Source organism: Melanerpes formicivorus, unplaced genomic scaffold (genome assembly GCF_026170545.1).
Source record: "Melanerpes formicivorus ecotype bairdi unplaced genomic scaffold, bMelFor1.0.p_v2 SCAF_120, whole genome shotgun sequence".
In the NCBI taxonomy this organism is placed as follows: Eukaryota; Metazoa; Chordata; class Aves; order Piciformes; family Picidae; genus Melanerpes; species Melanerpes formicivorus.
The window spans coordinates 292,364-433,774 of NW_027142472.1; the positions used below are offsets into that span (position 1 = coordinate 292,364).

At 41.2% G+C, this 141,411-nt stretch overlaps 5 protein-coding genes across 10 annotated transcripts; 3 read left to right on the forward strand and 2 right to left on the reverse strand.

Moving 5' to 3' along the window:
• The first annotated feature begins 8,867 nt into the window (after positions 1 to 8,867).
• Positions 8,868 to 24,101, forward strand: PLK4 (polo like kinase 4). The gene is made up of 16 exons (XM_068167575.1): positions 8,868 to 9,029; positions 9,913 to 10,008; positions 10,741 to 10,836; positions 10,928 to 11,042; positions 11,670 to 12,702; positions 13,593 to 13,693; positions 15,215 to 15,588; positions 16,418 to 16,522; positions 16,924 to 17,026; positions 17,792 to 17,941; positions 18,794 to 18,924; positions 19,472 to 19,563; positions 19,940 to 20,081; positions 21,707 to 21,847; positions 22,755 to 22,861; positions 23,512 to 24,101. The coding sequence occupies exons 1-16, from the start codon at positions 9,000 to 9,002 to the stop codon at positions 23,609 to 23,611; spliced, it is 2,916 nt and encodes a 971-aa protein (XP_068023676.1). The 5' UTR covers positions 8,868 to 8,999; the 3' UTR covers positions 23,612 to 24,101.
• Positions 24,102 to 24,576: 475 nt separating this feature from the next.
• Positions 24,577 to 36,287, reverse strand: MFSD8 (major facilitator superfamily domain containing 8). Of its 2 annotated transcripts, XM_068167576.1 has the most exons (12): positions 36,158 to 36,287; positions 34,364 to 34,449; positions 33,848 to 33,891; positions 32,734 to 32,974; positions 32,323 to 32,436; positions 30,483 to 30,627; positions 29,885 to 29,943; positions 28,768 to 28,870; positions 27,427 to 27,561; positions 26,992 to 27,095; positions 26,657 to 26,907; positions 24,577 to 25,998 (listed from the first exon to the last, which is right to left on the reverse strand). In XM_068167576.1, the coding sequence occupies exons 1-12, from the start codon at positions 36,241 to 36,243 to the stop codon at positions 25,783 to 25,785; spliced, it is 1,584 nt and encodes a 527-aa protein (XP_068023677.1). In that variant the 5' UTR covers positions 36,244 to 36,287; the 3' UTR covers positions 24,577 to 25,782. The 2 variants fall into 2 exon arrangements, with proteins under 2 accessions (XP_068023677.1, XP_068023678.1); XM_068167577.1 differs by lacking the exon at positions 32,323 to 32,436.
• A 10-nt stretch (positions 36,288 to 36,297) lies between these two features.
• Positions 36,298 to 60,181, forward strand: ABHD18 (abhydrolase domain containing 18). Of its 3 annotated transcripts, XM_068167580.1 has the most exons (14): positions 36,298 to 36,559; positions 39,795 to 39,949; positions 40,686 to 40,794; positions 43,780 to 43,864; positions 44,921 to 45,021; positions 46,337 to 46,415; positions 46,505 to 46,589; positions 47,353 to 47,380; positions 49,615 to 49,753; positions 51,682 to 51,771; positions 52,476 to 52,577; positions 53,927 to 54,305; positions 56,314 to 56,476; positions 57,398 to 60,181. In XM_068167580.1, exons 3-14 carry the CDS (start codon positions 40,703 to 40,705, stop codon positions 57,447 to 57,449), a joined length of 1,395 nt encoding a protein of 464 aa, XP_068023681.1. In that variant the 5' UTR covers positions 36,298 to 36,559; positions 39,795 to 39,949; positions 40,686 to 40,702; the 3' UTR covers positions 57,450 to 60,181. The 3 variants fall into 3 exon arrangements, with proteins under 3 accessions (XP_068023681.1, XP_068023680.1, XP_068023679.1); XM_068167579.1 differs by lacking the exons at positions 36,298 to 36,559; positions 39,795 to 39,949; positions 40,686 to 40,794; ... (2 more) ...; positions 46,337 to 46,415; positions 46,505 to 46,589 and adding an exon at positions 49,117 to 49,205; XM_068167578.1 differs by lacking the exons at positions 36,298 to 36,559; positions 39,795 to 39,949; positions 40,686 to 40,794; ... (3 more) ...; positions 46,505 to 46,589; positions 47,353 to 47,380 and adding an exon at positions 47,433 to 49,205.
• A 4,069-nt stretch (positions 60,182 to 64,250) lies between these two features.
• LARP1B (La ribonucleoprotein 1B) lies at positions 64,251 to 94,795 on the forward strand. 3 transcript variants are annotated; one of them, XM_068167588.1, is made up of 19 exons: positions 64,251 to 64,825; positions 72,134 to 72,195; positions 74,027 to 74,086; positions 75,675 to 75,843; positions 77,247 to 77,390; positions 78,024 to 78,167; positions 78,363 to 78,531; positions 82,124 to 82,268; positions 82,467 to 82,641; positions 83,435 to 83,607; positions 84,046 to 84,411; positions 86,531 to 86,645; positions 88,155 to 88,360; positions 88,799 to 88,905; positions 89,448 to 89,608; positions 90,288 to 90,432; positions 91,597 to 91,706; positions 91,919 to 92,046; positions 92,808 to 94,795. In XM_068167588.1, exons 1-19 carry the CDS (start codon positions 64,561 to 64,563, stop codon positions 93,039 to 93,041), a joined length of 3,078 nt encoding a protein of 1,025 aa, XP_068023689.1. In that variant the 5' UTR covers positions 64,251 to 64,560; the 3' UTR covers positions 93,042 to 94,795. The 3 variants fall into 3 exon arrangements, with proteins under 3 accessions (XP_068023689.1, XP_068023691.1, XP_068023690.1); XM_068167590.1 differs by having other exon boundaries at positions 89,451 to 89,608; XM_068167589.1 differs by having other exon boundaries at positions 88,158 to 88,360.
• A 4,006-nt stretch (positions 94,796 to 98,801) lies between these two features.
• Positions 98,802 to 111,301, reverse strand: PGRMC2 (progesterone receptor membrane component 2). Its single transcript, XM_068167591.1, has 3 exons — positions 110,898 to 111,301; positions 100,761 to 100,916; positions 98,802 to 100,009 (listed from the first exon to the last, which is right to left on the reverse strand). Exons 1-3 carry the CDS (start codon positions 111,262 to 111,264, stop codon positions 99,912 to 99,914), a joined length of 621 nt encoding a protein of 206 aa, XP_068023692.1. The 5' UTR covers positions 111,265 to 111,301; the 3' UTR covers positions 98,802 to 99,911.
• Positions 111,302 to 141,411: the final 30,110 nt, after the last annotated feature.

Genomic DNA, 141,411 nt, shown 5'->3' on the forward strand with positions numbered 1-141,411 from the left:
GTAGGTTAAAGGCAGTATTTTCACCATCTGAGCATCTCAGATGACAAAGTAGCCAGTTTACACTCCAGCATTCACCAGATGTGCAAGGATGCTTACCATGAAGGAAAGTATCCCAGACCACACCAAAGATGAAAACAGCTATTCTAGCAAAAACTCTTATCCTCCTTTTAAGTCTCTATCACTTACAAGGCAGAACATCACCCACAAGGGGACACAAATCAAGTGCTAACCCAAAAGTATCTGCACTGATTGGAAACTCCTCCATCTGTGTTGTGATGACACTATTTTCACTTTGGTGTGAAGAGTTCTTTTCATTGATGTAAGCAAGGTTTGTGAAGAATGTGATGAATTTAAATATCATCCCAGGCCATGTTAGGTCTTCTTAAGAAACAGTGCAAATACTGCCACCACCCTTTCTCACAGAATTTACTCTGCCTTGCAAAAATGTCATCTAATGGAAGCTGATCTTAGGTACTGTACAATCACAGGAACCACAGAAAATGCACCTGGAAAGTGTTTTGAGCAGTTACCTAGTCCACCTAAGTGCATCAAGACAAAAATAGGTGTACATGTCCTAAAGAATGTGTTTTGATTTACTTGAGAATGGACTTTGTAATCTCAAGAGATAATCTGTTATGGTGGGAACACATTTGTGGGTTCACACCAAAAAAAAACCCACAACCCCAATCAAAACCTTTTAAAGATGTTTTCTTGCTAAAAGTACTTTACAACTGTTGTAAGGGATGGGGCATTAGCTATTACTGTCAACAGCAAGAGCCAGCAACTCAGGCCCCAGCTCAGCTGCACATCTCCAACCTGACTATGAACAAGCCAGGTATATTAGTAAGTCTGTGTAGACAAAGTTATGCAGGGAAAACACTCAATGTGCTTATGCAGACCACTGAGCACTGCTGGGTTCTGAACTCATCTAGAATCTCAATTCTTTACTGTTGTGCAGTTCAATGAATAGAAATCTTGTTTAATTTTCAGAAGATATGGCAATATGCAGTTAAGGCACTTGATCACTATTGCAAAGCTCAACAAACAGGGCAGAAAAGAAAAACACGATTACACTGCAAATCCCAACTAACAATAATTGCTTTTGCAGCAAAGACACCCAGACTATTCCACAGTCAAAGCAGCTATCACATACTGATACCCACTGCTGTACAGAGCTGTAAAGGCAGCTGCAAACAAGAAAGTACAGTCATGAGCGGGGAAGTCACGCTGAGAGCATAAGACTAACACCCTGAGAGGCTGACTGAGGAACACTCAACTCCCAGAGAAGACAGCATAGGAGCTATTTTCACAGAGATTCATGCCCTGCTCAAGAACATGGCACCCACTGGTATCATGTCCCATACAACCACAAATACAGCAGATGCTCTCAACCGAGCATTACCTACGCTGGCAAAACATACCGATGACCTAGGCATGGCATAGGCATGATGTCACCTGGTTCCAGTGGCAAATCAGTGACTAGTCTCACACTTGATATATACAGGGACAGGACTCAACTATACCACATAATGTACACAGTAACATCACAATATGGGGGGGAAGGGTGTGTGTGTGAAGCTTATACTGGCATAAACAGTGACATTCCACTGAGTAACATCTTGATTACCCCATGCTGGCACTGCAGGCCACCACAATTAGCAAACAGACTATCCAGCTGGCTTTGACACCATTTCTATAAGCAATGTAACATTCCCATAGCACAGACTATGATACTATGACTTATGGGCATTGCTGCAGGGCCAGTAACTTGATAGGAGGGTTCAAAGTTGAAATGCCCATAAAAATGTATTATAGTTGCTGAAACAAAGCCTTGTGACTTAGCAAGGGCTTTACTCCAACCAGAATACATTTAATAACTTGTATTTCAGAAAATCATCCTTTGCATTTTTTTTTCTTTCACTTACACTACAAATAACTCTTCTCCACCCACACCCTTCAGCTAAGGATGAAACATGTTGTCAGTTTTACAGATGAGTAAACTGCATCACATGGCTGACAAGTTCAACTTGCTTCTTGAAGATATGGATTTAAATAAGAAAAATCTCGGAAATAAATGGATTTTTCGCTAGCATGGAAGGAGGGTAGGTCAGAAAAGTTTATTTTTCATGTATTTTTTCCCTGATCAGTGTGGCAGTGGCAGGTCAGTTACAAGATGAGTAAGTCTGCAGGGTTTTTTCCTGCCTGAAACAGATATTCCCTCTGGAGAACTCAGCATCAGATAAACAAATAAAGGAAAATCACAGCCCCTTCCTGTGAGAGGCAAAGCATCAAAAATTACACAGGTCTCAAGACAGTTGTTCAACTCCCAGTCTCTCTCAACTCAAACATTCTGACATCTAAATTCACGTATTTCCTCTGAGTGTGCTTAAGAGAGAAATGTCATTCTCCTGAGCAGCCACATCTGAAGCAGAGAAAGTTAAAAGAAAACCAAAAACTTGGGCTACTGAAAGGGAGAATGGGGACTGTACTGCATTGCAGCAACACTGTTTCTCAGCCTTAAGCAATAAAGCGTTGTGGCCATAAACAGGCTATGGAAAGTTCTCAAGGAAAACCAGTCTGGTCTCTTAATGGCAGGAGTGAATAGGGAGGAGAACTAAGAACTCACTAATTAAAGGTAAGCATAGGCTTTTGTTTAAGAAATGAGTTTCAAAGCTAAGCCTACACACTGCTTTGTGTACCTCCAAACTTCAGTCACATTGCTAGCCCTGCCAATTTCAAGTACTAGCGCAGCCACATCAGCACAGTGCTCAGCACACTTCATTAATCCTGAAACACAGGCACAGCTCTGGGCTTCACTTGAAACTGGGCACATGTTGCTGTGAGAGAAACTGCACTTATGGGAAACCATTAGGTCAAAGTACTCCTGAGATTGGAGAACCAGGGAAAAAACCTCAACCTGAATTTTACTAGTGAGAAAACTACCATTCTTATTTTCCTTCCTATTGACTCTGAGTAAGGCTGTTTACTGCTGAGCTAGAAAGGTCACAGGAGAAAGCTAACTTCAATCTTTGAAACTTTTAAAACCCAACCTGGAAATCAAAGGGAACCTTTGTACAAAGCAATACAACTTCTCAAGTTTCAGTGGAACTACAGCTGTTGACAATTGTCTACCACATTTTCTGCCCTTGGAAACCCCTGTCCTCTGTTTGTTTCAGAGGAGTTTCATGGGTTTAGTGGGCACTTCAGATTTATTTTCAGTCAAGATGCTGTAAAATAACCACATTCACTCAGTTAGTGATCAGTTCTGTTGTTGAAACTGACATAAATCTTATTCTCTTTTTTCTAAGCTGTTTTTATTTTGGGGGAAGGTGATGCTGTCAGAGCCAGGCCAGCCTCTGCAGTTACATGAATGTCACAGGTCATTTTGGCTCCCAAGCACACATCAGTGGTCACTTCAGATCAGGTATTCACTCAGCGAATTTCTACACTTCATGTGACAGAAAGTACAGCTTGATGGATCACTGGGTGACCATAAATGTTCATGGTACAAATAAATACACCTAATAATACTATGCTGCATGTGACAGCACATATGTTTCCTCCTACAATGTAGTTAACTTTACTGCCAGTGTGAAGCATAAAGAAGAGAAAGGTGAATCCATTCATTCTCTCCTGGCAGAAAATCAAAATAAAGGGTATATTCTACAAAGGCAAACTAACTCCTTTTGTACCCATAATGTCTTAAAAGAATATCTATACTCCACAAGATGTATCTTTTAGCTTTAGAAGGCTGCTCAGACATGAATGCTCCATTTATTATCAAAAGCATTGTTTACTATGACCCTGTCTTCCCACAGAGAGACACTGAAGTGCCATTCAAAATCCACTTGTTTTCTACTGTAACTTCTTGCATTTTGTGAAACAGATGCAAACTTCACCTGCCTACAGTAAGCTCAGTGTGCAGGTAAGAGCATATCTGAGTTCTGAAAACATGCACAAGGACAAATGCTAATTAGGAAAAGGATTAAAATATGACCTAAGACAGTAGGTACTCTCATGGCTGTTGCATAATTCTGTACACCTTAGAAACATCATTAACAAAGGAATTGTGCCTGAGGGAGCAGTCTATGTTTTCAAATAAAACTAGCTGTCAACACAGGCAGTTACACCCACTGCTGGCAATTGAATATTCAATAAGGAAACCTCTAGTGAGATCTTAAATAAACTAAGATGTTAGGCAGTGTATCTGGAGGGGCGGAAATAACACTGGCATTGGGCAAGGATAAAAACAGCAGACTGGTGAATCCTGACACCAAACCAGACTGAGCATATGCTTCGGTGCATGGGTGAGCATGTGTGTGTCTGCAGAGTCGCATCTGCAGTGCACCAAGCCACTCAGCTGTCAAAAGATAAACACAAGATGAAAAGGTTTACCAAGCTGAAGACAAACAGCTAAAATTCCACCATGGAACTAGCGTTAGCCTTGGATATTGGAATGCTCAAGATGTAAAATGAAAGAAATCCTAGACTGAAACCTTTAGAATGAATAAAATGCATTTGCAATAAACTGATGTTATAGTGTTCCTCTCTAGGCATTTTGACAGGCTGAAATAAGCACATGTAAAGCCTGAGGTGGAATGCCCCTTGCAGATGCCAAACATGCAATTTTTCCTTTGGGTTGGGTTGCTGTTTATTCTTAGATTATCTTCTGACTCATAGGAGAACGCTAAATTTTCTGGACAGTTTATAGCTTAACAACAACAACAACAAATTGACAGACACTGAAGGCATAGATAATAACCATAAGAAACAGGTCATATGCTCCTCATCAAGCACAGTGAGAGCCAAACTTTTAATGAGGTTTGCTGCAAACTTCAGTTTAATCAAGATAGGGAGGTTTTGTTCTCACAAATTTTGGCATGGTGCCTTTTAAGATACAGCAGCTAAGTGACAAGACCTTTTCATGCTTATCTGTAAGATGTACTTATTGCAATTACTACATTACTATGATTAGCATAAAAAGCATGATGTGAAGACTGCAGATGTCTGTAAAGAGCAAACATTCAGCAAGTACATTCCAAAATTAATGATCAAACTTTTGAAATGCCAGACTGAGAAAAGCACACAGTAATGAATTGTTACTGACAGAAACTTTGCTATTCACCTTTCAATTTTCAATTAGAGACAAATGTCTCTAAATAGCAAGAGCAAGCCTTCTCATCTCTGAAAGCAAAGTGCCGCGGTGCGGGAAGCATTGAACAAACAATCAATATGATTGGTAATCAAGCTTCAACTTTATTGTTCGAAAGCACGGCTTATAAAGCATCTCAGCTAAATATGCACAAGTGTCATTATTCTATTGGCTATTCATCCAGGGTTACATTATAATATCCAGCCTACTTGTGGTTACGTGCAACTTCACAACCTCCTGTCTCAGTAGTTCTTTGTTTCACATATACTTTGTATCACATACTACTATCTTATAAGCAACTGTTTCACATGGTGCTATTTTATAAGAAACTGCAAGCACAGTCACAGGGCTGTGGTGACCTTGCTGCATCAGCACACCAGCTAAGCCGTGAGCAGTAAACAACAAGATGGAGTCTGGCCTACACACTCTGTTCAAACAGCTGTTCCATAGAACCATGTCCCTGCAATTCAAGCCATTCCTCAACAGCAAAGCTCAGTTCTCCTACTGAAAGGTTAACTCTGAAAGCATTTTGGTGGGGGTGGGCAGAGAAACAAAGACATTTACATTTCATAAAATGTTATACTCTTTGTAGAAACACATAATTCTATCTAGTGGAAGAGAGGCACCCAGGCTTCCATGATCACATACTTTCCCTTGAATAAAATAAATGAATAAAAAAATACACAACACAAACCTTGCAAACATAAACTGGATTTGATTCAATTTTATGTTTCGAGTAAATCAATCCTTCCCTGCCCAATTTTCCTACCATTACCATCCAGAATGAAGAACATGGGAGAAAACTGCCTGTGTGGTATCACTGAGACACTGACTGGCACAGGGTCTTCCTTCACAGGGCAGTCTTGGTAAATACAAAACCCAAATATGATTACAGTGGTGTTAGGCCAGGAAATACTCCACTCATGTTTTAAAAAGAAGTTGCTCCTCTTTCAAACAGTTGGTGAGCTTGGTTTCCACTGAAGAAGTCTCATAGAACTGCATTTACTTTATCAGGTTGCAAACACACACAGGCAGACTTGTAGGACAAGCCCTGATGCTTTGCTTGCCCTTCTTTGCTTCCACAGCTTGCAGTGCTGCTGAAATACTCTCCCTGCACAAGCATGCTGCCGATGAGCTCACCCCCTGGCAGGTCACAGCAATCTCTTGTGCCTATGTTTGTGAACCTAAGACATGATTTATTTAGGATATAAAGTTAACACATCAAGGCAGAACTAGACAGGGATCTTTACAATGCCTTCCAGGGCCACACCTTAATTGTCTTAAAAGAGTGAAGGATGCATTATGTTTATTTCCTTTCCTTCTTCTCTCCACCTGACCTGAACATGGTATTTCTAGCATTCTTGCATAGTACAGCAGTTATGCAAACATAAAAAATTAAATGCTAAGTAAGGAAGAACTCATCAAACTTTGCCTTGTTTGAAAACACAGCCATCTTCCTAGTTCTTTAAGGGATGAGGGAGGATCCAACTGAGTCATTCGCCAAACCATTTCTCCTCTCTTGGGTAAGAGAACAATACTTAGAATGCTGTTAATAGCCAGCATATGTCCACTAAATGCAAGGTGCCAGCTTGACCATCTCTATATTACACCAGAAAAGCTGCAGATTTTTAGCCTTATTCTGCAACACTTTGCACCACATAAATAACTACAGTTACAGGAACAGTTTCAACAGAGCTCCACTCACTATTGTAGAGTGAAATGTTTCTGTGAAAGGAGGTCTCCTACAGTTCGTGGCTATTCTACTGATAATGCTGTTCTTAGTCTGGGTAGCAAGACAAACCAAAGCAAACCAAATCAACCTCCATGCAAAATTTGACAGTTTTCAGGTGAACCCAAACAACAATACAGATTTTTATATATATATATATGTATTTAAAGAAAAAAAAAGTGCTTATTACAAATTGACCAAGAACAATCAATACGAGTGCTGACCCAGTCCCTTAACAGAAAAGACTGTCTCAGAAAGAGTTCTTACTGCACATGTTTCACCGTGCCAATATCCTTCTTCCGATTGCAGTGAGAAAAGAACATGTCATTAACTCTTGTTAAGAGCAAACAGTGGGGGTCCCTTCTGGTTGGAAAATGTATGGGTTTGCAGAGAGCTGTGCTGCCTGCTGTGCTGACAGCTCCCCCTTCCGTTCCAATCGACTGCAACCATCTTTCAGAGCATACACATACTTGCTACTAGTAAGAAACTGGCAGATCTGCTAAGAAAGAGCATGCCCCATGCACCTTTTTATATGCTGGTCAAAATACCATGGCCACATTTTATAGGAGAAATACGAGGTGATCACAAACCATAATCAGTTCCCAGAAACACTACTGCTTCCATTAAAAGCCCTTTCAATTACAGCATTTTAGTGGTGTTTCAGTATAAAAATTACTTCCTCTTGGCCCTAATAAACATTCATATGTCTGCATTCAAAAGCTTCTCTATTTCATACGAAACAGTATAGAAAGAATCTAAGGTATCAGACCCAAGGAATCACCCCTCTCAGCTCAGTGCTTCCTACTACACTCAGTGATAAAATTAGTTACCATCTTGCACTGTGCTGAAGCCATGCTAATCTCCCAGTACGGGACTTAGTTTGACACCACAGCCCCAAAATTAGAGGACCCTCCTACAGATTCCTCAAGCAGAAAAGCGAATCAAATCCAGGCTTTACAGTTGCTCAGCATGTGCTCCAGTAGTCTACTACACACAGTGCCACTATCGAATGAGAAAAACCTTACTGGCCTAAACATTTTTTCAATTATTTGAAGAAAATATACAGCAATGTACCCTTGAGAAAAGACTGGGCACTGAGGATTTAAAACTTCCATTTGCACCTTCTTCCTCAGTGAACTAATCACCTGCGAGAAGGGGACTGGGGACAAACCCCAGTTGAGAGCTCTTCCTCTCAGCCAGCGCTGGGCAGTTTCCTGTTCAACTCAACTGCAGGTTCCTCAGGATGTCAGGCAAAGGCAACCGTTGCTCACCTCGGGTCCTCTATAGGGAAAGTCTAAGCACTCAGCCCAGGACACACTGCCAATCTCGCAAATAAGCCCATGGCCGTTTCCAGCCTATACAGCAGCACAAACACCCTGCGCCCCCACTACTAGGCACTGTCAGAAAGAGGGGAGGTCTGCACTTTGCACTTCATACGTAAGCCAGCAAGCCAAAGGGAAGCCCCTAAACTTCGTGAGTTCAGCCCGGGATTAATCCCATCTATTTAAAAATACTCTCTACTGAGTGTGATGGAAGATACCCACTCAAGGGCAGGAGATTTCACGTTAATTTGTCATCAACCAGGACCTGAGCCTTCCAGCTCGGTAAACCTGCTCCAGGACTGAGGACGGGTGAGCATGGCAACGCCTATGAGCCCAGCCTCCTTAGGCCACAGGCTGCATAGAGGCTCTCCCGCACTGAGGAGAGATACCTGGAAAAGCGCAGGGCCGTAGGAACAGGTGACTTCTCGCGTCCCGGGCCGAGGTGAAGTCCCGGGCCGCCGCCGCCATCCCCACCACGACACAGGCGCCCTAACGGCTGCCAAGGAAACGGACCCGCATCGCCCTGCGCCTGCGCATTACCAGCCCGCCCGACCAGCAGTGCCACGGTCGCCTCGGCGTGACGCGATTGCGTCACACGCAGCCTCGACCTGGGGCGGGGCCGGGAGGTAACGGCGCGATTTTTCAAAATGGAGGTGCAGGGGGAGGGGAGCGGCCGCCGGGCCCGGGAGTGGACGGGCCTGGGCCGAGGCGGGCGGCGGAGGGCGCCGTGATGGGAAACTACGGCCGAAGTCCTGAGGAGAATCCATAGGAGGATCCGGGGAGAGCCGCCGCCGCCATGGCGACCTGCATCGGCGAGAAAATTGAGGTGCGGAGCCCAGTCCCCTCCCTCAACTCGCGGGCCTGGCTGGGGCCGCCCCGCCATTTGCTGAGGGCGGGGAGAGGCCAGACTGGGGGCTCATCTTTGCCGGGCCACTTGTTTGTGGGAGGTTGCCGGCGAGGCGGTGAGGTGGTTCACATCGTCGCGGCCCGGCAGATTGTGGCGGGGTGAGCCCGGCGGCGTCTCCCTGTCCGCTCCACCAGAGCGGATGCAAGGGCTCAGCTAACCGTGCCAAGCATCCTCCCGCCCCATCTCCTCCCAAGCCGAAGCGTGAAGCCATGTTTACCTATCTAAAGCGAGGGAATCTGGCCCGGGCGGGGCATCCCGGCCGGTGACACCCGGCGTGGAGCCGTAGCTCTCTCGGTGCGCACATTGCGCGGAGAGCTCAGCCCCCGCCGCGGTTTGTGTTCCCCACGCTTGCATGTGAGCTGCAGCCGACCCGTGTGGGGCCCCGCGGAGATGCCACTGAGCCGGGCTATGGAAAGCCCCGGGCTCTCTGCTTGTAGCGCGGGCGGCGGCCGCTTCCCAGCCGATGCCATAGCAGCGAGAGTCAGGGGCGGGTGTCTCGCGTCCCTCGGGAGAGACGGCGGGAGAAACGGCGGGAAGGTGGCCGCGCCGCGTCGCCCCGGGCAGCACCAGCGTCAGTGTAAACTGGCCTCCTCTCGAGGAGGACGATGTCCATGCTGGGGGGGATGCTGCGCCGTCGCGCCTTGGAGAGCTCCGTCCAGGTACCGCCTGGGAACACCTGAACCATTGCCTCAGCATCGAGGGTGTGGGACACTCCCATCTCTCGGTGGGGAGGACTCCGCGTCGGGAGAGGGACTTCAAAGCCTGAACTGGGGTTCACGGCGATGACTTGTTGGTATTGCAGGATTTCAAGGTGGGGAACCTCCTGGGGAAGGGTTCCTTCGCAGGAGTCTACAGAGCAGTGTCCCTGAAAACCGGTCTGGAAGTGGCTATCAAAATGGTAAGGCGGCCAGCCAAGGAAGTCTCGGTCTTCTGAGCATGGATTGGACAAGGGGAAGGTGCAACAGGTTGAAGTTATGTGGTTGGGTATTCATGCCTGCATTGCTTGTTTCGGTGTGACTGATAATTAGATTAGGATTTGATCCTGAAAGATGCAGTACAACCAAATAAACTGCATTGGTAATTAATAAAAATGCCTACAGTGCTATTAGAAGAATTTAAGCTCAAATATTCAACATCAACGTGCACAGTTATGCCTCTAATTAAAATTCACATGATCACAAAAATTTCATCTAGAATCCATGAGGTTGGAGAGATCCTGTCAACAATGCCTTGTAAAATTGCCCCTCCCTGTCAGGATGCTCCCTGTGAAGGAAACTCATATGTCACAACTGTTTTGCCACTTTTATTTAGCCACCTTTTTAGTATTAACTATATTTGGCATTTCTGCCTGGCAAATCAGAATTAGATTTCTCTGCTTCAGTGTTTCAGAAATTGTCCTAATTAATGTTGGGATTGAAAAGGTTAAACTTGTCTGCTTTTAGGCAGTTGTGTGTCCCGCCACTTACTTGGTGGTTTAAAGCATATAGTAGGTTAAACTACGTGAAAGCTTGCATAGATTTACAGGTTTCCAGGCAAACGTGCTTTGAATGTCTGACATGTCAAATTCACTTAAAATATGTATGTAATTAGTGTTGCAATGCTTGAAAACTATTGTGTGATCGACTTACAGATAGACAAAAAAGCCATGCACAAAGTTGGAATGGTACAGAGGGTTCAGAATGAGGTGAAAATACATTGTCAGCTAAAGCATCCGTCTATACTTGAGGTAAGGATCATGGTTTTGTCCAGAGGACTGTGTGGGGGCCTTGCTGTATAGCCTACAAAATGTATTCTAATTCTTCCATTTGATATTCTAGCTTTATAACTATTTTGAAGACAGCAACTATGTGTACTTGATACTTGAGATGTGTCACAATGGTGAAATGAGCAGATACATAAAGAACCGAAAGAAGCCTTTTTCAGAAGACGAAGGTGAGAGTTTTTTTCCATGTAGATCTCTTTGCATTAATGTTCTGCCTTATGCAATAAATACTTAACTCTAGTGAAAGGGTATTTAAAACTGCCATCTCTGAACCAGTTCTGTAGTTTAAAGTCTTGTGGTAAGTGATAACCTAGAAATTAGTTATTGTTATACGAATTTACCTGAAACTTCAGCAAAATGGTATAAACAATAAACAAACAGAAACAGTAGTTGTGCTATTTAAGGTTTTAAAAATACCCTAGAGAATGGACTTGGAAAATAGAAGTATATTGAAGGTAGTAGCTACCTTTGTACATATAATTGTGTTGAAGTATAGGTCAAGACTGGCCGTGGTAGTTGGGTTATGGTTGGACTTGATCCTGAAGGTCTGTTCCAGCCTCAACGATTCCACAATTCTGATTACTTCATTAGAGAACACTTTTTAATGAACTGTCTCAGAACTTAGTCATGCCATATTGCTTAAAGCAGAAAGCTAATTCCAGTCTCATTAGCATGATGCTTAAACATCCTTCTTTAAAAAAATAAAAGGCAAGACCAGTAATAGACTTCAAGAGGTTGTTTTCACAGCTTAGATTTAATTTTCTATGACTAAAACATCTGGGTTTTTGTTTTGACAGCCCGACACTTCTTGCATCAGATTATCACAGGTATGCTGTATCTTCATTCTCATGGAATACTGCACCGGGACCTCACCCTCTCTAATATCTTACTCACCAGTAATATGAATGTCAAGATTGCTGACTTTGGACTGGCAACTCAGCTGAAAATGCCTCATGAAAAGCATTACACCATGTGTGGAACTCCAAATTACATTTCTCCAGAGATAGCCACGAGGAGTCCGCATGGACTTGAATCTGATGTGTGGTCTTTGGGCTGTATGTTTTACACTCTTCTTATTGGAAAGCCACCTTTCGACACCGACACAGTCAAGAACACGCTGAATAAAGTGGTGTTAGCGGACTATGAGATGCCAGCCTTTTTATCAAGAGAGGCACAGGACCTTATACACAGACTGCTTCGCAAAAATCCAGCTGATCGTTTGAGTCTTTCCTCAGTGTTGGATCATCCTTTTATGTCCAGGTGTAGCTCTGCACGGAGTAAAGAATCTGGAACTTCGGAAGATTCCATGGACAGTGGAAATGCTACGATTTCTACTACCTTCACAGGCTCTTCCAGCATCAGTACCAGTGGTTGCTTGAAGGAAAAGAAGAGGCTGTTAGTTGGACAGCCACTTCCAAATAAAATCACTTTTTTCCCAAAAAGCAAGAATTCCAGTAGTACTTCATCAGTAGATGGAAGTGGTTCTTTCCATCAGTGGGGATTGCAGGGAAAAGAAGCTGGTCTAACTGGCCGGGGAAGAACCGTGCAGCTTGCCGAAGAGAGACCGCATTCGCGCTACCTCCGACGAGCCCACTCGTCAGACAGGTCTGGCACATCCCACAGCCAGGCTCAAGGTGTATCCAGCAGTGTTGAGAGATCTCACTCCATGGAACTGCTTTCCAAGCCCAAAGTGGGAACAAGGGAGAACGTAGAATGCTTTTCACCTGCCAACAGCTATACTGACATAGGAGAAATTTTTAAGGGGAAGGCTTCTAGTAGTTCTGGTTCTTTTGAAGGACAAATATCTCCACCTGTAAGAGACCAGCCACAGTAAGAATCACTTTTATTAATAAAATAATAAATCTAGAGCTGTCTTACACATGAAGTGCATGTTTTTCTTCTACACTGCATTAAGTGCCCAAAGGTTCTGTACTTGCAGCTTGAGTGCCCAATAGGAAAGGGTGATAGCTGATGCTGTTGCTGTGCAAAGCTTTACCTCCCCACTGTCCCTGGCTTTAAGACCATAGGTGTGGCACATCAGCTGGCTAGATCATAGCTTTTCCTTGTCCTGGTAATGCTCTGTTACTGACTTTTTTCCATGTGCAGTAAGTTGAGTGTTTCTTTTCCTGTAGAATTTGTAGTAGGGAGCCTTGGAGAAGAGCCAGACTAGGGTGGAAGGTATTCAGGGTGTGATTAGCAGCTAAGGTCGTTTCCTATACTGGGAATTAAGAACATTTCCTTGCACTGCGCATTTCCTCCCACTGCAAAGAGCCGCTGGGCTCTATGTTTGTCAGTTCCAAGAGTCTACTAGTGAGTGCCAACAGGGTTAAGTTTGTGCTAGAATTATTAATAACTTTTCACTCCATTTGGAAACTGTTTATTTGTTTAGGCTTTTTTAATGCTTTAGCCAATGAACATTGCTCCTTCCCTGAAGGTATTCAAGGATGGGTTGGATGAGGCCTTAAGCAACCTGGTTTAGTGGATGTCCCTGCCCATGACAGTGGGGTTGAAACTAGATGATCTTTAGGGTCCCTTCCAACCCAAACCATTCTGTCAACATTCCCCATAAAAGAGAAGCATGTTCTATGCTGTCTAGAGCTGCAATATGCTACCTGCATTTCTTAAATCTAGAAGTGTTTCTGCATCTGCAACAGTGCAATTTTTGTGGTGCTAATGTCTTTGCTGTGATCTCAATTACATGTGTACCTTTTATTTTGCAGGTCAAATTATCTCTGCCCAATGAAGCCCCAGCTTGGTTTGCTGGAGCAGAAATCCCAAGCTGAAACAATGCAACAGTGGCTTGGAAGCATGCAAGCAAATGGTGTGTTATTTATCTGTTGTGTATTTTTGCACTCAAGTTGGAGTAATGCCTTGTATGAGTTTCTGTGAGATTTTCTATGATTTAACTCCTTCAAACTTGTGACAGAAGGGGTATCTGTATGGCCAAGGAACTGTGCTACCAGAGTTTAATGCTGGCATCTGAAATGACAGCAACTGGATGTTAACAAAGGCTACTGCAGGCAGACTTTTTTCCTGAATGAAAAGCATGGGAGACCCTGAACTGACTTGTCACTGCCAAAAATTGACACAGATATTGAGAGAGGCAAAGTTGTTTCCAGTATCACTAACCTGTAGAATCATTCTTAAGCAAGAAATACCCATTGAAAACATTGCTTTGTTTTCTCTTCTGGAGTAAGCTGTAACATCTTAGTGTCCTGAGTCAGGAATTAATTTCATAAGGTTTTGTATTTGTTGTTCCTCTTAAGCTATGGGGTTGGTATGTGACTACCTTCATAAGTGTGAAGAAATTGTTTGCTGAATTTAAAGATTATGTGGTTACCACCACCTTCTAGCATAGGAAAAAAGAGGGAATACAGAACTCTAGAACCTGTCATGTTTTTTCAGTTGTAACCTGACACAAGTAATGGGACAAAAGATTGGTGGGTGATTCAAAAGTGCTGCAAATTGCACAAACAGACCCTAAGAGGAAAAATGGGGACCTTGGTGAATGAGAAAGATAATGAGGCTGCAGAAGGGGAGGTGGAGGAAAGGACAAAAAAACCCAGAAGGGGAGGAGGTTCTTGGTCATGCATCATGTTACAACATTTACAAATAATGTAATTTAATCATAAAACCAAATCACAAATCCATTCTGGCCTTTTTGGTTTGATATTACTGGACTCTCCCTGTCTATGGGAAACTGTCATCATATGACATATGGTCTGAATAATCCTACTGAATTTTTGATCTCAACTGTTCTGCAATATGTCAGGAGGAATTAAATACTCAGGTGGGTAAGGCAAGGGTTTAAAACTGGGGAAGAACTTATAGGAAGTTTAAATATCAAAATAGGGGTTTGTCCTGTAACAAGTGACTGGAAATAAAACAGGTTTTGAAGTGTGCATTTAACAGCTCCAGTACTAAAATTCTGGCTGGTGCTAAAACACTAGTTAAGCTGAAACTTAAAATTTGGTATTACTGGTTGTCTGAATGGCAAGTAAACTATCAACAAGTAAAATATTCCTGTGAACCAGTTCTTGTTTATCTATGTGAAATCTTAGTGGTTTGTGTTTAAACAGTTCTGCAAAATTATTTGAGATATCTTAGGACTGTAGGCTGAAACCTAGTAACCTAGTAAGTAGCACTGGGATTTTGTTAATCACTAGTATTGATTGGTACTAAAGCTGTAGCCTAATGATTTGGACTGAGGACTAAAGAAATCCTATTCCCTACTCAAGCTTTCTAAGATGACACTTGGAAAAGCTTTGAAAAATACAGTAACATGTTTTTTCTTCTGACTGTAACACTTTGACTCTGCAACGTACCTTTATGATGCTTTCAGTTCCACTGAGACCACCTGCAGACCTAACAGGCAACAGCAATGCACATGGAGGTTTTCGGTATCATCTGGATGTGCAACAAGATGCATCAAGAAATGCATGGAACACCTTAAAAGATATGAGGAGTCATGATGCATCTGTCGACTATCCACATGCTTTAAATGAGAGAAATCCAAAGAAATACCTCCCTGGAGTTCTCTGCAAATCTGAGACAATTCAGCCGGCTTCTTCCTGTGGCCTTTGGCCAACTTCAGAACAAAACCAAACGTGGAGCAAAGAACCTCAGGCACATCACAAACCTACACTGCGAAGTATGGTATCGCCTCTCAACGCTCACAGGCTGAAACCCATCAGGCAGAAAACAAAAAATGCAGTGGTATGTATCTGTTCTTCAAATGGAAACAAACACAGTGTCAATAGCTTCAAAATCACCTGGTCACCTGGAAGCAACTTTGGGGCTTGTTTTCTTTTATAACACTTTAATCTATATTAACTTATGTTAGTAAATTGCATTTTGGTTTTTGGATGTGGCATACTGGAACCTTGCAGTCAAATCCTGGAAATGGTGACAGGGCATTGCTTTTAGCTTATGAGCAAAGAAACTGTAGGTGGACATCACAAGTATTGAACACAGATCCTACAGTTCCAACACTGCTGCTTAGCTGTACAGTTGTGCTTAAGTTTTCAGCGTTAACATTTTAACTGTCAAGTACATCAGTGCTTTCACAGGTGAAATAACTGAATCAGAAATTAAAATAGTGTGATTCTCAAGGAAAAAACCTTGAACTTTTTTTCCTATAGTGCTGCTTTTTCCCTGTCTCATGGATGTGAAAGCAAAGCAAAACCAATTCCACTAATCCTTACTGGTCACATACAGTTTTCTGGTTGGTTTGTTCCTGGTATCACACCTTTGCCTTCTGTTCAGTTTCTTACAGCCTCACTCCTCCTATAGTGTTTCACCCCACCCCACCCCCCTTCCCATAATTTCTTCCCCCACCCCCCCTTGGTTTTGTTTGTCACTTAAGCAGCCACTCCCTCACTGACCAGTCTTATAACCCTCAGTCACATTGAAGCAGTGTTCTGTTTTAATAGCAGGAACAGCAAGCGTTACTGTGAGAAGCATTAATAAGTTTGCAGTGCATTTGAGGAAGAAGAAAACCATTTTCTTAAAGCATTTGTGGAAAGAAATTATATCTTCTCTTTAGGTGAGCATTCTAGATACTGGAGAAGTGTGTATGGAGTTCCTAAAAGATCACCATTCACAAGAACTTGTGAAAGAAGTTCTCAGAATATCTTGTGATGGGAATGTGGTGAGTATGTTTTCACTTTCTTCAGTGTTGTATAAAGGGCTTAGAGTACTCTGTTCCTTCAGAGTTGTGGTGTTGTGGGATTTTTTTTGGGTTTTAATTTTCATTGAAGTGATTATTTGTTTAGAAATGCTGTGTTTACATATGCACAACTGTAAACTCCTTTCTTTCCCCCACAGTAAAGCCACAGAAATATAGGTAGGTAGCAAACAGTTATTTCAGAGGAAAATTGGACTTGATTTTTGCAGTACATGAAGTATTGCTGGAAAGACTGCTGCTGTTAAACAATTAGAGGAGTAGTGTTCAGAGTAAATGATGGTAATTAATTAAACTGTGACTTATTTCCATGTCTATTGGGGAACATTGTAGTAAGTTGCAGCTGTAATGTTTTTCCTTTTCTGTAGATTGCAGTTTATCATCCAAATGAAGGAAGAGGTTTCCTTCTTGATGACACACCTCCTGCTCCTCCTGAAGACATCTGTATGTATAACTTCGACAACTTGCCAGGTAATCTGAAACTTATTAGAAATGTTGTAATGGATGTGGTTTTTAAGGGAATCTTGTTTGAGACTTTTTGACTTTCAGCCCTTAGTTTTTCAGATAATTGTGAAGATAAAACTCCTTTCAGAATAAGAGTTAAACTGGCTCTAACTGGAGACTATTTTGAAACTTCACCAGACAGTGCAAACCCTCAGGTTTTACTTTTGTATGGAGGTTACTGTAAAAAGGGTTTCTCTTGTAGTGTACTTAAGTTGAAGCCACCTTCTTCTCATTCATACTGGAAGCTCTTTAAATATAATTAGAAGAAATATTCTCCAAGTTGCTTTTAAACCAACAGCTTTACTTTGTGTTTCTGATACTCATAACTTGGGGAGGAAGGGGAAAAAATACATTGGAGTATTTTATGTAGAGAGCTGAAGAAAAATGCAAGCTAACTGTAAGCTCTTAAGAGACAAGCAGACTTCTCTACTAATTAGAGATGAAATATGGGTTTTACCTGAAGCCAGCTAGACTGATACCTATTTAAATGGTACATGCAGCACTTAGGTTGTTGAGATTCAGAACTATGCTACCTGAAGCTATTGAGGATGCAGACTTTTTTAAGAATTGGTGGCAATAAGTCAGTTTGAACAGATCTGTGTAAAGTACTCAAGCATTACTCACATCCTTCAGCTATCACATGCACATTTTCAATTACTTTTCTCCAGGCTGGTGCTCAGTGTTTCATCTGATGATTTTTTTGATAGAAGTTTTTAACATTTTCTCTCTTAGAGAAGTACTGGAAAAAATACCAGTATGCAGCCAAGTTTGTGCAGTTGGTAAGAACAAAAACCCCCAAAGTCACGTTCTACACAAGATATGCCAAGTGCATGTTGATGGAGAATTCACCCACTGCAGATGTTGAGATTTGTTTTTATGATGGTATGTATTTGTTGTGGTGGTGATGTGAATAATTCTTCTTAAAACTGCACTGCAATACTGCCAAACACTAAATAATGAACATGTAAGGGTGAGGAAAACACCAGAGACTTTTCCTTGTTTAAGTTTCTGCCACTCTGCCTTTACTCTAGCATGTGCAGATGAGTTTGATTCATTAGTTCCTTACTGGTGTCTTATTCATGAAGTACATGTTTAAGTGCTAGATAAAATATGCCTCGGTTTGATTCATGAGCTCCGTGTATTTGGTGAAAGGTGTGTCCCTACTCCAAGTAGAACACTTGCTGGAGAAAACACCTGGCTGCCTTTTTTAACTCTGCCCTTCATAAGATGGACTGCACTAGTGATTATTTTCTCACTGTAGGCTGCTCTCAGCTAGTTTGGTTTGCCACGTGCATAGGTATACCCCAAGAGAATTCATGACACGAAAGAAGACTGAACAGCTCTGTGACTCAGTGCTGAACTGCTATTGAAACAATAGGCATCATGGTTAAAACCTGCTCTAAGCCTTACTTAGCAACTCTATGACAATATTGTTAGAGAGGTTAATTTTCTCTCAGGTGAATATTTAGAATGTTCTTAGAATAAGTAATAAATGTATTTTCCAGCCCATTTAAGTAGTAATCTTTGGCCATAGAAGGCACTCTGTTAATGCCACAGTCCCAATTTTAGTGGCTTTTTATTTCTGCAAGACACAGAGCTCATGCAGTAGTCGTTTGGTTCTTGTGTGAAGGTCAGTGAGATACACTTCAGGGTAGAATGTAATGGCAGAAGCATGCATTTCATAGATGTTGCCATGTTACACCATTCACACTAGGTGTTTGTACCCTTTCACAGGAGCAAAGATACACAAGACAGCTGGTGTAACTCGGGTGATTGAGAAATCAGGGAAATCCTTCACTTTGAAAGGAGAAAGCGAAGCAGGGTTGAAGAAGGAAATGCAAGTTTATATGGATCATGCAAATGAGGTAAACTATTCTAAAGAAAACCTCTCCATTCAGAAACAAACTCTGAAAAGTCAGTTTCTCTTTCACAAATGTGCTTCCAATGCTGCTTTTCATTTTTTCATTATGTTAAGAAGGAATGATAAAGTGGTTTTGGAGGAGCCAATGTCAGCTGTGAGGTAACAGTAATGATGCCTCACAGTGAAGAGGCATCATTGTCTGTGATCTAGGAAATAGTAAATATATGGTACAAATTCCCTCTTCACTCTTGTTTATGTTCTCTTGTTTTCTGGAGGAGAATTTGGATGCCTTCTCTTTCATCAGTGCTAGATGGGGAACTAAGAGCAGATGTGATTATCTGGAGCATAGCTCCAGATGTGCTGAAGTTAGAGAGTTTTGCTGTAGTAAAGCCTATTGAATCTCCTTCATGATATGTGGGTGCAGCTATTACAGAGGTTCACTACCACTGAAAAAAGCATTTTCTTGTGCAGGCTCAGCTGCCACATTTAACATGTATCAAGCAGCACTACTCTTGCCAGCCAAATATGTAACAACCCTCTTCTGATTTCAGGGACACCGTATATGCCTTGCACTGGAATCTGCTGTTTTGAAAGAAGAAGAAAGGAGTGAAGGTGTTCCGTTCTTTCCAATAATTGTTGGAAGGTATTCTCTTTTACTTGAAAACACTGATGCATTTGACCATTCCCACTAAGCAGCCTTCTGCAGCCAGTGTGTGCAGAAGCCAGGGTTGCTTAGCAGAGGCTCATAGTCATCAGCAAGATAAATATTACCTTTGCAGAATGTACGAACACCTGATTTTGGACCTGCAAAGCCACCTGTGGTACTAGGGCAAACACAAGCGTGTGGGGTTAGTCTAAACGGGCCAACAATTAGCACCTTTGAAGCAATTCTACTGACCACTGGTGCCATCATGTGCTTTGTGCGGCCCATTGGCAACTGAAGGAGCAGCTGTGCCTGTCTCGTTTCTTTAGTCCCTTTTGGACAGACCTTTTCCCAACTTGTCCCATTATTTTTCCAGAAAACCTGGCAATACTGAATCGCCACAGGCTGTAGCCCCTCTACTGATGGAAAATACGAGCTGTACAAAAGAAGTTATGCCACTGGATAGGAATACAGCCACCAGTTCTGCTCCAGTTCAAACTCCAAACTGTGCTCCCTCTGTAAGTACCCAAGAACAGACAGTGGAGACTGCTCTCCAGAAGGAATTCAAATAGTGCTGAGGTTTTTTTAACTAATGGAACAACATTTGTGTGGATTTCAGCTTTTGTCAGCCATCTGTGAGCATGTTGACAAGTAATGTTAGATCTGATTTAAATTAATCTTTCATATTTGGATTTAAGACCATGTAAAAAAAATCAAAATCCTCTACAACTTTCACTCCAAATACCTGTTGGGAACATAGTTTAAAATGGCTTAGGGTGTCTTCAGTGTGTTTTGGAGAGCTCTGATGGTTCTTCAGGCCTGTGTATCCAGTGGCAGTCAGAATAGATATGGGCACTGAAGGATGTTTTCCTGAAATAATCAAGTAATAGGGTGTATAAAAAAGTATATATATGTGTATAGAATAAAAGGCTTTGTGCAATTTCAGGCAGTTGATTTAAACAACCCACTGAGCTTTCATTGCTGTGTCACAGCCCTGCTACAACTGCCCCAGCTGACTGGATCTTGCTGGGGTTTTGGCACAATGAGTTTGGCTTGTCTCCATTTTGTTAAACCTGTGTGGGCCTGCATCTCCGGGTTTGACTGTGCAGCACATCTGACTGGTGCAGAGCCTGCCTGTTTTCCCTTGACTGAAATGAACCTGGCTACAAAAATTCCTGGCTGCTTCAGTACTAGCATCATACCTTGAGGACTCAGCATTCAAACTCATTCTTTGTTTGCCATACAACAAACTCTTCCGCTTCAGTCTTTAAGACTTTCACTTATTGCTTTGTCTTCTGAAGTTTGTGTGTCTAACATACGAGAATAGCTGGTGTCTTTCCATGTTACTCTTGACTCTGTCAGCTTCTTTATAATTGTACTGTATCTGTGTATCCTGAGGTACAGCTTGTTGTCTCTTTCAGGTTCCTGTAATTTTCTGGATCCTGAAATCTTTCCTCACCAAGCTCTCCTATTTCAGAAGCATCCTCTGACTTGCATCTTTTCACTGAACCCTGACTCTTACTTACTGCTCAGCACACCACCTCATCTGTCATCTCTGTGACTCTGGGAGGAGGTATCTGAGTAGTAAAACTTCTACAGAAGCAGACGTGTTCTTCCTGGGCAGTAGTAGTGTTGTCCTGAAGGCCTCCAATATTTGATCCTCTCTTGATTCATCACTTCTGTCTCTCTCAACCAACCTCTGTATGTGCTGGAGAACTCTGCTATTAATGTTCAGTATTCTAGTTTCCAGTTAATGGCCATGTTCCTATTTTTGTAAGTATTGGCCAAGTGGTCATCTGAATGAGGGCTGTTCTGTCAGCTAACTTGTGCTAAACATTTTTCCTGAAGACAGGACAGGGTTTTTTGACAGTCAAACAAGGAAAATCAGGGTTTAAGTGGAAAAATTCTGCTCAGGGACAGTGACTCCTTTGTCAGTACAGGGAAGTGGTAGAAAAACCTGCCATAATGCTGAGACACATTGAAAACTCTGTGGGATTGTTTTCATGCACCGCTTTAAGAGGCATATAGCCTAAATCTGGCTATTTATATGGAGAGATGAAAACAGGTGGTAACTGATCACTATAGCAGATAGTCAGTTGGATTCATACTAAAGCTGCTAACACTGTGTGTTTCTGGGTTTCAGGTGGTGTCATATGAGAAGTCTACCTTTATGACTGGCACTGCTGAACCTACGTGCTCCTCTGTTCACCAAACAGAATGCAGTCCAAATTCAGCCCAGCTTGTGAAGTCTGTCTTTGTGAAAAATGTTGGCTGGGCTTCTCAGGTGAGAAATGAATACTGATTCAAGAGAGAAGGCTGTTCTTTTTATCTGTTAAACTTGAGATATATATCTTTAAGTCATCAACTTCAAACTTGATTTGAGGAGTACATTCAGCTGTGCACTGCTACAGTTTAATTCCAAAAATAGATATGTAGGGAGGTCCTTGCTTGTAAGGGTCTTGGATAAATACCATGGTGAACTACATAAGAAACCAAAACAGTAGTTCAGTATTTCAGTTATCACAATGTTCTCGTGGTGGTTATTGCACATTTCTGTGTTTTCTGTCACTTAAATTTCACTCTAGTGAAAAACTGAAGCTGTTAAACTTCTGTCTGTTCACTAATGTAGATGCAAAGGTGTCATGACAATGTGTTTTTAACAGATAGGTACCAGATCTGTATGAGAAGAATGAGTCTGCTATACAACAGGAAAAGCTGTTTCCTTACAGAGAAATGTTTCCTCTGCTTTTCTGTGGAACCAGCTTCAGATGTAAAAAATGGTTCTCTGTAGTGCAGATAAAGGAAGCTTCCTGTCCCAACAGGAAAAGTTTGCTTTGTTTGTATTTTTATGTGTATCACTTTAGAATTTATATAGCTGTGAGCTATTGCAAATGTGCTCTTTTATGTTTGGATTTAACTTTTCTTTAGAAGTGGTTAAACTAAAGGTATTTCAACTCTTGTAAAGGATGATTTAAAGCTTGAGTATCTGAACCCTCAGGAAGTCTGATTCATGCAACTGCGTGAGACTACTTCACAGCAGTCTACATGTAATCTTAATCCTTAAAACACTCACCAAGACACCCAAGTCAGTTCAGCAATTCTTGAACTTTAGGCTTCAACTACTAGAAGAATTCTAGGTATGTAATCTTGTGGTTTATGTCCCCAAACCATAATGCAACTTCTCTCATTAGCTGACCAGTGGAGCAGTGTGGGTTCAGTTTAACGACGGGTCCCAACTGGTAGCCCAGGCTGGTGTTTCTTCTATCACCTACACATCTCCAGATGGGCAGACAACCAGGTGAGCCTCTAACTGCTATGTAAATCATTCCATTTCTTGTCAGTGCAAGGCTGTTACACATAAGGTAAACTTCAGAGCTGCTTTTTGGTTTGCTTTGTAGATAGCAAAACTTCTCAGCCTATCAGCTTATAAGTTTGATAAGGAGAAATACCACTAGCTTTGACTGAACTCTGGCATGAATAAGAAAAGCTGGGAATGCATCTCCTTGGTCTCCAGAGGACAGCCACTGTTCATGTATAGTATTTAAAAAAGAGGGAGGGGGCCAAAAGTAAGGTTTTAATACTTTTCTTTTTCCCCAAGACATTGGTACATTAGCATGTCAGCACTTGTCTGAAGTGCTCAGGTGAAGCTTTCCTGATCTTCCACACTGGGCACTTCTCATATTAGTGGAGCCACTCAGAGACAGTAATGCACAGCCTGTTCAGATGTTGTTGCAGCTTTAAGTATTGTTTGTTTAAGGCAGATAAAGAAAACACCTCGAGGGAAAGAGTGGCTTAGATTTAAGCCATCAAGCTCCAATTCATGTGGCCAGATAAAATCCACTTGACTTACTGGTCAAAACTTGCAGGCAAGTTTTAAAGTAATTTTATTTCAGGACAACATAATTATTTCCAGTATGTAAATGTTTCTATGCTCATTTGCTTTTCTAGGTATGGAGAAAATGATAAGTTGCCAGAATACATCAAAGAGAAGCTGCACTGTCTGTCTTCTATTCTTGTGATGTTTACCAATCCAACCAGTCCCCACTGATTAAAGTGAAGCAGGTGTCCGGACACAAGAGCTCAATAAACTCACTGACTTTCAAGTGATGTGACTAATCTTACTCAGCTTTCACAGAAAGGCTTGCTGAAGCTGGTAAAAAAACCAACCTAAAAACAACATAGGAAGGGAAGGGTTGCTGTTTGTGTAGCAAAGTGCTTGTAAAGTACCATACAAAATGTTTTTGCTCCATAGGATAGATACATTTGCTCAAGCTAAACTTTGAGCAACTCCTTTCAAGACAGCATCAACTTTTTGGAAGTACTCTGAATCTTCTTTTTCCTTCCTCCACTGCTTATTTGGTGCCAACAATCAAAGGAAAAAAAAATGTTTGTATTTGTAAATAACTTATTTTTACATCTTACAAGTAATATATGTAAATATGTATATGTTTTATACCTGTTTTTATTGTCTGTAGCAGCAACTTTAACTTCCCTGCCCAAGCATTTTATAAAAAAGATAATTAAAAATGCAGTGGTTCTTGTCCAGAGCTATTTCTTTGTTTCAGCTTTAAGTGATGCTTTACCAGGAGCCCTTTCAACTCAATTTGAAAACAGGAGCTGAGCTCCTCTTAAAGTATCATCTTGGGAGTTTGGAGCTGGGTGAAGATTGGGGAGAAACAGTATCAAACTGTTGCACAAAGTTCCTGGGACCTTGTTGCACTGAAACAGGGCACTGTCCTTTGGATGGTCAGGGTTCTAACTCTGGTCTACAGCTGACTGAAAACAGGAGCACATAGGAAAACGAACTACTTGCTGTACAGCTTTTCAGTTGCTGTAACACTAAGGATTTCACCTTGCAGTCTTTTCCTCACCAAAACACAGTACTTCTGATCCTCCTTAGTATGAATTACCATGGAAGTGGAATCCTTTATAAAAGCAAAGTCCTTTCTCATAACATTTTGTGATTCTGCAGCAGAAAAGCCCCAGAGAATGAAAGTTCTCTATTCCCTTCAGTCAGTGTTGGAAAAATAACCTTTAATTAAGTAGTCTTTTAATGTTTGAACAATTGATTACACAGGAATACTTAATTACATTTATTAAATTCTCTTAAGTACAGTTTAACAGCAGCTCCAACTCTCATATTGGAGTTAAAACACCTTTTTTCCCCCTCCCAGTAGTATTAAGACAGCTAAAACAACCCCATCCAGGTTAGTTTAGACCCCATTATGAAGGAAAACTATTATTTCACTTTAAAAATAAACACAATGTTTCTAACATTGTAAATTCCTGTTTCTCCTAAGAGGTCAGGGAAAAATAAGTTATCAAATCATAGTCAACACCTGAGGAACCAGTTTCTTATTTACTTACCTAACCTTAAGATTGGTTGCTCAGTAGAGTGCTTTCATTCTCACAAATGACAAAGTGTAAACTGTCACCCTTAGCATTTCCTTCTTGTAGTACAGTTAAGGAAAGCTGTGCATAATTCAACTCTGTAGCCATTAGCTTTCTTGGTAGAAAAAGGCATTCAACAGAACAGAAAAATTGCACATATGGTTCACTGTAGTTCAAGTAACAGCCCTCAGGCTGTGATTTTCAGAGGCTCACAACCGACATAAATACTCTAATCCCACATGAGCTGCTGCTGAAGCAGACACCTACCATCTTCTGCAGTTCTGCCACGTTCCATCTGAACCTGTGGAGAAGATGTATTGATACGCAAGAGCTTCCCACGTGACACATTGGTATTATCCAGGGCTTAGAAGCTGGCAAACTGAACACAGAAGGTTGTCTGGAGTAGTGCAGTTTCCTTACAAAGTGCATGCAGCTCAACTCTTCCTGTAGTAACAAGTGTTACTGATCCTGATTCATAGAATCAAGATAAATAGTTCTTCTACTTCTTTCTGGAAAGGGTGCACATAACCTGTGACCTTCACAACTGCATCCAGTGCACAGCTGCATCATTTAAAAGTGTACACACTGCAAATGTGCCATTGTATTGACATAACTTGTTCACATCCCTTCTGCTGCTGCTAGAAAAGCAGAGCACAAAAGCTCTGTTGCAGCAGGTGTAATCACATTAGGGTATGAGCAAGCTGTGTGTTCTGTCCATGTGTAAGCACAGGCATACAGTTCTAAACATACAGCCAACAAGGTCAGTGGTTAGGCACTACTCATTAAAAAAGTAGTAATGAAGTAAGTTGGTTTGTTTTTAATACACATTTAACAACTCTCTTCTTGCATCCTTCCATATCTGACAGAAAATGCAATTAGTCTCTTGTATACTATCTCCAGGAGTAGAAGAGAGGCCACAACTATTCCACAGATGAGGCTAAATGCCCATCGTGGTCCCAGGTGTGTGTATACTTGGCTCACAAAAACAGGCCCAAGTATTCGTGCTCCACTTCCAGAGGCAGTTAACCATCCCATGTAGGTACCCTACAGAAGATTAAAAGCTTGTCAGTGATACAGGAATCACTTGATTAGTCAATACCTCCCACCAATTATCCCAATTAGAGGATTTAAAGTGTTGAAGCAACTGCTTCTAAGTATTAACTGGAAGGATCCACTGAGCTATACCCTGTAGCTCCCTAACAAAAGACATTCTGGCTCAAAGCATTTCATGTCATACAACATGGACAAATGAGGCAAGTGCTGAAAAGGGAAGAAGATTTCTTTTTAAGCAGTAGTCTCAGCTTGCTGTGTGTTTCACCACTGTAAAATGTCCATCACTGGAGCTATCATAACATTTATAGTCTTTATACAACATACTTAGTAAGAGAAACATCCTGTACCGATATTCCAAATCCCTAATTGGTTGTTACAAAAATTACTCCTCCAGGACAGCTGTGGAACTTATAAGCTTTGGGCTTAGTTGTACTGAAATCTCCACACTGTATGATCTGCCTTAAACTATAGTACAAGCCTTGCTTTCTAATTCTTCCAGGAACTTGTGATGGACTAGAGCTTCTGGAAGCTGCAATGTACTGTGATCTGGCTGATGACACAAGGAACTCTAGCTAGATCCCTCATTCTAATGAAGAGGGTGCAAATCCTGGTGAGCAAAAGAAACAAACCATTTAGGTTCCACACTTACCTGAGGCTTTGGTCCTAGAATTTTAGAGTATAAAGTGTAAGACATGACATGACAAACTGGATAGCCCAAGCCGATGAGTATGTCAGAGCTGATGTACTGGGCCAGGTAGATCATGGGAGTGTTCAGGCACCAGGACTGTGTGATGGGGCAGCCCACAGGTTCTGCTGTGTGGTTGGCTGGAAGCTGCCAACTCCAGAAGGGCATTACCATTTCACTGTAGGTTGTTCTGGGAATGGAGTTATTCTTTATTTCTGTCAAAACAAGTTATGCATACAGGTAAGAAAAACATACAATTAAAACCTTCCAGTGACTGTTGAGTGTGAATTGAATCATACCTTGCCACTGGATATTTGGTAGTTTTTTCCCCCAAGGTAGTAAGATAAAGAATCCAACCAAGACAATCAATAAGCCTCCATGGAGCATGGCACGCTCACCAGTCCTGTGAAACATCAAATTGCAAATTAATTAAACATTTATCAAGGTGCTAATGGCAAAGCTTAACCAAAACATCTGCTATAAAAACTGTAAAACTGTAGCAACTTAAACCTTGTTTTTCTTGGGATTCAAAAGACAGCCAAGAAGGGGTTATGTCAACAGAATAAAGAACAACCACAGCAACACGGCTGTGGCAAAATGTTAAGTACTTCATTGACATAATGAACCCAAATTCATTAAGAAGCTTTAAGTAATACAGATTGGGGCTTTGCCATAAGGCTTCTCACACCGAACCGACACAAGTGAAGAAATCTCAATGAACTCCAAAGACTTACTTTTTAGCCAGAATTTTAACCACCATGAAAACAATAACTGATTCAATGCCAACCACGATAAGGATTATTCCATTATAAAAAACAGCTTCTTTCCTGGTCCAGCAATACATATCCATGGTCAGAGGAGTGGCTATACTAAAAGGACAGAACAAAATGTCATGAAATAAAAAACCCCCAAAGCTCCTATACAGCCATTTCCATAGATGTATTGTCCCAAACAGTGCTACAGAAGCCTTTACTCCTGACAGACCCATCACAAAACACAAGCTAGTTAGAAACTAATTCTGTCACATGTTGTTTATTAAAGATAGAATAGAATAAACCAGGTTGGAAGAGACCTTCAAGATCATCACATCCAACCTATCACCCAACACCACCCAATCAACTAACCCATATAACCAAGCACCCTGTCAAGTCTCCTCCTGAACACCTCCAGTGACGGCAACTCCACCACCTCCCCAGGCAGCCCATTCCAGTGGGCAATCACTCTCTCCGTGTAAAACTTCCTCCTGACCTCCAGCCTGAACTTCCCCTGGCACAGCCTGAGACTGTGTCCTCTTGTTCTGGTGCTGGCTGCCTGGGAGAAGAGACCAACCTCTGCCTGTTTACAACCCCCCTTCAGGTAGTTGTAGAGAGCAATAAGGTCACCCCTGAGTCTCCTCCTCTCCAGGCTAAGCAGCCCCAGCTCCCTCAGTCTCTCCTCATAGGGCTTGTGTTCCAAGCCCCTCACTAACTTCGTTGCCCTTCTCTGGACTCGTTCCAGCAAGTCAACATCCTTCCTAAACTGAGGGGCCCAGAACTGGACACAGTACTCGAGGTGTGGCCTAACCAGTGCAGTGTACTCTACATAAAATTCACATCTGCATTACACCATGCTCTGAGGCATGTCTATTCCATTCAGAAGATGATGGAGTTAAAGCTACAATAAGAGAGAGGGAAAGAGAAAAAGATGCCCTGTGAGTATAAACACAATAGACATCTAACCATTTACAGTTTTAGGAACTCTGAGGGAGTATTTTTGTATTTTCTTTATTTTCTTATAGTTTGTTTTTGGCTTTTTTTTAATGCTAGAGATGTTGAGGATATAGGTTTGCATCCGTTCAAGAGCTTTTACATTAATGCTTCATATTCTACAAACTGTATGCTCCATGTTTTCAGTTATTACTGACCTTTAACTGACTACTCTGTCACTACACTTCAATTTGACTGCTTGGAGATTTGGACTTGCATTTCTAAAGAGTATGGCTGAGAAAATGAGTGCAACAGAGAAGCCTTTACATGCACACCCAGTCTAACACCGCTACATGTCTAAGTATTTAGAGAGAAACCAGACAAACTTACGTTTCAAAGACAGCAAACACGAACAAGACGACAAAGAAAAGAAAATTGATTGCCACCACAGCCACATGGTCAACATCTCCTTCTGTGTCCTGAGCATCACTTTCTGCAGGAAAATGAAAAGAGAAATATAAACTGCAAAAGGAGCTTTTTAAATAGGACTACAAATTGCAAAGTGTAATGATTTCCTTGCTCTGTTAAGCATTTAACATGCAGGTTAGTGGGTGACTAGAGTTATAGTTTGACAATCTAATGCAGCCATTTTAAATCAAAATGGAGGGAAGATAATTTTTAAGCTTATACCATCTGTTGTCCCACTGTAATGGTGGGACTGAGAAGTTCCAAGTAAACAAAGTAAGTAAATTCTTCAATGATCTGAACACTGCAAGCCAAAAACAATTTCTGTTCCTCTTACAAGGTGAAAAGTCCACAACAGAAGAACTCTCTGCACCACCATAAAGCCTTTGTTCCTCTAACAAGTGGGAGTACTGTTTTCATACACGGAACACTCATGTGTTTCATATTTTTAAACACAAAAATAATACAATCCATGGTGACTTCCACTGATTTCAACAGAGGTTTGAGATCTTTCACACACTTTTTCCTCAAGTGAAAAGGATAGCCACAACATTTAAAAGACTTTGCACTGTGTAAAAAAGGGCACGCATTGAAGAGCAGCTGTTGGACTGTATGTGGCAATTACTGCAGCCTTAGCAGCCAAGCTGACTTACACAGCACACTTTCTAACAAGATGCTAGACAATAACAACGTTACTCGGCATGATACAGAACAAAAGGGAAGTATGACTGCAGAGTGGAAGTGAAGAGAGATTTTTCTCATGTCCATATTCACTTAATTCTGTCTCTTGGAAGAGACAGTTCCAGGGTGAAAATCTGCGAGGATTCACTTGGTTTATTTCTTTGCCACCAGACAGCACTATGGGCATGCATGGACAAAACAGGAACAGGAAGCAATTTCAGTTAGAAAAAAGATGTAGCCTATTTTCCACTTTTGAGTTTCCAATCCACCAGACTTCAGAATACATCTAAATGCTTTTATATAATAGCAGAGTACTTCAAAACTATCACCACAGATAAGTTTTCAAGAAATGTTAAGATACCTTCTCCTTCAGAATTGACACTTTTGCACTGCCGCCCCATGTCATCCACTCGATGCTCTCTAGAAGTTTAGAGTTGTTCTCATTAATACACATAGTTATTTCATCTACTGCTGAGTCATTTCCAAATGGCATAATCTTCTATTCTAATTAATCCCAGCTCTTTCAAACACCACCTGTGTAGTCTACAATTGACTGAAGTGAACAGCATCATATTCAAGAAAGGAAACATTCTAGTGGGAGAATACCATGTACCTGTGTGCACCTCTCCCCTCACTGCCATAAATGAGGCAATGGATGAAAATCTACCCTTAAGGTTCTCAAAGACACAGACAAAGAGAACCCTACAGACAAGCTAATCCTGTCTCTGGGCATCAACATTACAAAAACACCAAGGCTAACCTAATAATCTACAGCTCTACCTTTTTATTTGGGTAGAGTTTACATTCTAGCCATAACATCACTATAATTCATGAGCATAGTGACAAAGATATGCATTTTAAAAGGTAGGCTTATTACTCCAACTTATAAGTAGCATATTATTTGTTAAAAGGCACTCAATGAAACAAGGTAGAATATTTCTCTTTTTTTACTCAATTACCTGAATATGGCAAAGATGAGAATAATATTAATAACTCCTAGGAGAGCTCCAAATAAGACTGGTGTTGTGTACATGTTCAGCTGAAGATCAATTAATTTCCATGTTATCCCTTCTTCTCCAATAAGTGTAAAACATGTCTGAAACACTTAAGAATGTAAATGCATGAAGAGGATCTTGAGAATCATTAAGAAAATGTTTCACCACATAAAAAATAAACATATAAAACTGGATAAGCAAAGTTGTTCTAATTGCTAAGTAGTCTTCTACATCTTCTGCATTTTGAGAACCCTACTCTGAATAAACAGTGGGATCTCAACTAGACAGCAAACTACTTGGTTACACACAAATACACTGTATAAGCAACAGTGTGACACTTCAAGAACTGGAACTGTATTCTGAATTTACCAATAGGTAATTTTCTTGGCCATGTGCAGACAGCTGATTTTACTCTTCCTCCAGCATGGAGGACCTTGGTCTTGGGACTGGGGTATCCCTCCTGCTAAGGGCAAGTTAGAGAAAACAGAAGTGTGTGAGGGGGTGTGCTTTGTTTGGTTGGTTTTTTTTGTGATTTGTTTGTTTTCTTTGGTGTGTTTGGTTTGGTTTAGTGTCTTTTGTTTTGTTTTTTTTTTTTGGTTGGGGGGGTAGGGGGCAGGTTTAAAGAACACTGAAACTGGTGCAGGAGAAAAGATTGTAAGATCAGGTCATTCACTTACTACTGTTAGTATCACAGTATAACTAAGGTTGGAAGAGACCTCGAGGATCATTGAGTCCAACCTATCAACACAGACCTCATGACTAGACCATGGCACCAAGTGCCACGTCCAGTCCCCTCCAGGGATGGTGACGCCACCACCTCCCTGGGCAGCACATTCCAGTAACAAACAACTCGCTTGGTGAAGAACTTTCTCCTCACCTCGAGTCTAAGGAAACAGTCTGTTAGGAAACAGAGTGAGAGTGCCTATAAGATTATGAAAGGGAATTACCTAAACTCACACTCCATTCAAATCACACAAGGAATGCAGATTATTTTTGTTGCTGTAGATCCTTTAATGCTTTATCAACAGCACCAGTGATAATCAACTAGAGGCAAAAAACCTTCAGCCCTAAACATTCACTTCATCATTATTACCACACACAAAGCACTTCAGCTCTAACTGGATAAGCCTAATCTCCAGCTACAGAAGACAAGTAATGAGGAGAGGCTGTTTAGGACAAAATTGCTGGTCTCTCTTTGCAGCACAAGGCAACTCTCAGGCATTTCTCCCAGAAGCAGATGGAGTAACTCAGGATCAGGTTACATCTGATCTAACACCACTTGACCTTTTTTTCCCCCTTAGATGTGTAATACCTGTGCTGTCTTAACACTTTTGCCAGTGTGAAGCTTTTGTGGTTGTCACTACAAGATCAGGAAAATCTGCTGGATATTGTTTTGTACAACATGTGAGGCAAAGTGAAATTTTCAGTTGTTTTGGAAAGGTGGAAATGTTCTCTGAGTACAGTAATGGTAAATTCCCTTCTCCATGAATAAAGTGCCATTTGTCATAGACTCTTTAGTAAGCAGTGATACAAGAAAGCATTTAGAACTTGCTTTTCCTGCAGTCAGTAATCCAAACCAGCTAGTTTTTAGCCACAAACAATTAGAATTCATTTGGACTATGATATCTCATCTATATTGGCATACAGAAGTATATGTGAGTGAATTCTACTTACTCAATTTTGATACTGCTGATAAGCTAAGCCTTGATAATACCAAATGAACAGCTACTGGGGTGTCCTACTTCCAATGTCAAATTTAATCCTAAAATGTATTGGAGAAGTGAGGAAAGAAGACAGGCTTTACCTGGTCCTAATATGAAGCCAACTGCTTGGCAGGCACTGGTATTGGCCATGGCACTTGTTCTTTCCTTAAGAGAAGTGGCACCTGAAATATACGATCGAACTACAGCCACGTTTCCTTAAAAAACACAAAACCAAGAACATGTTCATGTAAATACCAGGTCATATTCTTAAATTACACAGCTACATTTATTTTAAGAGGTGTGTGTCTCATTTTGCAAGAAAATAAAACCCAGCACACTCTCTTGTATTTATACACAGCTGCACAGTAACAGTTTTATTATGAACTAGCACTGATAAGTAGCAAGTTATCCTTCACACAATGGTAAATCTGGTACTAAAACGCCATGCTAACTATCTTACACAAGACAGAGAATTTAGTAATTACCAGAAACATAAATTTTGCTGTGGTTACCTGCTCCAAATCCCACAAGAGCACGTGCAGTCAGCATGTAGTATTTGTTGTGTGAATGAGGTACATGGACGTAGGCATAAAGACAATTAGCGGCTACTGAGACAGCAGTGGAAAGGACAAGAGGTTCCCTCCTTGGCCTGTAGTTGGACCACAACCCAAACAGGGGAGAGGAGACCATCTGGCCAATGCTATATGAAGCTATAATCCAGCCCAAGAAACTTCCATCTGCTGTTGGATCAATCTGCAGAAACAAATGGATCAATTCTATGGGTAAAGCATAACAAAATGTTGGAATCACTAGCTGAAATACCTAAACTTCCACACTGTCATTCTGAGGGTAGATGGAACTGTGCAGTGCAGTGTCAAACCTCAGCTACCACTAAACAAGTTTGTGTGCCTCCATGGCACTGTGAGGTGTTTAATATAAACACTCTGCACATGCCTGAGTCTGTCCTGATTTACTAGGCAGATGATACATTCTCCATTCTATTCTAAGAATTCAGCACCAGCCTCACTTTTCACAATACCTCTGCAACTCTGTGAGGTGTGTTCTTCCAAATTTGCATTAAAACTCCTTTCTACTATTACAGGAGCAGTAAAATCCCAGCACAGATTAAAGTTTTAGTGACCTTTTATGTCAACAAAGAGGGTGAAAAAAACCAAAACCCAGACTAAACCCACTAATCTAGAACACAGGCAATTCCCTGTTAGGAATATCAAGGCCTACATGCAACAACTTCATATTTACAGAGCAACTTCTATCTTCAGCATCCTTTTGTTATTCCAAAATGCATACAAGCCTTGTGTATGATGTTTTAACACTACAAATCCATTCAGATAAAAAGATTCCTATTGATTTACTGTCCATGAAAACAGTTAAATATATTGGAAAACCAAACACCTCTGGGTTATGGTGCAGCTTTCTGAATTCAAGAAATTAACTGAGTTTACATGAAATAGTTCAATCCAAGTGGATGGCAAAATAAAAGTCTCTTATAACTACACACTTCCCTTTACCATTTCTTTTCCTAAATAAACCATCAAGTCTTGTATTACATACTTTATATACCAGAGTTTTCTGTTCTTATTAATTAAAATAAACACATTTACCAACCTTCTGGAGATATGGCCACACAGACATAATTACAATTGAGAAACCTGCAATGCAGTAAAAACATAACTGAAGTTACTTTATTTGCCATGTTTATCAGCAATTCACTTCAATAAAGATTCATTCTTCTGCTCCTATGTCTATTATGATCTAAAACTGTGCTTCAGTCTGTAACCTGAAAAACTATGTATTATGTGCTTGTTTAAGGAGTGATAATTCCTCCTAACAAGAGGAACTCTTTCTAAAAGGACATTTTACAGGTGCATGCACGATAAACAAAAAACCTCCTATGAGAAGAATACTGATGTGTCAAGCACACTGCAGGGGATTTTTCTTCCCAATGGAAAGACAAGGTCCCAGATCGAAAAGAATTCTTGATACACTGATATATTTGTATTCATTTATCAATTTTAATACATCAGATAAAAATCCCCCCCACAATAGTATTAAAGGAGCTATGTAGCTGAACTCTAGAAAAGCCCCTAATTTCTAGAACAAAATACAGAAGTGTTTACTCACCTACACTACTAAGAAACATAGTAAGATACATAACCCAGATGGATCGCCACCTGCTCTTGTGATGTTCTTCTGATTCCACGACATCCCTGGTTTTGAACCAGAAGTCAAGAGAGAAAGAATTTATTTTAGAAGCAATCTATTTTTTCACTGAAAAACACTAGATTGGCAAATCAAAAAATCAGTGAGTGCTATCACCTACCACTGCATTCAAACCTTACACAATGAGATCACTCTCTCTAGAGAGACGTTCAACTCCGCAAGCTCTCTGCATAAAAACCTTGGAGCATCACAGATATCACATAAAGGCTTTAAAAAATACCTACTAGACCATCAAACCTTGGATATCTTCTCAGAACTGTGCCTTTAAAGTTAAAAACCCACAAACTAATGGGCAGTCTACTTTTACCATGAGAAAATAACTAGACAGGGTAAAAGATGTTGCTGAAGATTCTAATAGCGGCAGAAAAAATAAAGTTACAAACTTGGTGAGCAGTAAAGGTAATCTTCTAAAATTTATAAGCACCTTCTGACACCCGTGCTCTTTTTCAGAAGAACACTTCAGTTCCTCACTTCTTGAAGCATTCTAAAACACATAACCTCTGTCCAAAAGATGCAGACCTAGGCTATATACGTCTGAATATAGTTTATAAACATTATTGATACAGGTCGGTCCTGGTTTAGGCTGGGATAGGGTGGATTTTCTTCCTAGTAGGTGTTGGAGTGCTGTGTTCTGGATTTAGAGTGAGAATAATGCTTCTAACACACTGATGGGTTAGTTGCTAAGTAGCCCTTATTCTAAGTTAAGGATTTTTCACTTTTCCCATGCTCTGCCCTTGAGCAGGTGCAGAAGGAGCTGGGAGTGATCAGGGCTGGGGTCAGCCATCCTGGAAACATCCCTAACCACACCATAGGACATCATCCTCAGTTAAAACATGACAATCATACGTGGACTTGGGCATAAGCACAATTTTAAAGCTAATATATTTATTCCTCAGTGTGATTTGTACATTTATCTCGTCAGATATGTTTACACCATTGAAGTCGCCAGGTTCAGTGAAACTTTAACCTCATAAACGACGTTCCTAAACGTATTTTGCAATCTTATCGCCCATCACGCCGAGGGACAAGTCAGTGGAATTGCTGCATATGCTATGTGTATGCTATGTTTGGTAGCTTTAGGATTTACGTTAGACCAAGAGGTTACGCCCGAATGCGGGAACACTTCAGCAAAGCCAGCCAGGGCACCAGCCAGCCCTGCATGCTCAAGACGTTGTCTTCCTGACAGAAGGAAAAGAACAAGTGCTCAGCTGCTGCCCGCACAGTTGGAGCGCTATTAAATATCTCGACTCCAGCACCACAACAAACAATTTTTGTGCCCTTTAGAAACTTCCTCAGCGAGTGCGCTTGTTTTTTAACTGACGGAGCCAGCCCCTGCGGCTCGCCGCTCCGGAGGCAGGCCGAAGAGCCGCCGCGCGTCCGAGCCCCGGGAGGGCGCAGTCAGCGAAGGCAGTGGCGGCGTCTGGCTCCCTCCCTAGCCGCTCCGCCGGCTCCCGAGGCGGGCAGCTTCCCTCAAGATGAGGCGTTCCTCACGGCGCAAAGCACACATGAAAGGGGAGAACGACTCGTTGCCCACCGGTGCTTCCCCCGGTGACTGGCAGTGCTGTCGCCTCCGCCGCCCCGCGGGAATAGGGGGCGCTAGGAGGCGCCTGTGGGCGCAGCTTCCCTCAGCCCGGAGCACAAGGAGTGGCCTCACCGCCTTAGACAGGAGGGGCGCGGGAAGGAAGAAGCCCCTACCTGCTCTCCTCCTCCTCCCCTCCGGGACCCAGCAAAGGCTCCTGTCCGTCAGCAGCCACCTCCGGACTGGAGACAGCAGCCGCCATAGCCCGCCACGACCGCCTCCCGGCCCTCCTACTGCCGGGATCCACCCCCCGTCCCTCCCGGCTACCCTTGGCCACTGTCGCACTTCCGCCGCTGGGAGGCGCTGCCGGCAGAGCGCGAGAACCGGGGCCCCTGCCGCCAACCGCCGCGCGGCCGAGAGCGAAAAGGGGGCGGGGCGGTCACGCGTACGCGGGCAGCGCCTGTTCCAGCCGGGTGGCTGCGTACGTGCGCCCGCCCGCGCGCGGGCTGGTCACGCCCTCGTCTCTCCGTCCTTTCCCGCCCATGTGGAACCTCAGCACCGGCCGGGCCGGGCCGTTGGTGAGTGACCTTCGTGGGGCGGACGGGAGGGGATGGGAAAGGGGTTGCCCGCCAGCTGCCAGCCCAGCGAGCGGTCTCCCTGAGGCCCCCAGCTAAGAGGGACGACGGGCTGTGCCCCACTGAGGCACTTTCTTCGTGCCGTGCCCGACTCCGGTCATGTCACCGGTGAGGCAACTTCGCCCCACGGCGGGCTACCAATCCGTGTTATGGCGCGTGGGTTTGGACTGGGTGTCCAGCGGGGCCCCGCGGGCTGAGAGGTGCGGGAGTCCCTGTCCCCGTCTCGCCTCGGGGCGTTAACGGGCCTGTGGGCGCTTCCCCCGCCCTTTATCGCAGCTGCTTAGGGCATCACCTGGGTCCCATTCGGGGCGGGCCGAGGACTCAACAGTTTGAGTAGTGGGGCTTCGGCAAGCAACCCGTGAGATGGGGGCGGGGGGCACCTCCAATTTGGGTCGGCAAGGCATCGTCTGCCCAGCCTTGCACTTTGAACCACGCACAGGCTCGGGCTAGGCTCCCCGCCCGCCGATAACCCGAGATAACGGAGAGGAGAGGAGAGGAGAGGCAGGTGGGCAGCGGCGGGGAGCCGCTCGGCGGCTTAGGCCCCATTGTTTATCTGCAGGCTCCTCTGGGTATGAAGTTGTTGTGGGGCTTGTTTATGGCTTGTGACTCCTTTTGGTTTGGTGTTTTTAAAACGTCTTTCTTCCACTGGAGGGGAGAAGAAAAATCTTATTCTTCCACTAATTGGAAGGGAGATTGGAAAAAAAAAAAAAAAAAAGCACGGAAATGAAGGAGTCAGCCTTCTAAAATAGATGTACCTTGGCTTTTTCGGGTTGACTTCTTGGTGGTAATACCAGCAGATTAGCAAATCAGCTGGTGCAGCAGATACTGATACCGGCAAATTGGCAAATCAACTGGTTCAGCAGAGCTTAGCAAAAAGCAAGAACTTGAGCAAGTGGGAATTTGAACTAAACCAGCAAGTTAGCTGTTCCATATTCATCTGCAGAAGCAGTAGTCTGGGTCTTTAATGCAGTCTTTATGTACTTTGCAGTGGTGTTTTTCTTGTAACTGGAGCTGTGTGCACTGGTTAAAAAGGAATAGCAGACCTTTATGTAGGATTTCGGATCAGTTTTTGTGTCTGTTTCTGTGAAATAAGTGTCCACACCAGAAAGGCATGCAGAATGATGGTTCTGAAAGCAAAGCAAGACTCTTCCTAGAGTAAGAATCTAGTTATAATTTATCTCTAAGTGCCCTTGCCTTCTCTGGAAAATACTGTTTTAAAATGTAAGGGGTTTTTAGTGGATCACTTCTTCATGTGCCTTTGTTACAATTATGTAAAGCTTACCTTGTTAGTAATACACTCATTGAATATTCATATCACAGGTACTGCTTTGTAGCTATGCAGTGTCTTTATTGGGTCACTGCTTCCAACGTTCCTGCCTTACAAAGGGGCTGTGATGTGGTGTGTGCGGTGTTAAGTGGTGGAAATCCAGTTGCATTCCAAAACAACCTCTGCTGATTCTTTTCTCAAGTTCAAACTCTTACTGCGAAAATACGCTCTGTACCTCTGTGAAGTTGTGAAACTTCAGCCTCAAACAGTTGGGTTTACCTTTTCTGACAGTAAAACTATTGGCAGTTGTCTTTCCATGTAGACATTGATGGGCAGTGACAGAAGCATGTCCACCCCTTCTGTTACTAAGGTAAACAAAAAGGGAAGATGATGCCTATTTTATCTCAGCAGTATTTCTGAGTTCTCTACAACATGCTTCACATATTCAGAATATTTGTTTTAGTATTTCCTGTACTCTTTTTAGTAGTGGTTTAATATTGGATCTGATTTATTGAAAAATCCTGAGTTACATTAGAGTTCTTATTCAGTCAATGAAATGGAATACCAGATGACACAACCCTTTTACCTCAATCGATGTTGCATTTAAATGTAATGTGCTCGTCTGCAAACTTGTTTTGGCACTCCCTCGGTGCAACGAAGAGAGCTCATCATGCTGGCCTTCAAACTCACAGCAAAATCAACATCTTCATGTTTTCTTTCCTATTTGACTTTAATTTTGTACAGTATTAGAAAACAAAAACAACCAACCAACCAACCAAACTAAAAAACCCCACCAAAACAACCACCAACCAGCCAAACCATGCAGGGCTCTTTTGTTAGGCATGAAACCAGTCATTAAGCAGTCTTTTCATAATTACTGGGAAGCAGCCTGACTATGAAAGTGTAGATCTAGTTTTAGTATATTTTTGATAGCATGGATTTAACTATTGTGTTTACTCACTCTGAACTGCCTTCCTAGCCAGAGGGTCCACTCTGCATTGCTGTCCCTGTCCCCACCACCCAGTTCACTTCTAACAACAGGAAAATACCAAACTCTCCCCCTGCACCAGAGGAGGACAAACATTGCATAGGCTGGGAAACACTTCTCTTCAGATACCCCAGCAGCATGTGAGGCCAGTGGGATAACTCCAGAGTGGACAAGGAAAAGACTTATGTGGAGGTTGTGATTCTAGATTCTAGTAGAGCAAGCAGAGGTGAATCAGAAAAACAAGATTACAGTCAGCTGTTTGGAACTGGTGGAGCAGAAACTACTGGTTTCTACTGTGTTAAAAATAGAAGGACCCCCCACTCTGGCTTTCTGGTGATTTCAGGTGTTTATTTCTGCCCTGCAGTGGCTGAATGTAGAACCATTGTGGCTTTCTAGGATGCTTGTTCTAGCATTCAAGTGCCTTAAGTTGTCTGTAAGTTCTGTTGATACTAACTTACTCCAGGCATTAAAGGATTCTTCTTTCTTTCTGTATATTGATTTTTAATTACTGGCTTTTTAGAGGTGCAAAGGAAGGCATTTATTAACCTGACCACAATTTTAACTTGTTAGATTCAGATAAGTTTTTTTTTTTTAAGAGTGACCATATTAAAATGTGGCAGAAGAAATGAATTTTGTATTAAAATAAATAAAACCCTAAAAAGCCCCACTCCAAACCCAGCAAAAAAGCACAAAACCCAAACCCATGAGTTAAATAATATTGTTGTATTGGGTTTGCATAGGTGGCTTCTATGAGAAGCTGCTGGAAGCTTTCCCTGTGTCCTATAGAGGGTCCACTGCAACTATTTTGGAGTGTGATGAAGTTATTTAGACCACTTAGTATGGAAACATCTGCAAATACTAGAAAATAAGGAAAACTAAGTTCCTAACAAAGTAATTGGTTATTAAATCTATTGTTTTCTTAGGTGTACACAGATACTGGACACTGTTTTTTTCCCTAACTGAATAATCTGCTGACTGAGAAACCAGATTTGAGCTACATTTTCCTCTTTTTTTTTTTTTTTTGTTCTTTCTTTCTTCCTGATTGGAAGAGCACAGCAGTGGCTCCCTGCTCACTTCAGTAAGTATTGCTTTGAAAATAATACTCAGTTTCTTTAAAATCTTGTTGGCTTTTGTTATATTTGAGCTAGTGTATTTGCTGAAAGAGAAATGACACTGGTAAGGATTTTGTGGCATGATTTCTTCCCTGGAGGGAGTGGGAGCATCATTTTCAAAGCCATAAGAAATGAGTCAGGCCAAATTAGAAAGGAATTGATAAAATAAGGGTTAGGATTAGGATACTAATGAAGACAGGCTTACAAAAATAAGCTTTCTCTTCGTCAGTGACTGAAGCTACTTTTCTTTCTTTCTCTTTTATGCAGAAGTAATTGTGTGGCTAGAGATCCAGTTTTCTGGCTGTTTAAAACTATATATTGTTTCAAGCTTTCCTTGACTGAAAAGTTTTTGTCATCACAATTATATTGAGTGGACAGAGATCAATGCTGTTTTGTGTTACCCATTCAAGTAAAGATGATGTAGCTTTGTGCCTCTTCAGTTGGCTTGTCATCAATTATGCAATAAAGTTCTAGCTGTATTAGGCATGTTAAAGTCCTGCTCCTGATTTCCATTCTCCTGAAAAAGCTGGAATTTGTGTTAACTACCTTTGTATTTTGCTTAAAATGGGGTGAACTGACCTGAATGTTGAAGTTGGCTTCCTTGGGATATCAGAGTAAGAACCTACTTTGTGTTACAGTTGATGAACTTGCCTCTCAAGTTAACTCCTTTAACCTCCTTGTTTTTACCTCTTTTTTTCCTAGATGTCAGTTTGCTGCTAATGGGTGTAAGTAAATTAGATGTCTTTTACAGAAAGCTGCTCCTCACTAAACTTTTCATCAGAGGATGGGGAAAGCCAGAGGATCTGAAAAGGTGACTTGTTAAAAAGTAACAGCATAAACAATACTTGAAAGGAAAAAAAACAACCCTTGAAGTACCAACAGTTGCTACTGTCATCTATGTAAAAAACCCCAAATGTGTTAAAATGTGTTTTGTTCAGGAAATCATGTGTTTCCATATCAGGAGAGAAACTGGATTTAAAAGAAGTCTTAAAGGGATTTGCTAAATGTTTGTGTTTAAAGAGGCTCTTCTTGAGAAAATTTCTGTCTAGTTACACTTTCCACTTATACCTATATGATAACATACTTCAAGCAGCATCTTTGAAAGTGTTTTCTAAAAACACAACTTTCTGAATTTTTCAGAGGAATTGTTCTGTTTAAAGAGGATTTTGCAAGCTTTTTGTAACTCTTAATAATGATGAGTTTTAAAAGTGTAAGATGTAATCTGAAGTTCCATAGCCCAAAGCAGTAAACTCATTCTTTTTAGATGTCTTGAAAATAAGAAATGCTAATACCTCTTAATTTTAAAATACTTTCTGACTTCTATTAGTTATTAACAACACCTGGAAATTGAGCTGTTGCATTTCCTAAGTTTAAAAATTGACTGAATATCTCTATATTCTGTATCATGTAGCATTTGAGTAGGCAATGACGAATCTGCGCTTAAGCCAATTGATGTATTTGAAAATCAATAAAGAAATTTTTTTTAAACAATACTGAAATAAAATCTTATTCACTGTGGATGGCAGTGGAGTCATGCTGGGGGTTGTTTTTTGTTTTTTAAGTCCAAGTGAAACATCTCTCGAGGTGGCAGTTGAATTGCTTTGGATGTCTTTTTCTTCAGAGTTTTCTGCTGAAGTAGCCAACTTGGCTGCAAAATGAGAGTGCTGACTTTTTTGACTGTTAGTTTGCTTTTGTTGATCTAAGCAAAAAAAAAAACATGGGTTTTTTCTCTTGGTTGCAGCATTTCTGTGTTCTGTTACCTCTCTGTGTATCTGAGGTGTGACATTTTTATGTTCCCAAAACCTTCTCATAGAAACTATTAAGTTCATGGTAGCACATGATAAAGCTTCACCACTCCATCCCTACGTCCCCTCAACAAAACTGCTTCTGGGGAGCTTCTCACTAAATCTGCTGCTAACTGTTGCAATACTAGGCAAGGTTTTAACCTCTTGCATGGGGTTTATAATCCCACTAGTGTTGAACAGCAATAAAGAAGCACTGCTGGTAGTAATAATGTAGCAGCTATGACACTTCCTTTTTCATAGTGAGGAAAAAATCCTCTCACAGGAGAGCAGAAGCTGTGGGGGAAACATGAGGCAGGCTTGCTCATGTGAAAAGTGGAAGAAGAATTTCTCTGCATTACCTTTGAATGGGAAGAAGAGCTGTTTCCCCAGCAGCCTGTCTGCACCTGGATGAAGAAGGAAAAATGCTACTTTCTCCTGACTCCCCACACAGGCTAGTGAGAGGAGGGAGTACAACTTCCTAGTGTACATGCCCTGTCATACCAGAACCTGGCAGCATCATCTTTTTTTTGTTTGTTTTTAAACTTGTCACTGTGAAGCTCCATTAAAAGGAATTACTGAATTTTTTACACTGGAAGCATTAACTGAGATGACTGATACTACACACTTGTCTGCCTAGTTGTCATCTAGGTTTCATGTGCACACCCTCCATGTGATGACTGTTGATATCCTAATGCTTTAGCTTCAACTCACTAGCAAGAGCTGAAATTCCTCAACATATGCAAGATTTAGCCTTCATGATCCTTCTCTAATTACAAATGAAATACATAAGTGCAGTGTTTTTGGAGGTTTTCTTGTCAAGCAAAACATCTCTTCATTTAGCTTATCCTTTGGACTAATTTTTCATTCCTTTATTCTTATTTTCTCAGAAATACTTAATACTCTTGCTGTCCTTTATAGGAAAAGCAAAGGCTGTGTAGTATAGCTATTTTTGTTATGATGTTGAAGTGTATTTTCTTCCTCTTCTTTTGGTTTGTTTTTTCTCTAGTGTTGGGAAGGTCAACAGGTCATTCCTATTATACTGCTGTTTTGCACTTTCCACCCAAGTCTGCTGGTTTAGTTGGTCAGGAAACCATAAGAATGAGCAAGTTATTCTTAGCATAGGGCATTTAAGGTTCAGAAGGCCATCTAGAGGGCATCCAGTCCAAATCCCTATCCAAAACAATGCTGATTTCTTAATTGATTCAAGTCACTTGGCACTTCATCCATTTGAGTTTGAAAGTCCTTTGAGAATGGAGATTATCAATGATTTCCCTGGACAATTTTTTTTCTGGTGGTTAATCACTGCCACTGTGAAAAAAACCTTTCACTGTGTTCCAAAGGGAATTTCTTATATTGCAACAGACAACTGTTGCCTCTTGTCTCTTACTGAATACTTCTCAGGAGAGTCTTCTTGTCTTTGTTAAGACTCTGCAGCCCAGTTAAGTATCAGAAGTAAGCATCTAGGTTTGTCCCTTAGCCTTCTGTTTCTGAGGCAATTCAGATTCCTTTCCCTTGACTTCATTCAAAATGCAGAGGGTGTGCCTCTCATCTTCCTAGCTGCAAGGGTTTGCTGTCCACCAGAAACTCCATGCCATGTTCTGCAGAGCTGCTACCTGTCTGGGGTGTTCCAGCCCACCTTACTGGGTGGGGCTCTTCTGTCCTAGGTACAAGATTTTGCAGTTTTATTGTTGAGCTCTAGGATATTTGCTGAGCTGTTGCTCCAGCATATCCAGGTCATTATGAATGGTAGCCCTGCCTTCCAGCAGTTAACCTCACCCTCCAGTTTGTGTAATTCCTGAACTTCCCTAAGTGCTGCTAGTAGCTTTTAAAAAAAACAGCACTTGAAAACATTCTCTTAGTAGCCTGATTAATCTTTAAACACAAAGATGGCTTCATAACTTTTATTTATGTTGTGGCTTACTTCAGCTCCTGAAATGTCATGTATATAAAAAAATCTTCTCTTTTGTTTTAGATTAGAAGTTGAATCTTCTCTACTTGTTTCCTTTCAACAGAATATTTGAATTCAGAAAGATTATTGGAAACAGGGAAAAATGCCAGACGCTGGTTTCCAAAGACTACCCAGTGTTCATTGACAAGGTACTTAAGAGATGATGCAGTTTAACTAAATGCACTTTCCTGATGGTAGGTAAAGGTGGTCAGCTTGCTACTTACCAGGCTGCTTTTATAGGATAGAAGAATTAAATCATGCTGTCCTGATGTCTGACATGACAGCAGCACTTGCTGCTGGGGTTGGCAACTGAGGACTGGAATTAGGGAGTACATAGAGACAGGGTGGTTAACACACCTCTGACAATACTCAACTCAGCATTTGCTGATCACCAGTTTTCTGACACATGGCGTTACCTGACTTTAGCACTGGTGTTCCTAGTTGCTCTGTCTCAAGACAAAGACATTAGAACTTGTCTGTGAGAGAAGAGGAAGTGAAGCTGTAGAAGCAAAAGAAATCAATGTAATAAGAGTTCTCAAATGCTCCTGACTGGAAAAGGAGAGGCTGTGGTTCCAAGTGAGGTGTGCAGGTAAAAGTAATCCTTGGCCTGAAGACTTCAATCTAGTAGATGTGAACAGTGAGTCAGAAATAGAGTGGTGGTCAGTTCTATGACAAACTAAAGAACAGTTTGCTTGTGTGATTTATTTTTTTTCTTTTAATTGAGCTGCTGTGGATAGAATTAGGAGGCAATGGCAAAAGTATGAAGTGCAGTTGGCAAGGATGGGCAAATGAACAGTAATTTTGGCTGCTAGTGGGGAATGAAAAGAAACAGAAAGCAGTGGCTGTACAGACACTGGTTTATTTTTTTCCCCAGTAGTACAGTAGTTGGGGAGTGGGATGTCAGCCCTAAAAAAATGGCTAAAAAAAGGCTTTAAAATGTTCAAAACTTGGCATGTGCTACAGAAGTTACTTAAAGTGTGACAGCATTACACTTTGATTCCTTTATCAGGTTATTTAATAAAAGCAAAACTTGAAACAAATGTTGTAACTGTGCTGCTGATGTGTATCCCTCTATTTAAAACAGACTTCAGCTTTGGGGTCCTTTTGAGTACATTTTTATCCTATAACAAATTCTTCTACTTCAAGACACTGGCTTTCAGAGCACTGATAGGAAATACACTGCTCTCATCCTGTTCTCACTGTAGGTTGAGCAGCAATCTGACTGTAAAATCCTTGAAGGCCATTTCCTTTCCCCGTTGGCTCATTGTGTCCCAGGTATCCTGCCAGTTGAATCTCTTGTGGCAAGGTAAGAGAAACCAAATAGTATTTCCTTTCTGAAAGTGCTACTGCAGGGAAGTAAGAATGGTCTATAAGTAGTTTTATTTGGTTTAATTTTTAATGTTCTTTTTTCCCCAAATGAGCAAGATGCTTGAAATGAGAGTGTAGCCAGGACAATAGTTGTTTGGTTTGTACATAGCAAGAAAAGCTGTTTATATGAAAGTAGCATATTATATTGTATTTGAAGGAGCCATTCCAGCCTCCTATTTACATTAAATACAAAAATATTGGATAAGTATTGAAGTAGGGAGTTTCTTATTAGCAGGCCAAAAGAAACATCCACAGTTGAGCAGTCAGTTTGTAAAGACAACTTAATTTCTTGTTGCTTTTCATTTAGAACTAACCTTTCATGATGGATTCCTCCCCCCAAGCTTTGTTTAATAACTTTAATCACAAAATGTTGTCAGATTGATATTGGCATTGCCAATTTGATCAATATTATGTCTTGATGTATTTCTGTGTATTCAAACATATAACACTAAAGAATGGAAAGGTTTGGCAGTCAAAATATCAGTTCTCTTTCACCTCTTCACTAGTTAGAGCATTAGTACCACAGTGGAGAATCGAGTATAATGATTGTCTCCTTATCTGTGTTGTGTTACAGTTTGTAATTGTTACATTGGTCACTATAGTTACAGTTTGGAAATGCACTACAAATCTCCCTTAAGATCTCCTGTATTATTTCCCGGATGTACTGTTGTAGGTAACACTGCTCCATCTTGTGGGGAAAAATATTAGTGCCTCACAAGTGAGTCTTCAGTAGACTGTAAATTACTTGAGTAGCAGCAGAAGACATTAAGTGGTTTATGCTGGTTGTATAGAATCCTCTCATGGTTTGTATGGAACTACGTTGAGGTTTTTCAATTTTTAACCAAAAAAAATAATAAAATTGCTCATCCTAGTCTTCTGTTTCAGCTGTTGTGCCCTCAGGAGAAAAGTAGCAATGCTGCCTAGGAGAGCTAGTTTTACTTGTTTAGGCTGTTCTTCATCTGAAGTTCCATTTCCCCACTCTGCAAAATCTAAATTGTGATGATGAAGTAGTGGTCTTTTTTAGGAACATGATCTTTCATCTTGGCTCCTTTTCCTGCTTGGCATGGATTCTGTCCTACTTTTGGGTTCCTCTCTTTGCTGGATGTGTTTATGTAAAACAGTATTGCTGAATTGCTGGCAGTTAGCCTGCATGGGTTACGAAAATACTGTCTTTTTTTTCTTCGATTGGTTTCTCTGGCACAGCTTGTAAGGGTTGTACTTACTTGGCTAAAATAGGTGTTTGTTTCTCATAGATTTCAGTTCATCATACCCAGAAGATGGAATAGCAAGCACAGACCTGTGTGCATTCATTTAGCAGGCACTGGCGATCATGTGAGTATGTAAAATATAAAATTGTTTGTTATCAAGAAACGAAAGACTCAGATTTTATCTTCCTGTGTTTTTCTACATCTTATCTCTAGCACTTCTGGAGGAGACGCACATTAATGGCACGCCCAATGATAAAAGAAGCCTGCATGGCATCCCTGTTGCTAGAAAATCCCTACTATATCCTTTTGTGGAAAGCAAAATTCTTATTCCTAATATTCTCTCCAGAAGGTAGAAGACCTTTCACACTGGTATAATTCCTGCTTTGTGGATTAATTCCCATTGGATTTTGCAGTGGATAGAAGCAAAGTGTGACTGTTGCGTAAAACACGATGCAGCACACAGCTATGCTCCTTTTACACCAAGTATTGCCTCTCTGGTTGTTCTGAAAATGTCTTCTACAGCTTCTCACTGTAGTTATTAGAGTAAAAGCTCCAATATGAGTCTGTACTGATCAAAGTACTGATATGATTCCTGTAGCCATGACAGACTGAAAACTCTGCATTCATTCCATGGCATACTGTGTGACTTCCGAATGTACTAATGACAGACAAAGTTTAATCTCCTGCTTTCCATTCTCAAATACTGCAACCCTTTGGTACCTCAGGTACCTTTGAGAACCTTTTAAGATTAGTTATTTTCAAAGAAGTTACCTTCTGTCTTGCCATCAACTCTTCAGTAACTTCTATAACATTCTTACCCTGTTTGACTAAATGGTATCTCTGGTTACAACTTTTTCCTACCCATATACCTGACAAAGGTAAAATCTTACACTGCAAACTGTGTAGTCAGACTGCATTTAACTTTAGTTCCAGTTAAACTTTTGAGAATGAAGTTTACATTTTTAATTAATATTTGTGATTTATTTTGCTTTATTTAGCTTTAAATTGCCACTTTTTATATAGGATTATTTTTTTTACTTTCTTTAACTCAAGTGTCCTACATGGCTCTAGAAAACCTAAGGATCAATTGTAAGTATCACTGTTCCATTCATGGATACTCTATTTTCAAAACACTTTCCCCCCCCCCCCCCAAGAAGCTCAAAGTAGCCTAAGATTTGATAGTTTATTAAAAAGAAACAAAAAAACCTGAAGCATGGACCACTTGTAACCTGTTAATGTCAAATCTTCTACCCTTTGCTAGGCTGCTTTGTGATTTTTTGTGTTGAGAGCACAGTGATCAGGAAACCTTACACAAGATGAGCTTGCAATCTAGAGTGAGATGAGTGTGAGTGCACGGCGGTATCAGATTATTTTCCTGTTTTTACAACTGCATGTACAAATGCTGCAAATGTATTTCTGTCAGCTGTGAATAATCTTTGCTCAGAGAGCATATTTTCCTGTTATATTTGCTAAGATTTTGCTTTTCTAATGTATTTTAAGGGGAGCAAAATCAGACAGCTAAATAAATTTAGTGTTGCTTGCTTGTTAGTCAGTGGAAACTCTCCAATATTCAGTATTTTATAGGACTTGCTCAGGTTTCATAAATTTGGAAGCCTAATTAGCCAGCCCTGGCTTTTTGCTTTTCACATTTTCTGAACCACTGGAGTATAAACAGAAGATTCAACAGGATATGGGTCTGAGGCAAAGCTGTGGTTTTAGCCTACCAGTATTTCTTAAAGTCCAAATAAGAGTTGGTATTTTAATCCTTTTAAAATCTATCTTGGACGTTGCACATGAGTAGAAGATACATAGCAGATAATTTCTGTGTCCATTCTATATTTATAGGATCTTCTAGATTTTATTTAAATTTCAGCACTGGATTTCCTAAATCCAAAACCATAAAAATACTGCTCTTAAGGAAATTTAATTCAAAAATGGCTTCTCTTTTCTTCAGAAGAGATGCTGAATTTATTATGCCTATTTATTTTGACCTAAGAGTCATGTTTTTGAAGACAGTGTACTACATTTACCAACTAAGGTAATGGTTGTAAAACTGGGGTTGATAGCAAAACTGCTTAAATAAGTATTATTTTTGATTGCATTAGAAATGTAAGGCTATGCAAAACTATGTGAGTGAGTCTCTGCTGGAATACAGCCATTGGTGGTTTTCTTTTTTTCCAGTTATTGAGGATCCAGTGCAGAAGAATAAATTAAATATTTTGGCAAGGGTATTTCCAGCTCTGTTTTCAGTTGCCTGGCTTGACAGCTGAGTAGCTGCATGCTGTAGAGCAGGGTTCTTTAAAACTCTCATACCACAAGCAGTAATTGTTACTCCTCAACAACAAGGTTACAAAGCAGCAGCAGTGGTCTTAGTTCATGTGCTAGACATGTGTTTGACAAATAGAGCAGCTGGAGAAGGCTGAGGAATCTCATAACAAAGCTGTAGGAAAGAATTACATTAGCCTATAAATACTGATCTGCAGCACTTCTGTTCATTTCTCCTGGGGCATGCACAGTAAGCTTTGTCCTTGTGCTTCAGAGTGTCTCAAATGTGACTACGCTGGCACAAGAGGTCTGTAGCCTGTGGTAACCTGACTGTGATACTGAAAATACACAGTCCCATGAATTATAGGTGTATTCAGTACTCTGTAAAATCCTTGCCTTATTTTCCCCCTACTTTTTAGACTCCTCCTGATGGTTCAGCTGAATAGCTTTCAACTTTTACAAAATTATTATTACTATTATTTCTTCTATGTTTTAATGCTTTGCAGTACATTCCATGAATTTCTCAGTACCGTGACAAATTTCCCACTTTACAATTTCAGTCTCACAGTGACACTGCTGAGTGCTTCCAAAGCTGACATACTGATTGCTCTTCAAATGTTGTGTGCAATTTTTCAATGATGTAAACCAGGTAAATAAGAAAACAAGGAAAAAGGATTGTTTCTGCAAATAGCATCTGTCTAGGATTGTAGCATTTTGGTTCTATTTCTAAAAGATCCATTATAACTTTACAGGACAGAAGGTTACTACTAATGAGGTTCTAGTGTTGGTAGTATCTGTTTCTAGAAGACCAGGCTGCTAGTGATATTATGTTAGAGCTTAGCAGGTGGCTATTTCTAGTGCTCATTTCGATGGAAATATACAACTGCCAGAGAATCTGGACTTGCTCTGTTCTCCTGTTGAATCAACAGGAAATTTCGGCTCCAAAATTCTCTGGGATTCTCATAGGCTTTGTATAACAGTATGTACAGAATGATGAGAAGTGTAAAAATCTAATCTCAGAAAATAAGTTCTACCTTTTCCTTTTCCGGGGAGAAAAGACGCTCATGTTTAAAAAATGTCTCGGACCTGTTTGTGATGGGAGGAGCTCTCGTTCTAGAATCTGCAGCTCTTCTGCACTGGCTAGAGAGAGAAGGCTATGGACCACTAGGGATGACTGGAATATCCATGGGAGGACATGTAAGCTTTTCTGTTTTCTGTTCAATAATTTCTGTTTTAACTTCTCATTTGATTGTGTGGCACACAGAAATGATTTGGTTTACAGCATTCCTCTCAGAAGTACTTCAAAGTAAACATTTAGAGTCATGAGAAACATATTGTTGGCAATTCTCATGTTCTGTGGTGCTGGATTGGTGTAATCCTCTAAGTACTGGCAAATCATAGAGCCCTTTGTTAGCCATCTGACAGGCTTAGTAAGAATATGAACTTCACACATAATGTGTTTTTTTTTCACGAGGACCAGGGGAGAAATATTTTCTGAAAGGCCTATACTGATCAATTGCTAATTCTCCTTTTTTGCCTCCACTCTTCCTGCTTAAGCTGTTGGGTCTTTATGCAGTGTGTGAAATGCTTCCTCCTCTAGGCATGTTATCATTGAGGTGACTTTAGTGTTATTTCTTTTCTTAACTTTTATTTCCAGGGTCATTGGTACTGATTAGAGAATATTTCTGTGGTGGAGTGGATAGCATTTTGTGTATGACACTGCACATATTTGAACTAAACCAGCAGTTTATTAGTAAGATGCTTGAAAGGCTAATACACAGTTAAATTATTTCTGCTTGTGTCTCTCCACATAATCATTGATCTGTGAGAAAGAGGTACAAAGCTTATGAAGACAGCATTCCTCTGTTTTACTGGTCTTTGTTGGTTTGTTAAGAGCTAGGTAAAGAATCTTGGTAATTGTAGTGTCTATTGAAGGGAAAACAATTTTCCCCCAAAACACAACTTTATAACTCTAACTGTACAAAACACCTTTGATTTACATAAACATCACCCTGCTGAAACAACAGCTTTAGTGTTAAATGTGTCTTCCCTGTCTTACTTGTACATTGGATTGGAATTCTCAAACGGGTGTATGCACCCCTAGCTGTGCAGGACACTTCAGATGCTGAGCAAATGCAGTGAGGATAACTGTGACCTATACCTATGGTTGTATACAGCGTGGCTATAGGAGGAAGCAAGATCTGGCGGGTTTTTTTTCTTAGTCCAGGAAAACACATGTTTGGTTAGTCCTGAGTGACTTCTGATAGAATTTAAAACCAGGGAAATAAAGCATATTTGGTGTTGATCATCCATAGCATGTGTTTTAAAACAGAAGTTAGGGAGCATTAACTCAGTTGTCCCGATGAGGAGAGCTGGAACTAAGAAGAAAGAAATCTGGCTGTCAGAAAGCTGTCAGAACATAGATGTTTTTGTAACTTTTCATTAATAGTTCAGGTGTATAAATGCATTTATTAGAACACCTGGCACAGACATGGGGTTATTTTGCATTAAGGGTTTTACACTGTTTTTGTCTTTAGAGCAGTGAGATAAAACCTGTCAAAAACATACTACACAGGGGACCTCTGTATGTTGAGCTGCTTTGCTCTTTTTTGTTCTGTGATATACAGAACATTCACAAAAATGTGCTCTGAGAACTCATGTAAAATAGTAATTTAAATTTCAAAGGACAGCAAGAGAATCCACATAATGTGCTGAATTACTCCTCCACATTTTTCCCCAGTTATACAAATTTTAAAAGTCTAGAATTTTAAGTAGTCCTTCTCATAGATTCCTTTCCTTTTGCCTTGAAGTAAGTTTGCAGGAGCTTGATGAAAAGGCTTTATAGATGTTTTTCATGGCTTTAAACAACTAAAAGGTCAAAATAAATATTTCATTGGACATTTTTATAGCAAAAATTCATGCTGTCCAGAGTGATGTTTATTTTGGGGGGAAATCACTGAAGAATAGACTGTATCTTCTAAATAAGTGAAAGTATATCCAGCTGCCACAGTCAGCTGCTTTGGCACTGCACATTTCTTTGATACTATATAAACAAGGTGAGACTGTTCTTTTTGCCATATTGTGAATTCAGTATCAAAATAAGTAATAAGTGCCTTTGATTCTAGATGGCTTCACTGGCAGTGACAAACTGGCCTAAACCATTGCCATTGATACCCTGTCTTTCCTGGTCAACAGCTTCTGCTGTCTTCACTACGGTAATTAACATGCATTTTTGCTAATATACTAGAATGTAATCAAGTGTTTAAGTTAAAAGGTTTGGGTTGGCCATGGCCACCTTTTCAATTAGGGAATTTCATCACCCTTCAAGCTCTATTAGCGACTTGTGGCAAAACCCACCCTTCCTGCTCAGGCGTACAACAGGAAGGTAGCTCTGAGCTAATTCGGTGGGTTGTGTACCACATTAGGGGCTGGTTTGTGGGACAGTGATTAGAGTCTTGGTTTGGATGCGAGAATACAAGGAACCAAGCCATGAAAATATGCTTGCCTCTGCTCAAAGCCTGGCTTGAATTGTGGGCTGATAATGCTGCTACTGTCATGAGGGGTACCCTGGTGCCAGAGTAGATGAATGACTTGACTGTCTTTGATACCCATCATGGGTTTAACTTTGTCCTGATGCATCTAAACCCCAAGTGGGACAATTTTCTGCTGCCTTTTTATTTTCTTTTTGGTTTTGTGTATTTGGTTTTTAAAGGGAGGTAGACTTCCATATCCTGTGTTACAATATGTGCTTATACTTTGATTCCAATAGTTTCTAAGGGTTGGCTGGAAACTTGAGCAGAATTCTATGGGGATAAACGGAGTCAAGAGAGGAACAGATAATTTTTTCTCTGTATAGCATTATTTGAGAATCATCTGTGGGCTTTACTTGTGTACTGGATGCTTGTGTTTATCATCTCAGGGTGTGTTGAGCAAGGCAGTGAACTGGAGAGAGCTAGAGAAACAGTATTTTACACAAACTGTTTATGAAGAAGAAATCATTCAAATGCTGGAATACTGTGGAGTAAGTAATAGTTTACCTTCCCTATTTGCAAATATTTACATGTGCAAATCTAACAAATACCATAACTTCTTTTAGCTTCCAATAAAAGTAGCCAGTTGTTATCCAAAACATATCTGTCTGTTTCCTTATGCTTTTGATAAATTTAACCTTTGAAGGAAAACCTTCTGAAAAGCAGAAGCTAATATTTAGGTTGTATAATGTGTGTTAAGGACAGCCCTTGCTACAAGTTTTTTTCCATGATCACGTAAAATGAATTCAAATGAATGCAACATGAAATGCATTCAATCAAACCATTGAAACTGAAGGTAATATTTCCCAGTAATTTAGTCTGGAAAATCAATAGCCTGATGTGCAAATACAAAACATGATTTATTGCTCTTTGAAGCAATTGCTTCTAAATATTCAGTGCTGTAGAATATTTTTAATATATAGCAGCATTGAGTTCTCTAGTGTGTCCAGAGTGCTAGGTCTCTCCATTTCTGTTCTTCTGTGTGGTGCCAGCCCTCCTTCAGCTTTAGACTTCCATTGCACAGGCAGTTGGGGTACACATGAGGTAGAACTTCTGTAGTTAGCTTCTCACTTCGTACAAAATACAATTTATTGTCTGCACGTTGGGGTTTTTTTTGCTTTCTTCTTCACTCTTTTTGCCTAGGGTTGAGAGACTCTTCCCAAGAGGAATTTTGTTGCCTATCACTCTTCTAGATTGGAATGGAAACTTCTTGAGAATTGCTTACATGTTTTAACAGTGTCTTTAGACAATTCTAATAAATTACCTTTTTCCTAAGAGGCTTTGTGACAGTCCTTTTAAAATAACTGACAACAGGAGAAGAGGGCTGAGGTAGAGTTAGTTACTTAGGCACTTGCCATTTTTAAGTCAAATACATTCCAGGAACAGAGCAGATGAAATAATTAAACATTTCAAGATGTTCTGTTTGTGTCCTCCTAGTAGTTTGAAATGGTAGATTTTTCAGTTCTGACCCTAATAATTAGACCTTGTTACATATGTTTATTGCCCCAAAATGCAAGCTTAAACAATTGCAATTACAAAGTAGAAGTTTAATTTAGAATTAAACCCCAACATTTGTGCCATAAGCTACTATACCTAAGTACTTCCTGCATTTTTTAAGCTGACAGAAATGTAGAATGAAATTATCAAGAGGTTATTATGATCAGGACTTTACTGAGTGACATTCAGGCTGAAAATAACAAATACTGTGAGCAGGGAGTGATGTTTGTTTGTATCTTAACCTTTCTTGTTCCTTTTCAGTATTGAGTTGATCCTACAAATAAGATTAGCCAACTGGTCTAAAGGAGAAACCCTTGATAAATGCCATGTTGTCTTTCTTTAGACAGATTCTTTCAAGATGGGACAAGACTTTGTTAAAAACTTCCCTGAGAGTGTGGACAGTCTGGAGGATGTGGATTTGACTTCCAGAATGTTTGACTTTGATTCCTCAAACAAGATTGTATCTAAAGAAGCTGTTCACAGCTTTGCCACAAATAAAAGTACTCTAAGTGCCTCATCAGAAAGACTCTTAATACAAGAAGCTCCTAAAATGCAGTGCATAAATCAAACATTTTCAACCAGTAGCAATATCAATAACAACTTCACCAGCCCACAAGGACACTGGATAAATAAAAGAAGAAAGAGTGACACTTTGCAGAGAGAATCCTTAAGGTTCATGAAAGGAGTAATGGATGAGTGTACTCATGTAGCTAACTTCTCAGGTATGTGTTTGTTTGTTTTAGCCTGAAGTTTGGAAAATTGGATAAAATTAGACAGCAGGAAAGGTATTTTCTTCAGTCTCCATTGTGTAAACTTCCTGGTACCCTAGCTGAAATCTGAAAATACCCCAAATGTTTTTCAGTAGCATCTCTACCGCTCCATTTCCTAACGGGGTTTCTGTTTCTTCTTAATCTCGGCCTAATGAGAAAGTGAGTAAAAAAGTTACCTTTCAGTATCTTTGCTTATTTTTTCTCTGCCTTGCTATGGATATTTTCAGATGTGAGCTACTGCAAGTTTGTATTATTTAAAAGAGCAAAGCATGTAATAGGGTAACAAATAGATGTAATTAATCTGCTAATAAGATTTTTTTCCAAGCAGATCCAAGTAAATCTGGTAAAGCATAAATCTGATCTTGACTTCAGGTAGAAAGTAGCCTACGTAGCTGAGAACCAAGCTTGAATGATACTTTAAGACAAGTGTGATAATGAAAATGCAGAGAGGTCCTCCTGGGACAATGCAGTCTAGTGAATATAATGTTGCCCAAGACAACCATGGCATATAGAGGGACCAGCAGCCCAGTGACATTTAAATCTGATGAACATGGGTTTCTTGGTGTCCAGGACAAATCTTTCAAAGACTCACTTGCAGGCAAGGTAAAGAACTAATTTCTTCTAGGGATTGAAAGTTTTTTCTTCTGGAGTGGAGGTTTGAAATTTCTTCTGTGCCAGTCCACTCAGACAACACAGTTCAACTGTGCACATACCCACAGAGGGCTCTCAACATGTCCTAGAACATAATTTGGCTTCAGACAGATTTATGACAGACTTGTCTTTGAATGTCAAAACATTCTTGATACTGAGACCTTGTGCCATTGCATCTTTTCATTCTGCCATTCACTGCTCCACTGGCAAATGCTTCTGCACTAGCATAGCTTTATTGTCTTGGCCAGTGGCCCCCATTGCTGCTAGCCAGGGATGTTTTGTGACAAATACCAGTGAACTGCTTTCTTTAATGTTTTAGAAGTTATTTCAGCACAGAGAAGATAAACCCTGTGCACTAAGTACAGACGCTCTTGTTTATCTGGACACCTATCCAGTTATCACTTAGCTAAAGCATTGACCTTTCTTGAAACTTAAAAGGATCTGTGATTCTAATGCACTTGTCAAAGAGATCTGGTCATTCGTGTCATTTGTCTCCCAGGTCTCTTCATGCCCTGGGAGACATTGCATCCTCTGCCAGGGTATCCTTGGAGTAGACCTTCAGAAAATCTGCCTAACCTTCAGCTGTCCTGGAAGATTGAATGGAAGACTAGAATCTGTCTTTGCATTACATACCCTCTGTCCCTAGTCTAGTACATACAAAATGAGAGGTTTTAAATTGTTTGTGACAACCTGTTGTCAAACACCTTGACTGGTGACTCTTTACCGTAGCACATGCATTCTTTGTGAAGAGAGAACTGTTCTGTGTTCAGCATCATTTTGGTGTTATTTCTGTGCCTGGCACAATTCTAGTTACGAGTAATAAATACATCCCACAAGATGTTGGGATTTTTATTTTGTAATCAAATCATACAGAAGATGGAAAAGAAAGTAAGCTTGTGCACTTTGACTTCTTACATGAAAAGTTGTTTTTTCCCCTCTCCTTAAAGAAAAAAAATAATATATGTAGCTTCTGCTCTATTGAATTTCAGATATTTTCTATTTCTTTTCACTGAAAAAAGAGATCTGACCTGAATGCTGCAGAGTTCTGTTGATAAGAGGAAAGGCAATTCTATCATTCCTCAAAGACTTGTGAAGTTTTCTGCTTTAAGAGAGGGAAGGGGATTAGTTTGTTTTTCTACCACTGTGACACCAAAACTAGATAAATCCTGCTGTAAGCTTCAGAAAATGCAATGTTATTAAAGCTTAGAATAATTTGAATTTTTTTATAAATAGGGAGCATTTTTACAACAGAAATGTCAGCTGATGTTTTGCTATTACTTACCTTAAGTGAATGAATGTTTTCCTTTAGTTCCAGTTGATCCAAGTTTGATCATAGTTGTACAAGCTAAGGAGGATGCTTATATTCCTCGAACTGGGGTGCGCAGTCTTCAGGAAATCTGGCCTGGATGTGAAATCAGGTATCTGGATGGAGGTCATGTCAGTGCCTACCTCTTCAAACAAGGACTCTTTAGGTAAGGTGAACAGGAACATTGAAAAATAGCTGAGAGCCTGAAACCCCAATGTAGAGACATAATTTTTCTTCTAAAGCAAGTCTATAGTTACTCTAAATCAACAAATACCAAATACTGCTTTGAAGAACAAGTTATTGGATCTGAGAATGTCAGCACTTCTGTCTTATGAGCAAAGATGAGGTGCATGATAGCTTGTATAGTTCAGTAAGCCAATTGCAAGAGTTTTCCTATATAAGCTTCTATTTAGTTAATTCACTGGATACTAGGGAATAGTTTTTAGGCAGTGACTGCTGATGTTGTATCACACAGCTATTTTTGTTTTGCAGATGTTGTGTTCTGCGAAGTAAAATACAAATTTGACTGCAAATGCCTAGTACTTGCATGAATTCTTGTCTAGGCATTGACTTTCTGGAGACAGTTATATAAATGCAGTTGCTTAGTTTTAGAAAATTAAATACTTGTGCTGTTAATTTTCAGAGATAAAGCATTAGTTATGACAGTATATCCCCTTTAGGAAGTGTTAGCAAAAAGGAGTAGCAGTATACTGGGTCAAGGGATGCTAACCACTAGCTATTGCTATTTAAGACTTCAGCCTTATTTTATGACAGTTGCTCAAAAACTGTAAATTCTGCATCTCTTTGACCTATTTCCTGACACATTTAAGTAGAAAACTCCTAATCCATTAACACATGCACATAAAAGTCAGGAAACAGTCTCACTCATTCCTGAACAGAAACACATTACTGGCATGAAGTGAGAGTTCCTAGAAATAGATAGGGGAGAAAAGACTACCTAATATCACATTTTTATTGAATGCTGTTTTCAAATTGTGATGGTGGCTTTGTACATGCATGGAAATTAGCCACTTATGTCTGTCCCTTCCCAAATCACACAAATTATTTTCTGTTTTACTTGTTGTAGGCAAGCTATTTATGACGCCTTTGACCGCTTCCTTCAGAAATACGCCGTTTAAAAACCTTCCTACTGAATTCAAACTGCTCTCATTTGTATTTCCACTTACCGGAACTCGTATCTGGAAAACAAAGTGTCTTGCAGCACTGAGTAGATGGTCAGTGACTTCGTTGTAAGTAACAATTGCCAAACATGGTGAAGTACCAGCATTGCTTTCATTTCAGCCAGATGCCATTCTGACACGCTTCCTTCAGCTTTACCTGTGAAAAAACAACGGGATCATTCGTTAGCGCATGGATGGTTCATCTCCTTCCTGTTCAAACACATTGTGTATTCCTTTAATTCTGAATAAATTCCTAATTGTCTTATCACTTGAAAAGAGCTCAATCTAAGTACTGAAAGAATGTAACATTTCTGCAGGGCTGAGATACTCTGGTGTTTAGTGTATTTCTGGTTTGTTCTGCATACTTTGGTTTCCTCTTGCATCCTTGTCCCCTTGCTGTTCCTATTGTATTGTCCTATGTACAGCTTAGCCAGCACTTGGCCTTTTGTGTTTGTCACTGATTTTCTCTAGTACATGTTAAAAATGAGCTATGACAGAAGTGGCAGCATCAAATCTTACAAAAAGAGACTTCTAAAATTCAATGAAGAGTGATGAAGAGACATTTTCATTCAATGTGTCCATGAGACTTTTCTGCTGCTGAATTGAACTGTGCCATTCCAGAAGAGTCATGTAGTATTTCAGTGATTGGCTTCACAAAGCTGGAATAAGGGGAAATGGAATGTCTAGTAGTTAATTGTTTGCATACATTTAGTTGGATAACATTAACTTTTTCTTCTGTCTTTTCTTTAGGTTTTTCTTTTAGAATGCTAGAGGAAATAAAACTGTGATCATTTTTCTGTAGAAGCAGTGGCACAAAAAGTCTGATTCTGAGCAGTTCAATCAACAGCAGATTATATGGTGCTATGAAGACCTGTTGGAACTATTTCAACAGAGGTCCTTTTTAAAGTGCACTCAGTGCTGATATGCAAAATACTGTTTCACTGTATAATATTAAAAATCTATGTAAGACTAAAGGTTATCAAAACAGTTAGGTCAGCTCCTTATTTTTCAACACCTTTTTTAATTGGATGGAAAATTGAAACAAATAGGGCAAGGAATATGTTTAACAAAATCCCAAGTCTGTCATTAACCTCTTTTGGAATAAAAAATGCCAACAAATTGCAGTAGGAGAAAAGGTTGCCATCCCTCAGGTGTCTATGATTATCTCTCTCCATCTTATTTTGTGGTAGTCCCCTGTGAGATTCTTTTAAAGGCAAGTTGAAAACTGAAACACTTCAGTATTAATTTTAATATTAATATTGTAAATACCAGAGTTACACAGAAACAAAGAGAAAAATCTAGATTTTTCTCACGATTTGTGACTTCTACACCTTTCAGATCGAGCACTTTATTGATCTCCATGGCTGGCATAATGGTTTTTAACAGGCAGAGTACGAAGCAAGCCAAACTCAGCTTGTATAAATATATCCTCTTGAATTCTAGTCAGGCAGACAAGACTAGTAAGAAATCATGGCTCACTTTGAAATCAGATAAGTACAGGTAAAACTGAACGTGCAACAGTTTGTAATAACCCAAATTACTTAACATACAAATTTACTGATATTCTGTTGGAAAATAAATTGCTTGTTTCAAGAGATTTTTTTGGTAATTTGTTTGGACATTGTTGCTTTCTATATATTGGGAGCACATGTGAAATGACAAGCACATTAAAATAGAGTAAGACACTGAATGTTGGGAGGTTTGAAATGAGATGTAAGCAAGCTTAGAAACTGAAGTCGCAGGTATGAACGCTGTACTAAAAGATTTATGGGCCTGATGTGTTAGAAGCTTATTCATCAGCTGAGTGTTTTACAAGAGCACTGTCTGCTGTTCACCAGCTTGTTTTAGATCTTGCATCTTAAATGTATTGTGTGCTTTATGTCCTGTTTCTGTTGCAGCTATGAGAAAGGTGGATAACTGGTGGCAAGGGAAAGGGCTTGAATAAATGGAAGAGAGAAAGGACAGATTTTGTAAGGCGGGGAGTAAGCGCACAAAAATCAAATTCTCTACCCTACAAAGTATAACATCCAAAGTAAATATTTTCAAAGCACACAATACTAGGAATCACACAGCTGGTGGGAACTTGACATCCTGAGGTTAGTGTTCTGATGATATTACTAACAAGGTTTAACTTGCCAAAAGGGCATACCGTTCACAGAAGCAGATTTTGTACCAATGCAACTCCTGTTTGTGAGACTGTCTCTTGGGGTAAGTAGTGAAGACTGGTCTGGGGCCAGAAGGAGAAATCATATTTTGCTGTGTAGCTCAAGTAACATGGCCAAACATGAAAGCCCAGTAAGAAGTATTTAAGAAACATCTCAGGTTAGGATAACAAAAAGGAAATAGTAGCCCTGTGGTCTTTTCCTGCCACTTAACAGACACAGGAGGCTCCTAGGTGATCTGAGAAGGGGGGAATCTTACTGTGTAACTATTTTTAACCTTTGGAAATTTGACTTTTTAAAATAGATTTTAAGGTTAAATCCTAAGAAAGTGTTATTAATAATCCATTTCGATGTAAAATGAGAATGTGATTTTAATCCAGCAAGTGCATGAGAAAAATATTGGGGTAAGGTTCCTGCACTGAAGCCAAACAGCAAGGAAATCATTCTGTATGCCTGAAATGGATTGTAAACCTGGCCTTGATAATTTTTTGGTTTTAATGTTTTCCAATAAAAATGCTAAAAACCCCAGTTAAGTGAGGCTTTTTTTGTTTCTGGTTAACAGGAATTCACAATGCATCTCGCTATTATCCTCTAAGCCTTTTCATTCCTGCTAGAGCTGTAGCAAAAGGAGAGTAGTTAATCTACAGCACAAGATAAAAGCTTCACACAACAAACAGTGATGCTGCTTTCATGTTTCTCTGCATGTGATACCTACTCAGGAAAGTAAGCTTGTGTCATCTAATTAGATACCATTGTGATTCCAATTTTATACTATTTTTTTTCCAGTGGCTCTGTTGTGCTAGAATTTCCTGGACTTACTTAAAATCCCTTTTTATTTTTAAAAGGGTTCATGATCTGTGCAACTTCTTCCTGCTTCCTGCTGTGTTCCAATCAAGGGAGTGTTGTACCATACTAAGCTCAAAGCATGCTGTAGGATCATCCAGCAGTAATTAAAAAGATCACCCTTGCTGATGATGGTTGCTCTTGCAATGTGGGGAGGTGGTGGCAGGGTTTTGGATGGCTGCTGCCAGGAGGAGAGCAGGCTGTTTCGTCCTCAGTCATATAAATGGGAATATCACATGCTAGTAGAAAGGCTGCTTTGAACAGATAGCTGTAAATGTTACTGGCAGGTACATCTTTGAGTCTTAATGATGTTTGTATGCAAAAAAAAACACCCCAAACAAACAAACAAATGCAACCTAGAAGTGTCTTTGAAATGTGGGTGGAATTGGAGCAGTTTTTTTGATGCCCACAAAATGTACCCAGCAACCAAACTTCAATCCATTTTGTTTTGGTGCTCAGTTCTGCTGTCTGAAAAGTGAAGGCCATGGTAACACCTCTGCATGTTAACTGACAACAAACAAGGAGGGGCAGTGTTTTTTGTCAGCATTTGAAAGGAAAGGCTCAGGACAGAGTAAGAGGTTAGGTCTGATGAGTAACCTAGGTAATTTCTTTTAGTTTAGGCGTTCTCTTCCTGATCACCATCTAGAACAGAACACATCTAATCATTGTCAAATGGAGCTTTCTGTAATTTTTTTTTCCCCCAAGACTAAAAACACTCCCCTCAAAAGTGACTGCCTAGCTGTTGTTTTTCAGTAAGGATAGATCACTTCCATTGCTCTAGAAAGTGAGAAAGACGCCATTAAGTGAAGGAATGGAGTCTTGTTGCTTTTTCTTACTGGAAATTCAGATGCAGATATTCTTTAAATGGTAGATGAGACAGTGAAAATCCTGGGACCCTTGGAATGCTATTTTTGTTTGGTAGCTGCTGACCTTTTGAGACAGTTATTTATATATTTATCTGAATTCTTTCTATCATGCATTGCCCTTTTTTTTTTTTAATGTTGATCTTAATTACGGTTGGTTGGGCAGAGAAGTTTCTTTATCTTAAGCTGTCAGGTTCTCTGTCAGCTTGGCTGTAATGATAAGTTGTACAGTATTGAAAGGAGGTTCCTATAGTCAGTTGGTATGTAATTCCTCATTAAAAACTCTGACATGAGTAAAATGCTATTACGTTATGCAATCCTGTAATTTGCAGTGTTTCCTGGCACGCCTGGATGCTCCTATACAAGATAAAACACAGGCTTTAAAATGTAAAGTAGCTTGTAACAATTGTTATTATTGTTTCATATGGCATAGATCAGCTGCTTTCTCAAATATGAGTATTTTAAATACTGTGCTCTTACAGGGAAAAGTGCTGCGAGTTCTGCCAAGGAAGGCTGCCCTGCCCTGTCAGAATGTAAAAAGAGGGATGATACAAAGTGGACAGAGTTAAGGATGGGGTTTAGCAACTGTAAAAGCCTTTCGTATACCCTTCAGGCCCAGTCTATGCAATGCACTATACAGTAAGCCTTCTATTACCACAAAGTTTGCAAGACAAGTATGTACCAAAAACTGCTCAAGCTGGCACATTACTGGTCACCTTTAGTGTATTTTTGCCCCCACTTAGTTTTCCTGGTCTGTTCATGTTCCTGCACTGCAGTGTTCCTGAAGTCCGGGTGGCCTGCATGTCTGCTTCCTTATCTTCTAACACTGATGTAAAAAAAAAGAGGAAACAGGAGGATAATCCCCCTCTTACCAGTGACTTAGGTAGGGCCTCTGTACTTTCATATCACTCTAACCTCTGCTCAACTTCACAGTTTTGGGGAAACAAATAAAAGATGTGAAAATTGTTTAAAATAATTAGTGTGCCTGATACTTCTGTTTTCAGGAGTGTAGATGGAAACATCACCTTAAGTCTTTTTTTTCCCCCCATAGTCAGAATTATTTGCTAAGAATGCTTTCCTCCATTTCCATTAACTTTGTCACTGCGATATGCAGTTGGGCATGTCCTTGATTAGTAAATGTATTGCATTCAGAAAAATTGAGTTCTTATTTGCAAAGGAAGATACTTCTGAGAGTTTAAAGATTTGCTTCAATTTTAATCATTGTACTTCCCCCCACCCCCTTTTCTTGGTATAAATTTGAAATAAAGACAAAATATGTCACTTTTTGTCAGAAAAGTGCTTAGAAGCAAGTGCTGCTTGAGGAAAGCAGCAAGCCCCTGGGTGGGGTGTATGTGTGTCTTTTTTGAGGTAGACCTGGGTCTGATCTCAGACTAAATGGCACTTGGTGTCCACAAGCCACCTTTCTAGGTTAGGACAGTTGAAATGTGTGGTGTTGCAGGAGATGGTCTCCTTATTTTGATCTGTTCCAGAATAATTCTGAAAATACCTTGGTGTCAGAAGAGGTGTTAGCCATGGTGTGGGGCTGGTGGGTTTCTGGGGGTCTTTTGTTGGTTTGGTGTTTTTTTTTTGATGAAAGCACAAACCTGCAGAGAATAATGTTACCCCAAAGAGTGCATATTTTGCTGCTGCAGAACACTGGAAATTTGGCTGCTTGTGACACTACCTTAAACATTTGTACTAGCTTTATGAAAGCCTATCTAAGAATTTGCTTAGTTCATTTGTGTTTGAAGACCTCTTATAAGAAAGGGATTGAGACAGGGCCAAAAGACTGAACACAGGGAATAGGAAAGAGTGTCTTTAAGGACAATTATGGGAGCACTAGGAAGCTGCAAAGAAGGAAAGAGGTGATTAATTTCATGCTGCTGCTGGGACAATGCAGTGGCAGATGTGTAGGTATAACCTAACGAATCTAGCAAGTGTGGTATGTGTGGGTACGTGTGGGCATGTCTTGTTGCAAGATGGTTTCTGGGAGACCTTTGGCAAGAATTAGAGGAGTAGAGGAGACGTGGTGTGATGGTGAAGGTAGCAGTCTGTCACAGTGCTTAAATAAAGTGTGACTCCCTTGCCACTTGGACTCGAGTGTGTTGAGTATGTTATTCAGGTTGTGCCACTGAAGTGCAGAACTAGCCAAGTCCTACTTTGCCTCAATGCAATGTGTTCACTCTCCTGCTGTGCTTTGAGACCCTGTTGTCCAAGTATGGGGAAGGTCTATAAAACCCAAAACACCCAGTGTTTACTGGAGTTTAAGCCATCTTTAACTGTGTGTGTGTTTAATGAAGAACAGAAGCACAGCAGTTGCTGGCTTGTGCTTTCATGTTCGGCATTGTGCGTTGTGTTCAGTTCAGCCTTCTGCTCCAGCAGCCACTTCGAGGAGCGCTGATACTAAAAAATAAGTATCACCGATTCTAATGAGGTTCTCAAACCTGATCCGTGCCCCCACATTAAAGGCAGTTGTTGGGTGATTCGCTTATTATGATTATTTTTGGTAGCAGCAGCCAGGAGTGCCCAGTTGCTCCGTTTGTGGGGTGTGCAGGTGCGCGTGGCACCTAAGTGGACTTTCTGTAGTTAACACGGGCCGGAACAGTGTGCCTTGCTAACGGGGGTGCTGGAACGACTGAGATGAAGTCTGAAGAGTGGTGACGCGCTGCCCGGAGGTGCGCCCGCTTCGAGCAGATGCTAGATTACAACGGCGGCGAGTAGCAGCCCGGACCCGTCGTCCCGCCGCTTCCGCGGGAGGGTGGTGCTCGGGGAGGCGGCGCCGCCGCTCTCGGTCCCGGCCGCCGTGAGGTCATAACGCACAGGAGTGCCCCCAAGCCCCGCCCCGGCTCTCGCTGCTGCGGCGGCCGCCGCCCGCGCACCTCCCTCCCGGCGGGTAGGGCCGAGCCGAGGCCCAGAGTGACTCCCGGCCCTGCACAGGCAGAGGCTGTCGGATCGAGTCGCTCTCCCTTTCTTCTTCCCTCACGGCAGCCTGCGGAAAGGGAAGCGCTGAATGAACAGCTGAAGGGAAGGGGAGACCGAGCGGCGTTGCAGCCCCGCCGGAGGAGCTGACAGGGAATCTCCCGAAGCCCCGGCCGGTGGGGCGGGGCGGCGGCGAGGGGAGGAGGCGGGCTCTCCCCCGCCCCCCGCCTTGGCTTCCCTGCGGCCGCCCCGGCTTGCGGCCCTCGCGGCGGGCGGCAGGGCATGTCCGCGGCGCAGGTGTCGGCGGCGCCCGCCGAGCGGCGGGGCTGGGGCGCTGAGGAAGGTGGACCCGCGGTGAACCGCCCCCGGGAGTCGGAGGAGAGCCGGCAGCCGGAGCTCGGCGAGGAGGCCGCGGAGGAGAGCGGCCGGCGGCGGCCGGTGGTGGAAGCCCCGCCGCCCAAGGAGAACCCGTGGACGAGGCGCAGAGCGGCGCGGGACAGCCCCTCCCCGCCCTCGGCGGACGGGCAGCTCGGCCCGGAGGACCCAGGTGTGCGGGCCGGGCCCGGCGCGGGAGGTGGGGGTGCGAAGGGCCGGGATCTGGCTGGCGTGCGGCGGCAGCTGCCTGGTTTTGGTTTTGGTTTGTCGGTTTGTGGTTTTTTTAGACGCGAAAACCGCGTGTTTCTTCTCGCTGGCCGCGGCGTGCTGTGCGCTGCCGCAGCAGGGCCCGGGTGCGGGTCGGCCGGCGGTGCGGCTCCGCGGGAGCCGAGCCGGGAGCTCTCCCCTTTGACATACATGGGCACAGAAAGGAAGCAAGTGGGATCGAGGGGGGTCCGGCCGCCACCTTCGCGCGGGTTGGGAGCCGGGGACATGCTGAGGGTGAGGGAGCCGCAGTGCTGGGTTGCAAATGGTCACTCCCGGCATGGGGTTGGGGTGACCTCCGGCCAGCCCCGCATGGCGCTGGGCTCTGGTACCGGCAAATGGGGCTGGTAAGCTGCTTGCCTCGCTTGGCTTTTCTGTGGAAATACTGCGAAACCCCCCTTGCTTTACCGCAGGTCTTTTTTGCTTAATTATATAGTAAGGCCCTCGGTACGATCCGTTACTTGGGTTTGGCTTTCCTGAAGATTGGGATTGTGGAGGCTTTAAATGTTGACAGAAGCAGGCAGTTTGCTTGCTCCCTGAATTCGAACTGTTTATGTGGAAAGAAATGGAGTGAGAGTAGCCATGGTATAATTTTCTGGCCTTTAATCACTACGTGGAAGATAAAACTACTTTATAGGCTCCATACTGACTAAACAGACAGATGGCTTCACAAAGTTGGTCATCAAAGACCTGACTTGCAATGGCCAGGCTTTATGCTTAGGCTAGCAGAGAGTTCCTAGAAGTTAGCAGCTTCTTGACTATTGTTCTTGGCTGGAGGTAAACTGCTGACCTCAAAATACCTCTTTCAACCTTTGTTTCCTGGCAATTTCAATCTCAGCACTTGCTCCTGAAGGCACCTGACAAACCTTTTTGTGATCTCGTGGTCACTTTTATCCTTGAATTAAATGTGTACTTTCTTCACAAAGAAAAGTACATAATTTGTAGTTTCATGGGTACGGGTCATGCAAGCAGAGGAGTTTTCTAGACCGCAAAATCTTTACTTAATTGAAGATCAAACCTTTTGGCAACAGTCATCTTTATCATCAGGGCTGTTTACTTTGTGTGTACTGACACATTCATAAACACCTATTTATGTGTGGTTTCTACAGTCCAGTGTGCTGGGCGGCAGCTTGTGGCCTTGTTCTTGCATGAAAGGGAACTTGTCACTAATTTGCCTTGCTGTGGCAGTGATAGTGGTACAGGAGAAGCTTTGGGAGTGCTGCTTTTGTTGCATTAGCACTGCATGCTTCACATTCTGTTAAGTTTACTTTTCCACTTAAGATAAAATGGTCGTTGAAAGCAGGTGGAGGAAGGCAGCAGTGAGCTCATACACTATGTGTATTACCTACTTTGTCTGATGATGGAGAGGACTTTCTTTTTTTTCTGCTGCAAAGTTGTGCTTACTATTTCTCAAATTAATACTAGACTGAGTAGCAGCACTAGAACATCATTTTCAGTGACAATCAAGCAAACCTGAGATTCACTGGTGCTGGTGATGGCATTGGCAAAGAGCACCAGGGTGCACGTTTTGGTTTGGCCACCACCAAAAGCACCATGAAGGAGCTGCTGCTGTTTGCCTCATAAAAGACAAAGCAGCTCATCTTTCCTGGCTGTTTGAAGGAAGGAATTACCATGTGCCTCCATCTGCAATGAGGGGTGTATTTTGAAGTAACTAATTGCATGTTGGCAAAGCAAAATCAGTCACGCTAGGCCCTTATGAATGTAGTAGTATGGAAATTAGTCATGTGAAATAATAAGTAGATGAGCAGAAATACTGCTGGGATGGAATGTAAAACTATCCGTAAAGAGGATAATAAAACGTAAAAGAATCTCACATCAAAGTCGTGGCTGAATCCTGTTTGACTTGTTGATCCTGGCTTAATTTGTTGTAAGTTTCCTGAGACGTGCATGCATGGCATGTTCAGTGATAGTTAACCACTTGAGGAAAAATGGCCCCAGCCTCTCATCTTCTGACTTTCAGCTTAGTGTGGCATTAGTTTGTAATCGAGGCAAACCTGGCTCTTGGTACCAAAAGAAACTGTTCATGTCACCATATGCTGCAAGGGGAAAAGTAATGTAAAAGGCTTAAAATTCTTGGTGGAAGAATCTGGTCAAAGCACTGTTACTATGACCTGCTGTATTTGTCTCAGATAGGTTAGCAGGTTTTAGTCATGCTGTAGTAAACCAAACACTTGAATTTTTCATGCTGTGTTTGCTACTGCAGTTCAGGTGTCTCTGACTAAGCCTTTTATTAAACTTCTCTTTTAGACAGAATACTTTTTGAATCATACAGCAACTTTTAGATCCTAATCCACATTAATGTGTGGAGAAAGCCTGGTAGCAGTATAAAATTGTGAGTAAAATTAATAGTCTTCTGTCTCATCTTGGTGATCATCATCACAGGGAGTTAGCTTTAGCACGGGCTGTCTGCTGATGAAAGGTTCTTCTGTGGTGTGCCTTCCTCTCCTTGCCTTCTGTGTAGTATCTGGCCGATACGCTGCGGTGAGTCTTCAGGTGGAAGATCTGTGAGTAAGAGGAGAGGAGCAGTTGTAGGGAAGAGGTCCTATATCATCTTGTAGATAACTTTTTTTTACAAGGTAACAAGCTGAGCTTTTTAAGGTTGAGCCAGCAAGTGGTATCCTTGTGGAAGCTGCAGAACAACCCAGCATTAGTCCTGTGTTCCTTGTCTTCCCTCTGAGTGTTGTTTTTCCTCAGCTGCTCCTCAGAGCTTCGCTCTCAGGGGTAGGCTGGTTACCTAGTTACTAGCTCTCAGAAGAGGCTAGCTACCTTTCCTCCATATACATAATTTGTCCAGGGTTAAGTTGGTGAAATAGTTTTATTACCAAAGTTCTCCTACCTCTTCCTTTGGATCCAAAAGCCCTGCCCACTTTGTAGCCTTGCAAAAGGGAATCTGAATGCCAAGTTCTCTTAGTATTCCTGTGGTTTGTATAGCTGCTGTGGGTCTCTTAAAGATTCTTTAGATAATTATTCAAAAATTGTCCAGGAAATTTATGAAAGCATTCAGAGAAGCAAAACACCTGTGCTGCTGAAGTGGTTGAAGTGGGTTTGCTTCCTAGTGTGCCTGAATGATGTAGTTAATTAAAATAACTGCACACTTCAGGCTTTTATATTGTGTTCAGTTTGTGTTTCTTCATTGCCTTTATTTCTGGGCATCAAAGAGCACCTTTATCTGATTAATATTTTGGTGGCAGAACCAGTTCATTGTAGTGCTATTGTATGAATTAATTTGCTTTAGTCTGTTGGCAGAAGAGGTTGTAAAAGCACAGTTAAATGAAGGTATGTTAGTGGGACTAGCCAGCTCTTCATTAGTGAATTGGTAGATGATGTGATTACCAAATGTTTTGGGTGTACCTAAGGCAGATGTTGTTGTTCTTATGGATTCACTGAGAGTTTAAAGGATTTCCAGAAGGTACAACATAGACAATTACCCCAACACTGAAGGGGTTATCTGTACAAAGCTGTTGTTTGTATTGTAGTTGGATATGACAGCATATGTGATTTTGTATGCTAAGGTGGGTGTTTGTGGATTTTTTTGATTGTTTTTTCTGAGCTGAGGACCTGTTCTGAGAGAGAAATCCATTCTCCAGTATAGGCTTGCTGTGCCCCCTTGAGACCATGAAAGCTTTAGAAGAAAGTAAAGTCAGAGGTTACAGCTTTCTATGAAGAAGCAAAGGGTTAAAAATGGGATGAGGAATGAAGTGCAAGGAAAATAAACAGTATAGTGATTAATCATGTATTTGGGCTATTTTTTTCTCCTGTTGTTCGTTCTGCTGACAAACTGCTTGGTTTTGAGTGATACAAGAGTGTAGGTGTCATAACTCACTACCTTAGTTATTCAAATCATTTGAAGAGGGTCAATCTACTGCAGTTTAGCTATAAAATGCTAGAGCTATTGTAGGAAAGGGTGTCAGCATAATTGCTGATGTTGGGTTTTTTATTTCCTATAATCTTGCATCTAAATCCATGCTCTAGATTGAAATTAGTATATATTCCAAGGGCTTGTTTTGTCACGTTTGGCAGTCACACTTATCAGCTAAGACAATAGATTTAAGTGAAGCTTACCATGTTTAGAAACAGCTCATACTGTAAAGTTTCAAACTGAGCATTGGAAGGAAAGTGGTGTATGAGTTGAACAAATGTGTTTCACCGAAGCTTTGAAGAGCTCTTCTGCTGGGTGGTTTCACCTGCCTCCTGAAACACTTCTGGCATTTATGGAAAGTGCCTTCATTGAAGAAAATACATGTGAAGTCCAAGTGAAAATGAAAACTGAATAATGTCTAGAAATCCTTACAGCAAATCAGCAGGCTGATTTCTCTTTTCATGTGGATGGCACCCTCACTGGATGGAGTTCAGCAACTGAAAGATGATTATGGGCAATGCAACTTCCTCATCCATTATGTTTATGTTGTTTTTTCCCAACTCACTAAAAACTGAGCTGAAACTCAACAAGTAAAGTAACTGAAGACAGCTGAATTCTTTTATCCACACAGCATGCTGTTGCTGAACAGGTTGCTTTGTAGCATATGCCTGAATGAAGCATTTTAATACAGTTGGGTTGGACTTAACAGTAAGTGAATTTAGTTTATTTGCAAGAGCATGTTGGCTTCTGCTGGAACAATGTACTGAAGATGCTGTTTCTGAGTATTCAGCACTTCTGTGTGATGTTAAAACCAAACACTGGAGTAATGTTGAGCATAATGCTTTCAACTAAATGAGTTAATTTTGCCTGAACAGTGGCTCTAGGGCCTGTTCATCACAGTGTAACAGTTGTGACCTGGGCAGAACCTTTAAAGTGATACAATAATTTTTATTCTTTTCCTCTTCCACCCCCATCCCTACCCTCTCTTAATTTTCCATTTTGTGCTTCACCCTAAAATCCAATTCCCACACAGTAGTCCCTGGAAAGCTGATCTTTAATTGAAAGACCAGTTGAATTTGGTTTTGAGCGTGGCCCTTGTGGAAGGACAGGAAGCTCTGTGGAGTTGTTTTGGGGTAGGGGAGTACAGAGTGTGGCAAGATCTCAGGCTTTTGAGTTCTGGAAGAGCACAGTCAACAAGGTGGTGTGTTGCCTAATATTAATTTGCTTTTCATTTAGTGTGCAAATGCATCTTCCAAGTCTTGGATTACTACATAGAGATAAGAGAGATTCCTTAAGACGAGTTGAGTCTCATTCTGCTTGATTCAGATAGTCTCTCCTGCCGCCTGGAATAGTATCCCATGACTAAGATAGTGCAGCAACATGGAGACTTTTCTTTGCAAATCCCTTGCTACGCCCTGGTGACACACAGAGTAGAAGCTCTGGCAGAGCAGTCAACAGCAATTGAAGTAAAAGTGCTGTGAAATGGAAAAAGGGCTTCAGTAAGGTAATTGAACAGCCAGAGGTGCGTGTTTACAGAGTACTAGAGGACAAATGCCGTGGCCACTCAGTTTAACTTTGCAGATAATTGGCAGTTTTGTTGGAGAAAATTACAAATTTGTTTGCTGCTCCACCTCTACAGCTGTTTGTCTTGTTTTGTAGGGGGCAATTAGTTTACTATTGGATGACAAGTGAAAATTAGGGTTACTCTGTGCGTTTCTGAAAGCTCTCAGTCTATAGTTAATTGAGGCTGACTAACAAGAGAGACACTTTGGAGGTGTGTCCTTTGCCTTTGCTTTAAAACGCAGATCTGTAGTAGAGGGGGAAAAAACCAAACCTGCTGGTGAATGGTGTGGCAAAGGTCACAGTCTGATCCAAATTCACTGAATTCACATGTCTTGTGTGATGTGCAGGTTGCATAGAGCAGTGTTAGTATAATTCACAGTGGAATACGGAGAGTGTACATTAGTTTATGCTTCTAACGTTCATACTGTATTCCAGGAAGCAGACAGAGGGCTTTCAGAGTCATTGGGGCATGAGGGTGGGGTTCCCACTGTGAAGCTGTGATAAGGAAGATTAGTCACTGGATGTGTGAGAGATAAGGGTTGAGGAGGTGATGTTATCCCTGTATGAAATAATAATGCACTAGTGATTTCAGTCATGTTCAATGTTTCAAGCTTGTCTTGCAATGAAATAATAAGTTTCAAGGGAAGGCTGTGACCACTTCCCTATGGGGAAAATATGTATTGAGAGAACAGAAACAGGACTTAACAGGAAAAGTTACAAGGGGCTTCCATCTGCAGTTATGCTAATCTCCAAGAAAAGCTGCCTGATAGAAGTATTTGGGGGTTTCCCCCTGAATTTCCAGTGCAGAAAGTAGAGCACAGTGGTGATAGGTAGGGGGAAAATGCAGAGTAAGAAAACTGGATTAATGTACAGAAGGGTAAATGCACATGTATTAAGAGACACAGGAAGCCTAAACAGCCTTTTATCAGTGTAGGTTATCGAGCCTAGATTGTTAGGCTCAATAATGTTGCTATACATGAGTGAGTTCTTTCCAAGTATTCTATTAATTGCTGGCACTGGTGGAAGTGTATTGGACTCTTGTGTAGGATATCAGATGGGATCATCATTATCAGAAAGTCTGGATTCAGGATGGCTCTGAAAATGCTGTGAGTGTCAGCTTCATTGAATCTGCCCATATATATCATAAACACCCACTGTGGAGTTTGGCCATTAAAATTTATTAGTGCTAATGTAGCCTTTATAATAATTTTTCCCTTTTCATCTTCCCTTACATATTTTTTTATTCATTGCTTCAACTTGATTATGAGCAATATGGCTAGATTTTATGTGGCATTTAAGTAATTGCTTAGAAAAGGAAATTACTGGCAATTTGTGAATGTGTAATTGCTTCTATTTTTTTTGTGCTTGCATAATGATGAATTTCATGAATTCTGTCTTCTAGATACAGTCTCCAGTAGGGTGACTTTGTAATGTTTCAAGAGGTCTTTTGTTCCCCTCCCCTTAGTTATTACATGAAAATACCAGTTTGTTGAGGTAGTCTTGACCTTACAGCTGAGCAAATGCATTTAAATACTGTTATACATCTCTCCAGTGCACATGGTGTTCAAGGTTATTTACACTTACTATCAATATGAGTTTTTCAGTGTTATGTACTGTTGGTTACTTCGTGGAAATGTTCATTGACTCTGATACCAAGGCCTCAAAAAAACCTTTGTAGTATGATGGTTAAACAGAGTTGATCAAGTACCCCTTCTTTACTCCTTTTAATTGTAATCTATTTCCTCACCTGAAAATACTTTTCTTCCTTTACAGAACTACAGAATTTCACTAAAGTTATAAAAGCAGCAAAACCCAGGACAAGGAAAAGCAGCAAGGTTTGTATTTGCCAGAAGGGCATTTGACTGTGAGTTACTGGACTGGTTGTCTTGTACACCAGTCAATCTAACCTGTTGATCTAAACCAGCTTGATATTATGGTAGGAAAATGAAATAATTTCCAAGTATTTCTGGCTGTAAATATTCAATGTGGTGAATAGCTGATAGTACTCACAAAGAGACAGCAAACTATTTTGAGGTTACAATCAAAAATGTTGTGTTCTGCCTTGGTAATGGTTAATTTTGGAGATAAAAAGGAAAATGTAAAATTAGAAGGGATGCTAAAGCAGGGATGTGTGAGGGATCAAGCAAGGTACTTTTGATTAGGAAACCAATAGGTTTATTTAAAGATGTGCAAGGACTTCAAAGAAAGAGCATCACTTGAGCAGAAGTGATGCTAGATTGATTTCAGAGCTGTTCAGTCTGCAGAAGAGAAGGTTCCGAGGTGACCTAATTGTGGCCTTCCAGTATCTGAAGGGGGCCTACAGGAAGGCTGGGGAAGGACTTCTCAGGATCTCAGGTAGTGATAGGACTAGGGGGAATGGAATGAAGCTGGAGGTGGGGAGATTCAGGCTAGATGTGAGAAGGAGGTTCTTCACCATGAGAGTGGTGAAACCCTGGAATGGGTTGTCCAGGGAGGTGGTCGAGGCCCCATCCCTGGAGGTGTTTAAGAGCAGGCTGGATGAGGCTCTGGCCAGGCTGATCTAGTGTGGGGTGTCCCTGCCCATGGCAGGGGGGTTGGAACTAGATGATCCTTGTGGTCCCTTCCAACCCTGAATGATACTATGATACTATGATTTTGGAATGGTGTGCTTTATGTGCTGTTAGAAAAATACCCTAACGACAACAGGAGGCACAGAAACTTCCAATAAAAGATTAAAGTATTTTGTAGAGTAACTCTTCTTGAAGTTGAGTAGTACCTGTGCACAAAGGTCTTCCAAAGCCTAAGACCTTTTTTTAAACAGTAGAACATCTCCTTTCTGAGGAAAGGCTAATAGAGCTGGGTCTCTTCAGCTGGGAGAAGAGGAGGCTGAGGGGTAACCTCATTCAAGTTTATAAAGCTGTAAAGGGTGAGTGTCAGGAAGATGGAGCTAGGCTCTGCTCAGTGATGTCCAATGATGGGACAAGGGCAAGCTAGAGCAGAGGAGGTTCCATGTGAAAATAAGGAAAAACTTTTCTACTGCAAGAGTGACAGAGCCCTGTACCAGGCTGCCCAGAGAAGTTGTGGAGTTTCCCTCTCAGGAGGCATTGAAAACCCAGCTGGATGTGTTCCTGTGTGACCTGCCCTGGGTGATCCTGCTCTGGCAGTGGGGTTGGACTGGATGATCTTTTGAGATCCCTTCCAACCCCTAACATTCAGTGTTTTTTTTATTTTTCTGTGTGATGCTTTTAAGTCACCTAGGAAGCTATGTAAGACAGAGTGTTTAATCTGACAGTTGTTCTGTGTGTGCTCAAATAAGCCTTCTTAGCTTGTTTTCTAATAGAATGTAAAAAGACTTGCTTGCTTTCTGCCTTTTTTGTTTTGTCTGTGCCCACTTAAAATATTCTTCATGAAGGCATTGTTTAGAAAGTCATGCTGATTACAAACTAGGATGTATTGAACCTTGATTTGGCTGTAGCTGCAATGAGTAGTTGTTTCTGCAGCTGATCATAGGCTCTTTTCAGAAGCTGTGTATTTGTTTTCTCTGGCTTTTGTGTTTGTTTGTTTTTAATTGCTGTTTCTAACAGTTCTGCTCAAAGGGGCAGTCTGGCTCTCTGACTCATCACTAAACTTCATGTATTAAGAAGGACTAAATCTAGGAAGTACTATAAACTGTTTGCATCTTTGCAGGCTGATGATTTTGGTGATATCACAAACTGGCCAACACCAAGTGAAATAGCAAGCAATGAAGTAAGTACCCCTTGTCATCCTCAGTGGGTTTGGGTTTTTTTTGAACCACATTGGGGTCTTTGCTTAATACCATTCCCCCCCAGAATGTGCCTTGGGTCTTGTAGGGCTTCAATGGAAGTTTTGTCAATGATTCAGTGTACTGCTCTGTGCTTAATTGTCTGCACTGCTACTGGAGTTCTGAACCCTTCACCATCCCCCCCCAATTTCCAGGTCTCTAGGCTTTTAGCATTGCAGGTCAAAATTACACATGTCTGTGTATTTGACACAACTTTGTGTTTACTGGTAGGGAGGATTTGCCTCCTCTAGTGGCTTGTTTTACAAGAATCTTTCAAACCTGAAAAAGCCAAGAGAGTAATGCTTGTTAAGTTGTTCAGATAGCCGTTAGAATACTTTGGTATGTGCATACATCACATCATGGGTTAGGATATATAAAAGCTCCTTGATTTACCTTCTAAGAAGTATTTATAAGCTTCTCCATCATTACTATCCCTATCAGTTGCTGAGGTGTTGTGAATGGAAGAGAATACTACTTCAGGAGAAGGGCACATGACTTGCATCCTAATGCTGCCTATTTATCTGGTGGCATTAGAGGGATGTAACTCTCTCAGCCTTTCTTCACAGGAGTGGTGTTCAGGCCCTCTGAGCATTTTTGTGGCCGCCTTCTGGATCTTCTCCAACAGATCCATGAGTCTGGAGTGCTGAGGACTCCAGTGTGTGTGCCTCACTGGAGCAGAATCACCTCCCTTAACCTGCTGCCCATGCTGCTTTTTATGTACCCCAGGATAGGGTTTGCCTTCTGGGCTGTGAGCAGACATTGCCAGCTTATGTCCAACCTTTCATCCACCAGTACCCCCAAGTCCTCCTTCTCAGGGCTGCTCTCAATCTACTCATGCCCCAGCCTGTCTTGATACCAGGGGAAAATGAAACTTTTCACTATTGCTGCAAGGCTGATCATTTTGCCCTCTTTGAAACCAGTAAGTGGTGATCTGCAGGATACTGGCACTATTCACAGGCACACAGTTCCCAGTAAATACCGTGTTCTAATGTGGGAAAAAATAAGTCTGTAATCATACACCTCCACATCCTCTGATCTTTGATTCATGTTCTGATTTAGTGGAATAGAATTAAGACCTATGGCTTTCTTACATTTTGTGTGAACATTTGGCGTGCTGTTGAGGTTGTGCAGCATCAAGGGAATTTGATTTACCATTCATCATTCTGTAAGCAGAGCTTTTTGAAGTTAATCAGTCTGAGCAGTAGGTACTGGTGAGCAATATTATTTCCTCTTTGCTATAAAACTCCATTCTGAAGTATTGAAACATGATTCCTGTGCACTTGGCAGTTCTATATCTTCTGTGAAAGAAAACTGAAGACTTTTCTGGTCTAAAAATTCTTATTATTGTCTTGCCAATTTAGCAGAAAATAGAACTATTTAAAATGAGACTTGACAAAGCAACACAGTTCTTAACTTGCCCTAATGAAGTTGTTGAGAACAGGTAATAAAAGAAGAATTCTAATACCTGAAGGAAATGTCTCTTTTGCTGTCAGCAGCTGTGCTGTCAGAAATAATTACCAGTGTCTCTTGCAGTGTAAGACTACCAGTCACGGTAAGAAGACGACAAATAGAAGAGAAAAGGAGGAGAAAACTGATCAAAAAAGCAATAATGGAATCAAGGACAACTCAGAGGCAAAGCCAGATGGTCCAGGAGATAACACTAGTGAAGATGAAGCTCAAACTAATAACCAAAGGAAGAAAGGTTAGTCTGTGCAGCCTGTATCATGCAGTAAGTCACCACTGGTACAGTTACAGTAATTCCAGCTGAATGACTTGGTAAAACGTTTCATGGTTTGCATTTTCTAGGTGCTAACAGGATATATTGCTTTCTGCTAGGAAGCTTCAGACAGACTTCCTTGCTCAGGCTTTGGAGTGTTCTGTTCAGTCAAATAGGAATTCTGGGGAAAAAATAGCTTGTGTCCTACTGATACTGTTCTGACAGTTGGTGCAAAATGTTGGTGTGGCTGTATGAGCAGTTACTGTCTCTGATATCTTTGTTTCATTAGATACTCAACTCTTAACATAACTTCATATATATGCACTTGTCACTTTAAATAGTAACGTTTTCATTTTCGTGGTTTGCTCTGAGTTGACACCTTGAAGTGATCACTCAAACTAAACCAGATTATTAATTTCCTTTTTTTTTCTATTCAATATTACATTAAAAATGGGAAGCAAACCTGTATCCTGTTTGGGCAGTAGGTTGGGGTAGGCTGGAAGGACAGCTGAGAGAGCTCTAAGATATTGCTGCCATCAGCTGTTTGATTTTTACACATTTTTTTCCCACCCTTGTTTCCATGCTGATATTTCTTCAGATCCTAAAGACCTACGTGGTTTAGATTTGTTAATCTTCCTGTGTGCATATTTAAAAAGAAATCCTTTACTGCTTTTCATTTCTAAGTGGAAATCAAAAGCAAAGCATTCTGCAGGCACAACCTAATTTATTTTTCTGCTCAGATAATCCAACGTATTTGCTTACATTTCTTGGCTACCAAGGTATCATGCCCACAATAGCAATCAAGTATAGAACAGTGAATGCTATCATTAAATGCATGGTTACTGGATACTTCAGGCCAGCCTTCAAGAAAATACAGCTTTGCTAATGATTTTTGATGCATGTGAATTCACTTAATCTGAATGTCTGAAGGTAAAACACAGTTCCACAGCCACATTTTCAGGGAAATCTGTATGGTTTGCCATTGACATCTTTATTTTAGTGGTTAACTTGATACATTGTTTTTAGCTTTCCATTTCATATACTGGTTGTGAACTTGTATAGTAGTGAATCTTCTTTAACACTTATGTAGCTGTAAATCCTTGGTAATGGAGCTGACATCTCAAAATTTACTAGATTAAAAAGCAGCTCACTGTCAGTTCACACATGTAAAACTTAGGTAAGGTTGCCTTTCAGTTTGAGAAATTCCTGTTCATTGCATTTATTGGTTAGTCTTCCATCCTATCTTAGTTTCAATGTTGTGCCACTCCCAGTTTTTAAACTTTGAAATGAACTGTTACTGGTTACCCAAGAACAATTCTATAGAATCCTTTCAGAAGCTCAAACCTCAGCTAGTTCTGTAATTAAGAGTAATATATTCAATTTTTAAGGTAACAAGCAGAAATGGGTGCCACTTCACTTGGATGATGTAAGGACAGACAGTCAAGACAGACCAGGCTCTCGAACCAGCTCAAGGTTTCTCCTGGAATCAAACAAGTTAATACCTCACAACAACAGACGGAGTGAGACAAGAAGTAAGTGGTTTTCAATCTCTGGGTTTTTCTTTGTGGCAATTCATGTATAATACCATGTGAGTAGGCATGAGATTGGTGCTTTATGTTGAAATAGAAATCCCCACCTGTAGCAGGAATGTCAAGAGCTAGCAGCTCATCCTGACTCTAGGTTTTCAAGCTGTCCACTGGAGTGGATTGCATTAACATGGCTGGAAGAAGAGTTCTATGATCATTGCTTCTTTTCTCAAGCTGATCATAGGTATTGTGATCCCTGAGCTGGCACAAGTGTCCAGCTGCTTTAGAAGTGTTTGAGACTGACTGTTAGTCAAGCCCATTTACTCTAATTCAACAGGTTCCATCCAATGTGCCCTACCTAAGTCCTGGCTGGGCAAACCTCCTCCTTCCACCCTTGCAGTTTTCAGATCTGCCCACCTGCTTCAGCCAGCAGGACTGAGTCAGTTGGTTGCCTGGGCACAAGATGAGATTTCTGCTACGAGGGATATTTTGGCACTAACAGTGTATTCTGCAGTGACATTTTCTTCAGCCTTTCTGGGCATCCAGAAAATGGAGACACTTCAGTGCAATGTTTTATGGTTAACACCCATATCTTCTGTGATATTTAATTCTGATTGTTTTGTTTTGTTCCTCTTAAAGATTGGCGTCGTGATAGAGAGAAGAGAGATGATCAAGATGAAGTGTGCAGTGTGAGAAGTGAGGGTGGCAGTGTCAGAGGATTCTCCAGAGGCAGAGGAAGGGGGAGAGGCAGAGGAAGAGGACGAGGCAGAGGAAACCCTCGAAGTATGTGAAGTAGTGTATGCTTAGCAAAAAGTTTAAACATATATTTATAATGTTATTGCTTGTGCATGAATTAAGAATCTTCTTAACATCAGATGCTGGAAACTGCAAGAGCAGTATGTACCATGCCTTAAAATAATTGTGGTGGACTTAGTATTTTTCATCATCTTTCTTTTATGTTCTCCTTCTATTTTTAAGTGAGCTTTGAATATTCTGTTGGTTATCAAGAACTGTATGGTGAAGGAACTGACCAAGTGTTCCAACCTGAGCTCAATGCTAGTGTGATGTACTACTACGGTGATGGAACAGGAGTGCAGATGTATTCCGTGGATGAAGCACTTCTCAAAGAGTACATAAAACATCAAATGTAAGTGGATTGTTTAATGTACAAATACTTTTACAGGTCCAATTAAAGTAAATAATTTCAAACAGTGTTTGATCCTTATTATCCATATAAAGATGGAAACTTAGGCATTTCAGTTTAACCTTTTGATTTGATTCTCACCAATGTCAGTTTGGACTTTTTTCCACCCGGTAGCAAATACTTGAGTGATGGGGAGGAATTTTAAGGAAGCTTTTCTGCATCTTGTGTTGTAGTCTGGCTCTAACTTGCATACCTGCTTTGTGTTCTCATGTAACTGAGATATGGCTGTCTCTGAGCTTGTGCTTTTGAGTACTGTCGGTCTGTTTGCTGATAAAGCTGCTCTTGGATGATGTAGCTGGATGTTTTCCGTACTTGGTGGTCTCAGTTTCACTTGGAGAAGTCTTGTAGTTGTATGTTTCCAGCGTGTTTCCCCTGAAACATTTAACTGAAAGCGAGTAGCTTTGCAATGACACTTGATTTTTCAATAATCTGAAATGTTTACTTTCTCATGTACACCATTAGGCAATGAGAAACCATCTGGAAGACTGATTATCACCAGGAGACAAGTCAAAAAGGGCCTGGAAACCACTAGTTGCTTTTAAAGAGACAGTTTCCACCACTGGCAGATATTTCATCTTCTCTCCTTGCAACAGCATTTCTCTGTGATGCCTCTGTGGTGGTTTTTGATTGCCCTTGTATTCCATACAGCAACTTGCTCATTTTATTCTTGCTTCTTTTGTTACAGTTGACGCAAAAAGGAAGAAAAAAAGCCTCTGTAAGGGCAGAAAGTATCTGGCATGTGGCTATCAACTTCAAAACTTCTATTGCAGTCTTTTTTGTTACTCTTGCTGCCAGGCCCTTATGACACCTGACAGTGGACATGTACCCCCATGTCAGGATAATCGGCCTGCACTGTCCTCAGACAAGTGAGGGAGGAGCACAGAGACTCCACTGTTGGCCAGATTTCTGGGCATGCAGTGTAGAATCCAGACCTTCTAAGGTAGGACATGATGATGTCCCCCTCTGCTGAGAATAATGTCAGTTACAGTGTTGGTCACATCTGACTTCTGGTGATACTTGTATTTTATTTTAGCAACAAGAGGTTGGCAGGTGTCAGTGGAAGACTTGGCATGCCTGGCTAACCAGAGCCATTGGTTGCTCGGCTGATATGAACTCCCAGGGCAGGTTGATTATGGAGTTTGCTTTCCATGAGAGAGACTCATGAGCAGGTTTAGTACAGAACTGTGCTGGTTTTGTGCCCCTTAAGTAAAATTATTATTCATTTAATACATTAAAAATTATGAGAAACAGACTTCCCCCCTCCCCATCAGGTATCTGTTACTGTCTTCTACATGGAGATGGTTTTCTCTGCCTTCCATAGTGTAATTACAAAATACTGACTATGATGAAGAAATATATACAGAAAGAAGCTACACAACTGTTAAGTCTCAGAGTCCATTACAGAGTTCAGGATAAATCCAGATACATTAAGAGAAGTGAGATGAGTTTGAATCCTAGTGAATGGTTGAGTTTTAAAACACTTTATCTGCTTAATAAGGAAAAATCTTAAAGGCTGTGTCCAGCTGAGTTGATGTGTAATTCCAGTCAGACATACACTGCTAGCAAGTAGTTTACACTTATCCCCAGAAGCAGCATATCTGGGAGAGTCATATTTGTATCACATTACATCTTTAACATTTTTAATTACAGGCTGAAGTTGTCAGCCTGAAAAGTTTCAGTGCTTAGCAACTCCTTAGTCTGTAAGATGCAGTGGAAGCCTATCTGAAGTCTCTTCAAAAAAGAACAAACAAAAATTCGCATGTGCATCAGTTCAAGGATAGGCCAAGACACTGAGGAAAATGAAAAGCTGGAGGGGGTGTGCATGTTTTTAGGTTTGTCCCTCTACTTGGAGCAAACTTGTGCTGTGTCTTCATATCATTAATGGTCTTTAACGTTCCTTTTTCTAGAGTGATGGACATCAAGTGAGGCAGTTTGAGTCAAGTTCAGTCATTGTCCATTTCTGCTTGTGGAGTTTTTAACTAGGTGAATCGTTAGAAGATTTTACCTTTACTGTATGACTGTAAAGGTAACACTAGTGACATGCTGGAATATGGCTTTTGTGCTTGCTTATCTTCTAGAGTGGGAGGGGAAAAGCAATGTAGCAGTTCAGAATAGGCTATTCTTGAAAGAAACCTTCTCTTTGTGCACAGCTGCTTCACTAATCAGTTTACTTATCTCTGAATAAGAGCTTAGTTTTCCCAAAGCCTTATTCTTTTCTCTGTTTGCACTACTGGCAATATTTTCATTTGTTGTATGTCTTATTGTCCAACTTTGAGTTTGTATTCATTCTGTCTTGGAGCTAAGTGTTTATATAGAGAGCTTTGGCTTTGTCTTATATCTATCAGAAAATAAAGAAATGGTACCAACTTTACCTTTGGGTCAAAGATGGCATCAGAGTTCTCTCCTCTTGGTAAATTTTGCCTTGGTCCTGATTTCAGTGGAGATTGAACTAGAATATGGTACTTTGAAAATAGAATTAACTTAGTTTACACTTATTTGCATGTTTGGTGGGGTTTTATTTGTCAGCATTTTAATACTCTCGTTTTATTTTTGCACAATCTTTTTGTCACAGAATTTTAATTGCTCTCCATTAAGTATTTCTCTACATTTTCCTGAACCTATAAGCAGTGTAAATTCTGTGTAAGACCTAGGTTTCAGTTGGCATGATTAAATTGAGGGTTTCCCCTTTCTTTTTTATAGCAAATTGTCTCATTCATTTGCTTTGGCAGGTCATGATTTGAATTTTTTACTTTTCCCCTTTCAGTATAAAATGTCTTGACTCTTTGATCATTTCCTAGAGCAGCTTCATTGTTGAAGAAGATTGTCTACTGTTTTTGTTCCATGTCTGTCTTGTTCTGTGGTATTGCCAGATTCTTGAAATTGTCCTTGTCCCTCTTAATCCACTAAATATCATCTCTTCTTTTAGACTTTACCTTTCTCCATGAACTGTTGTGCCTTTTGGTACGGCCTCACGACAACTACAACATGACTATTTTTTTTCCCCCCCCTCATCTTTTCACAAGCATGTGTGAAGTAATGATAACAGAGTACAGATGTGTGTCTCAACACTCAGATAGGATTTTTAAACCTTCTAATATACTGGAAACTGGGAAAAGAAAGGATGCAGTTCAGGATGAAGGTGTACTGACACTGCTGTGTGGGAAATAACTTATGCCCTGACTGTAAGCTGTAGTTGTCCTTCATCTATATGGAGGCTAAGAGAATGTTTCCTTCTGTTCATGTAAGTAATAAGGGAGGGGGTGGGTGAAAGAGAAATTAAACATAGTTTTTCCTTATGCAGTTCATATATGCAACTGTAATAAGGCTTTGATTTATACTCCTGTGGACCATGCTGGATCATAAAGTCTCTCTTAAGATGTCAAGCATGCTGTGCTGTTCTGGAAGTCCTGCTTCTAATGACACACCTGCTGAAAGGAGGACTTGGTGACAAAGAATGCTCTGCTTTTAGTGGAAGATTTGAACAAGAAGTCTCTAAGTAGCTATTTTACAATGGCCTTTATGTTTCTTTCTGCAGTGAGTATTATTTTAGCACAGAAAATTTGGAAAGAGACTTCTTCCTGAGAAGAAAGATGGACCAGCAAGGATTTCTGCCTGTCTCATTGATTGCTAGTTTCCGTCGTATGCAGGCTCTCACTACAAATCCTGCACTCATTTTGGAGGTAAAATAGTTCACAAGTATGTAAGTAGAAAGTTGCTTGGTTAGTTTAGTGCTGCTATTTATAGTCAGTGCCATGAAGTTAAGAAAAGCTTTGCAGTGATGAGGATTTTATGAAGAGGCTATAAATGCTGAAGTTTTTCTTTTTTGGATGGTGAGGGAAATGTAAAGCTTTCAAAGTTATGGTATGTTTGTCTCACAGGCCCTCAAGGACAGCACAGAAGTTGAAACTGTGGATCAGAGGATAAGAAAAAGGGTTGATCCAGAGAAGTGGCCAATTCCAGGTCCTCCGCCATGCAGTCTGCCACCAACTGACTTTTCTCAGCTCATCAATTGTCCAGAATTCATACCAGGCCAAATTTTTGGCTCACATACTGGTAAAGACATTATTTTACAGAAACATAAATTTAGGATTGCCTGTCTAGCTTAGGAAGTTTGCCTCTTGATACTGCTTTTGTAATAGAAGTTGTACATTTGGTAACCATTTATTCAGCTGATGTGCCTGTCAGCCTTGCAGTTGCCAAGTCACATGGCTGGTGTGGCTGAAGAGAAGTAGATAAAAATGTCTCTTATGTATTAGGGCTGTGACCATTCTCCAGAATGTGCTGTGATGGACAACAGTCCTTTGGTGGTGGTGGTAGTAGTAGTAATGATCTGAAGTTAGTCATAAAATCTGTCATTTTGGTAGCAGCTGAAAGTTAAGCCTTTATTTGGTGCATCCTGGTTTTGGATGAGAATGCCATTCACTTTATTAATAGGGAGACTGCTTTGTTTGCTGACAACCCTTGGCAAGGAAACCTTCTGCTCAAAAGTTGGCTGGAGTTAAATGGGAAGAATGAAGGTTGAGTTAGGCACCCATCCATAGAGCTAGGGGATGGTGTGGAGAAAACATGTCCCTAATGATGCTGCTCTTGTTTTCTGAATAGCACGTCATTTCTCTCAGGCTGGTAGAGACTTGCTGCATAAATAGGTTTCTAGAATTGATCTTTTTTAGAATATTAAGTGAACTGTGGAAAGCAGTCTCCTGGACATGAAAAGGAACTGTTATCTTTAACCAGAGAGATAGAAAAAAGATAGCTGCAGTTAAAGAGTAATGAAACTACTAAACTCCAACAAAACAGAAACAAACCAGCCCACAACAGGAGCTGAACTATTATTTTCCACTGCTAGAGTCTGCTCCAAGCTCTCCAAGAATGGGAAGCCCTCTAAGTCCAAAGGAAAACACTGAAACAAGTAATTTTCAGACAATGTTTAAAGGATTGTCTACGAGTTTGCCTGATTTGGACTCTGAACCTTGGATAGAAGTGAAGAAGAGGCATCGTGCATCCACAGTCAAACTGAAGGTAAAAACCTCTTCAATGTTTGTTTAAGCAAACACACACAAAATCTGCCAGCTCTCTGATGACATGGTGAAAAAGAATTCTTCATGTCTTAATGTATTTGGTGCTTGATAGTGCAATGCAGTTTGTGTGCATACCGCTTGCTCTAGCAGACCTAGAGTAACTAAGTGCATTTAAAATCTTGATCCAAAGCTCACTAAAATGAAAGGGGAACATGGGAGGTATTTCTGCTGAGGGGCAGTTGTACCTGTAGGCTGTAAATGTGGTTTGAGAAGACTTTTAAAAGCTTATGGCACAACTATTTGGAACAGTGATTTACTTAAACGTCTGAAGCATAATGTCTCTAATTGCTGTATGTTTATTGAAAATGTTCTGTCACGTTCTATTTGTCTTCCATTGTCTCCAATTCAAATACAAAGCTCATTCTCTTTATTAATTTAGGAAAGTGGTGCTGTACCTCATCAAACATCAGCTCAACACCACCCACCTCCAGAGGAACAAGAGCAAGAAGAGCTTGACTTTTTGTTTGATGAAGAGATGGAACAAATGCAGGGTCGGAAGAATAAATTTACCGATTGGTCAGACAGTGATTCTGATTATGAAATTGATGACCAGGATGTAAACAAGATTTTGATTGTGGCACAGACACCACCATATATGAGAAAACATCCTGATGGGGATCATACTGGCAACCATGTGTGCCGTGCAAAAATCACATCAGAACTGGCTAAAGTTATTAATGACGGCTTGTACTACTATGAACAGGATTTGTGGATGGAGCAGCGTGAAAATGACACTTTGATGAAGGTAACGCCTTGGGTTTGACCTGAAAACCATGCCTGTCCAAACAGTTCTGAAATCACCTTCCATCTCTGCTATATCATTGTGAAATGCTACACTTCTCTGAAGGAGAAGTGACAGTGGTTGAATCTACAGGTTATCAGAATTCATTGATTGAGAGAATGCTTTGGGTTGGAAGGGACCTTAAAGACCATCTAGTTCCAGCCCCCTCCTGCTGTGGGCAGGGACACCTTCCCCTGGCCCAGGTTGCTCAAGGCCTCATCCAGCCTGGCCTTGAACATCTCCAGGGATGGGGCATCCACAGCCTCCCTAGGCAATCTGTTTCAGTGTTTCACCACCCTCACTGCAAAGAATTTCTGCAATATCCAGGTTAAACCTTCCTTTCTCAAGCTTCAATCCATTCCCTCTCATCCTATCCCTATAAGCCCTTGTAAAAAGTACCTGCCCAGCTTTCTTGTAGGCTCCTTTCAGGTACTAGAACTCTTTTGATAGAATTATAACCAGTTGAAAGCAAACCCAGCAAGATACATTTTTTTCTCAGATTTGACCAATACCACTGAATGAGTTGTCTGTAGACCTATCTTTAACAGAGGGGGTAGTTCAACCTTACTGGTGTTTTCTTGTTCTGTGATTAGCTTGTTTCATAACATTTGTCAACCTCTAGTGGAGGGGAAAGTGGCATTTTCCTGAGATGAGATAACCAGAGAGGAATGTAATACAGTCATTTGAGAGTGGTTTTTGTCTTGCAGTTTGTTACAGTGATAGTTCTGTGGGAACTGCAACATTGGATTGCACACCTTATTAGAGAAACCTTTTATTCTCTAGCACTGTACACTGGGTTCTGTCTTGGAGGCTTTCAAAGGTTTGCATGGAGATTGTCAGCTTTGTGATGGGTTTCTTAAAAACTTGTCACTATTGAAAATATGCTGAGCAGCTGTGAAATGACATAGGAGTTAGCTCCAGCACTGCATAGGCAGGGGTCAGTGTGACACATCACGGTCCTGTCACTTTCTACTCTTGGTTAACAAAGAAACCCCTTCTGTTGTGTGAGCAAGCCCTGCGAGTGGCATGTCTGCCAGCAACCCCCCTTTGTCACTAGCAGGTGTTATGTGTACAGAAAGACTGAGTTACCTAAACACTAAGTGGCGAGGGGAAGGAGCTTTATCTGTGCATAAGGACAGGTGGGTTGGGGGTTGGGAGAAGGAAAGTAGATTAAAGGACAAATGAAGCATGTGGGTACAAAAAAGCTGACCAAGTTAGAAATGATTGGGGAGGGTAAGAACAAGAAATAAAGGGAGAATTCAGAATGTGGAGTATTTATTACAAAGGAAATGAACAAGAAAACCAGCAAACTGGAAGAGGACAGTGAGAAATAGCACACACCAAGAGAAAATGTTGCAGGTTTTATGTTCTTGACTGATTTAAAGAAGATTTTTCCCCCTTGGCATGTCACACACTCATATATCCTGCCCCATCTGCAGCTGAGATGGGGCATGAGTGATCTGAGTGATGCCACACAACTTGGGAAAATCCTGTCCTTTCACAGTTCAAGCTCCTAATAAAAACAGCAACAAAATCAACCCAAACAAAAAACCCCACACCAACAACAGAAAAGAAGCAAACCACAACAAAACCCCATCAAAACTCTCCTAACAGCGGACCACTTCACTTTTAAATACTGGCTTTTCTTGAGAGGTAACCTGAGGAAAGTAGCTGCCCTCCTACGTTGGTAGGACCTTTCTGGGCTCACTTACTGCAGGAGGGAGAATGGTTTGAGGCTTGGCAGGGATCAGGATTGCTTCTGTTTCTTATTTGACTGTGAAAAGTCACACTTAGGTCACCTTAGCTGCCTCCGTTCACCCACTCGTTCATGTAACTGTTTCTTTTAGTTAGCACAGTGTGAGCAGCAATGTGTATGGGTACAGTTTGTACAGTGTTCGTGGCAATGTTTTCACAGTCTGTGCTGGAGACTTTGCCTACCTTTAAGGAAGTCTGTACTGGCTGTGTATGGAGAGTTGTGTCTCAGTTCTGCCTTACTTACTTTATCTTCTGTGAAATTCACCTGTTTCTCAGGATGATAGCCATTATCCTGCTTTGCCTTGACAATTTGCTTTCTCTAATCCAGCAAGAGATTGAGAACTTTAAGAAGCTAAATCTCATTAGTAAAGAGGAATTTGATAATCTTGTACCAGAACCAATTGCTGATCCAACCCAGGAAGTTCCCCCAGGGGTACGGAAAGGTAAGTAATACATAATTGGGTTTAGAATTCTGTAGGAGTGCTAAACTGTTACACAGGCAGAAGGAGTTCATGTTGGCTCACTCAGTCTGAGGGGCTTTCCTTTGCTCAGTTTTCAGATTGTCACCTGCTTGCCAGTAGAGATCATAGAATCAGTCAGGGTTGGAAGGGACCACAAGGATCATCTAATTCCAACCCCCCGTCTCATGGGCAGGGACACCCCACACTAGATCAGGCTGGCCAGAGCCTCATCCAGCCTGGGCTTAAACACCTCCAGGCATGGGGCCTCAACCACCTCCCTGGACAACCCATTCCAGGGCTTCACCACTCTCATGGCGAAGAACTTCCTCATGTCCAGTCTGAATCTCCCCACCTCCAGCTTCATTCCATGTTTCCACTGAATTTGAAGAAGCTGGTACTAGTACTTCTCAGGATGGATAAAAGCATCAAAAGGAAGTGTTCTGTTTTGTTGCCACCTTACACCAACATCTGATGCTTTTTGTTTAACTTGTCATTTAGAATATGTAAATAGCTACTGATGTTGTGAAGCATTTTCAGGAAACCAGTGTTTTTATGGGAAATGGAGATAGATCAAAGTGAGATTGCAAGAATGTTCTGCTTCTGTCATAACCTTACTGCATTATCGCTGTTCAGATCTTATCATTTGGGATCTCTTTGATACATTCGTACTATTAACGTGTACTGCAGTGTGTGCTAGTAGCGTGTGTTAAAGTAGTTGAAGAAAATCCCCTCAGCAAGCCACCATCTCAGCAAAGAGCAAGAACAGGGTTACACTTTCACCTGTGCTTGTTTTCTGTGACTTTGCTAGTGCAGATATGAGAACAAGCAAGGAAGGAAGAAGTAGGTTTGCAGTTTTCTAGCAAAGACCTGCTTGAACTCTTATTGCATAGTTCTGAGTGGTTTGTGCTGCTGCTACACCGAGTGTTTCTGCTCAATTGAGTCATTTTGGGGGATGTAGTAGATCATAGATTCAGAGAATGGTTTGGGTTAGAAGGGACCTTAAAGATCTAGTTCCAACCCTGTCATGGGCAGGGACACCTTCCACTAGACCAGGTTGCTCAAGGCCTCATCCAACATGGCTTTGAATGCCTCTAGGGAGGGGGCATCCACAACCTTCCTGGACAACCAGTTCCAGTGTTTCACCACCCTTAGTGTAAAGAATTTCTTCCAGTCTAAATCTACTTTCTTCAAGCTTCAATCCATTCCCTCTCATCCTATCAATACAAGCCTTCATAAAAAGTCCATTCCTGGTTTTCCTGTAAGCCCCCTCTGGGTATTGGAAGGCCACTATAAGGTCTTCCTGGTGCCTTCTTTTCTTCAGGCTGAGCACCCCCAACTCTCACGGTCTGCCCACATAGGGGAGCTTCTCCAGTCCTCTGATCAGTTTACTTGAAATGAAGAGGCCTTTAAGATACTAGGGAAGCTTAGGCTGTCAAATCCTCAGTCTCTTTTGAAAACAAGTGTTTTCTCCTTCCTGCTTTACACATTTAGCAGAGGAGCTGCCTCGCAGTTTGTTCAGCATTGATGCACCTCCAGCAGCACCAGTCGCTCGATCGCTGCCAACAGCAGTTCCAGATTCCCCCTGTGTTTACCCTGGCTTCACCCCACGAACTCCTCGCACCCCAAGGCTCCAGGATCCCAACAAAACACCCAGGTTCTACCCTGTAGTTAAAGAACCACGATCCATAGATGTAAAGGTAAATGGAAAGATGCACCAATAGCTTTTTAAACCCAGAAAAGCCTACGGAACTCATGTCTGTGCTTCCAGTGCAACAAGAATGAAAAGGCAAAAACTGAAATGCTCCTACTGCTTTATTGTTCATCCTCAAAATATTTACTGTATTTGTTCTTTTTTCCCTACAAAATGGTTGGATTTTTTTCCCCCCTGTAACATTTCTTAGAAGTCCTTGCTGAAAAAGTGTAATGTATGAAGATTTTTCATTTCTTACAGAAGGCTAATAACAAAGTTACGAAAATGGAGTTTACATAAGGCTAATAACAAGGTTATGAAACTGGAGTGTTGTAACTTTTCATAAAGTGCTAGACCAACCATCACATTTTGAAGCCTTCATTTTAAAAGGGAGAGAACAAATGAACTCAAATTAGGGAAATAAATGTTCCATTTACTTTCTCAGATTCCAAGAAAGAGGAAAACACGACACAGTACAAATCCTCCCTTAGAATGCCACGTTGGTTGGGTGATGGATTCCCGAGACCACAGGCCAAGAACTTCCTCTGTGAGGTAATTTTTTTGTTGTTGTAGAAAATTTGTTTGAGGTATAATTAATGTCACTAGTTCCCACAGCTGATGGAGAAATAGGCTGTGATAAAAGGCAATTTGTAAGTACAGTCAAAGCAAGAAAAGCGTGCAAGAAAGATTAAAATGCAGATTGCAAGGGCTGTCTGGAAGTAAGCCCTGGAAGTATCTACCCAGTGTTTGCTGACCCATGAAACAGTAACAGTGACATCATTGGAAGTACTTATGTTTGCCTCAGTGATTTTTGCCTTTAAGTGGTCATTTAAAATCAGGCATGACAGTGGTGTTTAATTATGCTCATCCAAAACCGTCTGGCTTTTGGCATGCTAGTGCAGAATCTGATTTTTCTTGAGGTGCAGCCAAGAACAGATAACTGGGACCACAGGCATGCACTGTAGTGCTCATCAGGTGACTACTGTTCTGACAGCTCTTGTGAAGGAAGGTCAGAACAGCTGACAGCTGATTCTGTAGCAAAGCATTGTTGATAAGGTAGAACTATCTTGGTTTGGTTTTCTTTTGTTCTTCAGCAGTTCCAATGCTTCACCTTCAGAAGGAGCTCCACTAGTAGGAAGTTTGGGATGTACCCCAAATTCTCTTCCAAAATTTCAGCATCCTTCTCATGAACTGTTAAAGGAAAATGGCTTCACTCAACAGGTGTACCACAAATACCGACGGAGGTGTCTAATGGGTAAGCTGCTAAGTGAGCTTCCTAAGGTGTTACGTAGAAGTTAGTTACTAGGTGTGGTTTGAGCACCTCTGCTATGAGGACAGCCTGCAGGAGCTGGGGTGGTGCAGCCTGGAGAAGAGAAGGCTCTGCAGGCACCTTGCAGCTGCCTTCCAATACCTTTAGTAAGGGTGTTTAGCAACAGGACAAGGGGGAATGGTTTTAAGCTGTGGGAGAGTAGGTTTAGACTGGATCCTAGGAAGAAGCTCTTCAGTATGAGGGTGGTGAGACGCTGGAACAGGTTGTCCAAGGAGGTTGTGGATGCCGTCTCCCTGGAGGTGTTTATGGCCAGATTGGAGGAGGCCTTGGACAACCAGCTCTAGTTGAGAGGCATCCCTGTGTGTGGCAGGGAGGTTGGAGTAGATGATCTCTGAGGTCACTTCCAACCTACGCCATTCTGTGATACCAGGTCTCCACACATTGTTGTTCATCCTTAATTCCTCTTGGGAAAGGAAAACAAATTTTAGTTGATGCTTCTATTGTATTGAACTCTGCTTTCCATTGAACTTCACCTTCCCTGACAAAAAGCAAATGTTAAACTCTCAATGTTAAACTTAGTGGAATGTCTTGTTTGTATATCAGTAATGGAAAGGCACTTGACAATCTTCTGCTGAATTTGTCTAACTTTGTGTTTTCCTTCCAGAGAGGAAACGGTTGGGAATTGGCCAGTCCCAAGAAATGAACACACTTTTTCGTTTCTGGTCCTTTTTTCTGAGAGATCATTTTAACAAGAAAATGTATGAAGAATTCAGACAACTTGCTCTAGATGATGCAAAAGAACACTATAGGTATTTGGTTTCTTCCTGAAAATTAACCACTGTTGAGCTCTTACCATTTGTTTTAGTGTATGTGTATCTGAAGTGGCTTTGACTCTTTGTAAATCTTAAAATAACTTACACAGGCTCCTATTATAAATACCAACAATCAGTCTGTGTATTTGTGAGTTGCAAATCAAGAGCTAAGTGTGCCCCATTCCCTGACTTGTAATTGGTCCCAAATTCTGCAAACCCCATGACTTCTTGACAGTGACAAATCAGCTCTAGATTTACTAACGCTCATAAGATTCTTCCTTCCAGAGGTGAAGACATTCTTAACCTCATTCAAATAATTCAAACTTCTTCTCAGCTTACAAAAATACCAGAATAATGACTGCATGGAAAACTGCCACCACCACTTAAGCTCTTTGCTGTTGTTTTCTTCTTTTCACCCATTTCCTCCACTTCTCTTAACCTAGCTACAGACAAGGTAGCCCAATGCTTTGAATGCTAAGTGAGGAGGTACTGGCTATAGAAATCCTGAAGTTTGGGTATGCCTGAGACTGCAGACAGAGTCTTTAGGGTGTAAAGGTGTCTGCTCTGAGCTTTCTTGACGCTCTGCAGTTACTCAAGTGTATATTTACCAAGAGAAACTTCAGAAGGCTTTTAGGTGGACTAATGTGGTAGCAGATGAATGCAGAACAGGAGGTCCTAGCTATCTGAAGTCTCACAATAGCTCTGGTTATGGTGTGGCAGCTAAAGCCAGTGTGTCTGAGCCAGAAATCCTGGTGCTGGGGCATGCAGAACTGAAAGAACACTGAGTTCTGCCCTGCACAGTGGGTTTTGCCCTGGCTGTGAGTTTTGGCCTGACCCACTGTGGCTGGGTTTATGTTGAAACTGTGTATACAAATGTACTGGAGAAGTAAAAGCAATTGTCATCTTTCTGTATGTGTGGGGTGTCTGTAGTTGGTTAAGTTGAAACTGTGGGACAAACCTGTTTTTTTCCCAAGTCAGTTTTGATTATTTGTGAAGGTGTTTCAGAGAAACAGATCAATAAAAATTGCTGTGGAAAGGAGGCAGTTGTTATGAGAAGGGGGAACTGGAACAGTGCCATTTACTGAACTGCAAGGAGAGACTGCAAACTTGCATCCTCCTGAGGAACAGGTAAAACTTTCATGCATCTCTCTTCTGTTACAGGTATGGATTGGAATGCTTGTTTAGATTTTACAGCTACGGCCTAGAAAAGAAATTCAGGCAAGAAATATTTAAGGATTTCCAAGAAGAAACAAAGAAAGACTACGAAGCTGGTAATTATCGTGGGCCAGTCACTGCTCACACTGGGGTAACTTGAGTTGGGAGGTAGTACCAGTTCCTTGGCACTGACTTAACTAACTCAGGAGCAGTTTTTCTTCATGTTCTTTTGTCTTAAACATGAAGTCGCCAGTGAATAATGATGACTCTTTTTTTCTTATCAGTTCTGTTCTTTGTAATTGGTACAGTTATGCTTTTTTTCCATTAGGTCAGCTGTATGGACTGGAAAAATTTTGGGCTTATCTAAAGTACTCTCAGCACAAGACTCCATCCATTGACCCCAAACTACAAGACTACCTTAGTAAATTTAAGAGGCTGGAGGACTTCAGAGTGGATGTAAGTTTCAGTACCTATTTTAAATAAACACTTGTGCTAATGTTTTTACTGCAAGCTAAACTGAGGCTAGCACTCAATTTCGCATAAAGGCAGCTTCATGTGTCCTGTGACTAGAAAAAGCATGGTTGAAAAAAAATCTATTTGAGATTAAAAATGCAGTTTTATTCTAGACAGTCTTTGAACCAGAGCATGGTATGGAGATGTGGTGGCTAAAATGTAAAAAGCAGTGAGCCATTTTCATTGTGTGATGAAACAAATGGCATGAAATGGCTTCTTTGTCATGTAGTAAGACTTGACTTGTAGACTGTTGAAGAATTTGGCAAATGAATTAATGCCCAATTTCTGGCATTTCTTAATGAACTGTGACAGCCATTGTCCTTGCTAGAGACTTTTATATGCCAAATTCAATGTATCCTTCCTTCAGAATGCTGAACTCAAACTGTGATTCCAGAGCATAGTGCTGCTGTGCTTCCTGTCACTGGGTTATGGTGGCACCATCCTCCAGAATCCTGCTTTTCCTAGGAGCTGTTGCCAATATTTGGGCAGCAACAATTAAGGCTGCTGAAAGTCCTTAATACATCATGAAATGGCACTTGGAGCTAGACAGCCAGGAAAGCTTGAGAGTGTCACCAGTGACTTGTGAGGAGCTAAGATTAGGATCTAATTGTGGGATGCTCTGTTTTGATCCTTTGAGCATAGTAAAAGGCAAACAGCTGGCCCGACAGAAGAACATCTAACAGGTTGCCAATGTTTATTTTCAGCCTCCTATAAGTGAAGAATCTGGCAGAAAGAGACTGGTTGCCACAGCAGGCGAGGATCTGGGTCATCGCAGACACCAGCTGAATACTTCTAAACCGCTTCTTGCCTCTAGACCCACGGCTGCCTGTCAGCCCCAGGCACTGGCAAACGCTACCAGTGGGAATACTGTGCAAGCATCTGCAGCCCACAGCAGTGCTGCCAGGAAATCGATAGAAAATGATGTCCCAGAAAAATAGGCTTCAGAAGATCTTGGGCCCTTGAGGATCAACTCTCGCACCTCTCACGATATGGAGAACTTCAAGGCAAGCCAGTCTAGTACAGGATTAAAAATGTATGGGAAGACAAAAGATTGGATTCTCTCTTTCACAGGATTTAGTTCCAAAACACAGACCCTGGGAGAGTTGCTCTTGGGTTTTGGGATCATCAAAAGGATCCTAGGGAAGATTCTTTGGCTTCAGTATTGCTTTCCTCAAGCTTTTGTTTACAAAGAACTGCATTCCTTGCATATGCAAAAAGTACTTTGGGGGATGCCTTACATTTCAGCTGGTATTTCTTAAAAAAGGTATGATATTCCATGTTAATTACTGTGCTTTCTTTGCCCAGATTTGCCCATTATTTGTATTTTACCAAAGCAAAGAAGATTACATGATATATAGAATTTTAAAGGTAAAGGAAGGATCCACGTGGTTGCTTTGCTCTTGAATCTAACTATTCAGAAGTATGGGGTTGTGCAAAAGCACACTTGGGAATGTGCAGCCTTAGCTGAAACTGCATTTCTGGATTCTGTTTAAAAACACAGTTTCTCTATTTTTCAGGGTCTCCATAGTTAGTATTTTATTAAGTAGGGAGTCTGAGTGGACATCACTGGGATAGTTCTGCAGGTGCTTCAGTACTGGTTCTTAACTCCAGCAATGGAAAAACGCAGAGGAAAATGGAGCTGTTGATTTCATAGTGTCTTAAATTGCCTAACAGCATCTACAGCTTGTGCAGGTTGTTCAAATAGGAAGCTATTCAAATTACGCTCAGCTTGAGGGGTGTCTTCATGATCACTGGAGAATTCAAATGAAGTAGTTAAAACAGGAGAGGCTTAACTTTTAAAAACTATTTTTTTTTTCTCCATATTTCAAGTAATAAAAATGAGTTTGGAGGGAGACAAAGTATTCCTTGTAAATTTTTCTCTTTTGCTTTATTTTGCAATATCTGAATGAAGTTCTGCTTAACTTGTGCTAGCTAAGCCTAAGTAATTTCAAACAGGTCTAAATACAATTTCACTGAATGTAAGTTATTCAAATACAAATCTGTAGCTGAAAGGTGAGGATATTTATATCCTGCAATTTCTTATTAACTTCATTACTTTGTTTTTGAAGAACCCAGCAGGTAATTTATTTCTTCCAAGGTTAGGTGAGAACAATTCCAGCTTTTTGTTAGTTGACTGCAGAAAAGGCTTCAGTTAGCTTTTCGAGTTAGAGTGACATCTAGCACAAATGCCTTAATCCATGAAGGTGTCCTAACTGACTGCACAGCCACCTGGGGTGTTGTAAACTCGTATCGGATCTCGGAGGTTGTAACAACTTCATGAATTTTTCAGTCATTGCCTTGTGAATCTGAATGAGACAAGAGGTGAATGTTTGCCTTGCGAAGCAGACCGGTAGCGGTGGCCTTCCCGACGGTGAATACACTTTCAATGCAAAATGGAGCATTTTACGAGTGGCCTGCTCTAAGTGAGGTTAAATAAACATGTACCAATGTTTGAGGCAATGTCTTCTAAATGTGCTGAAGTGAGACATCTCAATCCTGTGTTTGATCCATGCCTTTTTGCTATCCAAGAGAACGACGCGAATGTAAATTTGGATTGGAATTGTATATACGAGGAATAGATTTAAGCTATTTCACTTTTTTTCATTGCAGAATGTGCAGATGAAGCATTTAGTGTGTGTAATTTTTGTGATATCTTTGAAAATTTTATAAAAACAACAATAACAAAAACTAAGTGGTGTATATCAACTTTCTCTTTTCCCCAAAGTGTGAAGAAAAACAACTTGAGAGAGTGTAAGGCTGTAAAGGTGCATGTGGATTTCAGTGGCCTCTGCTGCACTGAGGTATTGAGGAAAGCCAGCCCACTAAGTGGTTCTTAACATGTGAGCTAATTTTCAAGTTCCATATTTTCTTTTTCCTTTTTCCATGTGACTGGGTGTTTGTCAAAGGAAAATGACAGATGAATGTATCTGAAAGGAAAGAGTGAATACTCTGCCTGCAGTCTGGCCTGTCGGACTCTCTAGGGCTAGTTCCATAGGCAGTGCCCCTTTACTTAGGTGGACAAACCCTCACAAAGTCTGCCCACAGCTCTGGCTACTTGTCAGGAATGCCTCCTTTCTTTCCCACACCCTTGAATTTATCCCCTTGCAGGCATGTGGAAAAAGTCCCACCTTACATTATTGTGTGCACAGTACACTGAGAACACCACTGAACTTTAGGATAAACCTCAAAGACTTTGCTGGCTAAGCAGCTTGTTTCTCTCTGGGGCTCCAGGTAGTTAATCACCTTTCAGTGAGTGGCATACCTGTTGCAGAGCTGTACACTTGTTGAACACACATGTACACATCCAACACCCTTTCCAATGTCTTTTAGGTCCATTTTGGACAATCTTCAATATGATAGTTTTAAGACTGCTTGTATTCTAATAGTAGTCTATTACTAAACACTTAGCAAGGACCTTTCCTTGTCTGAAAACTCTCCCATGTGCTTGTTAAAGAGTTTTAGTATTTGTGTGGTGGTTTGGTTTGTTATTTGGGTTTTTTTTTCCCTGTGGGGAAGTAACTGTCCACATATTTAAAGAAAACTACTCTGCTTAACCTGAGTAAGGTTTTTCTTCAGTCATACTCAAAATACTGGATTCTTAAGAGCTTTTTAGAAAGGAAGGAAGGGAAGGCTCAAGCTGGCTCTCTTTCCTCATGGAGACCAGATCATGTTCCTCTCTAATGAGCAGCCTGTCTGCATGACTGATCCTCCTGGAGTTCAGCAGGGATTTGGGTTTCTGTGGGAGACAAGGCATTAGAATGAACAGAAACAAGTTTGTATTCGTGGTAGCCTCTACCCTGCAGACTTTGCTTCAGGCACCACTGCCGTATGGAGGTGAGAAAACTACACTGCCACTTGGCTCCAGATAGAGGAAGAGAGAGTGTAAGTGTTAGCTGCTGTCCTTTTACTGACAGATCCCACAGCTATGCTGGGCTGTAGTGGTAACCTCAAAAGCTTTCTTCTCTGCCTGTTAGCTTTGTAACCAGAATGTAGAGAATTAGGTTTGTTCATGAATTTTGCAGTAGCCAGGTCTAGTGTCAGACAGACCTCTCTGAAACCCATTAAACTTTCTGCCTCCTCCTAGAGGAAAAATACAAACCCACAAGAATGCCCAAAGAGAGAGGACAAGGAACATTTTGGGTTTTTTTTGGCTTTTGTTGAAGTCAATCTGTACTTGTGCTGACCTTGATCCCCATCTATCAAAAGCAATCTTAAAACCCCATCTGTAAACATTTACCTTCAACCAAAAATTAGAAGCCACTGGAAGGATATGCCAGTAACATTCAAACTTAAATATGGGAGCTAAATAATTAAGCCTGCAAGGCCAGAGTTACATTATTACTTGTGAGGCAGAAAAGGAGTAAGTAGCCAAAAGTACAGCTGGAATTGCATCATTCCATTCATGCCTGAAAGAGCAGTCAGAGGACAGCCATGACAGGGTTTTCCCCCCACAGCCTGCAATACTAAAATGGGAGAGAACCAAGACTGCAGGAAGGACTGTAAGGCCATAAACACTCTCTGAGCTTCATAAATGAACTTCAGCAGTGCTGCAGTACGGAGTACTGGCTGAGTTAGTGAGTTACCCTTCATGAGAAACCACACTGCTTTGCCCTAACATAGTAGAGCCAGGAAGACTTCTACATTCCAAGTACAAGGTGTTACTCAGTGTTTTGTACTGTTCCACACAAAAGTGCATCTCTTTCCTGGAGGAAATAAAACCTCACCAACTTTGGTAATCATTTTCTCTACAATAAAGAGAGACTCAAACCAAGCACAAGGTTTAACTGTTCTTTGACCTGTACAACAGAGATAGCTTAATCAAACTCATTTGGCAGACTAAATTTTAAATAGAAGAAGAAAGAAAAAAAGTTGGGAGATAGCTTAGAACTAAGATACTTCAAGGGAAACAATCAGAAGCAGAAGTGCCAAGCTGCTTTGACATGCTGTGTCTGAAGGGTACAAAAGCATCTTTGGGAAGTGGTGCACAAATGAGGCAGAAGCATTGGAACAAAACTACTACTCCAGAATTTAACAGTGAGTCTAGCCATGTATTTAACTGGGAAAGTCTTTTGTTTCTAAAGACAGAGAAATGCTCCTGTCGAGTCCCTTATGTTGCTTAAACAAGATGCAGCATGTTGTCCTTTGGTTAATAGTGCCTGTAATAATGAATTTTGACCAAGTGATTGGCACAAATGAGAGGGCCTCCAAAAATTAATATTAACTGCACTGCAGTTTTGATGGCTCTGTCAGGCAGAATTATTGTGTCAACTTTTTTATAACAAAGCTACAGGCCTTCTTTTTTTTTAGGTTATCAGCTTAAATCTACTGATTGTAAAATGGTAGAATGAATGAGATTTAGCTCCACTGGGCAGCAAGAAGCAGCAGTCTAAGCGACATACTGCAGCCACGGGGTGATGGTTTTGTGTTCTTCACACTTGCCATTAAATGGCTTCAAAACATAACTTGGCCTTTACCCATTGTGCTGTTCAAGCAGTCCTAAATCATACTTGAGTGTTTTTCTCTGAAAACAGTTTGAAAGTAACAAACACCACAAGTTTCTGCAACTTCACTGTGATTAAGCATCACTGCATTTATTGCAGCGAGGGAAATGAAAAGGTTACTCCTGATCCCTCTCTCTGCAATCAGAAGTTTCTGTCTAAAACAGACAGAAGCATGGCAAACAGCTAAGGCTACAGCTCTGCCAGATGCTGCTGTCCTGCGCAAGAAAGCTTTTATTTATCCCTTGGTACCTTCTGTGGTTGCATCTCAAACCTATTTTTGTGGCTGGTTACAGTACAGCATTTCAGCAGTGCTAGATGATGAGCAGACACTGAGAGTGTTAACCTGCACATTGAGTGCTGGACACTGCATTAGAGCTCAACAAATATGACCAGTGCAGAAACCAGTGCTTTACTGGATGAGTCAGCAGCTCAACAGCCACCAGGCTAATGGGATTGTTCAGCCTGTATGAGAGAACCTGCAGGGTCACCTGCCTCCTGCAGCAAAATGGCTTCAGTTCCCTTGCTACTTGTGATGAACGCTGCTGTTCCCAGCTTGGACATGCAAGGATGAGTTCAACCTGCCAACATGTGAGTTACACAGGATTCAGTGGAGGGAGGATTGTTGTTTATTTATTTGTATCAATATAAATCTCTTCCAGTCAGAGTAGTAAAAAGGAGTTAGTTTCTGGAATGTCACAGATTACAGTTCCACAGGATGTAGATATGGAAATCTGCTACTGTAGACTTGTCACAGGTGAAATCTGCAAACAGGTACAGATGTGTAAGCTATAAAGGTGCAAATCATGAACTTAATAGTGTAACCAGTAGGGAGAGCAGAAGAGGGGGGGAGATTTCTACAGTATGTTGAGTGATACCCCGTGGAGGTCCCCGGCGCTCTCCTCAGTACCACAAGACAGGTGGCAGGATCTCCTGCAGGGCTGCTGCTTTATTTACATTGCTTTTTTCCCCACCATAAACACATTGGTGTGGGTTTATTCTCTTAAATAAAGCTTACCTCAATAAGTCCTGAAGGTTCTTCAAAAGCTAGGACTTGAAAGGAGAAGTAGCACCATGAAGACAAGGAAAGGTAGTAACAGAGGTGGATGTTTCATATCCCAGCCTTCTGCTGTTGCTGTGGTGTTCTCATCCTATTGCAGCTGTGCTTCCCAGCTTCTACACACAGTCTGACAGCACAAGTGGTATTGTACATGCTTTATTAAAATGGTAACTCGTATTTACAGTGACTGCAGAAACGATCCCTCCCCAGTCTTGCACTCAAGACAGATGCACACACAGACACACGTGCTCGCCCCTTCGCTCTACAGGGGGGTGAAGGCTGTGCTCCCCAAAGTTAGGCAGCTCCTGGAAGAGGAGGAAGGGTGATTTTTTGTGTGTTTGTAATTACTTAAAAAGAAGCACAGGAGTATGCATTTGGCCATCACGACGCTAACTGAAGTATATGTAGTATTAACATATGGCAGTAACACTGAGTATTCCTCTTTTACATTCTATACACAGAATGACATCAAGGTTTTCCAGTCAACAGAACATTCTAACTTCAGTCTCAATGCTGCTTGTAGTGACTATGAAACCAGAATTTTGGGGCTGTCCCTTAAAACAATTCAAGTCTATGTAAGCGAAATAAGGCACAATTAATATTTGATTGGATTTAGAGGATGGGAAAAGGGGGGAGAGGCAGGCTTCAGATAATAGATGTTGCAGAGAAACAGTTTTACCCAATCCTTTAGAGAAAGGATGAATTTTTCCTCCATCCTAATCTACATGGACTTCTCTTAGAGAACTGAAGTATTCTGCCAGGGCAACTAACACCCACATACAAAACAAAATTGGAAATTCACATTTTAACACCAGTTTCAGCAGTCTAAGCCACTGATGCTGATGTGCACATTTTTCTTTAATGCTGAAGAAGAAGACACACATGAAACAAGATTCAAACCTTCCCACTGAGCTTGAAGACTCACATCCTTTAGAGAGCTTGTAATATAGACTATTTGAAGGCTTCAAGCTTACTGATAAAAAGAAATAGCATTTTTACCTTTAAATCCCTGGCCCCTCTTCACTAACAGAGCCTAACCAGACATTAGAAACAAACTGCAACAAAAGGTTTGGCAGCACAAGTAATGTCTAGTATTCAAATCTTCCTTTGTGAGTGTATTATTTTCCTTGTACAAAACTGTTGAATGTTTTTCGCAGCAGATGAACTGTACCCAAAGATGCAGGACATTCTGTGATGGGGAATAAGAGGTTGCAGTTCCGAAGGCCCCTGACTTTGGTTGTTTACAAAGTTCATTCCTGTTTAGTGTGATCCTTGGTATCTTCCTCATCTGTGTATTCTGATGGTTCTTCCCCTGGTTTTAGGAGTCTACCTACGTAGTCATATTTTTCTGAAAAAGATTTATGATTCCATTACAATCAAGTACAGCTGCATTTGCTAGTTAGCCTGCACTGCTGCAAATCTGCTTTTGCTCCTACACACTAAGGTCCTCAACCCAAATCGCTGTAATTGATGGCAGTTTATCAGCAAGCTCAGCCTCCTAAAACAATCTCACTGCTTGCTACTTTCCCTGCTCCAAGCACTTGGTTTCAATTCTCCCACAGGTAATCAGGCAAGCTTTATCACACAATGGCTGAAAACACTGCTATTAAAACCAGCATGAATTGCCTCAGCCTATTTTGATTTCAGTTCATGTGAAAAATGACCCCCACCTTCCCCAGGGCACACTTCCGTGCTTTGGAGAAATTATTTCACGTCAAACTTGTTCAGCCCCTTATGCCAGAACAACTCTTAGTCCTAATCACCTGTCTGTATCATCCAAAGCCACCAAGCTGCAAGCAGGAATTCCATCGGCTAAGCTACGCTGAGGTGCCAGAGTGAAATTCTGCACTAAGAGCAGAGAAGGGAACAGCTTGCTTTTATGAACTAAAAGGCTGAAAAAGTTTCTGTGAGATAGAGTGGAAACCTCTCTATGTGAGAAAAAAAGCCTGAATTGCCTGGGGTTTACCCTAAGAAAGCTACATTGTGTTTCTAATGTTACTGTCACCAATTTCTTTTAAAGCTGCCCCCAGCCCAAATCAGTAATTTCTATTTAAAACATTTTCTCAAGCTAAAGATGTGCTTCTAGTTTGAGAATTTACCTTTAAATTGCATTTCCCACTCTCTTACACTTTCCATCTGTACAGCATTTAAGTCCGATAGGTCATCATATTCATCTCTGAGTGCATCTTTATCTAGACAGAAAGTTGCTAGTCCCCTGGAGGCATCTCTGCCAGCAAATATTCCATATGGACCCTCTGAAAACAAGAAGAGAAAATTGATACCTTCAAGCCTCTGTTTATGGTGACCAGTCTCAGTTCTTTAAATAATCTGCCAAAGCCATACATTCAGCTTCTGCAGTGATGGCAACAGCAGTAGTTTCAAGGCCACGGCTGTTGGACATGCAACAGCAGTGCAACTCAAGCTTAAGTATCACTAGGAGATAGCGTCTGCTGAGAGAAGCAGAACCAGGAAGATAGCTTGGAAGGGATATCTGGAAAAATCCCTGCCATTTGATGCAAGCCAGTTGATGTAAATTCCAAAGGGACTGGAGGCTGGAATTCAAAAGAAACGCACTTCTATTAAGCACAACACAGAATATTTACAAGTCAGGCATAAACAGAAGCAAGCTCTATAGACATCTTCATTAGAAATCCATTTATCAATAAACAGAACTGAAGAGGGCTGATTAATAATTACACTTCACTTACAGAGCCACCACAACTTTCTGCATACTTGACAGTCCATCTTTTGACACATTTCTTACTATGTAGAAATAACCTCATGTATTTTGGGCAGCTGATCAGCCATACTCATATCCTGTATTCTTCCAAACTGCACAAATCTTCAGGTTAAAAATGTAAAACAACTACTTACTCACTTCTGGACTGATGCAAAACTGCACAAATATGCTAATCAAATTTTGAGCAGTGACTGTCAAATCAATATTATTATCAAGACACCTGTATGATCTGCAAATCAACAGCTTTCAGGATGCAATTAGCAGCTGGCTTTCTCACTTTCTAATTCATCTGAAGAACTCAAGCATAGTTACCTTAGATTTGTGTAACCTAAAAACAAATACCTTAATTCAGCTCAATTAAAAATACAAAACAAAACACACTTTAAAATTTTCTGCACTAACTGCAGCAGCTAAGCAACAATGAACTGCCCAAGGCATTCTACAGAGTGGTCACTACTAGAAGATACACAGGCCAGAACCCTTCTCTGGCTTACCTCTTGGAAGACGACAGTGGCCATCAGCCTGAAGAAAAGGCAGGACCCATGGGCAAGAATGAACACAACCAAGTGGCAACACACTGTCCTTCACCCCCTCTATTGCCTGCTGTAGCACCTCAGACCTCTTCTGCACCAGGACGAGCCACAGGAAATCATTCAGAGAGGCTGGCTTCCTCCCAGGCCGCTTGCTCCAGCCACCACACCTATCTGCTCCTGCTCTTGCCGGGCATTGACTTCAGGGTTGAGACAGAGGAAGAGCTCTTGAGGCAAGGAACCTGAGTACTGTATGGATTAGAAGAAACTACATCCTCCCCAGAACTGGTGTCGTCTCTCCACCCCAGAGTGCTTGGCATTGTAAGTGGCTTACAGTCAAACCCGAGAACAGAAGGATATCTTGTGTGCCAAAGACAATTCCCTTGTCTCTCTGGAAATAAACCAATTTAAAAGGAAAATTCACAAGTACACATCCAAGCAGCAAATGTCAGCTGGTAGCTTGCACTGTACACATCTGGTTGCCAACAACCAAAACTACTGACAGAATATCTATGCTTTTCCTTTCAGATACTTAGCTTCAGAATTGGCATTCAGAAGAACCACCTCTGGGAGCAGGGACTAGTTATGCTACTGAAGAGAAACAAAGTCAGGAACCCTGTGAACTTTGTCTTTCCTATTTGCATCCTGAATTAAATATTTCTTTGAAAACCAGGATTCAGAGCCTGAAAGCAATCCTATACAGAGATATTTAATCTACCCATTTTACAGGCTCAGTCCCATAGAACAAGGTGAGAGGTAGTCATGGCCATCATGCACAACCTAAGGTAGAACTTCTGCAAACACCAAGCCTTGCTTCACTCCAAAAGCTGCCATTCCGATAATCTAGTTTTTGATACTCTGAATGAAGAACACAAGGAGCCTTAAAAAGCTCTTAGAAAGACCACACACAATCAGTAAATACTTAAGAGAACTTATAAACTGGCATTCACCCTCCCCACCAACAGTATTTTGTCGCCAGTTTCTTCTTGCTCTGAAGTGTTTAAAACAAATATCCCATAAACCCTACTAGCTCTTTGCATGATGTGGTTTCAAAATTCTGCCTAACCAGAGCTAGAGGAGCACACTGCTCCTCTTCCCCTCCACTCTGCATTTAGTGGTTTATGGACTTCTGAAGCACCTGCTGAGATGCCACCTCCTGGTCCACCACCTTGCCTCCAATTATTTCTATTAAAAAGAGAATGACATTACCTCAGTAATACACTTAATACATAATCTTCAATAATACACTTAGCTGAAGGCATGTTTTTAGAACATGTCAGTTTGCATTAGGATTGATGGATGCAAACTTTCTGCAAATGCATTGTAATGTTAGGTGCTTTTCTAAAATGCAATTAAATGTTAATATTCCAGCTTGTTTACTACAGGAGTATTCAAGAGTCACAGACAAACCATCAAGCAAGGTCCACACACTCAAGAGAATGTTAACTAGCAAGATCCAGCCTTTGGGCTTTGTAGACAGCATCTCAAATTCCAGCTCTGCAAGTTTAAGTTAGAAACGTGCCCCACTCTTTAATCCTTTGCTGAAAGGCAAATATTGAATTGTGATTATTTAAAGAAAAGTGCCAGCCTGGCTTTACCTTAGTTACAGGGTTGCTAAAGCAGAAGTTCAGAGATCTCAGCATGAGCAACCTACGTAAGGTTGAAAGGTTCCACTCAGATACTTTTGCAGAGAGGTTAAGTACTGTATTTTCTATTGATACTGAATACACAGGTCCTGGGTTGTGCTCTAAGCTCCTGTCTACTGATTTTTGTATAAACACTGGTGCAACACTCTGAAAGAGGCATTTTGCATATCAGCTTTCATTGCATCCAAGAAGGTGCCAGCACACAGAGTACAGAGAGCCCTGGGGAGATCAGACACTTCACGAACTGATTCTGAAGCAGAGACATTAGTGCAATCCTAGACATACTCCCACAGAGTTCTTGCATGACCAGCTGCAGTTTGCCCTGCAAGGCCTACCCATAGTCCTTCTCTTCTTTCCTTTTGTCTTCCCACCTATTTAGAGTAGCTCCTGTTCTAAATAATTGATTGCACCAGAACAGGATAGACATACTGCAGAGACTGCAAAACCAGATGCAATCAGCATTGATATGTGTAGCATGCTGATTTTTTTGAGACCCTATCACAAAATTCCAGTGGTTTTCTTTTGCTGTACCCCCAAATTAACTACTTAATAATCAAATATTTCTTAAAGTAATTTCTCTTCCCACTCCACTTTGTCATCTGGCAACTACAAAAGGAAAGTTAGGGAAGTGTCAAAACCCGTGAAAGCACACCTGCTTCATGGTACTTGGTTACACATAGCCAGCAGCCTTACATGAAGGAAAACTTTGTACCTTGAAGAATGCTTTTCTTCCCATCGTTGCTTTCCCATTAAACCACTCTAGTTCAGAGCCTTTGTTTATTTTAGTGCTGAGATCAAACAGTTATCAAGACTACATATTTGCCTACGTATCTCCCCACCTATACCACCACATTTATGCACTGCCTTTTCCCCGTGTGAAGTCCTCCTTTACTGTACAACTCATACCTTGTGTTAAGTACATCCTTCTCTAAGCTACAACGCATGCACACTCTTGCTACCCACCACCTGCAGATCCTCACTTTCATGCAGAATCCAGTTAAACATCTGGCCTGACAGATTTGACATCCTGACATTCATCTCTATTCACAGATGAACTGGGTAGCTCAACAACTGGCAAATCAAAGCCCCTGCAGGCAGTAAAAAACCCAATTTTCCAATTCCTGCACTCACACTTTCTGCATATCCTAGCCCTGGTTTGATTCTCAAATGAAGATTTCTCTTTGCAGACACCCTAAAACAACAGCAGGCAAGGAAAAATACATTTAACATTAAAGCACTGTATTTAAAAATTTGAGATATGAAACTGTCTGAGCTGAAGTTTAAATTTGGAAGCCCTGCTTCTAGCTACTTGCTCCAAACCAGACTAAACTGCATCTTGGAATAGCATGTTACAACTTTCAACCAGTTTAGCCAATAGTTCCCCCAGCAAAAAGTGTTTGAGTAGCTACTCCTGGCTTACCAAAGAGGCTATCTGACCACTTTGGTTCTACACTAGCATTGCAGAACATCCCAGACTATTGCTCCAAGACTTGTAACAATGGTGAACACTGCACACTGAACTTTGGATTGCTCCTTCTGTCAGCACAGGGACTGCATCACAGTGGACTTTATATCTAATGAAGTGATTTGTAATCTACTAATTGCATTCATTCTCAGAAGCCCCATACAAGTGTTCTCTAAAGGGGCCACAGGGGTTAACAAGGTTCCTTTTTAAACCAGCCTTGGTTTCTTCAAGTAGACAAAAAGCACTTTCAAGCAATCACCAAGTATGCAAAGCATACCAGATGTTCTTTGCATCTGTGGGCTCTGAAATAAGTGCCAGTTTTGTCTGAAGTTTAGAAATTCATGGACATTTCTTAAACAGCAGAGAAGAATAAAAAATAATCTCTCTTTTAAGTTCAAGGAACAAAAGGAGACAGACCACGAAATTATTGACAGCTGCACTATTCTACCACTTTGTCTACCTTTTCCACTCCAAATCCAAGCAAAAGCCCCACTGTCTGTTTAAAGTTTTCCATCTGAATCCTGACATGTTTGTTCAGTGTTGCATCTTTTATGAGGGAATGAAAAAAGCTACAAATTAGACAAAGCCATTTAGTGATGCAGTTTGAAAGCAGAAGCTTTCTAATAACATCGCTGGGAATTCAAGGTGACATAGTTTTAACTTTACTGCTCCAGATTTACATGAAAGCAAAGATGTGGGTCAATTTTAAGTTACAATTTCATGGAAAGTAAGTGTCCTTAGAAGAGCAGATGCTAAGACAGGAACTGCTTAGAAAGAGGGGTCTAAACCTGAAAGAGAGAGGCCTCACTCTTTTGCTTGCTTCCTTTTTAATTGTAGAAAAAAGTGCAAGAATCAGTGACCAAATTTCAACTAAAGGGGCATGCAACAAGCACCACCAGAAGGGTCTGTAGGTTAGTAGCCAGAAGATTCCTGGAAGACAGCTCCATACTTGAAAAGGGCCTAGATCACACACCTTGCTTTAGTGAGAAATGCTCTGGCTGCTTATTTTATTTCATAATCATGCAAGCAAACAATGCTGGTCAGGATTCTTGATTAAATGAGAGTAAGCTACACTGCTATGCACTGAATAGAACATCTCTATACAATTAACCATGATGCCACCATCCCATCCTAATGTATCTTGCTTTAAGCATACCTGCTTGATCAGGCCCTTCCAGCCTCAGGTGACTGGAACCTGAATGCTTTACCTCAGAGCTAGAGATTTACATGGGCCTTTTATCACACAATTGCTCCAGTTTTAAGGATTATATTTGGGTTATTAAAAGAGGAAAAATAAAAAAGACAAAGAGAGCTGACAGACACACAAAGCAGAAGAGAGAGAGATGCATCTTCCTGCATGAAACCACTTAACTCGTCCCTGCTCTCTGTGAATATCGACTAAGGGCTTACAACAATCCCTTCAAGCTGATGGGAAGGGCACCACTCCTTTAATCAGAAGTCTGGAAATGATTTCTCGCCAATATGCAGGAATGCACCCTTTTAGTTTTACTACTTCTAGCAGGAATGTAGCTTCTTTATCCAGACATGCTGTTTGTTTCAAAGGCTTAGGCCCAGGTTGAGAGACGCCTCCAGCAGACAGACACCAGAGAGCTGACAAACATTAGGAACACAGAGAAGACACACACCTTACAGGAAGCACTTCTTTTACCCCAACTCCTGCCCTCTGTACCTATCTGTAAACCCTTGGCTTGTTGTGTTCTTAGCATAAAGCCACCCTTACCAGAATTCTCCAGACATGTATCATGTCCCTCCGGTAGCATTTCACTCTAACCATACCCTTGTAAAGGACAGACTGAAAAGCATCACTGCCATCTTTTCAAGAGAGGCACAATGAAGATTAGAGGACTCAGTTCCAAAGGAAGTCTAACAGCCTGAAATGATGGGAAAGGCGTGACAATGTTTACTATGGAATTGTTGAAAGCATTTAACAACAGAACTCACAGTTCTTCACTGGATTAGCAACATGACATAAAAATCTTTTCTTCCTCGTGAAAAATGAAACATGATGGAAATTTTTGTGGAAGGAACTACTACTATTTAGTCTATTCCTCTTGGCAAACTGGAAAGCAGACACCTTCGTGATGCTTTGAAAGGCAAGAGTGGGATGAGAAACGAGTTGACAGTGACAGGGTACTGCTGCAAAAGAAAGACAGGAAATTGATCTTTTTTTTTTAAACCATGAAACATTAAGAACCAAGAAGTGATGTGAAGAGTTGTGTACACTGTTGCCTATAACCTTGCTTTGTCATGCTCAAAGACATGTATTTTTCATTAACACTGCACCGCATACGTTAATCAAAACCTGTTTACAGCATTATCTTGGCATGCCAATGTAGATGCTAAATATTAATATTTGCTAACATTACTTTAACTCTTACTATGCCTGGCTACTGACTAATACACTACCAAGGGTCTTGATACAAACAAACATGAAATTAAATGTTGTGATAAATGAAAGGGTAAAAACTGTCTCTCCTTATAAAGCCAACACAGCACTCACTAAAGGTAATTCACCATTAGACCCTGTCATGAGATATGACTACAGCTGGGGAAATCACCCCAAAACAGCTCCTCTGAGATTCTGGTTATGTGACATTTTTGACAGTCAGCTACTAATTGTTTATTTCTTTTAGAGATCCTGTGAGATAAAGTAGAAGGCAATTAATTAAAGTTAATAATCAAGCAAAGGATTCTAGGACACTTACTCATCTGGAGACAAACAGAGGTGATATTTAACACAACTAAAAGCTACAGGCTACACTTGCAGTACAAAGCACTATCCCAGGAAGCAGCACTGTGGAGAAGACTTTGGCAAGTAAAGTTTTACATTAAGAGGTCAGTGTAAGCGAAGGCATGGACATTAAATGTGTGACAGAAACTTCTCCTGCTCCTAGCTAAAATGCATTAGACATTCCAAAGACGGATAGGAAACCAACCTGTGACAGAAACTGTGCAAGGTTTAAAGAAGACAACATGAGAATTGAAAAAAAATAAAAATAAGCACAAACATTTCTCTTAAATGTTCAGGAAACTGCAGTTTTCCATCAGGCTGCTTGAAAGGATGGCTTCAGCAGCCTGATAGTTTTTAAAACTACCTGAACTCTATGTGGTTAAAAGGCTCTTCAGTGAAACAGACCAATGTGTAACAGGACTCAATGCACAGAAACATAAGAACAGGAGAACTTCTAATATAATCAGAAGCTAGGTGGGAATTGGAATGGAATTTAATCTCAGCTGCTGGACTAAAGTCTGGACTAGATGACAATTCTGTTCATTTTTAGCCTTCTGCTGTGAGCAGAACAATAAGAAACACCTTTGCATCTAAACTACACTGAAAAAAAAAAGAACAAGACTTAATGGCAAGACATCAGAAGTCTCCTGAGACAGCCACGTTGCTCAACTATCACCCAGTGAAGACTTACTTAAAATCTGATAGTGAGTACTCCACCAATGCTTTCTGCTGAATTCACAGCAGAAGCACTACTTCCCATCAGTATCTCAGCAAAGTACAAAAGGCTCACAATGTGGCTCTGCAGTGTCAGCAAACCCAGTGCCCTCAACTGTTTCTTGTGTTAAACAAAATTTGGCCACAGTATGCTTTGCACTTTTGCTGCACTCCAGCTATGAGACATAAAATTACCAAGAGAAGTGCTGCGGACATCTGGTTACTCTGTCTGAAGTCTTTCTGAAAAGGTCTCAATTAGCTGTGGAAGAATTTTGCACCTAAGTCTTCACAGATCCTTTAAGGCCTGCAAACCACCTTCTAGCTTTTTTTCCCCTTTTTCTTTTCAGCCACCAAAGTTACAAGAAAATATTCCCTGACATGCATCCATGCAGGGAAATGACATTAGCGCAATTCAAAAATCAACATGTTTGGCACAAAACACATGGCTGATGATGCACAGGTTGAGCATCACTATCCTAATGTGCATGGTCCCAAGTAACAGAGATCTGATAGACAAAGATGATGTCAGTTCTGTTATAAAAAGACAATCTTTCACTACAGGGGGGAAAAAAAAGCCTTTGTCCCTCTCCATGAGAAGCTGAAAGCACTGCTTTAGGGGAACCAGCTGCTGCCAGTTATCAAAAAAGCAGACTGATGTCCCAGAACATAAAGCTTCAGCTTCCTCACAATAATAGACCCCCAGAGGTTGACAATGTGAACCAGTGATATCACAGAATCATAGAATGGCTTGGGTTGGAAGGGACCTTAAAAGGTCATCTACTCCAAGCCCCCTGCAGTGAGCAGTGGAGAGTGCATCTACAGTGGAGAGTCTTAAAATTTAATTTACATTTGATATGCAAAAGAGTTAAAAGTGCATGCCTAGATTATGGTTCAGCATTATTTCATACAGTAACTGATGATGCAACCTGTCACCCTATGGGTATTTTATGTAGTATATTATTACCTGCATTTTCTATCAGCACACAGGACTGAGATTAAAAGCCCCTGAAGTGAGAGAGACAAAAGAACTAGCTTCATTAAGTGTCATGAAAGCTGCAGCATACCAGGCTGTATTTTCTCAGCTTTCCTGGTCCACAAGCAAAATAGGGTAGCTTAGATTCCACCATTACTTTTTAAAGCACCCCATGTCAAAAGCATTTTCATTGATTTGTGGCAGTTTCAATTTCTGCAACTGGTAGTAGACACGGTCTCACAAACTGTGAGGGTAACAAGTCACAAAGTACAAGCCCAGTCCAGCTGTACAACTGCTTGTTCACTACCCTGGTGTTTTTTCTTCTTGTAAACTAAGCCTGTTAAAAAGTAGTAACAATTACTTGAACCATTTCCTGAAGGCGAAAAAAGTACCCTCTCACTCCTCCACCCCTCATACACAAACACTTGCCATACCTACTACGAAAACTTCTGCATGGTTTGATTAGATCAAGTTTTCCAAACCACCATTGTTTAAGGAAGAAAATAACCAGCAGTCATAACCCTCATTTCCTTTGGCATCAGATGTGAACACAGTGCTCACTGCTAAGCCTATCCACCTCATTATTAAGAACACTATTTATTATGAAAAAAATACTCTACGGTTTCACACTCTACAATGTGAATATGGAAACATAACATTGCCTTTGAAGTATCTTTTTCTGAACCTTTGAAGTACACATCTCTGCTCCAAATAAATGCATTATTTAAGAGGTTGGGTTGATTTCTGTGCTCTTCTCAATGGTAGCAACAGATCAGTCCCCAAGCTACCTCTTCTTGCCTCTATCCTGATTAAAATTCATACTCGACATGGCATTTGCACCTAAGTAAGTAACTAGCTGTTTTTTTCTTTCATTGCTCAGATGCACTTGGGAAACCTACTAGAAAAGACAGGGGGGGAAAAATAAAGAAAGAATTAAACATTGCACATCCAGATCTAGACAACTGGGAAAATGGATGCGTGAGGGGTGTGTGAGTAGAACCCAGACCCGTTTTGCATCACCTGTTTAAAACTACCGTAAGGCCCCTAACAGACGGTCCTAGTAAGGGTCTGCAACGGCCGTTTCTCATCTGACACGAGCACCGCGGGCAGTCGGCGGCCCTATCACGGCTGCGGAGAGCGAGCACGGGGCTGGCGGCCCGAGATAAATGCCGAGGCCCGCTGAAAGGCAGTGAGGCCTCCTCGAAACCCACCGCCCCCCAGGTGGGGTGAGGCCCCGGAGCCGTCAGCACGGAGTCCCCGGCGGTGGGGCGCGCCCGCCGGGGCAGATCCCCGCCGTCCTCTACAGGACCGCCTCCCGCCAGCGCCGCCCGGCAGCCGAGGGGCAGTGCGGAGCCCCTCGCCCTGCACGGCGGCTCCTGCCGAGGGACGCCCCCCGCCCCGACCCCGGCGTCTCACCGGGCCCGTAGAACTTGCTGCCTTTGGTCACGTCGAAGACTTTGCCGTTGACAGCCAGAAGGATGCGAGGATTGTGGGCCCCGTCGAACTCGCGCAGCTGCTCCAGGGAGAAATCTCGCCGCTTCATCCGCGGCAGAGCGGCGGCCTGGCTCTGCCGAGCCTCGCCCCCCGGCCCGCTCCGCGTCCCCCAGCGCAGGTACAGCCGGTAGGCCGCCAGCAGCGCCAGCGCCAGCAGCCCCACGTTCAGCAGCATCTCACCGCCCAGCACCGCCGCCGCGCCGGCCGGCGGATCCCCGCCGCCCCCGTTCCCTAGGCCGCCGTCGCTGCTCCCCTCAGTCCTTAGCCTGCCATCCCCGTCGTCCGCCATCACTGCCAGGCCAGCGCCCGCCCGCCGCGCGGCTCCGCCCCGCTCGCGCCCGCAGAGACGCCAGGAGGAGGCGGTGGCTGCCGCGCCCGCGTTCCCGTCCCCGCCCCCGCCCGAATCTCTCCCGCTTCCCATTGGTGCTCTGCTTCAGCGGCACCGCCCCTGGCAGGCTCGCGCTCCGCCGGCGAATGGGGCGCGGACACGCCCCTTCAGCCCAACGGGTCCTCTGCTCGCGAGAGGCGTCACCACCCCCGCCAGTGCGTTTGCGCGGCCTCGGTGTCTCTCCTCGCGCAGCCAGGTGGCGGTGGCTGGAGCTCGCGGGCAGAGAGAGGCGAGGGGTTTGTCCCGCGCTCGTCAGCGCCACTGTGGCCCGCTCGCGCCGCGCCCCTCCCGCCGTTTTCTAATTGTCCCTCTCTAACCACCCCCTGTCGTCGCTCCGCAGGGGAGCGAGCGGGCGCCGCCACCTGTCAACAGCAAACGCGTAGAGCGCGGCCAGGGGGCAGGGCGGCGTGAGGGGCCTGAGGGCGGCAGGGTGGATGCCCCGTTCTGGGTTGCAGCACGCCCCGTGTGCCTCCGCCACTGGCGAAAGGGTCGAAGGCCGGCGGTGTTGGCCACCGTGGTGTATTCAGGTTGTGCTGTCCCCTTTCGGTGGCTGCTGAGTATGAGACACGTCTGCTGAGCCTGGATTTTGTTGCCCGCTTGAGTGGAGGCAGGCGTGCCTCTGAGGTGGCGAAGCGACGAGGCTTGGAGGGAAACCTGGAGGTAGCTGAAGGGACCGTTTGGTGCACCTCATCGCTTAGGGTACATACAGCCGTCCCGTTTTGGCCGTCAGAAAACGGGACGATTACTAACAGGAGGCTAATCCTCTGGAGTTACTCCTTGCGCTGTCAAATACAGCCTTGTCAGCACACCGGTGGCTGTAATACAGCTTGTTAAGTACAGGCCATGCCAGTTTGCTTAGTTAAGTGAGAAAGACTCAGAGCTTTTATAATTTTCAAGGAGAGAGTGGATTCAGATGGATCATCTCAGTAGAACGTTATCTGCAGGGATGACAAAGACCTGGCCAGAATTTAGCCTGCCTGTCCCCTTTGTCTTGTGAAGGTGTCCCAAGCAAAACTAACTGTCACCAGATAGTACTGAAGAGCTGCTCTACACAGGTGTGATTTGCCCTTGGGGCTGTGAGCCAAGCTCAGCCACTCTCCCTGCGGTTGCAGTGTGCTCCAAGGAGTACTTTGGACCTGAGAAGCCCTGTTACTCCACGTCACTGCGTGGTGCTGAAGCATCCTGGCCTGGTGACATCAGCTTTTGGAATAACTATGTCACTCAGTTGCAAAAGCTGGAAAACTCAAACAAAGGCTGTTAGGGCAAGAGACTCAATGCAGTGGAAAAGTAAAACAACATTCATGATACTTAGCATTTACATAAAGCTCTGTGTCTTCAGCACCCTGTACGATGATTAGGTGCTGTCTTCTGACCTCTGAGCCAGTTCAGTAATGACTACCTCTGTAAGGAAACAGGATGAAGTTCTTGCCAGGTAAAGACCTACAATTAAAATACTACTACTATTCCTCTTAAACAAGCAGGCTTCTTTCAATATGTGTATAAGTAAACATGATTAAGAAAGTCCTTTTATCTCAACGAGTCATAGCTTGACTGTGGTTAACAACAGGTCTTATCACCATAACATATTTGGATTGTCTGGGCATCAGTAAGAAAACGATGGAGTTGCATTCTCACTTCCAGATTTTCATCCCTCATGAGTTTAATTTAGATTTTCCACAGCATCTTAATGTGTTCTTTTCACTTCCTTCGTATTTTAAAGGCAGGATCGGAAAATGAAAACAAGAAGCACAAGATGTGAAATGCCTTCACCCATCTTCTCACTGAGATCTTATCTCTAAATTCAGACTGGTTAAATAATTCTAGACATGTCTTTAAAAGCACGTGTTTTTTCCTGTGCAAATGTGGTGTTCTGCTGTATTCTGGAAGGAATGCTTTCAGAAATCAGTGTGGTTGCCTGATTCTAGCCTTCATTTGTCTGTTCTGGATGTGTCTTGAAGCGATTATGTTGGCACCTAGTCTTGGCTAGGATACCTCTCTTCTGTGAGCTTTGGATCTAGCACAGCAAAACGGTGGCTGTTTGTGATCCCCAGATAATGGTTGGAAACAAAAAAGAGTTGAAGGAACCTGCCTTAATTTCATTAAATTCAATTGAAACCCCCAAGTTTAGAAGACTTTTACTTGAAAGAATATAAACGCTAGAAAATAGACCAAAAAAAGCCCCAACAGTGTCATCCATTTACTAAATATAGTTAAGTATACTTGGATTAGAATATTTACAAATCTAGCAGCTAGACACCACTGAAAATGCATAGGTTCCAAGCAGGAGAAACACTGTCTGGTTGCTCTTGTTCTTACACACCTCAGGCAAGTCCAGATACAAAGTGCCAAGGAAGTTGAGGTTCCAGTGCAGCCGCAGGCACTTTGAATGCCAGAACACCATCGTTAGATGACACAGGCAGTCATGATCTGCTAACTCAAATATGACAAGCAAATGTCTTCCAGTCTTGGGGAAGGCTAGTTTCAACTTCAGCTAAATATTACTCTGCTGTTAGCTTTACCTGCCAGAAATGCATCAGAAAAAAAACCCAACAATTTCTTCACCATGACTGCTTCCAGTATTTCTTTCTCACCTATCTTTAGTTTGTCAGGACAAAAACTCTGTGCACGTAGAGTAGGAAAGTTATGCTCTAAAGGAGCCCCAGAAATTAGCATTATATTGTTGCTTCCACTGATCTTTTATGTGTACTTCTTGGTGGTTTTTTTGGTGTGAACAAATCTTACTTTGATCTAATTGGCGTCTGGCTGTCATAGATACTGATCCATGGTTAAGGAGCCCAGGTACTGCCAATGTATGTAATTGTGGGTGTCACTGGAGTAATTACAGCAGCATGATTAGAGGAGTGAAAGGAAAATGGGGCGTTCCAGGTCACCTGTGAAAAAAATCTCGGCTTTTTTCATACTCCGGAATTAATTTGTACAGATTTGATCTGAAGAGCAAAGTATTAGTACTTGCATGTCACAGTTCCCCATAAAAATGTTATTGAGCCCTAAAATATCATGTAAGATAATTACCAAATTTCTAATTACATGTGTTACAGATTTTGTTGCTCTTAAGTAATTATTTAATTTTATGTGTATTTTTCCCCTAAGAAAATGTGAAGAATAACTCAAAGCTGAACAATTTATCATTATATTTCTCTGCAGTCCCATCTGTTGTTATACATTTATCCTCTTGTTTGTGGAGGTTAATAGCCATTAACTTTCAGAGCAGTTTCTCTGCCATATCTGACATAATTTTGTTCTAGCAACAGAAAGAAACAGTAGTAGTTGTAGTGATGTTATTGCTGACAGGTGTTAGATGTTCACTATTTTTCTACATCAGTAAACATTTTCTTCAGAGTAGAGCCTTCTGTGGTATAATGTGTCAAACACTATGACTGACTATTGCACCGTTATCCTGAGAATGTCACAAATAGATCAGTTGCCACCTGCTTTGTTTGCTCCACATGAAATAGTTCTCTCACATTTTATTTTAGTGAGAATCAGGATGACTTTTCCATTAGGAGGTGAATGCCTCAATTCAGTTATCTCCATCACTTTTCAAACACTGTTTATTACAGTTTCTGGAAAGAAGACTGAGCTCAGTGGAAAGCACAACTTTGCAAACTGAAACAGCTCCAATAAAAGCCTCTATCTGGCTGAATTTTATTTTCCATTGATTTTGAAGCTGAAGAAACATCTCTTATGATGTAAAGACAAGCTAGATTCAGGACAGATTAGGAGGTAAACTGTGTGTGAAGAAATGTAGGGCTATCTCAGTAAGTCTAAAATAATAGAACAATCAATCAGGTCCATTGATTTTGGATATATTTAAACCCAGCTTAATGTGTGTGATGCTCTGATGGTTTTGTTTTAAGCTGATACAGCTTGGAAATGCTTGGTGTTGAGGTCAGTGCTTCCATTCCTTAGCACATCTTTATTTCATATGGTTAAGTGCTTCATGTAGACCACATCTATATTTTTTGTTACTATCAAAGGATTACATCAAAGGATATTTTAATGCTGAATGCCTGCAAGTTGTTCAGAAATTTCTGTCCACTTTTTGGAAATACCATATGAGCAGCCTTACAACTAAATTCTTAGCAACAGATACAGTTTTTTGCTGCAGAGAAGTCACAGAATCACAGAATGTTAGGTGTTGGAAAGAACCTCTAGAGATCATTGAGTATGATATCCCTGCCAAACCAGGATCACCTAGGGCAGCGTGCACAGGAACAGTTCCAGGTGGGTTTTGGAAGTCTCAAGGGAAGGAGAGTCCACAACCTCTCTGGGCAGCCTGTTCCAGTGCTCCATCACCTTCACTGTAAAGAAGCATCTCCTCATGTTGAGGTGGAACCTCCTGTGTTCCAGCTGATACCTGCTGTTCCTTGTCCTAGAGACTGGCACCTTCATCCTGACACCCACACCTCAGATATTTATAGATGTTAATAAGATCACCTCTCAGCCTTCCCTTCTCAGGACTAAACAGCTCCAGTTCACTCAGCCTTTCTTCATAGGAGAGATTTTCAAGTCCCCCAGTCATCCTCGTAGCTCTCTGCTGGAGTCTCTCCAGCAGATCCCTGTCACTCTTGAACTGCCAAGCCCAAAACTGGATGCAGTATTCCAGGCATGGTCTCGCCAGGGGGAGGAGAACCTCCCTAGATTTGCTGGAAACACTTTTCTTGTAAGTCTACTTCTTAGACTTTCTGAGTGTTGTGCTCTCTAAAGTGCCTGGTTATAATATAGCAGAAGTGGATTAAATTAATCTCTGACAAAACAGTTTGTTTTTCTTCATCCATCATGCAGTTACCCTGTCTAATGGTGTGCTTCGCAGAAAAGTCTCTATAGTCCAGGCTGGGACCAGCAGTAACCTGTAAGCACCAGTCAAGCTATAACCAACTGAGTAACTAGGGCTGTGTTGCTACAGAGCCAGAGGTAGGTTTGCAGAAACTGGATCCCAGCTTGGTGTACAGGCTAGGAGCAGCTTTCCTTCCGAGGTGGAAGACTGAGGTTACTCTGCCTCTCAGCTCTCGGCCTCACAGCAGCTCTGGTGTGTGTTATTCCAGATCTGCTCAAGCAATTCCTGACCTGTACACTGGAGACACATTTTCAAAAGGCACGTGCCAGTCCATTTGCAAAGGCAGGTTTTTAAAAAGACAATTAATCTGGGATACATGCAACTGTATGAATGTGGCCAAATGCACTCTCCAGGCTGTGGTGAAACAGCAGAGAAAGTGCCCAGGCAGGCCTTTGGGCATGGCCATCAGTGAACAGGAAGGCAGAGTTTTGGTATAAACAGGGCATACTCCTGCAGTGAGTAACTGTTTTCATATTTTACTACAGATGCTTTTAGAACAAATACTAAATGCCACTGTATTATGGGATGTATCCACAGTACAGACACTATGTAGGAGCTGCAGAAGAATCTTTAGGAGGTCTCCAAAAAGGAGCACAGAGAAGATAAAAACAGCAAGTTGCATAAACATAAGAGTGCAACAAGGAGACTGGGGATGAGATCTGCCTTGTGGGCTGGGCAGCAGGCCTTTTGCAGTGCATGATCTCAGGTGTGCTCAGCCTTAGCACCGGTAGTGAATGACACTGCAGGTCATCGAATAGTGTTTGTAAAATGTAGAATTAACATTAGAAAATGATTTGAACTCTTGAATGCAACTGCAGATAATGTTCATGTTGCCATTCATCCAACTCAGTTCTCGACTGCACAGGTACAACCTTTCACATACTGGGCAGAATTGTACTGTGTGTATTTTACTACAACCCTGGCAAACAGAGCACTTGAGTAACCAGGTTATGTTTATCTGTGCAGTGATATTGTTCAATCCTGTGAAGTCAGGGAGAGCTTATTTAGTGGCTTTAATACCACATTTTATCTTGGATTTATAAAGCTCTGGGTTGTTTTGTATGTTTGTTTCTTTCCCCCACAGGAAACACCACTAATACAGAGACTTTTCATTTAGTGTTAAAACTAACACTGATTTAGCACCATTTCAGTTGCTGCTTTTTTGTCTTGGGATTATCTTTGTAAAATACTGCTGAGTTTACATGTACATTTTATTCTGTAGCATGACACCACTTGTGTTAAAAATTCCTGTGGTAATTTCCTTGGTTCACCATAATCATCATCTGCTAGGTTGTTTACAGGTGTCCAGCTCAGCTGATGCTCTTTCTGTAGGTGTTAGTGTTGATACACGATGCTGCTAGCTGTGAGTTCAAGATCACAAACAGAAACAGGCTACTACTAGCATTCCTTCTGTTCTGCATTCTTGTATATCTGTCCTGCTTACCTGGTTTTTCATTTCTCTTCCAGTATGGCTTTAAGGCATCTTTTATTCTATTCAGCCTTAAATCACTTTTTCTTTTCCATGTCAATGGACTATTCCAGGTACTGATCAGAGAGACAACTAATGAGCCCCTGCTTTGACGAGCCAGTGAATCACAGTAGTCACACACCTAAGTTTGGGGTTCATTTCAGAAATGGTCACTGGCCATCCTAGGAGATTTCAGCAGTGAATTCACAGGATTCCCCCCAGAATCAAAGTGAAGGAACCAATCTTTCAAGCTAATACATGGGTGTTAGCCATATCTATTGCAGTGTTGGTTTTCCTAGAGTGATTGGCTTCTGTGAAGGGCAAAAGCCATTCAAGCAGCTTATGCAGGACTTTATTGCCTCTGTTCCATCCCAAAGTCCACATCATTATTGAGGGGGGAAATGGTAAATACACAACCAAGTGTAAATGTGTCATAGCAGTGACTTAATGAGTTTAAATAGGCTTATAGGACTGTTCATATGGTTAGGTACCTTTTCTTTAGTGTGTTGTCATAATCCATAGTGGGAAATGGAGATAGAGTTAAGTCATAACTCAGGCTGCTGATAATAGACCTTTTGGACAAAGTGTGTCAGGGTTCAAAGTCAACAAATTCAGTCTGTCCTTGTAAGTTGTTCTTTGTAGAGGGGGGTGAGTGAAAACTCTGCTCACATGCAGCCTCCATTCTTTGGCAAGCATTCATAGTGAGCAGTAACGTGCTAAAGTCCTGTGTAGCAAAGTCCATGCTTTTCACTTTTTGCCTCTTTTTCTGTGTTTTTTCTATTTTTGGTCCTGTTTTTTGTGCTACTTGTCATGTAGCAGCAATTACATCAGCAGCTCATCAGTAACCTTTGCCACTTTGAAATAAATAATACCTACAGACTTAACTGTGCAGCCAGAATGGTGGCTGAATTGTTTAGTTAACAAGGTGAATTGTGCTGGGTCACTTCTGTTTCCAATGATGACATTCACTGATAACGTGTCACTGGGTCTGCAAAATCTTCTTTTCATTGGCTGAAGAAAGTCTTTTACTGGAGCAGCATCCCTTCTCCTTGCCTAGAAAGAGAGGATGGACATTGTATATATAAACTGGGGCCTTTATCATGAGGAAACTAGACAACTTTTCTGTTGAATTTCTGATTAATGATTTCTGATTTTGCAGGTGCTCTGAGTATGGACAGGCCAGTTAGACTGAGCAAAGCTGTTGCTACAGCTAGCAAACAAGTGCATCTCACCCCCAATGACATTGCTGTGGAATGCAGAAGAGGAGCACCAAATTCTAACACTTTCTGCAGGTACAAGAGGAACAAGGGGTAAGAAACTCTTGACAGCTTAATGGCATGAGAAAGAATGAGGTAAGAAGGCACTTGTTGGAAGGGTAATGAATAGTTTCCAGCATTTAAAGTTTATGTGCAGATACAGATTCTGCAAAGACTAATGAGGAGGTCCCTGAGCAGTAGCAAAATTGTCACAGTGCATTTCTAGACTTCACTTTCACAGATTTCACTCTGCACTTGGCATGCCAAACTCTACTAGGTAGTTAAAAACTATTTTTTGTTACCTGACAGAAGCTTTGATAGCATTGTTCTTTAAATCTGCTTTTATATATTTCTAATATTAATACAGGTTTTTTTATTTAGACACCAGTTGTCTACTTAGCTGTCCATAAATGGCCATTATGCCAGAATGTCTTAAAGAAGAGTAAAGCAACCAGTTTGTAAGATCAGGTGCAACAGCATCCCATGCTCATAGAAAAATACACCCCAAGGCTGATGTTTAATTTGACATGTAATTAAAAAGAGCAATCAACCAAGCAAGTCTCGTGCAATCCATACACTTAATTTGTCACTAAACAACTACAAATTTGTAGTCATCTAACCTAAGGCTGGTTGAGAATAAGCACCACAGACCTCTGTAAAGCCTCATAGCATACATGGCATATTCCAGAGCATGTTTCTACCCAAAATCTCATGCTATAGATTAGGAATTAATTGCACACTAAAATGGCCTCATCTGAATACCTGAGTCTTTCTGCTTATAGTCTTCCTGGTTTCTTGTGAAAGGTGATGCTTCCCAGCAGTGCCAGTCAGCTCAAAACAACACAGCAATGGTTTCGAGGATCCACACCTTGTCAGAATCCTCATTTTCTGTTTCTCAGTAAAGGTGCAAAATGAAGGGTGCCACAAACTTGCTTAAACTGTTTGTAGTATCGAGGAAAGTGTTATGTTGCCTTTGAAATGCATGTTCTGTGTCAGCAGTGGCTAAGAACGTACTCCACATTGTCTGAGACTTGCTTCTAAAAGGATTTCAGGATGAGGTAAATGAGGTTTACCCTAGTACACAAAAATATCTGCATGCATCTCCAGTAGTACAGCTATACTGCCAGCCCAACATCTCTTTTACAGAGAGGTGTTACAGCCTCTTTTGCCTTAAGGAAAGGGACATTTGTACCAGAAAGGTACAAATTTGAGCATGGCAGTGTTGTGACAGAGACATTCACGCTGACTGGAGATCGTGTTTGTCCCTGTTTGGAGAACCATTACACTACAGTAGGCTCACTCCAGAGAAGGATTTGTCAGGGAGATTTCAAACAAACCTATACTCCTTATTTGTGTCCATAATAAATCAATTAATATGATGAAGAAAGGAAGCAACATGAGGCCGTGGTTCTGCATTAAGTAGTATAAAATCTGTGCATGCTGGATTTCCTGGCAGTAAAGATTTGATCTCTATGGGCGTGAGCACACCACTGCATTTTTGTCGAATCAGCCAGAGCATATGTTACAGTGTTTATTCCCCTTTTATGCCAGCTTTCTGTCAGTCGAGGGGGATAAATTATGCTTGATCCAGCATAAAGTTAGAGTGGTACAAACAGACAATATCTCATCTGATAGGAACTCTCCTGGGACAAAATTATTTCTTGAAGCAATTTACTGTCTCACAGAGCGATAGCTTACGCCCTTAATGTTCTGTAAAGCCTACAAAGTCCTTAGACACATCTTTTTCAAGTCAGAGCATGTCTATATCGGATTAGCTGTAAATAGACTGACAATTTTTTTCCTCAGAGAGAAAGGAGGGGAGAGTCACAAATTCAAATTATTTTTTACACCTAAGGCAAATACAGAGATGTTTCAGAATATGATTTGTATTGCCATCTCCAGTGTACTCACCTATAACTGTAAATAATGAGATGGGGAAAACAGAGAGTCATAATAACTAGGAATATAATTACCGAAATAATGGGGTTAGGTTTGGGACCATGTTGTAGAAGAAAAGGGCTCTGATTTTGTGCTTCTTTTAAATATGCTGCTGCTGTGCTATATTATGGATCCTTGGCATTCCATTCTGAAGATGAATTGCCATGACAGTAGTTATTGGAGGTGAAGATAGTAAACAAGAACATTATGGTGTGAACCAGATGTTTTTGGAGTTTCCATAAATCGAAGGGCCAAATCCATTGGTAGGTGCACACACGTTTTACTAACGAGATAGAAGTGGCTGAGGTTGCTCAAGATTTTTGGGGGGAGTTTGTTAATTGTCCTTTACATTCCATCAGAATTTGTGGATTTACTTTTGTCACTGCAGCATTGTCTGTGTTTAGCCAGGAATTGTAACCAACTGCAATTCAACACACAGTGACACACCGCTGGCTACTCATTTCTGCACCTGCACTGCAGCCTTTGCTAGGCTAGCACAGCAGGGTTTTGGGTGTGTTGTGGACTAGCCCATGGAACTGATTTCACTGGAGAACAGCAGGAATTTTGAAAGCTGGCACTGCTACTGAATTTTACTATTTTCCCTTCCAAACTCCATAGTGTATGAAAGCAATTGGAGCTGAGAATTTACAGCAGACCTGGCAAAAGGGTATGGTGGTGTGGGATAAACTGAAGGAAGGATTATTCCAGGTGTTTCCAGAGTGGCACTGATTGAGGTGCAGTTCTACCATACACCTAATCCAGAGTAGCAATGGGAAAAACCTTTTCTACTCTTCCTCCAAATTTGTGTGCATCAAGTGCAGGCATCTCTTCTCTTGTCCCAGATCATGCAATGGTCATGCAATGAAAGAAGAGTGAGTTCCCTCTGCGAATCTGAGGGATAACTGGTAATTTTTTTGGTGGGAACACTAGCCTCAGTTGAAGGGATTAGGAAAAGCAGAGGTGATGAGCTAGTTCTTCAGTTAGGTCATGGTTACAGAAACACTTAGAAAGGGAAGATTTTTAACTATCATATCCTTGTGAAGTTTCTGAAAGGAATTCCTTGCTCTTTGCTAACTCAGTACTGCTGAGTTTGCAAGCAACACTCTGGAGTGGTGGAATAGAGTCTGAATTAACAGTGTGCAGTTCTCATTTAAATTTTCATGTTAATTTTAGTCTGCCACTGATGTCACACAAGGTACAGCAGGAATCGTTTTAATGAAATCACAGACGCTGCTGTGTCCCTTGTGAAGGTTTTTCTACCTGTGTAAAATACATATGGAATGTGACTAAATCAAGTCAGCATTTTATATCCACTTGACACTCATATTGCAGTAATGTAAATTACTGCAATGAGGCATCAGTGAATAAAATTACTAGTATAAAAGCCTTGTCTCAGAATCTGATCCCATATAAGTGTTTTGTACTGTTGTTTTAATGGAACATTGCAAAATTGGAAAATCATTAGTAGTCCTGCCAGTGCTTTAGCATTTAAAAGGTCCTATTTTCCATTTCCCCATAGTCTCTTTATGCTACTCCATTAGTTTAAAAAGGCCATAAAGAGAGCACGTTTAGCCACTTGGGAATATTTTCATTTCTGTGTTGCTCTTGCCTTTGGCTTAGTAGATATGTTAGGTTGTGGCTGAGGAGAAAGGGTCGTGGCTGGCCCGCCTCTCCGTTCCAGCTATTCTTGGTTGCTGGAACAGCTCCTAAGGGCCCCAGGCTGCCAACTGTACTAAAATTGCTGGTAGCCTTAAGACTATTCAAGGAGTAATTAGCTACCAAATGTGGGTAATTGTGGCAGAGTCTAGCTAATGCTGCTTGTGTCTGAGCAGTCTAATTAAAGACTGCACACGTGAGAAGAGAAAAAAACCCTCTCTTCTTTTAAGGAAAAGAATTATTAAGATAGAAAATTTGGTCTGGTATTACAAATGTTCTGTTCTTTTTAGTAGGATCCTAGCAGTTTCTGATAATTAAACTTGGAAAACAAAGTACAACTAGAGTTTTCAAATGAAATGCTTTCTCTGTGCTTCCCTTCATACTCTGCTTTTGCTTTCATAAATGTCATTTGATATTTTTTACAAAAGGGTTGTTCAGTGCAAGGACATTTAAGAATTATTTCTGCCTATGAAAAATCAGGAGATTTATTTCTTCTGTCAGAGGCATTTCTCATTTGAAAAAGCCCAGTTAGAGATACATCATCATGTGTGTTAAGTTCAGTTTTTCCCTTCATACAAAATGAGATCGGGACAGGGGAATAATCTTCTGCTGAGCTGACAAGACTGCGGTCCTCTATGCCTCAGTATTGCTGTGTTCTTTGTAATTTGCACCTGTGCTCCTCCCTTCTGCTGCTCCTACAATCATGAGTACTTCCATCCCATTTATGTACTGCATGTCTTCAGTGACATCTAAATATTTGCCAATGCAATCATAAAATCTCACATCTCAGTTACATTTTCTATGCCTCTAGCTGTGCTGCAGGCATAGCAGATTTCTTAACTGCGGGATTCCCAGTACAGCTGATGATAGCTACTTCTTCATCTAGTCTGAAGTAGATTGCAATTTGAAGAAAGCAGCTCTCTTTACTTGCTTCTGCTCAGCTAGTACAGATTCTTTTAGAAAACACTTCCTTGTGTTCTGAGATGCTGCAGTATCACTAATACCCTCTCAGCTGTCCTCAGGGTGCCAGTGCTTCCCAGCCACTTGGCCGCCCTTGGCAGTCTCTGCTGCTTTCACAGACTTAGACCTGTAAATTGTCTCTTAATACACAGTAGACAACATGCAGTGTTGTGCCTTGTTCTTTAGCTGTAGCCTCTAAATTTGAGGTGTTCTCTATCTTTCTTCTCCTATCATGATGGATTGGCTGTAAGCATGAATTTAAGATGTAGCACTCTGAAATACATGAATTACAGAATCATAGAATCATTTTAGCTGGAAGAGACCAGTAAGATCAAGTCCAACTGTTAACCTAGCATTGCTAGGTCACCACTGATTTATCTCATTAAATACAGCAGAACACTGCATGAAGCTTAGGAGCTGTTTACTGTTGTAATCATTACCAAATGTAGACACCCAAGCTGTGTATTAATGCTATTTTTGCTCAGAAGATGGATGGAAAACTTGTTTAGAGAGAAAGACAGTTCCTCTCCTAACTGCAAAGGTGAACAGGCCATGCTGTGTTGGTCTGTCCAGAGTGCAGAGAACTGTGAACTGGCCCACGTATGCAAGAACTCTGCAAAGTTCAAATCTGATTGAATTCCAGACATTTTACAGCCAGCAATACAGGTGTTACCTAATTAAGGCAGCTGCAATTCTTTCTTTATAGTCTGCTTTAAAGAGCAGTTGATAGAGCCTAATCTCCCTGTTTACATACCTTCTTAATCTGTGTTGTGAAAGTGGATTAGAATTAACATATTGCAACTGATCTTTGTTTTCCAAAACAAAAGGAAAAGAAGCTTTGCTACTGACTGCAGTCTTTAGCTACAGCAGGCAGTTTAGGGTTAGCTTTTCAATACAAATCTGGTGATCAGATGAGTTCGTGGATAGGACTTGCTTTTTTCTCTATTGATTTACACTTGGGAATCCATGTAAGTGAGATGTTCTGCACTGATGTGAGAGCTCCTGTGGGAATGTGAGTACCTGGTAGCTGGTTCTCCTGCTCTGAACTGACAATTTGGGTGACCCGACTGGCAACCCATAAAAAGACTCTCAGGTAAAGAGCAGCAGTCATACTGGTTTAGCAGGACAGCCCAATCTGAAATAGCCTTCTGTTTGATTTAACTGGTTTTAAGGCTGAGGATGAAAAGATATATATATGGTGTCTGAGGAAAGATGTCAGAAGAACCATGACATAAGTTTCCAGTCTTTATAACAGCAATACATATTTTGTGCTCCTTGGAAGTATCTTCAAAATGAAAGGCAATCACTACAGCCCAAAGGAGGGGAAAGAAGGAAAAATTGCACTGTAGCCTCATCACTCTTTTGCACAATTCAAGAAAGAAGAACCCCAAGATAGGCATGATATGTCTGCGCCTTTTTAAACAGCCTGACAGATGGTGCTGTGGCATGCAGCTCTGCTGCCTGACCTGGAGGCATTTGGGATGAGAGAGGGAAAACACAGCCACATAAAATGCATTTTAAAAATACCTGTCATTTTTCCACAGTATTCACATAGCTTCACAAAGATGGAAGTAGGGGCTTCTGCCTGAGCACTACCTTGCATTAGAAACTGCAGGCTTGATAAAGTAACTGTGTGACACATGCAGCATCCATCTGGAAGCATGAAAAAAAGACCAGATTCTTCAGATTTATAAGACAAATCAGTGAGTTGAGTTGGGGTTTTGTTCTATTTTAAATGGGCAGTAATAAGAGGCTCACATGTAAGAAAGCTAAATCTTTTTTCCATCTACATTCAGATGCAGAGCTGTGCTTCCCATACCTACAGTTGGTCATCATGGCATTAAGATGTGTTCTTTCTTTGGTCCTTTTTACATTAAAGGATAAGTGTTGTCATCCTGTCTAGCCCAATGAGCCTGACATTCCCTTTTCAGGAGACACAGCTTCAAGTGCCTCAAGTGGCTGACCCTTTGCTTTATTCCACCCAAATGCAAAATGTTAGCCTGATAACCAGATCATACCTGTAAGATCTGTGTTTAGCCAAAGCAAGAACTAGTTCATATTTCCCAGCTCCAACCAAGGACTAATGCCATTTCGTAAATCAGAGTGTTACCACCATGGTGCTCTCCTCTGCTAGATCACTTTAGCAGAGGACAATTATCTATCTGGATTTCTTTCTGGAGTGCTGCATAGTGACACTCACCTAGGTGTAACAGAGCACCTGTGGCCCTGCACTGAGATGTCCCTTTTGACCCACTGTAGGCAAGTACTCCCTAAGACAATGTCTTCAAGCAGCTTTCAGATCAGCTTGCTAGCTGCTTTGGATTTCATTTTGAGGCATGCAGGCCATCTACTGTATCAAATGTTTAAGCATGAAAATGGATCTCTGGCTTCCAAACCCACTCACATCTCATTAATATCTAACCTAAATGCTACCTAAGACCGCTGTACAAATTGTCACTGAGTTTGCTGCTGTGTTCTTGGAGTTGGCCAGATGCCAGGAAGCTTTGCTCACAAACTGAAAGGCTGTGTGATGGCTTGGTGGTGTTTTACAGGATAGTGCCCTGGCAAGGGAAGAGCAGAAACTTACAGCCAGAGATGGAGGAGAGGACAGGACAGCTGCTTTCAGTGACAGTGCAAACTGAGATTGCCTTAAGCTGCCTGTGAAGCCACAGTTACAGTCTTTAGGTATTTGTAGGGAGAAGCATTCCTCTATTTTTAGATTAAATTACATTGCTACTCCAGTTTATCTAAGTGGTGCTGCTACACAATACTGCTATGTTTAGAAATCACTGAACTCCTTAATGCATGAGCAGCACATTATGGAAAAGATCACAGTATGCTTCTCCTTTCTGCTAGTGAATGAGTTCTGTCATTTTTGCTAGACCACTAGATTAATTTTTAATTGCCACACATGAATGTCCACCTTCCCTGTTTAACTAGCTGTGTCATCACTCTTTGTCTCAAGTATATGAATAAAGACTATTCCCTGACTATTTTCAGGCACCTGAGTTCTGAGCTCATCCTGAGCTACTGAATCATGGATAAGGAAAAAGCATACTCATACATGAAATTATTATGCATATTGGTACATGAAATTAATGCCCTTCATTATTCTACCTACTCCTTTTGAAGGAATCCATTCCCCCAAGTGGGATTGGGTTGTATGGCCAGTGAGGGTGGATTTGTGGCTTGCAATCTGCAGTTAGCAAGTTCCAAGTACACAGCACACTGTGTAACAGCACAGTTCATTGTCAGGAGTTTAAATACAGACCAAATTCATAAAAGACATGCCCCCTTATAAAGCATTGTGGATCAAAGGCAAAGGTAGCTGGGACATAGTATAAAGAGTTTTAAGGCACTGAAAACTGGCAAAACAGGGATAGGGATACCCCTGGATCAGGGCCTGCCTTGTTGAGCATGCCTGGGAACTGCATTGGTCGGCTCTGGATGTGCACTTGCTAGTGGGGAGAGAAGTCTGTCATTACCAGCTTCTGGCTTTGGAACTGATTATCCCTAAATAAACACAAGTGTTCTCCAGGACTGAAAGTTTATCAGTTTTTTCCATCTGTTGTTCAGGAATCACAAGTTATTATTTTTCCTTTCCAATTCCTTCTTCCTTCATATTTGCATGGGTTGTTGCTTTCAGAGAGCAAAGGCTGTGTGTGTGGTGTCAGAAATTAAACCCTGAATTGAGTAGAAATAGGTTACAAAACACTTGAAACAGGTATTAGTAGCCCTTATGCCTTTAGCTGAAATGTCAAGAGATAAGCAATACCTATCAGCATGAGTATGTGCAAGCACTTTGGATATGCAGAAAATAATTTGGCAGGAGCTTTAGACATTTCAAATGTCGGGGTTGAGCTGTGTGAGCACTGTAATCGTGTTACTTCTTCAGAATGGCACATGCCAGTGCCCCAACAGAAATCAATGCAATTTTTATACATTTTAGGAATATGCTACTAACATTTTTCTCTGTGTCAAAGACAGTACATAATGTTAATTAAGTGAAGGGAATTAATTTTGGATGTCATATGTCACCCACACTTGCAGTGTTCCAAGCTGTGCTTAGCCTGTGCTGTGACATAATATAGGAGTGGCATTGCACAGAACAGGTGGGAACCCACAAGCCTCAACCCAGACAAACCAGGCAGTCTTGGCAACAGTTTTTCTGATATTTGTCATTTGGCTGCAGTAAGACAGATTTGCTGTTACTCTCTCAGGTGTACAGTAACAGGAACAGATTGGTTACTAATTTGAATGATTTTAGTAGTGCATCCAACATAAATAAAGCCATTTACCAAACAATCTGTGAGTGAAAAGATTGAGAGCGTTGCGTCAGCTTTGTCATTTGTGGATCTAGCAAGTGATTGCCTGACAGAGCTTTAATTCAAACCAGCATTATAGGTATAGATATTTATTTCATGTTTCCTAACTAGAGTAGATTGAAAAGTTTGACATAGTAATAGAGTAATTTGATTATCCTGCAATTCTTTGGTTTTAAAACTTTAGGCAAGTATTCCATTCATAGGAATAATCAGCTTTCTGTTCAGTGGTTCATCTACAATAATAAATGGCTTAGGCTTTCTGGCCAAAGGAGGATGGCTCCCACATTGGGGCTGTGCCTTTAACTAGCTTAAATTGTAACATATAATTTAGAAGCACTTTAAAAATCTAATTCAGGTGAACCAGTCCACCATTACACATCCAGTATCATATATGTGCCTGAGGCTTGATAGACCAGTAAGGTAGATGATTCACTTGATTTGCTTGTGTAGGTGGCTGGTTTAGTGGTACTAAGTAATTCCACAAGCTCTGCCTACATTGCCCTCTGTAATACTAGGATACTGCCCCACCTAATTTACTGTACCAGCCTGGAGCTGGCAGCTCATGATGCCACCTACCCTGGAAGGAAGTCTCTGACTTAATCTCTGCATGGTGGAAGATTCCCAGTGCAGAAGCTTAGCAAAGGCTTCCTAAATCAGCAGTGGTATGAGAAGATTGCTGTTTGGTGGGTCTGGCGTGATTAAAAGGGGACCAACACCTAGTTGCAGAACAAGGTCAGGAAATTAAAGGAGGTCAGAACAAGCTAAGAATAGCAAGTTGTGCTCAGGGGCTTTGCAGGGGGAAGCATTCTTGGCTGAGGCATGATGTTTTCCAGGAGAATTTTATCAGGGAGGCACACACCTGTGACATGACACTGTTGTGGTGAGAACACAAAGGGAGATCTTACTGCCTAGTGAGAGGTACTGGAGAACCTGATTTGTCACAATTTTGCTTTTAGGCAATGATATAATCAGGCAGTCTCTAGAGTTGCCAGCCCCATTCCTAGTCCCTGACTCAGACATTCAATATTCTTGTAGCCTGACTTCATTCCTGCAAGATCACTTTTCGTAACGTAGAGGTATGGCCAGGAGGTGGGGAAGGGGACAGAGGAGCCTGCAGCCTGCAGTGCCAACTGCAGGACTTCTATGCCAGATGGTATTCCCCCATCTGAGGTCAGGACAGCATATGGCATTCAGGAGCCCTGGCATGCCAGAGACACTCTGCGTGCATTTTGTGTCCAGTGATGGGCATCATGATTATTGTAATTGTAACAGGTGTCATTCCATCCCTTGCCAGGGCCTGTGTTATCATTGCAGGCAATTAATTCATGGGTGTCAGCTCCTGACTTAGAATGGTGTTGAAGTGCATGCATAACTTGAAACGTGGCTGCTAAATTAGTTTGATTTGAGCCCTATCTCAGGCATAGTTTGCTTTCCTAAAAAATAACCAGCATTTACAGATTATTGTAGAAAGCAGCAAAATATTGGTGTGATCCAGAGTGGATTTTCTGCAGTTGTCATTTTATCCACAGAGTTGGTGTTGTATGTGATTAAGAAGTGAATTAGGATGGGAAGACCTTCTTGGCTAAGCCATGTCTACAATCTCATGTTTTCTTCCAGAAGAGGACTGAGAGCAATAGACACTGAATAGACACTGCCTCAGCCTTCCTTCCCCACTCAAATGCCTTTTTGAACTGTGCCTTGCTCATCCTGGCAGTAATAGACACTCAGTCAGACTGTCCCATGCAATTAATAAAGACCCCAAGGACACTGACTCACTGCAGATTCCACATATGGCCTTCGCAGCACACAGACAAATCCAGGCATGCAGAGTAACCTCACCTAAAGCTGAGTTTGGTGCCAGTCTAAATTAATAGAGCGATGGCAGTCAGATCAAATGATACAACCATGTGAGCCACATTTAGATCCTATAGCTGGGTTTATCTGAAGAGGGAGAGTGAAGGAGCAATCCTATTTACTTGGACTTTCTTTGAGGTGAATTTGTTGAGTTACAACTGGTATCTGCTACTTCTCCTAGCTACACAACAGCAGAGCACAGAATATAGAGTCACGTGTGTATACACTGAAGTGGTAATTGAGCCTAACATCTAGGTGAAGTAGATTGTACTATAGTTAAGTATAATGCACTCAAAATTCTCAGAAGCACTTGCAACAGCCAGCTGTAATGAGAAAGGAAATAACATTTTTGCATTCATGGACGATCATACTAAAGTTTACTTAAGGTAGGGCTTGTTTTACACCTAGGATTCAGAGTGGTTCAAACTGGTTCTTATTCCAAAAATAAAAAAGAGTAAGGTAGCTTAAGCAGATACCTTCCTAGTTTATTTTTCAAGAACATGAACATTTTAAAGTAGGATGTTTCAAAAACTAAACAGAACTTTAAATAACTATGGCCTGTTTGCAAGCTGAGTGATCAAAAAGCCTTGCCTTCCTTTTGGTACAATATTTAGTGTTTTTACCTTGAAACCTGAATGCCAAATAACCACGTTTAGAACTGACCTGTGTGTTCTCCTAGAAACTAACGTTCTTATCACCCTGTTCACTTCATTTCTACAGCTTAGGTTTTCTTAAACTAACTGTGTTGAACAAAAAGAATCAATTGAAGAGGCAAGGCTAAAATCCCTCCTTGCACCTTGCTTTTTAGGCTCAGGTCCTTTCTACAGAAAACTCCTCCTCCTGCCCAGAAGGGAAAGTTCCTCCCAGATGCTCGCCTAATTGTGCATCTTGTCTACAATAAGAAAATATTCACTGGCTCCACAAGTCCATCCAGTGGCTGCACACAGGAATTGCATATTTTAGAAGGTAAATTCCAATCTTGTGCAATTTATTTTATTTAGTACTGTAGTTAATATTGTTACTAGAAATAAACATGAACCAATATGTACAGTTGGAATACTCCCAGCCTTTGCTGATACGTAAATCTGCATCCTTTAGATAATACTGAGAAGTGATTTGTTATTGCAGTGACAGGAACAAGAGAAAAGTTGATGATTATTTATCAGTATTTAAATTAATTGCTTACTAGACCAAGGAATAGAAACCTGCTCAGTGAGCAGCTTTATCATAGTTTCATTCTGAAACTGAGACAAGTGAGGCCATTGTGAATACAAGCTCTTGTGAGAGTTGTCCTCTCATGTTTGTGTTTGCTGCTACAGTGAACCTGTACAAAATTACACCTTCTGGTCATTAAGCATGTTCTTCATTAAATGCCATATGATGGTACAAAAAGTAATTAAAAAAACCCTGAATGTAAAGAGGACAAGATCTGAATAGTATGTTCCAAAGGTTACATTAAGAATTTATATACAAGCAATTTCCAGAAGACTGTACTTAAGTTCAGTTTTGAATCTTGATGGGTCATCAGACTAAATCAGGCTAGCTGACTGTTAGAGAATCTGCAATTAGATGTAGAATTTCCCCTTGGTGATGACAGCAATTTGAGCCTCAGTGCCTTAAGCTCTATTTCTAACGTCACTTCTATTATTGCTACCAGTGTTGGAGCTGTAACTATGGAGAATATCAATGTGATACTTTCACCAGTTAGAAAAAGTCCATTTGCTAAAAGCCTTTTAATTCTCTGTTCTTGATAAATACAGACTTGTAAATCCTTCACCATCATTACTTGCCTCTTTTATTCCCATGAAACTAGATGTATCTTTAATTTTGCTTTCTGATGTGAATACATTATGATGTAGTGTACAATTACATGATAGCCTATTATTTGCCTTGGGGTGCCCTGCTGCAGTTTAGTGCATAGGTTGGGAAGGCATAAAGAGAGAATTACATTTATAACACCAGCCTGAATCTAGCTTTTCTTCAATTTTAAGTGCTTTATTTTTCAATCTACATAAATATATTTTACCCTTGAAAGTTTCAGCAGCATGTCTAAGGTACTGTCATGGTGGGTACTTTGTGCATGTCGTGGTACAACAGTTGCCTTTATATTCCTTTTGGCTTTTTATGCATTTCAGATCTTGTTTATTTTAATCCACTACTGAATTTGCTGTGATTGTAAACTCTTGCAGTTTTTCTTGATGATACAGTAGTAACATCTAAAGTGAGACTATTCTATTCCTTTCTTGCTGCAATGATTACTGTAAAAATGAGAATGTCAGTGTTTGTTGACGTAATGCGATTCAGATATCCTGTTCTGCTGCAGATACTCTGCTTTCAGGTTTGGGTGGGGTTTTTTAGTTTTGTTTGTTTGTTTTTAAACTAGGGCCACAATCAATTTACACCTAGTTCCAACTCTCCAGATGTGAAAACATCACCCTATATTTGGGTGCCCTTAGATTTTATATTAAAATAAGATGACTGCAAAGGAAGACAATGAAACTATACCTTTAGGAACCAGCAAACAAACAAACGAATAAACAGACACCCACCCCCCAAAAAAACCACCCACAAAGCAGAAACCATGCAGCTCTACTCTGCCCCACACTTTAGCAGGTTTTCACATGGTTTCTGCTTCACAGAGTTGCCTGATATCTTATGGATTCACTTTCCCCTGTAAGGGTTAAAAGCTGAATGACATAGAACCACTGAATCAGCTCCTAAGCCTTCTTCCCCTGTAAATGGTGATTCTCAGCATATTTTGAGTTGGAGCATAATGTAGATTTCCTCAGAGCTGAGTGTTTATTTTAATAGTATGTGCTTGACAAGCTCTCCAAAGGCTGTGGATTATAACATTGCCCTTGTCCTATCCTTCCTTCTGAGGAACATTTGGCTATTTTCTTTTATGCTAGGATTTGATTATCTTGTGTCAAATATCAGTCCATCATTTAGCAGAACCAAAAAGACTCAGCTTCCTAGCATGTTACAATGGCTGCAAGTCTTTCCAGAGGTGTCTGATACATACCTAGGAAACTGTTTTCCCCTAATGTTTTATTATTCTTCATGAGCTAGAAGACAAGAGGATGTGTTTCTGATTTGCTCTGAACCTACCCTGACTCTATCCTTGCACAATGAATGCAAACAAGGACAAACAGGTTTCTGGTGTTGCAAGCAGCCCCTTTTTCTAGAGTGAACCCAGCTGAATGATTTGCATTGCCAGTTTTTGGCATATTTCTTGTTCATAGTGTTCTTGCTGAATGGAAAGACTTTACCATTCAATGTGCATTTACTTCAAAGTGGAAAAATGCAAAAGGAAAGAATAAACAAAATTAGAAGCTTTTCAGACAACATAATGGTCCCAGGATTAAATTTACAGGTCAGCACAAATATTCCAGGCATATGTTAGTCTGTCATAATTATGAATGCCCATTTGTTCTTTTCTTATGAATGCAAATAAATGGAAAATATGCCTTTTCTATTTCTTAGACCAGATTTGATTTCATCTTTTTCTAGACCAAGCACTCCTAATCTTTTCAGTCTTCTGTGCACAGTAGAGAAAAATTTAGTAATGACCATCACCAGGCCCTTTTAGTGCCATGATGTCATCTAATAGTGTCCTTCAGATTCTGAAATCATTCTGCAAAAGTCCAGTCAGGGTTTATGACATTATTTTCTGTATTTCTTACATGTAAATCCAGAGATCTGTTTCAGTTATATTTTCACAAGAGGTATATCCAGTTGCAGTTTGGTTAGGAGGTTACAAGTAGGTTTTGAAGAATTGGTTTAATTTACAGCCTGTGTTCGAGAATGAAGCACAGATTGAAGAGACAGCATATCCTAGATGGGTCATAAACTGGCTCTTACTCATTGCAGTTTGGAGGCAATACCAAGTGGCTGACCTGCATACTGCCCTGCAGCTGGTGGTGTAGGCTCCTGTTCTTCTCTCAGCTGATCTCTTGACAAAGCTGGAGGACTGCTGGGTACCCAATTCTCAGAGCTGTTCATTTTCCCATAGTCCTGCCTCCAGAAACTGACAACTGACAAATGTTTATTGAAAAGTTAAACAACAAATAGTCTTCACATTCTGGCAATTTCTCTGACAGTTTCTTAATTTCACTGTAGTAAAAAAAGAAATCAGTATAGCAAAGGCTGCCAGTCACTTCACCTTTCTCATTTTAGAAATGTGTAGTTGAGGATCACAGATATTTGAGATGTCTACATTACTAGTTATTTTCCCATCCTTGCTCTGAGGATGGTTCTACAAGTTCATTTTACAGTTGAAGGAAGTGTTGCAGAGAGAGCAATGACTTGCTGCAGGGCACACATCAAGAGCAGTGTAGGTTCAGTCATTCCAACTCCCACTTACAGTGAAAGATACTTCACTCTTCACAGCATAATAACCACATCTTACAGAAAAAGAAAGCAATTAGGTTCTGCAGCTCCTTTGTTGAGACAGTGTTTTCAGAACATGAATTTTGGGACCCAGATGCTATCAACATCTTACTGTAATGCTTGAGTCTTCTTTTTTTCACGTGTAACTCTGACATACAGATACAACTAGAAGATGCAAAGCAACTAAGCTAGCTTTGGAGCAGGAGGGCTGATTGCAATTAAAAGGGAGTGGAATTATTTAACTAAAGATTGTTTTAATATCGTGAGCAATCTAGAAAAAATTGATTCCTAACAAAGTACAAAAGGGTCCAGTGGCATTGGATTTATTCCTACTTTAAGACCTAGCTTACCTTTGAAGAGGTATCAACAGAAACTGTTCTATCAAAAGTAAGGTTTTATCCAACATGAATAATACTGTCCTATCTTGTGAATAAGATTGATTCTATTTTTATGTCAGTGGGGACAGATTTTTACCATTGACATATAATGCTGATGGAAGGTGCTTATTCAAACATGCATGCCACAAACATCCATGGCTAGTCAGATCACTCCTTTCAGCCAAAGAGGCCAATGTATGGATTTCATTGCAGTCCTTGAGTGCCACATACTGTGTGCTACCAGAAAGCTGTTAGGACCAATGCATTGTCCTTTAATGGTCTCATTACTTAAACTTGTCCTTGTTGGTAATGGCTGTCAGAATAACCAGGAATTACTCAGAATAATGAAAAAAAACCACCAAAACAGTAGAAAACATTTGTGGAGTCCCTGAGAGAACAAGGCTGCTGTAACCATTGTCATAATGTGATGTAAGATCACCTGTGCAGGTGGCAGCTGTGCAGCATCTCTCATTGAATGATGCCTTTGCCTGACACTGAGGAAAGGCTGAGTACATGGCTCAAAAGGTTCTGCAGAAATCTGTTAACCAAGAAATATTAATAAAGAAAACCAGCACTGTTTGTATGATCCCTAAATGTTCCTCTCATCTCTGAAGAGGCTCTTAAGTTACTTTTATCTTGTCTACCTCTCTTTACAACACTTTTGTTTTTATGCATAGTATTTAACAGGCAGCTCCTTTAGTTCTTGCTACATGATAAATGTTTTTGTCCAGGACATTTTCAAACCTGGCTGGTGTGTGGGTCCTACCATCAGACAGCTCACAGTTGGCATATGAGGGATCCATATTGGCTGTCATGCAAATATTCAGTTGGTCGCCCACATATAGAGTAAATGGAAGAAGCCTGTAAAGGACAGGGTTATAAATACATGAAGAGTCTCTTGAGCAAAGCTTGAGTGATTTCTGATGTCAGCAGAACTCTGAGATGGATTTAGTGTCCTGCTTAATTTTGCTCTTTTGCTGTTTTTCTGTTTTCTGTGAAGCAGGGCTCCTGTATAAATAGCAAGAAAAAGCCAATGGTATTTAATGGAGAAATCAAACTGAGACACTAAAGTGATCACTGTAAACATTTATAAGATGTCTTAGTGTAGCATTGCCACAGACATAGCTCAGTCAGGAATTTGGAGCTTATTCAGTATAATTTACTTCACTTTCTGCCTGTAATGCTGTTGTAATTGGATATTACAGAGGACAATCTCAGGCTTTAAAATGCTGGTGGTTTATAAACTGAAGTATAAAACCAGAAAACATGTCAGTACAGTACAGATTTAAGCAGACAAGTTAGGAAGATAATGAATATATATTATGCACTAAAAAAAAAAAAAGCAAGAGAGGATGATCTATTTTCATGGCAATGCAACAGAAAATAATTTTTAGGACTATGAAGACTATGTCACAGTGACAAAGAGAAATAACCTCAGTCAAGGATATTCAGGAGAAAAAGAAACTAAATTGTTCCTGAAAAATAATCCTTGGGCTTCAGTAATAAAAGCTGATATATTTTGCAAATTGCACTGCATATTACTCCAAAACCTGTAGGCAGAACTGGAGTGACAGTGCACAACTGTATTTGCTTCTTGACCTAGAGGAGGAAGAGTTCTGGTCTGAAACTAAAAAAATCAAAATAACAGCATGTCCTGTGTATTAGCCAAAGTTATCAGGCTTAAACACAGTCACAGCAAATTGTTTCTATAGAAATACCTCTTCTAACATTATGCAGCATAGTAAGCATAAGAAATGATTTATGATCCTGTTGAAGGATGTTGCACATTTAGCAAAGTTTGTCTGAAGGAGCTTTAAGCATGTAAATGGCATAATTGCCTTCAGAGGTTAAAAGTCTAGCCCCAAAATGGACAAAAAGCCAATACTTGCCTGGATCAAAAGTGAGGCAGAAGAACACCTGGCATTTAAGTGTGGTGGAAGCTATAAAATAGTGAAGGCCTCTAGGCAGACCTACCTCTGTAACATTGCTAAAATGCAAGGTGTGTCTTATAAATGAGTATTTAGTTTAAGTAACCCCCAAATGTATCAAAATCCCATACCATATTCTTAGCTCAGATCTGAAAAACTAAGTAAGGACAGCTACCACTAGGGTAATTCTGCACTGCCATTCTTACCATCATTGGCAAAGCTCCATAAAATTACAGAGTATTTTGTAATTCTGTTACTAAATTATGTTGCCCTGGCAAAAATTAGGTGCACCATGGCTCAACTGTGATTTTTAAGTGGCATGAGAATGTAAGTCTGGCTACATGATCCTGTTGCTTTAGACCCTAAATGTCTCTATCCAGCCTCTTGTACTTCAGGTGCATTTGCCTGACAAAAGTCCTGTCATGGGAGCAGGACTGAGCAGCCATTATGTTGAACACTGTGACTTAGTACTAAATTTGGCATGAGAACACATACTAGAGAATTTTGGTTGATATTATATCAACCATATTTACTGAATTTAGCTACTTAATCAAATCTCATCTGTGTTGCTGCAGTGTATGAAGTGAAGAAAAAAAAAAAGAAGTTTATTGTTCTGGTGCCATTCACAACTGATCTTCCAGAAGTTCTTTTTATAGTGCAATCATAATAACAGCTAGAGTTAGGTCAGAAGTAAGCTGGAGGTTACAGATTACAATTAGAGGCATTTCCTTTGTGTCAGATTCTCTGTGGTGGCAACAAAAATGCTCACTAAGTTTCAGGGTAAAATGTGGAATAAGACTAAAAGTAATTGCTCCTGTGTGAATACACAGTTCCTTCTTCTGACAGTAAATTTGTCTCAGTTAGACTTTAAAGACGTCTACAGGCCTTGAGAATTATATTAAACTTATTCCATGTGTGCAAGAACAAAAAAGAAATTTGAAATATATTAATTTCAGCTTTGGCTGGGATATAACTCTTAATATTTCCACTTGTACCCTGGACAATATCTCATAGCTCCATAAAATGTGTTATTTTAAATGCAGGTGTTTTCATAGAACAATCTCTAAAGGCAGAAATAACTTTCCTCTTTCCTCTTGGAAATCTAGAATAATAACTCCCAGCATAGAACAATGAATCAGTTATGTCCTGGAAATGTTACTATTTGAAAAAGGAAAAAAAAAAGCCTACAAAATACAGATTCCATATCACAAAAGCTTGACTGAACCTGTAGGTGCATTGGCACACTGTGCTTTAAACTGACACTCACAGGTGGCATTGAATACAGTGCCATCGCTGGGCCCAGCCTGGATAGAAGAGAACTGCTTTACAGAGTCCTTCTGGTACTTGGCCTCACGTCTGAAAAAATTTTTCTGGTTGATTCCACTTAGGCTTTCTTTCCCCCCATAGGCTGCTTTGTGAAAGCATAATGCTAATATTTCTGGAATTGGGTGCATTTTGCAGTACATTTTGCTGTACATTCTACTGCACAGTGTAAAAGTGCTAGAAATGTAGCTGTGTAAAGTATTTCATCTTATCTGCTAGGATGGTATTTTATAATGTAGGGGTTTATCACACAGTGGTTCAGGTTGGAAGGAATCCTAGAGATCATCTACTCCAACCTCCCTTCTATGGGCAGGGATGCCTCTCAACTAGACTTGGTTGCTCAAGGCCTCATCCAACCTGGCTTTGAAAACCTCCAGGGAGGGGGCATTCACAGCCTCTCCAGGCAGCCTGTTCCAGTCTTACCACTCTCAAACTGAAGAAATATTTCCTAAGATCCAGTCTAAACCTATTCTCCCTCAGCTTAAAACCATTGTCCCCTGTCCTATTGCTCAACACCCTTGTGAAAAGTCTCTCTCCAGTTTTCCTGTAGTCTTCTTTCAGGTATTGGAAGGCCACTATTAGGTCTCCCCAGCATCTTCTCTTCTCCAGGCTGAACAACTCCAGCTCCCTCAGCCTGTCCTCATAGCAGAGGTCCTCCAGCCTTTTGATAATCTTTGTGGCCCTCCTCTAGACTCACTTCAACAGTACCATGTCCTTCTTATGATGGGGACAACAGAAATGGACACAGTGTTCAAAGTGGGGCCTCACAAGAGCAGAGTAAAGGGAAAGATAGTACAGTAATAAGTATACCAAAATACCCTGCTAAAAATATCAGGGTAAACCAAGTTCTTCCATGTGTATTGTCTAGAAAAAAGAACACTAATTATATCCAGGACAGCTCTTACATGTGTAAATGACTGCACCTGGGGTTTTTTCCTGTTTCACTTCAACACATTTGGGAAGATCTGAGATGGAACATGCCTGCCACTTTCACTGTTAATGAGAATCTATTGACTATCTGGCAGGATCACTTACTTGAAGGTGTGATTTCCTGCTGGAATAAGATCTGGAGGCCAAGGGGGAGATGAGGGCTTTATTAATCTTAGCTGGGAGTAGGAGAGAGAGATCACATCATGAAACTTTCATTCTGTCAGTGTCAGCTATATACTCTCAGATTGGAGTAGCATTCTAAAATTTTACTACATCTGACAAGGAGGTCTTTCCATTTTAAAACAGAGACAAATCCTTTGTAAGCCTGCATTTTGGTCACAAATGAAAGAACTCCAGTCTATTACATGAAATGCCCACAAAACCAGCCTGAAATTAAACTGTACTGGTAGGTTAAGGAATCTTGGAAATATTGCATGAAGGGCTTTGGGCTTGTGGGCTTTGGGTGCCTTTTGTTTTGAGGGGGATTTTTTTGGTTGTGTTTTTTTTGTTGCTTTTGTTTGGTTGGGGTTTTTTGTGTGGTTTTGTTTTGCTTTTGTTTTGCTTTTTGTTTGTTTTGTTTTGTTTTTTTAATGGCAGCTAGGTCTAGATCACCCTACACAAAAGACAGGTAGGAAATGAGACATATAAAATGTTTCTGTGTGCCTCCTCAACACAGTAGGAGTGAGCTTTCCTAGAGCAGAGGGTTTGAATTTCTTGTTCTCTGGTTTAGAGCCAGAGGGAGAGGAGAAAACAGTATTGATCATGTGTTCTGAAAAGCAGGTAACTCTCACCAGTCACTGAAGAACAAAAATCAAGGCTTCAGTTTAGGCAGAGGAGGAATTCAAACGTGCACCTTCCTCTACAATCCCCTTTACCATCAAGTTTCTAAGTACTGCAAACTGGGAAGCGCTGTGAATCCTCTGTCTTTTTATGAGAAGGGGCTGATGATGGATGTAGACACCAGCTCTGGACAAGAGCCAGTAGCTGAGAATCCTGAACAAAGATAGGCCCCTGACTGCTCGTAGGTGGCAAACAGTAGATCCTCTCCTTTTTTTGGGCATCTTTTACTGGTAGCCTAAGTACCCATCCATTAAATTTCCTGTTTTGAATGCCTGAATTTCCTGTGTTTTATGGGGAGTGTGGGCACCTTCCCTCAAGGAAGTGCATTTTATTGCAGCACATACACCCATGATGGAAGTAAGCCAAGTTAATTTTTTCTGCTCTAGAAACTACTGAGATTGTCCAACAAAATGAAATGCCAAAGTTCTTTTTGCTCATTCAGCATCAGGCAGAAAGTAAAAATGAGGCTTTTTTTTTAACATTCAGATGAGAGACTTTATACAGAACTCTACTAGAATGTGTAGCTAAAAGAATGTGAAAAGTTTTAAGCCCTGGTGTCATCCGATATGACAGACTAATGTTTCAGAGTTTGCTGCCAACTCCTAATCTAATAAAGGCAGATACATTTCCTTTAGGAAGAGAGTTTCCAGTCATGTCAGGGAAACAACCCCAACAAAAACAACACAGGGAAAGGGATTGTGATCTCCCTAGGAAAACAAACTAGTTCTTAATCTGGATTTTTATTAATATATTGGAAAAAGCTAGATTCAGATTGGGTGGTATTTAGTAGCTGCTAATTAGTGATGCATTTATTTTGGAAAGTATAGTAACTAAAAGCTTTCTGGACTGACAAAATAATGCCCATGCACAGCCACTATGGGAATTCAGAGTATGACACATTGGCTTTCCAATGAAACACTGTTAAATTATGATAAACAAAAATTGTTTCACTTCCCCTTGGAGTGGAATAAGATCATCTGGAAATAATATGCAATCACTTCATCAGATAAAACCCAGGGAGATACTTTCTCAGACCACCAAATTTGTGACGTAAAACAGATATATATTTTTTTCCTCATAGTTTTTTTTCCTGGTACTTACCTCATAGAGATGTTTTGTGGGTAAATAACTATTTTAATCTGCATAAAAAACAAAAAAATATGTATAACTATTAATATGCAGTAGTAACTAGACTAGATATTGAGGGGGAAAAAGTCTTTACAGTAAGGGTGGTGAAACAGTGGAACAGGTTGCTCAAGGATGTTGTAGATACCTCCTCCCTGGAGGTGTTCAAGGCCATGTTGGATGAAGCCATGAACAATCTGGTCTAATGGAAGGTGTCCTTGCCCATAGCAGGGTGGTTGGAACTAGATGATTTTTAAGGTCCTTTCCAGCCCAAACCCATTCTATGAATCTATGAGTAGTCATACAGAAGAACTAACCTCTTAGATCTCTCTACACATGATTAAATTTCCAATTTCGGGCCAGATCTTCACATGCTTCCTGTCTGAGCTTTCTGGAGTGGCCACACTCAGATATCTTTCACATGTATGTTGCTGGAAAAGACCACGAAGACACTTAAGGATAAACATAGGCAATGGCAACTAAGTAATCAGGTACCTCTAAGTTGCGCTGGATGTTCTGCTACTGCAGAAGTGTAGGAGATGAAAAAGGAGTTTAGTTTCTTTTCTGAACCGACCCTGTCTCTCTGTCCTCCGCGCCTCCCTTGCCTCCTCAGCGCTCTGCGAGGAAGCGCTGGTCTCCACGAGATGGCACTACGCCATAGCAGGGTGCTGGAATACCGCTCGGCAGCTCCCATTTCACAGCTTGGATTGATCCCCTTTTAATTCCAGAGATTTGTTCAAACTGTAGTTTCCTTATGCCACAAATATGCTGCCTCTCAGACTGTCATCAGCTGGGAATTGCGGGTGATTACTGCTGGGAGG

Bases quoted from the DNA above. Each gene is read 5' to 3' on its own strand.
- ABHD18 (XM_068167580.1), top strand. From the start codon at position 40,703: ATGGGTGTAAGTAAATTAGATGTCTTTTACAGAAAGCTGCTCCTCACT. The intron at 40,795-43,779 runs GTGACTTGTTAA...TCCTTTCAACAG, and splicing joins AAGCCAGAGGATCTGAAAAG to AATATTTGAATTCAGAAAGA. The intron at 45,022-46,336 runs GTAAGAGAAACC...TGTTTCTCATAG, and splicing joins GTTGAATCTCTTGTGGCAAG to ATTTCAGTTCATCATACCCA.
- PGRMC2 (XM_068167591.1), bottom strand. From the start codon at position 111,264: ATGGCGGACGACGGGGATGGCAGGCTAAGGACTGAGGGGAGCAGCGAC. The intron at 100,917-110,897 runs GTGAGACGCCGG...TCTTGTTTTCAG, and splicing joins CAGCAAGTTCTACGGGCCCG to AGGGTCCATATGGAATATTT. The intron at 100,010-100,760 runs GTAAATTCTCAA...AATCTTTTTCAG, and splicing joins GTGGGAAATGCAATTTAAAG to AAAAATATGACTACGTAGGT.
- LARP1B (XM_068167588.1), top strand. From the start codon at position 64,561: ATGTCCGCGGCGCAGGTGTCGGCGGCGCCCGCCGAGCGGCGGGGCTGG. The intron at 86,646-88,154 runs GTAAGTAATACA...TTACACATTTAG, and splicing joins TCCCCCAGGGGTACGGAAAG to CAGAGGAGCTGCCTCGCAGT. The intron at 90,433-91,596 runs GTATTTGGTTTC...CTTCTGTTACAG, and splicing joins GATGCAAAAGAACACTATAG to GTATGGATTGGAATGCTTGT.
- PLK4 (XM_068167575.1), top strand. From the start codon at position 9,000: ATGGCGACCTGCATCGGCGAGAAAATTGAG. The intron at 10,009-10,740 runs GTAAGGCGGCCA...ATCGACTTACAG, and splicing joins TGGAAGTGGCTATCAAAATG to ATAGACAAAAAAGCCATGCA. The intron at 18,925-19,471 runs GTAAACTATTCT...TTCTGATTTCAG, and splicing joins ATATGGATCATGCAAATGAG to GGACACCGTATATGCCTTGC.
- MFSD8 (XM_068167576.1), bottom strand. From the start codon at position 36,243: ATGGCGGCTGCTGTCTCCAGTCCGGAGGTGGCTGCTGACGGACAGGAG. The intron at 33,892-34,363 runs GTGAGTAAACAC...ACTGCATTGCAG, and splicing joins TATGTTTCTTAGTAGTGTAG to GTTTCTCAATTGTAATTATG. The intron at 28,871-29,884 runs GTATCTTAACAT...ATTTTCCTGCAG, and splicing joins TGTCAATTCTGAAGGAGAAG to AAAGTGATGCTCAGGACACA.